Source organism: Perna viridis, chromosome 5 (genome assembly GCF_037379345.1).
Source record: "Perna viridis isolate PV_CMFRI_1.1 ecotype Kerala chromosome 5, ASM3737934v1, whole genome shotgun sequence".
NCBI lineage: Eukaryota > Metazoa > Mollusca > Bivalvia > Mytilida > Mytilidae > Perna > Perna viridis.
This window is the reverse complement of record NC_142449.1, coordinates 4,482,560-4,600,757: the sequence shown is the minus strand read 5'-3', so window position 1 is coordinate 4,600,757 and position 118,198 is coordinate 4,482,560. Positions and strand designations below refer to the sequence as shown.

The 118,198-nt window shown below is 33.3% G+C and overlaps 3 protein-coding genes across 6 annotated transcripts; 2 read left to right on the top strand and 1 right to left on the bottom strand.

The window, feature by feature from the left end:
* The first annotated feature begins 10,563 nt into the window (after positions 1-10,563).
* Positions 10,564-47,135, top strand: LOC148615679 (ranBP-type and C3HC4-type zinc finger-containing protein 1-like). Of its 3 annotated transcripts, XR_015922029.1 has the most exons (13): positions 10,564-11,112; positions 17,448-17,676; positions 19,017-20,085; positions 24,383-24,476; positions 27,360-27,537; positions 28,746-28,984; positions 29,319-29,492; positions 35,185-35,366; positions 37,885-37,996; positions 38,976-39,254; positions 40,196-40,339; positions 41,761-45,238; positions 46,756-47,135. XR_015922029.1 is itself a non-coding variant. In XM_088582167.1 (12 exons), exons 1-12 carry the CDS (start codon positions 10,837-10,839, stop codon positions 41,839-41,841), a joined length of 3,057 nt encoding a protein of 1,018 aa, XP_088438293.1. In that variant the 5' UTR covers positions 10,564-10,836; the 3' UTR covers positions 41,842-45,276. The 3 variants fall into 3 exon arrangements, 2 of the variants coding, with proteins under 2 accessions (XP_088438293.1, XP_088438294.1); XM_088582167.1 differs by lacking the exon at positions 46,756-47,135 and having other exon boundaries at positions 41,761-45,276; XM_088582168.1 differs by lacking the exons at positions 35,185-35,366; positions 37,885-37,996; positions 38,976-39,254; ... (1 more) ...; positions 41,761-45,238; positions 46,756-47,135 and adding an exon at positions 31,288-32,973.
* A 128-nt stretch (positions 47,136-47,263) lies between these two features.
* LOC148615678 (fibroblast growth factor receptor-like) lies at positions 47,264-88,337 on the bottom strand. Of its 2 annotated transcripts, none has more exons than XM_088582170.1 (20): positions 87,924-88,337; positions 78,891-79,069; positions 77,157-77,397; positions 76,011-76,158; positions 68,689-68,849; positions 67,247-67,401; positions 66,671-66,905; positions 60,100-60,244; positions 57,704-57,849; positions 56,074-56,196; positions 55,530-55,655; positions 54,589-54,761; positions 53,688-53,765; positions 53,235-53,409; positions 52,380-52,490; positions 51,896-52,074; positions 51,293-51,415; positions 50,337-50,448; positions 50,014-50,110; positions 47,264-49,192 (listed from the first exon to the last, which is right to left on the bottom strand). In XM_088582170.1, the coding sequence occupies exons 1-20, from the start codon at positions 87,934-87,936 to the stop codon at positions 49,018-49,020; spliced, it is 2,895 nt and encodes a 964-aa protein (XP_088438296.1). In that variant the 5' UTR covers positions 87,937-88,337; the 3' UTR covers positions 47,264-49,017. The 2 variants fall into 2 exon arrangements, with proteins under 2 accessions (XP_088438296.1, XP_088438295.1); XM_088582169.1 differs by lacking the exon at positions 87,924-88,337 and adding an exon at positions 87,659-87,805.
* Positions 88,338-89,832: 1,495 nt separating this feature from the next.
* LOC148615677 (protein sel-1 homolog 3-like) lies at positions 89,833-115,243 on the top strand. Its single transcript, XM_088582166.1, has 23 exons — positions 89,833-89,939; positions 91,463-92,039; positions 92,585-92,711; positions 94,527-94,651; positions 95,079-95,194; positions 95,524-95,582; positions 95,775-95,907; positions 99,978-100,116; positions 100,795-101,000; positions 102,073-102,207; positions 103,080-103,197; positions 103,509-103,690; positions 103,935-104,072; positions 104,507-104,569; positions 109,405-109,578; positions 109,851-109,975; positions 110,505-110,588; positions 110,783-110,873; positions 111,134-111,224; positions 111,531-111,637; positions 112,745-112,872; positions 114,083-114,185; positions 114,440-115,243. Exons 1-23 carry the CDS (start codon positions 89,883-89,885, stop codon positions 114,548-114,550), a joined length of 3,189 nt encoding a protein of 1,062 aa, XP_088438292.1. The 5' UTR covers positions 89,833-89,882; the 3' UTR covers positions 114,551-115,243.
* The last annotated feature ends 2,955 nt before the right edge of the window (positions 115,244-118,198 follow it).

The window sequence follows — 118,198 nt, the reverse complement described above, 5'->3', positions numbered from 1 at the left end:
GTTGGAGACATTACCTTTTTTTATGTCTTTTTGCTATTACTAATGTTATTTCTTCCAAAAATTTTTTCCACAAAATTACTAGACAGAATTCAATGAAAATTGATTTGAATGATCCTTAGGTCTGAGAGTTAGGAAATTTTATCCAAGAAAAAATATTTCAACTTTACCGCTGTTGACTCGAACTTTAATGAATGGAAATCTGGAATAAAGCCAGGTTTTCAGTCAGTCCCCTTGATAGGTCTTCAAGTTAAATTAACTCTGATATCTCTAAGTCAACTTAATAGTGTAAATACTGATTGCTTTATTACAAACCATGATGGAAGTTTACAGTGTTTAGCATGGCTTATATAATTGCATATTGACATTTTTGTTGTTGTTGAAAGTCTTAACATTATAAATAACAAAAAGATAATGAAGAATGACACTAAATAAGGCATGGCTGAAGAGGTTTACATGAAAATTTGACCACAGGTAGTTCTCATTATGCTAAACACTTTTAACCCCATATCAGACTCTTGCTAAACCTAACGTTTTTGGAGATAATGCTAAAAAATCTGTCAGACCTTTATATTCTGTCTTTAGTAACAGTGGCCAACGTTTTTAGACAAATAAAAAATCTCCACCTCAGTCCTATGCAGAATACTCTAAGGAATATTCATACCAAGTTTGGTTCAAATTGGTCATGTAGTTACAAGCTTTTTTTGAAGTAATAACAGGAAAAAAAAACAGTAATAGGACAGTAACTGGAAAAGTTTGAATCTCATTAAAAACAAGAGGCTCCCAGGAGCCTGAATTGCTCACCTGGTTAACTTTTTGCCTTTTCAAGGGCAATTACTCTAACAAGAAGTTGTCTGACAATTTTGACTCCATGAAGACTTTGGTAGGACTTATCATGAGGATCATTTAATCAATCGAAAGTTTCATTCTATCTATTGTGGTTTTCAAGATGTTGACTGAAAACTGCAAAAAAAAAACCGTAATTTTTTGCCTTTCAAGGCCAATAACTCTTATATGGAGTCGTCTGACAACTTTGATTTCTGGAGACTTTTGTAGGCCTTATAATAAGAATCATTTCAGCAATTGAAAGTTTCATTCTATCTATCATAGATTTCAAGATATAGGCTGATAACTAAAAAAAAAAAGTCATTTTTCACCTCTCAAGAGAAATAACCCTTACATGGTGTCATCTGACAATTTTGACCCCTTGAAGACTTTAGTAGACCTTATAATAAGGATATTTCAGCATTGAAAGATATTGGCCAAACCTAACGGTTTTGGAGGTATATGCAAAAAAACTACTGCACGACCTCCATGTTCTATTTTTAGTATAGGCGGAATGTTTTTTAACCGATCAAAAATCCAAATGGACATTTTGTTACGGATACCCTGAAAAACAAAAATATCAACTTTCATTGAATTCTATAGTAGTTTTTGATAAGAAGATTTTTGAAAGTAGTAACCTAAAAAACGTCCAAAAAGTGCAATAACTCCAACATGGGTCAACAGATTTTCACCAAAATTTGACCACAGGTAGATCTCATCATGCTTAATACTTTTATCTATGTCAGACTTTGGCAAGATCTAATTGTTTTTGGAGATATATGCAAAAATTTGCTCTGACCCCTATGTTCTATTTTTAGTAACAGCAGCCATGTTTTTAAACTGGTCAAAAATCCAAACGGTGATTTTGTTCAGGATACTCTAAGGAACAGTCATCATAAGTTTCATGCAAATCTATTTAGTAGTTTCAGAGGAAAATATGTTTGAAGAAATTGTTAACGACGACGACGACGGACGCCAAGTGATGGCAATAGCTCACATGGCATACGGTAATGAATTTGACAAACATCCTAGACGGATAAGGAGTCATGGCAAACGCCACTAAACATCACCTAGGATGCATGATATCTCCATAGATGATCTTCCTTTCATACAAAAACCTCTTGGACTTCGTCATATTCGAACTAAACTCTGTTATATACCTCCCACTCTACTACACGCCCTTTACAACACAAGTCTTGACACTCCTGTTTCTGAACCTACCTCATCATTGTACAGACTTGTGGCCCTCATTTTGAATATTGGTGTCCACGGACTCTTTAAACCAGTTTGTGTAAAACGTCAAGATGAATAATAACGATAATTTCTTCCACTACCGTTTGTCAACAATGTTATAGATGCAATTAATTAGGCTAACATCCTCCATCACAAAAACGTCACGAACAAAATTCCACCGTATTTCAAAGATAAATCAATACCGATTATTTTAAATTTCTATACTTCACCTATTTAATCCAAAATTTTGAATTACAGGCTACTGCAGAATCTCAAGATTGAGGACTTCAAAGCTAAACTACCTGACTGTTCTTGCAAAAACTCCCCATTCAAATATGGTCCTTCCGCTCACGTCATTACGGGATATTTAAACATCACCGAAAACGAATCTCTCAGTGAAGTCCTTTCTAAAGGTCCTAAGTACCGTGAACCACGCTCCATAAATTGGACTTGTGACTTACAAGTTGTTATGGATGCCGTGGAGGACTACGCAGGAAAATGGATAAAACGAGAACAAGAAGACATTGATTCTCTCTCAGAGTGGGTAAAGGACGTGAGGTCTTTAATTTTGAAACGAATGAAGTTTTAAGTAGATCAATGAGTGTCAATGCTACATCAGTTTTCAAAGACCCCGATGTAGCAAAAACAATGTCTACTGTACATGACAAATATGTTGTCGTACCAGCAGACAAAGCTCAAAACAACATTGTTTTTGTCTCTAAAATGTATTTACATCCAGTGTTTATTATCAAAGGTAGAAGTAGAAAATAATACCAGTAATAAGACCTACACTGGAAGAGATAGTGGAAAATCATAAATCTGTGCTATCCTCTTTTGGTCTATCTACTAAAGACGATGATTGTGTTCTACCGTCTATGTACTGGATTCCTAAACTTCACAAGAATCCGTACAATCGACACTACATACAATGTAGCTATATCTGCAAAATATACCATGAAACCGCTTTCAAAATTTCTAACTTCTATTCTCACTGCTGTTAAAGATGGTCTCCAGTCCTACCACGACACTTGTTACTCTCGTAGCGGTATCAATTCAGTGTGGATCCTGAAAAATTCGAAAGATCTGGAAACCCTCAATTCAAAATTATTATCAGAATACAATAGCATTAAAACCTATGATTTTTCAACCCTTTATACTTCTTTCCCCCATACTCAGTTAAAATCCCGACTCAAAAACATTATACATCGTTGTTACTCAAAAAAAAGAAGAAGAAGAAGACGGTACACCTAGATACAAATATGTAGTTCTTGGTAGAGATGCCTCATATTTTGTAAAATTTAATTCCAAATCATCTTCCAAATATACCGAAGAAGATGTTTTCAAAATGCTGGAGTTCTTGATCGACAACATATTTGTCCAGTGTGGTGCCATTTGGCATACCAATGGAAACAAATAGTGCTCCTCTACTTGCTCACCTATTTCTTCACTCTTTTGAGGTTGACTTTATAGCTGATCTGATCCAAAGGAAGGAACATCGTTTAGCTAGATCTTTTAATCTCAGTTTCCGCTATACAGATGATGTATTATCGTTAAACAATCCTAGTTTCGGGGATTTGATATATCGCATCTAACCCATAGAACGTATTAAAAAGGATACTAGACACTGTGAAGTCGGCCTCATATCTAAACCTACACTTAGAGATCGACGGTAAAGGAAAACTATTCACCTAACTATACGACAAACGCGATGACTTTTAATCAAGCATTGTCAACTTTCCTGTCATCTGTGGCTACATCCCTTCAGCACCTGCGTATGGAGTTTTCATTTCACAACTCATATGTTATGCCAGAGCTTGCCGTAACTACGCAGACTTTTAGTATTGCGCTAGATTTCTTACAATAAGGCTTTTTGAACAGGGTTTATGATGCTACAAGATTGAAGTCATCACTACAGAAGTTCTATGGTCGCCATCATGAACTCGTGGATCGTTACGTGTATTCATCTGCGCCATGAAAACGGATTTGTTCAACGTATCATAGTTTTCCTTTCCTCTTTTTTTTTAACCCAGACTTGACTTTTTATGAGCAACTCGGCGGTTGTTTCTCAATAAGCTCAGGACGCTTGCTCTACCGATGCAACTGGTCAATACTCCCGGTTTTTAGCCGTGGAATCCGATTTACTCATTTACTTTTCAGTTACTTTGTATGTATTATTTTGGTTATTTCATCTTCTTTGTTGTGTTGTCTGCTTTTTCATATCCCTGAATTACATTCTTTTGATTTCCGCTAGAATCTTTGATTATCGGTTGTATATTACTTTCTCCGGGCGTGTCCGGGAGTATATTAGTATGACTCATAGTATCTTAACTGGTTCCCGTTTGATGGGTGTTTTCTTCAGGAGATACTTTAAGAAGTAAAGCCAGTTGAAATTACCCACTGGAATTCCCCTTGCTGGTAATATCTTTCTGCACTCGAATAATCAGGTATGGTTTTTTTTTTTAATTTAGTCGTCGTTACAAATAAAGGCGTCTTGCAGCCAATAAATAGAAAATACATGTGTTATGATTTACAGTTATAGCCATATAGGGAACACGTTCTAAAAATATTCTGTCGTTTAGAAAGCCATGTTTATCATCCTACATTCATCTTTTACTAATCTGACGTTTTTTATTTATTCTTATTTTTTATGCTGCTTCCTAACGACAGAATAATTCGGTCTACTAAAAGTGAAAATGAAACTTCACATTTTGGTTACTTATCCTCTTTTTGTGGGTTCATACCTTTTGAAAAAAAAGCAGAAATTGGTTAATGTCACGGTTTAGTTTAAACCACAGGACACTCAGGGACATTTGGTTTTCTAACACTCAAGTCAAGAGTTTTAAATCTTATTTGGTGAAACACCATGTCTGATTTTTTTTCTTGTTGAAATATATGTATGAGTGTTACACCCACCTATTTTGGACATCATATATTCATTTGCTTATTGTGTACGTAGAATTATTGACCTGGGTGTGAAATTCACCCAGTACTGTGAAGTTAATCTCAATGATTTTTGCTGACTGTATGATATTAATCAGCAGGGTTCTCAAGGACAAGAGCTTTCAGGTCTCTGACCTCCAAAATTAATTGTGGATCCATGAAAAATACCACAGTGGAGTGATTTTACAGTTTAATGTATTCGATACATTTAGATCTAGTCATGTTAGTTATAAATAAGTGTTTCAGGTTAACTAATTAATGATTTACTCTCCAGACATATTTTACCTTCACAGGATATTATTCTTGTTATCAGTGGGGGATTCTGATTGTAATAGTAATTATCAATTTAAAAAGTCAAAAGATTACTTTATTTCTTGATAAAATACTAAATAATATTTCTATATGATACATATATCTCCCACTGACTCATTGGATGTAGCTGTAACTAAAAAGTAATACATCACAAATTATAAACATGTACCAAATAAATAAAAGAATGTACCAGATTGTCAATGACATGACTAAATTTTATCCTAACTGGAGTGCTATTCCATTTCTGGCTTCTGTATGTCTTATTTCGTTTTCACCATAGGTTAATTTTTTGTTTTACTCAGGCAAATCTTTCACTGTACCCATGTATAATGTTATTTTGGGGCCAGCTGCAGCCTGCCCTGTGTATGAAGACCAATGATTGCCTTGGTTGGACATTTTCATCCTATAGGGGTTGTTGTCTCTATAACATAAAGCCATACGTATTCGCATTATACTGCTACATGTGTGAATTAACAGATTATATACACCCGAGAAACAGAATATACAGAATTCCTCATCATTTCGCTTTGAGTCTTATGGCTATTACAATAAACAGTGTTAGATAGATGGAATCTTTGTGCTAAACACTGACTATGTTGGTGTAACTCTGAGTTTCATTCAGGTCGGGCCTAAGTTTTAGACTGCCATTCCACTCTGAGTGTAGTGTAAAAGTGAGAATATTTTTATATTTAAAGCACAGACCCATATTGCAACTTTACATACATGCACATGTACCCTAGGATTGCAAGAATCATTACTGGAAGAGGTATATTAATATTTGCATAAAATATGTAGAAGTAGAAAGTAAATTAAAGGTACACTTTTAAATCAAATGTATAAAAAATTGCATGTCTTGAAATATTGCATTATCCTTTGCAAGAGTCACTGAAAATTACACAAGTTACACAAGTATTCCCACTTCTAAATAATATTTCATATTAGAAAAATGTTAATTTCTATAATAACAGTACATGTTGGTAAAAAAAGACCATACGTGTACATGTATATGTTACTTTCAAAAATCTCCTCTGAAACTATGATACAGAATTCAGTGAAAGTTGGTATAACTGTTTTTTAGGGTATCCTTATCAAAATGTCCGTTTGGATTTTTGATTGGTGAAAAAACATGGCCGCCATTACAAAAAATAGAATGTAGGAGTCAGACAGCAGTTTTTGCATATATCTCCAAAACGTTAAGTTTAACATAATTCTGACATGGGGTTAAAGTGTTCAGCATGATGAGATCGTCTGTGGTCAAATTTTGGTGAAAATCTGATATATTGTTTTTGAATTCTTGCCTGTTTTGGGCATTTTTTGCTGTTTTTGATGTTATTACTTTCAAAAGTCTTCTCCTCAGAAACTACTGTACAGAATTCAATGAAAATTGGTATTACTGTTTTTTAGGATATCCTAAACAAAATGGCCTTTTGGATTTTTGATTGGTGAAAAAACATGGCCACGTCCCTAAAAATCGAACAGAGGGGTCAAACAGCAGATTTTTTTCATATATGTCCGAAACCTTTAGATTTAACCAATTTCTGGCATGTGTAAAAATGTTCAGCATGATGAGATCTGTGTTTTTTGGCAAAAATTTGTTGACCCATGTTGGAGTTATTGCCCTTTTTTATGTTTTTTTGGCTTTTTTGATGTTATTACTTTAAAAAATCTTCTTTCCAGAATCTACTGTACACAATTATGAATTGATATTACTATAATTTTTTAGGATATCCTGCACAAAATGACGGTTTGGATTTTTGATTGATGAAAAAACATGGCCACTGTTATTAAAAATAGGACAAAGGGGTCAAATACAGTTTTTGCAAATAACTCAAAAACAAAAATTCTGATGGAGAATAATGTTGTTAGTCTGTCAAGCAACTCCTGATTTTCCTGATTATTTCTGATTTCTCCTGATTTTGAGCAATTCCTGATTTTTTTTCCAAATTTTCCAGAGAAACTCCTGATTTTGACAGATTTTAAAAGTTTTCTTTAATAATGTAGACATAATTGATTTATAATGTTTATGAAATCTTTGTTAAAGTTCATTTGTTATGTAGAGCTTCATAAAAGGAGGTGAGAAAAATGGCCTATTAAGTAAGACCTTTTAGTATATTAGACCAACTTTGGCATTATATTGCTACATTTCTAGTAAGAGGGGTGGAAGGCAGCCAATTTATGGAGTTTTGTATTATTACATTACTTTTTATATAAAAAAATTCCTGATTTTCTCCTGATTTTTTTTTAGGAAAATATTTCCTGATTTCCTAATTTTTTGGACCCAAAAAGTGCTTTACAGACTGTATTGTTTACCAGAAGATGGACCTTTGCCTAAATTTTTAAAGCAATTTGTTGCCTGTTGTAGGATTTATGGCCCCTGAAACAGATTTTTTGTTGTTTTAATGTGTACAACTCTATGAAACCAATTGCAACAAAATTCAATAAAAGTTGTCAAAATTTTTTTAGGGTTTCCTCCACAAACTGATCATTTAAAATTTTTTGTCAGTCAAAAACATGGCCGTCGTTACTAAAAATACAACATAGGGTCAAAATGCTTTTTTTGCTAACTTTTCCACAACTATAGAAGAATAATGAAAATGAAAGCTGCCTTTAAGATAAAATAAACATGATATTCTGAGTTGACATGCAGAATTGAAATTATTTTTTAAGCTGCCATTTTACAACCATTTTCACCAGTTGCTCAGACTCCTTCTTCAGGAAACTACATGTTTTAAGTTGAATGGTGATGATGAAAGATTGTTCAGGGCGGCCATTTTCCTGCTAGTTTTTATACTTGTTTTGATTTCAATGATAATTGGAACTGTAAGTCTTTATAAATGTTTAAGTGTTTCAAAAACTTATATTGTGTCCATGCTTGTGAAAAGTGAAAAAGCCCCAAGTGAAAAGAGTTCAACTGGCTGAGGTCAAATCATGCTGCACTTGGTGAAGCTTTTCATTAAAGTTAATGGCTTGTTATTTTAAGCTGGATTAAATGTAGACTACATTGTAGGTAGGTTAAAATGCTTCTTCAAACATCTTCTTTGAAACTACTAGACAGGTTTTAATGAAAGTTGTCATGAATGTTTTGTAGGGTATCCTGCACAAAAATGTGTTTTGATTTTTGATCCATAAAAACATGGTCACCTTGTCTGTTTATAGAACATAGGGGTAAAGCCACTCATCTTAAGGTACAATGTATATCTCAAAAACTATAAAGGAATAGAGAAATTTTTCTTCCTTAGCTTGAAGAGCTTGACAAAAGTCTTTTTTAAGGTGAAGTTGTAGGACAACTCCTTGGCATTTTTTGCATTTTTTAGCCCATATCTTGAAAACCATAATAGATAGAAAAAAAATTCATTAAATGACATGTTCTTTTTAATAAGGCCTAAAAATGTCTTCATGGGTTAATATTGTAGGATGTTTCATTGTTAGAGTGATTGCCCTTGAAATGCAAAAAAATGAACTTGGTGAGCGATTAAGGCTCCTGTGAACCTCTAGTTTCTGATTTCCAGCTACTAGATTTAAAGAATATTATTGTATTTATGTAGTAATTCTTTATGCTTGGATATGAAGAATTTAATCAGGCTGTCAGTTTCTGAATTAAAAAGAACTCTAACTTCAGACATCTTTGCAAAAATGGAAAAAAAATGTGAATGTATTCAAATACATTAATAAAATAGATTTTTAGCAATAGATTAAGAGAAGTTTCCTGAAAATTACAACAAAGTTTTCTTCATAGTTAAGTTTTATATAAGTTGTAAACTTTAGTCTTAATAACAGATTGTACATTTTGACAAAAAAAAAAAAAAAAAAACTTTAAAAACTTTTTTTATTGTTTTGTAACTCCTGCAAATTATACAGTTTCATCTTATAACACATAAAGATAAGATGAAACTGTATAATTTGCAGGAGTTTGAAAATTCAACAGCTTACTATTTTTAACCATGTAAGAACAACCATTCATATAAAGAATTTTGGTGTTATTCAGAAAACCTAGATTATATATGGTGATACTAGTTTAGGTTAGATCAAATAACAACATACTCCAGCTGCTAATTTTTGTGAATTGTCAAAGAAGAAAACAGAGCTACAACAATTGTTAGCAGTTTCATAGTCAGTATCTAGCTTGTGCATTTCAAATTATCTAAGAACAAAGTCTTTATAATATCTATAAATCTTACTAGAATCTAACCCTGCTAACTCCCCGTAAAATGCCAGTGATTTCAAACTTAAACACATCGTTTACCTTATTTTATTTATTGTATGTTTTTTTAATAATCAGACTACCTGTGTAAAATTGTCTACCACAGTGTATGTACATGTATACAGTATACATGGACATTTTACTACAGGAAAGTTTGGTCCTCAATCCTGAATATTAATGACCCAGTCTGAAAACTTTTACGATAGTGTAGATACCATAACATATTATGTTATTTGTACATATTGCACATCTATTTAAGTAGCACTCCATCTAAGAATCATGTAAAATGTGATTCATGGTTAGAAAGCCTACATATTTTTATGTTTGATATTTTGTTTAAAATGCTCTGGTAAACAGAAATTAACATGCGGTTTTCCATATAACTCTTGTTCGGAAGAGATATGAATTATATAGAATGTACCGTTGAATTCAAAATTAAGGGAGATAACTCTCTAAATGACACTAAAATACAATAGAAAATGTTGGATTTTCAATGTGAATTATCTCTGAAGAGCAGACAGATTGGATTGAATAATTATACATTTCATCAAAAATCAACTTATTAACAGAAATGAAAATATGTAGCCTTTTTCTTGGTGTATCATATATTACAGAATATGCATGATTCTTACTAAGACTACTACTGAACACTAACAGAAAGTATGGAATATAACTGCACATGTATTCAATTACTCAACATTACCTGGTTATAGGTAACTTAAAAGACAGAAATGTAGTGGAAATATGGTTGTGTATTTCCCTATTAATAAAAAAAAACCAATTCATTATTAAGGTCAAGATTGCTTGTACAGTGTAATTTTATTTATGGATGATTTACATTTTATTAGACTTTATTTTTTTCTACTGAAGTGTGAAAATTAATTAACTGACAATTAATTATAATAACATGTTAAATTTTAATCTTTAGAAAGAAGGTAGAATAGGTACTTGTACATTTATATTTAGTCTGGTAAGACTGGCTGGTTAAAGGTTTTCCTTAACAAGGAAGGAGATCTCAACACTATTGGAATGCTTGATTTAAATAATATGTATGTGTAATATAACTGATGAAACAGGAAATGGACAGTATCTTCCTTATTGAGATTTTCCTCTATACTACTTACTGTGAGCTTCAGAAAACAGTGGTATTATTTTGGAGCTTTTCTATTTTTTAAATGTTTTCTACTTGGAAAGAGGAGCGGTGTTGTTGATATACATGCAAACAGTGAATAATATTATTATATTAAGGGCGATAGCAGGGCTAGATGATATTAAGATTTATAGATGTTATAATACATGTTAGGACATATTGTTCTTAGATATCTGAAATGAACGAGCTAGACATTGACAAAGAAACTACTAACAATCGACGTAGTTCTGTTTTCTTTTTCGATGATTTACCAAAATTAGCTGTTTGCCATGGATGTATTGTCTATGTTCCTGTTGCACATTTTGAAAAGAAGCGCAACTCTAAATTTAAATTGTTCAAACGTAAGAAGTCTGAGCACACACTTCATACAGTAGGAACATGTACACTTATGCTGTTGGAATATGAATATAAATATCCTGGTGAGATTGTCCATTTCTCCCCTGAGGAAAATCAGGTAAAGTAAACAATCTGGTGCAAAAAGGTAGTTAATTAACTTATTTGTTGATTGGATGAAAACTTAGCTGAAGCCGATCTATGACAAAACAAATTTCCATTTTCGATGTGCTATTAAAACTGCCCTGATTGAACATGTATAGTATCCTTTTTATTTTATGTTCGAATTTTAGAATACATGTCTTCTTAATTTTATATTTGTTTTTTACATGAATTGATGACTAAAGCAAGGATCAAAGGAACATTTTAGTTGTTTTATTAACCTTTTTCTGGTATTACCTCATTCGGGTGCAATCACAAATTTTGATTTTTTGAAAGGAAGAACTGGGGCCTGTGGTTTATATTTCTGTTGATGGATTTCAAAGATTTGTACCCCACTCTTAAAAACTAAAATTTCAATAGATTCGAAAGAAGACAAGACATCTCAAATCTGTGAACATGGAGGGACAAAAATTAGGGCAATTTAGAACTCATTTTTTCCATGATGAATAATTGAAATAATATAATGCAATGCCAAACTCCAGAACCAATAGTCATAGAGACATGGACTACAATCATTCAACTTGCAATCACTTGAACCTTGAAGAAGGTTACAAGGTCACGGTCCTGCAGTCATGTCAAGGTCACAAAACCAACATTTTGAAACTATCAAATTGCTATACCTTTAAACAGACAGTGGGACAGTTGTAAACTTGAGCTCAAAATGTAAACCTCATTGAGAGGGCCATTTCATAGGCTTATCTAAATATCAAGGCCTTACATTTGCAGTCATAAAGTTTTTTTACACTCTGTGACCTTTGATCTTGGATGCAAATCATAGGTCATATGGACCCAAGGTTATAGGTAAATGTCCCATGTCTCTACAACTTCTGGTCCTTGAAATATTAATTTTCAAAAATAAAGTATGATATTTCAAGGGATACCAGTACCTGTACAGTTTGATAACAAATGCTTATGTTTATTTAAAAATAAAGGTATGTGTTTTTGTTGGGTCTAGGACAAAAGCCCCCTGGATAAAAACCCCCACAGACAAAAGCCCCATCTTATAATAAGCCTAATGTTGATTTATATATATTTTGTGTATTTTTTTCCTTTTGTTGTTTGTTGCTGTTTTATTTGTATTGCATTTTTTTGTTTGTATTTTTCAGTTTTGTTTATTGTAGTAAGGTTTTTTTGGTGTATTTTTTTAATTCTATTTAGAAGTGAAAAAAAAAATGGTTTCAATTAAGTACTTCCTGATTGACTTCAATTTCAAACTATCATAATTAAAAAAACAATTATGAACATAATGAACATAATGAAAAGATCAAAGATCAAAATAAATTGTAACTACTTGACTATTCCATTCATCTAAACTTTAATACTTAGCAGGGTCATTCTTTAAAGGTTCAGTATGAGGTCAATCGAAGGCCCAGATTTGGTAATAGTATCTTGAAAATGACAATGGATGGCCAAGTCAAAGTAAATGTCAGAAAAAAAAGGGAAAAAAACATAAGGAAAACAAACATATCTTTCCTGTGTAGGGAACAACCTTGATAAAGTGCCATTCATTCATTCCTTAAGTTGGTCAGCATTTGCAATCATGATAATTTTCTTCCACATTTAATGTAATAGATCCAGGCTACATGTATAGAAACAAAACATGTCCATCAGTTGTTGTTTTTTGAATTTTTTTCAAAGGCTTAATATTTTGATCACCAGAGTAAGTTTAAACTAGTATATACATTGAAAATAAGCCAAACAAATCACCGTGATTTGCAAGTACATGTATGTGGGATTCTGTTTGTTACGAGATGTGTATCAAAATAGTGCCAAAACATTTCGTGCCACAGTTTGCTGCTTTGCTGCAAGCAGTGTGCCAGGATGGTGCCAGAACATTGTGCGCCACTGCAGCACCACAAAAAGGTTTGCAGCAAACAGTGTGCCCAGAAAACTAAATGTAATTTGCATGTGAAATACACATTTGCTGCAACTGTGTGCCAGAGGCTTGATTTTTGTATAGGACACCCTTTTGGTACACAACAGAAGTAAATCAATCATCCTAATGGTACAATTTTATTTTAACCTACTATTTTTCTATTCATAAATTACACCAAAAAATATTAATGTAATTTTATATTAGTTAGTGGTTTTCATTGAAAACTATTGACCAAACTTTACGACAAACGTGATGACTTTTCATTCAGAATTGTCAACTTCCCTTTCATCTGTGGCAACATCTCTTCGGCTCCTGCGTATGGAGTGTTCATATCACAACTCATACGTTATGCCAGAGCTTGCCGAAACTACGCAGACTTTTTGTATAGCGCTAGAACTCTAACAAATAGGCTTTTGGAAGAGAGTTATGTTGTTACAAGATTGAAGTCATCACTACAGAAGTTTTATGGCCGTTATCATGAACTCGTGGATCATTATGGTGTATCCATCAGCACCATGAAAACTGATTTATTCAATGGGTCATAGTTTTCCTTCCCTCGTTTGTCTACCCCAGACTTGACTTTTTATGAGCAACTCGGCAGGTGTTTCTAGAAAAGCACAGGACGCTTACCCTACCGGTGCACCTGGTCCATGCTCCCAGTTTTTAGTGGAGTCCGAGTTGCCCATTTACTTTTGTTACTTTGTATGTATGATTTTAGTTACTTTATGTACTTTGTTGTGTATCTCTGTTTTCCATGTCTGGTCTTTGTCCCTGGGTTACATTCTTTTGATTACCGCTATAACCTTGTTTCCTTTGATTACTCTTTCATTAAGTTTGTACTAAGGCTATCATAAAATTACTTTAAAAAACCAAAATGCCATTTATTCAATATTATATACAAAGGTTTGTTTCATATTTAACTGGAAACCACATCTCTCAACCATGGAAATATTTATGTTTGATTTCTTAAGGTTGATTAGAAAAGTGCACTTTATACAAACCTATACCCTACCGGTGCATCTGGTCCATGCTCCCAGTTTTTAGTGGAGTCTGAGTTGCTTATTTGCTTTTGTTACTTTGTGTGTATGATTTTAGTTACTTTCTTTTGATTACCGTTATAACCTTGGTTCCCTTGATTACTCTTTAAGACATACAAAACTGTAGCTCACTACTTCATGTGGAGAATGGAAGATTTTTACCAATTTAATTAAAACTAGCTCTTGTGCACTACTTTCTTGAATGCTGGAATGTAATGGACAAATTACAAGAATTTTAATTAGATTGGATGTTAACTGTGTCACCAATGGGGAGCTGCTTCACTGTCATCTTCCTTTGGGGTACCTGCTTTTTGTAATCTGTAACTCAATATGAATAAGTCTTAAAACTAATATTATCCAATCTTTGCACAGTTTTATATACTTATTAAGGATATGGTACCTCATGTAATCCCTGTATGCAGAAATTTGATTAATTTTTTCCTACATTTTTAGCATGTTTAACATTTTTTGTTACTTTATGTACGGTACATATACTTTGTTTAATCTATAACCCCCATTAAGCCAATATTATTCAAACTTTTCACTATATTTATTTACATAATAGTCAGTGCAAGTAAATCAATTACTAGTATACTTTGAAGATGTACATTTCCTATTTCGAAGAAGTTTGATAATTTTTCCTTCATTTTAGCATGTTTAATTTACTAAGTAATAAATTTCATCTTTACAGGACTTAGTTATTGCAGTAATCAAGGGAACCAAGATTCTAGTAGAAATTAAATGAATATAATTCAGAGATAAAGACCAGACATGGAAAACATACAAACACAACATAGAAAATAAAATAGCCATAATAATACATACAAAGTAACAAAAGGAAATGAGCAACACGTACTCCACTAAAAACTGGGAGCATGGACCAGATGCACTGGTAGGATAAGCATCCTCTGCTTTTCTAGAAACACCCGCCCAGTTGCTCATAAAAAAGTCGTCTGGGGTAGAGGAAAGAGAAAAGGAAAACTAAGACATGTTGAACAAATCAGTTTTCATGGTGCTGATGGATACACCGTAACGATCCATGAATTCATGATGACAACCATTAAAGTTCTGACTTCAATCTTGTAGCAACATAACTCGTTCCAGAAGTCTAATTGTAAAAAGTCTATCACGATATAAAAAGTCTGAGTAGTTACAGCAAGCTGTAGCATAATGTATGAGTTGTGATGTGAAAACTCTATACCCAGGTACTAAATGGATGTTGCCACAGATGAAAGGAAAGTTGACAGTATGCAATGAAAAGTCATGTTTTTCGTAATATTTGTTCAGTAGTTTTCATTTACCAAATCAATAAAGTATTAAACTGGAAAATGATATATGTACATATTAATATATTAAATAACTACATTATCAAATCTCCAATCTTAAATTCTTTATGGTTTGGATCAGTGAACCATCACTTCGCTATGGTGCAGGTGGGAAGGGCTATCACTTTACATTCATTTGTTCTACATTTGTAAAAAACGCATCCCCTATGGCTTGTGAAATTATTTGGACAACTTGAATACCAAGGTTTCATAAGGTATTAATATTGCTATTGCAAGTATTGTACTTACATGTACATATAATGGTACAAAAAAATGAATGAGAAAAAATAAACTTACTTATTTGATGTATCATTTGGAAGTTGAAAAAAAAATTAATATTACATACATGTAAATGAATGGTTTTAGAATGAAATATATGATCATAACTTTTTTCAACAAATAGTATATGACCTGCTCATCATAACTAAGAGGGTATTCACAAAAACATATGGTTGTCCTATAAAATTCACTTAATTTTTGCCTGTAATTTACAGGTGGAGGACAAATGGGAGTGGATACCTTGGGGTATTCCTTAGTTGTCTTTCTCAGTAAGTTATAAAGAGTAAAACAAGTTCTGATGACGCCACTCTAATATGGCAAAACAAGTTGATGAATAAACCTATCACTAGGTGGCACTGAGAGTGTTGTTGTCTTTAATTCTGAAGTATATCATGAATGATTAACTTCATGTATAAAGTTATTGTCTCTCACAACTTAATGAGTATATGCCAATTAGATTTCTAAAAGTACATATAATGATAGATTTAGGAAATTCTACATGTAAACTTGCTTGTATGACATGAATGAAATCTTTGCTAAACTAGTCAAATTTTTATTGAAGTAATAGTTGGAGAAATTTACATTATGACCACAATAACTTGTGATCATCTTATGGTATTGCATTATCATTGTCCATAAACATTTGGTGTCCAAACAATAACTGGAGTTTATTCTTTATGAAATTCTTATATTGATTATTGGGTTAAGGACCAAAAAAGTACCAGAAACAGGTATTTTCCTTATATCTAGACAAGAACTTGAGTAAAATTATAAACTTCTATCATATAGTGAAGTATCACAAAAAGGAGAAGGTTGGAATGATTTTTTGAGATTTTTATCTTAACCATTTAGGAATTAATTAGCAAAAAGGGGGCTTGAAATAGGCATTTTCTCCTGATGCCTTAACAATAAAGTAAAAGTGTCATACATCAAAAGGAAAGCCCCATGCAGGTCCGAGTGTCAAAAGAGTAGGCTCACAGCAGTGTTAAGCTTGTCACAAAAGGAGACTAAATAGTGCTTAGAACCCTGACCGGGGACCGGGGAAATATTGCTACTTGGGCATTAAACACCAACAATCAATTCATTTAAAATTGTCGACCCCATTATTCTTGTGTCCTATCCCATTTTACATTTAATGTTCATTTTATTACTGGACATTAATTCAAAATGGTTGCATCCTATTCAAATGGATTTTATGGATATTGTTGCATACCAGGCAAAATCGAACCTTATTGATTAAAAATATCTAAAATACTTCTTTCTCTAAAATGGGGACGCAACTTTGCTTGTGGACCCTGATGCATTTTGATTTTCATTGATATGGCCTGTTGTAATGACTATCGGTGTACCTGGCCTTGATTTGATCTGTTGTTTAGCCTAAATCAATTTTCCTTGCCTTGATTTAGGCTGTTTTCAATATCCCTTTACTTGATTTGCCTATTACATTTTATTATTTCAGTAACCCTTGCCTTGATTTTGCCTGTAGTATGGATTGTATCAGCATACTTTTCATTAATAGTGACTGTATCAGTGTACCTTGCCTTAATTTGGTCTTATTTAGACTGAATCAGTATTCCTTGCCTATATTTGACCTGTTATATGGAGATCTCATTGTCATTTTCCTGATTTAGCCACCTGTTTGACCTATTTCAGATATGCTTATTGAATGCAATGTATCACTATCTCTTGCTTTGATTTGTAGACTGTTTAGAGTCCCTGTCTTTGGCCCATTCTAAAGTGTGTTCTTATATATAACCAGTGTTTTATTGTTTTCCAGACACCCGTTTTACAGTTAGATCTCAACAGAATAGAACAGAATACCTTGCAGTATGTTGTACAGGAAAGTAAGCTTTGGCAAGAATTCCATTTGAATGACAACGGGAAGAGACGTTCATTTGTCCTACAGTTTAACAAAGGTGTTGAATTTGAAGAATTTAACAAAAAACTCCAGTCTGTTACAGAGTTGCTTGAGAAGTGTAAAGATAATAAACTTGTAACAAATAAAAGTAAGCTACAAAAATAATTTTATTTCCCATCTGTTATATTTATACTCCCTGCTGAACAAGTGGGTGGTACAAAATGTATATTGGAATCTCCTTGACCATCCGTCCTTCAGAATTACTTAGCAATTATCTTAGCTCCCAGTTGATAAATTGATTTCAAGTTTGGTGTGTGGCTTCATATATTTGGGGCCTACATGGTTTGTGACTGGGTGCTGTCAAATATCAACATCCTGGTACTTTATATGGAATAGTAGAGAAATTTAGTCCCAAAAATATTGACTCCCAATAAATGGATTGATTTCGAATTTGGTGTGCTTTCATACAGATAGGGCATATGTCATAGGGTATGCCTAGCACAACAATGCCTGCAGCTTCATGTTTAATCCTAGTTGCTTGTATGATTTTTTTTCCTGCAAATAACCTTCTCTAAACTGGTGTGGCAGACATTTATAATATCTAAGGTTTGTTTTTCCCTTGTTTTGGCTTGTCCAGAGGATTAGTATCATTTTAAAGGTCAGAAGGTAAGTTGGTATATTGTATTGGTACCCTTAAATTTAATACTAGTACATACTTAAATGAGGACTGATTTTTTATGCTTGTCTTTATAAAAGTTTTTCTTGTTATCTATTGTCCTTCCATCTTTGATTGGTCACACTTTGTTTGTTTAGTCAAAACATTTCTACCAATATTTAAGGAACTTAAGTGAACTGTTCATGTAAATGTGAGTTCCCTTTATCTTGAAGTAAATTTATAATTTTATTTTAGGTTTTTGAATTAAGTAACAGACTATTCTTACCAAAATTGCATGATGTCCCTTTTTTTGTATATCTTGCACTAATTATCATGAACTTGATTAAATTGTGTATTTCTGTTGATTGTCATCAATTTTCTAAGTTTCAGGATTCTGTTCATTAAAAGATGGGATTTCTCCAAATTTGTACAGTAATTCAAATACACTTCCAGTAACTTCATTGATATATTTGGCCTTTTTCAAAACTACCTCATCCTTTTTTATTGGGTAAATTTACAATATTTTTCTAAATTTAGAATTTTCGAATAATCGTACAAAACCTTGAATTTGTAGTTAAAATGTAAATTTTAACGAGGATGTCAAGAAAAATGATTTTAATTAATGTAATTTTAAATAGAAACTTAACAAATTGGAAGAAAGTTGATCTTTTTTGGGATTCTTTTTTTTTAAATTTTTGACATTTTGGGTAACTGAAGATATTTTTACACTGTATATTACAAGTAACCAATAGAATTAATAAGACTTGTTTAAAAAAATACATCTATATTAAAAAAATCTGTATAGAAATAATAAGGATATGTTTTAATTTCAGAATACTTTTTAGTTGGTTATAAAACTATAGAATCAATTATAGTTATTGAAGAAAAGGATCTTCATGGTGATTTAAGAAAAATATTCAGTGAAACATCGTTTGGATCAGACACTAAATTAAATGGATTAGACAGCCAACTGAATGGATCAGACAGCCAACTGAATGGGACTGACAACCAACTGAATGGATCAGACAGTCAGCTGATTGGATCAGAGGGTGAACACAGTGGTCACTCTAAGTCTTCAAATTCTTGCGATAACAACGACAATTTTGTGTCTCCCCCTTTTTCCCCTAAGCCATATAACACATTTCCGCAGGCCAATTTATTTCGAGTTACTGGCTTAGACAAAGTCTTAAGTACTACAGAAAGACCCAGATCAGAAGAATCTGAACTATGTAGAGAAGAGAGGATTCGGAGACAAATTTATGGATCTTTATCTGAGCCACCAACATTGAATTCAGTTCTGAAATCTGATGATCACTCATTTGTTATTCCTGATAATCTCGTTCAACCATCTGAACGTATCTATTCCAGCCATGAAAATGGTGAAAATCTGAAAAGCTGGGAAATATTACACAGCCTGAATATAACAGAAATAGATCTAGGTGATCAGGTAGAAGACCGCAGTATCAATATAACTGATGTAAGAGGTCAGGTAGAGGGCGATACTACTATTAAAGGTACAAACTTGGAAAACTTTCTTAATTTACAAGGCACTATATGTGAAAAAACTCTTAAAGCCTGTAATTGTGATGAAAGTGTTAACTTGGTTGAAAAACAAAGAAATATAGAAACTGACCTAAAAAAATTTAGTCAGGGTCCAAAGTTCATACCTGTAGTCGCTAATGACAGTAGCTCATGTAAAGAAATTGTGAATGGTTCAGACACTATGAAGGCAAGGCAAGAATTAAATGAATTAAAACAAACAGCCCAGCTGCTACAAGCAGCCATTAACGAGGGAGATAGGGAGAATGCACGACAGTATGCTGATATATTGGCTTCAAGTCGTGTCAAGGTGGCTGTCAATGTTGATGAAAACAGTCTCAAGACAGATGAACAAGACATCAAGTAAGAACCATTGTTGTATAATGTACCACTGCCTGTCTGACTTTCTACGTATCTTCTTTAGTTGGAGTATTTTATTTATTTTCATAGAGTGTCTGTAATAATGAAAGTCTGGACACTCTGTTTTTCATTGTCCCTATTTTTTATTCCATGGTATTTTATACACAATCTGTGAAACTGCTGTTTACTCTCTATAGAATAATCATGATCATGTTGTCTGGACATAGGATAATGCACAAAAAATGTCATGAAGTGAAACATTTACATAATTTCAAAATGCCAATGAAATTTCTTATAATGCTATGAACATGTTTTGTTCTAATCTTAGATCCACTTATTAATATCAGTTAAGATGAACAGTTAGACTATGAATGTTTGAATTAATCCACATTGATACATTGGTAGTTGATGGTTCTATAATATATTATGGGTTTTTTTTCAAGATTAACAGTTAATGAAATCAAATTTTGTTGCAATTTATTTTCAAAAAACAGTTGACTAAGGAAAACATAAAGATGTATTTTCTGGTGTCATCAGTGGATAAGAATGAAATAATTAGTGTTACCAAGTGCTTTTTGGTTTTACATATTAGAAGTTAGAAAAACAAGGATAGTATATAGATTATTTCAGTCAATCAATATCTCTCCTTTTTAGCTTTTCTTATCACTTGGCATCTGTCATCGTCACCATCATCCATCATTATCTTTTCTTTAATAATCTTCTCCTCTGAAACCACTGAACAGAATTTGATAAAACTTGTTGACAATCATCCTTGACATGTGTAGTTCCAAAATTATATCCATTATGGTCCCTCACCAAAGAACATGGTCACTGTAACTATAAATAGAACATGGGGGTATTACCATATTTTTTTGTTTATATCTCAAAAACCAGAAAGAAAAGAAGAAATCTGATACATCTTGGGCTCTTTGGCTCGAAATAAATTTTGGCAGTTTTTGCCTATTATTTAGAAAACAAAAGCAGATTGATGAGTAATGTAAATTGATAAAATGTTCAGTATTTCAATATCTATAATTGGTACAAAATTTCAGTGAAATCTATTTACCTTTCTTATATCTAGATATTTCGATATCTATTATTGATGCAAGTTAATGAAAAACATCTGAGGACCCTCTTTGGAGATATGGCCCTTGAAAGTGTCATTTTTAGCTCACCTGGCCTAAGGCTACATGTATGTGAGCTATTGCCATCACTTGGCTTACGTTGTCGTCTTCGTTTCAAAACACTTTAAAAAAAATCTTTTCCTCTGAAACTACATGACCAATTGGAACCAAGCTTAGTATGAATGTTCCTTGGGTATCCTGCATAGAACTGATGTGGGGATTTTTGATCCATTGAACAACATGGCCACAGTTACTTAAAATAGAACTTAGGGTCAGACATTAATTTTTGGCATATATTTCCAAAACCTTTCAGTTTAGCCAAATTCTTTTAATTGATGAAATGATCCTTGTTATTAGGACTACAAATGTTTTGAAAGGATCAAAATTGTCAGACGACTACCTGTAAGAGTTACTGCCCTTGAAAGGTGAATAATGACAGTTTTTTTGGTGTTTTTGTTTTTACTGTTTTCAGCCAATATTTTGAAAACTATGAATGATAGAAAGAAACTTTCAATTGTTGATATGATCCTGGTGATAAGTCCTACCAAAATCTTCTTGAGTCAAAATTGTTGGACAACTCCTAGTTAAATTTATTGCCCTTGGAAGGCAAAATTTAAGCAGACAAGCAATTCAGTCTCCTGGGAGCCTCTTGTTTATGTTTTAATCAGTTTTTGCCTGTTATTTATAAAACAAAATCAAATTTATGATTAATGTAAATTGATAAATATTCAATATTCCAATAACTATTTTTGGTGCAAATTTTAGACAAATCTGTTGACTCTTCTTGTAGATATGGCCCTTGAAATAGTCATTTTTGATGTTTTTATAAGTTTTTTGCCTACTATTTAGAAAATGAAAACAGACTGATGATTAATGCAAATTGATAAAATGTTCAGTATTTCAATATCTATTACTGTTGCCTATTTCAGAAATTTTTTTTGCCCCTTCCAGGAGTTATGGCCTGTGAAAGCATCATTTTTTAGCTCACCTGGCCACAGGCCATGTGAACTAATGCCATTACTGAGCGTCCATCATCGTTGTCATCTGTTGTCTGTTGTCATCGTTATTAACAATTATACAAAACTCTTCTCCTCTGAAACTATGTGACCAAGAAGAACCAAACTTGGTATGAATGTTCCTTGGGGTATCCTGCATAGAACTAATGTGGGGATTTTTGATTTGTCAAAAAACATGGCCACTATAACTAAAATTAGAACAGAGGGGCAGACAGTGGTTTATCACATATATCTCCAAAACCTTTAGGTTTAACTAAATTTTGAGGGTAAAAGTGTTCATCATGATGAGATCTGTCATTGGTCAACTCTTGGTTTTAATCTGTTAAGCCATGTTGGAGTTATTGCCCTTTTTCAACAATTTTTGCTATTTTTAATGTTATTTCTTTCAAAAATCTTCTCCATTGACACTACTTGACCAATTGAAACCAAACTTGGTACAAATGTTCCTACGGGTAGGCTGCATTGAACTGATGTTGGGATTTTTGATCTGTTAAAAAACATGGCTGCTGTCACTGAAAATAGAACATAGGTGTCAGACAGTGGTTTTTCATATCTCCAAAACCATTAGGTTTAGATAAATTCAGACATGGGTAAAAGTGTTCATCATGATGAGATCTATCATTGGTCAAGTTTTGGTTTTAATTTATTAAGTCATGTTGGAGTTACTGCCCATTTTCAACGATTTTTGCTATTTTTAGCTCACCTTGCCAAAGGCCATGTGAGCTATTGCCATCACTTGGTGTCTGTCGTCATCGTCCTTTGTCGTTGTTAACAATTGTACAGAACTCTTCTCCTCTGAAACTCCTTGACTAATTAGAACCAAACTACTTATGAATATTCCTTGGGGTATCCTGCATAGAACTGATATGGGGATTTTTGATTTGTCAAAAAACATGGACACCGTTACTAAAAATAGAACATAGGGGTCAGACAGTAGTTTTTCACATATATCATCTTAATTGTTAGGTTTAGCTCAATTCTGACAGGATAAAAGTGTTCAGCATGATGAGATCTATCTCTGGTCAAATTTTGGTTTTAATCCGTTAAGCCATGTTGGAGTTATTGCCCTTTTTCAACGATTTTTGCTATTTTTAATGTTATTTCTTTCCAAAATCTTCTTCTCTGACACTACTTGACCAATTGAAAATGAACTTGGTATGAATGTTTCTTGGGGTATCCTGCATAGAACTGATGTTGGGATTTTTGATTTGTCAAAAAGCATGGCCTCCATTACTAAAAATAGAACATACGGGTCAGACAGTAGTTTTTCACATATAACTCCAAAACCATTAGGTTTATCCAAATTCTTTCAATAGTTAAAATGATCCGTATTATTAGGACTACAGACTCCTTGTAAGAGCTATTGCCCTTGAAAGGGGAAAGGGGAAAAATAACTTTTTTTTTTAATTGTTTTCAGTCAATATCTTGAAAAATATGATAGATTAAAAGAAACTTTCAATTGTTGAAAAGATTTTGTGATAAGACTTCTTGAGTCAAAATTGTTGGATAACTTTTTGTTTAATTTATTGCTTTGAAAGTCAAAATTCAACCTGGTGAGGGATTCAGTCTCCTGGGAGCCTCTTGTTTTATGCTTTAATCAGTGTTTGCCTATTATTAAGAAAACAAAAGCTGATTGATGATTAATGTAAATTGATAAAATGTTAAGTATTTCAATATCTAATATTGGTGCCAACTTAATATCGTGGCCCCTGAAAGTGGCATTTTGAACATTTTCCCTGTGTTTGCCTTTTGTTAACAAAACAAAATGTAAATGTATGTTAAGATTTATTATTGGTGCAAATTTAGAAAATATCTGTTGATTGCATTTATTAATGATTTTTTGCACTTTTAGCATGTTTTTCAGTTAACATAAGTAGAATCATGATTAATATTTAAATCTTCAGTATCATGACAAATAGCATGTGTGCAAAATTGGTTTTGCCATATTTAGGTTTTGGATGTAATCAACATTTTAAAGCTATTAAACCAGGTGAGCAATTCATGCTCTTGAGAGCCTCTTGGTCAACAACTCTGTGTAGAGATAGCTAGTTTACCTTCATGTTCTACATTTTGTCTCGTCTGCCTTGTATATGATGATACTGTTGTTTGATCTTATAAAACTGTTTAATGCTTTGATATTTTCCATGTGTTATTTTACAGAATAAAGGTGTGTGTAGAAGATAAAGAAAGTACTGGTGCATCTCTGTTACTCAGTGTTAAACTTTCAGATACCATTGGAGATTTAAAGAAAAATGTATGTGTAAATAACACTGATCAAATATGTTTTCTGAACAATGGCTTTTGTAGTTTCAGGTTTCAAAATGAGTGAATGTTAAATATTGTAAAATATTGACTTTAACATCATAACTAACTTACAGAGGGTCGTTTATTATGATGTCTAAATAAAATACTTAGCCAATTGATATTATGCCATATTTAAGTTTCATGTGTAATAGAATGGAACAAAAAATCTGTAGTTACTGTAATCTCTGGCATAATGGATGAGAACTCTATATGCAGGTGCTGAAGGGATGTTGCCACAGATGAAAAGAAAGTTGACAATATGGAATGAAAAGTAATTGTGTTTGTTCTGTAGTTTGGTCAATAGTTTTCCTTGATCATACCTTTAGAATATTCATCTGGCTGTCCATGAATCAGTACCAACATGTTATAACTAAAGTATACAACTTCATCATGGTCAATTGACTGGGGAATATTTATAAAAGGTGGGCAAAATGAAGAATTTATAAGGCTTTAAGACCACCAGTTATTACATGTATTTATAAGATAAACCTTTGAGTTGTATATGCAAAAAGTCTTGTGTCTATATCAATATATGATATCAAACTTATTGGTCCTATTGGTCATATATTTTGTGAACATTATTGTTATTCCCTTCTAAGGGTAATTAGTACATAAAAAATATCAAATATATTAACCTTAAGGGCAGATCTTGTCAAAGTTTACCATCGGTTGCCTTTGATGATAATAGATAATTTTTTTTTTCAAAATGCACAGTTGTTTTGAATGTAATGACTAGATCAATACTGGGATAATTGGAATAGCAACAAGCCATATCTGATATTTGTGATGCATATTTCTGATGCCTTATGTTATTATAAGACTTGACTAATATAAAAATATATACATGTATTGCATCTGTCATATTAGATGAATCATGGAGACTATAGTTGATCATTTTGTTAACACAAGTTGACCAGCAAGTTTTCTTTATTTACTTTGCTGTCACTGGGAATAAAAATTGAATTAAATGGCTAGTCGATGGCACAACAATTGGTCAGTTGAAGTCTCTGTGAATTATTTCTTTTGCATCAAATGAAATTCAACTTCATTGTAGTTTTAAGCACAACTAGTATTGCCAAATGTATTTCAGTAAAACTTAGTTCTAAGGAATATATGTAACCATATGTATTTCAGAGAAAACCGTACTAAGATCTTAAGGACAAAAATAAGTTGTTCCTTTTTTAGGACATAAATAGTTGTTATTAGATCCTGTTTTTGGGAGTCTTTATTTATTGATATATGAGATGAGCAGTATTTGTTTTTGGGAGTCTTTATTAATTGATGTATGAGATGAGCAGTATTTGTTTTTGGGAGTCTTTATTAATTGTTGTATGAGATGAGCAGTATTTGTTTTTGGGAGTCTTTATTAATTGTTGTATGAGATGAGCAGTATTTGTTTTTTTGGGGGGGTATTTATTTATTGATGTATGAGATGAGCAGTATTTGTTTTTTTTGGGAGTCTTTATTAATTGTTGTATGAGATGAGCAGTATTTGTTTTTTTTTGGGGGGTATTTATTTATTGATGTATGAGATGAGCAGTATTTGTTTTTTTTGGGGGGTATTTATTTATTGATGTATGAGATGAGCAGTATTTGTTTTTTTTTGGGGGTATTTATTTATTGATGTATGAGATGAGCAGTATTTGTTTTTTGGAGTCTTTATTAATTGTTGTATGAGATGAGCAGTATTTGTTTTTTTGGGGTATTTATTTATTGATGTATGAGATGAGCAGTATTTGTTTTTGGGAGTCTTTATTAATTGTTGTATGAGATGAGCAGTATTTGTTTTTTTGGGGGGTATTTATTTATTGATGTATGAGATGAGCAGTATTTGTTTTTTTTTTGGGGTATTTATTTATTGATGTATGAGATGAGCAGTATTTGTTTTTTTTTGGGGTATTTATTTATTGATGTATGAGATGAGCAGTATTAGTTTTTTTGGGGTATTTATTAATTGATGTATGAGATAAGCAGTATTTGTTTTTGAAGCTTACATGTATCAGGGAAGTTTCAATTATTTCTCAAGTTGATGCTAATGCTATAAGTGTTATTTGACTATCTAATTGTTTCAGACATTAACCACCTTTCTTTGTACGAACTTAGAATGTCCTGATATATTATGACAATGTGGTGATCTATCTTTCTTGAGTATAATTCTTGGGAAGGTTTAACAGAAATAGGATTTTGTTCAGCAGTAACATACATATCCCAGACTTAAATTTCAACTTTGTTGTAATATTGGTTTGTAGCTACAATCAGTGACATTTATGGCTATTTTCTTAAATTATGAGTCATTCATACTGATAATTTCCTGTCTCAGTATTGTATACTATAAACTAAGGATTCAGGTATCATTATCCTGTCTCAGTATTGTACACTGTACACAAAGGATTCAGGTGTCATTATCCATGTCTCAGTATTGTACACTGTGCGCTAAGGATTCAGGTGTCATTATCTTGTCTCAGTATTGTACACTGTACACTGAGGATTCAGGTGTCATTATCCTGTCTCAGTATTGTACACTGTACACGAAGGATTCAGGTGTCATTGTCCTGTCTCAGTATTGTATACTATAAACTAAGGATTCAGATGTCATTATTCTGCCTCAGTATTGTACACTGTACATGAAGGATTCAGGTGTCATTATCCATGTCTCAGTATTGTACACTGTAAACTAAGTATTCAAGTATCATTATCCATGTTAACAGTAACAATGTAAAATAATGAGAACTATCATTGATTAACTGACTGTACCAGCTCAAGGAAAATAAACTCCATGAAGGTAGTTAACTATAAGTTATCATGAAAATGCATTATTTAAAACTCATTTTAGATGTTTCTGAGACATAAATTTCCAACGGAAGTTCAGAAGTGGATTGTTGGTAAAAGAATACCAAAGGATGAAGAAACTTTACAGAGACTGCGTGTAACTCATGGCCAAACTGTATTCCTATATCTAGTCTCTGCCAAATCTGTAGGTTTGGACAAAAAACAACACATGGCAGCTTCAGGTAGGTCTGTGTTGCTTAACAATATTATATTTAAAGGCCTTTTGGGGAATACATGTAGTTGCATAAAAAAAAAATTCTCATATTTTCCCCCCAAAAAAGCTATCATTGTAGATAATGGTTTGTATACAATTACTTCCAAAAATAATGGTAGAGGTCCAATGATTTTTATATGCCATGCTAACACAGTTTGAGGGGTATACAGGAATCATCCTATCTGTGTGTCTGTCAGTTGGTCTGTCATTTGATTACATTTCTTGAAGTGCAACTCCTCCTAAACTGCTCAAGGAAATTTGATCAAATTTCAAAGGAAGATTAGGCATTATACGGACATGAATGAAAAAATATGATTATTTTCTGAAGACTCTGAGGTTAAATAAGTGACCTTAAGGCTTTTAATTGTCAAAACCTTGTAAGTGCAACTACTCCTAAACCTGTCAATGAAATTTCTTGAAATTTATATAGTAAGTTTGTGCATCATGTGTAGATATACATGAAATAATATAATTACTGTAGGAGGTCTCCAAAGGGAGATAATCCAACTTTTTTTACGTCATATAACCTTATAACTCCTTATAAACAGCTTTAAGAATTTTGATAAAATTCTGTAGGAGAATTTTTTATCAGATGCAGTTGTGCTTAAAGGAATATAATTGTTGTCAGAAGATTCTGGAGGGTTGTAATCTAACTACTACTTAATTTATTAGCTCTCCTGGCTGAAGGCCATGTGAGCTATTGCCATCACTTGGTGTCTGTCATCATGGTCTGTCATCGTCATCGTCATCATTAACAATTATACAAAACTCATCTCCTCTGCCGTTATTAAAAATAGAATATAGGGGTCTGACAGTAGTTTTTCACATATATCTCCAAAACCGTTAGGTTTAGCTAAATTCTTTCTATAGCTGAAATGATCCTTATTATTAGGACTACAGAAGTCATCAGGGATAAAAGTTGTCAGACGTCTCTTTGTAAGAGTTATAACACTTGAAAGGGGAAAAATGACAATATCTTGAAAACTATGATAGATTAAAAGAAACTTTCAATTGTTGAAATGATCCTACCAAGTCTTCTCAAGTCAAAATTGTTGGACAACTTCTTGTTAAATGTATTGCCCTTCAAAGGCAAAATTTAAGCAGGTGGGTGATTCCGACTCCTGGGAGCCTCTTGTTGCAGCTTTAGTAGCAGGGTTTTATAACTTTATTTCACAGGAGTCTATGTTGACATGACCCTGAAAGAACCTGGTGTACCTCAAATAGCAAAGCCAGGTCCACAACCCATGAATGATTTAAATCCAATGCCTACACTGAAACCAGAAGTAAAGGTAGAGAGACCAGTCAGGACTGAGAACCAGGCTGTAATACAACCTAAAATACAACCTCAAGCTGAGGCTGGTGGTGTTGAAGTAAAAAGACCTCCAATACAGAAACCTAAAACAGATTCTAATTCAGTAATAACATTGTTTAATCAGTCATAATGCATCTCTGAGTCACTGTAAACAAACAAGTATTTACATAAACTTTAGGAAAAATACTTTCATTCATTAGGGAAGAGGTACAAAGACAAAATGGATATTAATATTTTAGTGTTCAAATTAGTGCAAGTGATTTACTTTTAATCCAGACTTGTAAAATCTTGGAAAATTATTGTAGCATAATTGAATATTGAGCTAATTTTGATTAAAAAAATTATAGCAATTTTTTTTGTTCTGATAATTCCTTTTACTTACAGTTGAAGTATCACTTCTACATAGAAATGTTTAATGGACTGGTGTATTTTTCCAGGTTGGATGGCAGTGTGCTGCATGTACATACTTAAACCTCCCAACTAGACCAGGATGTGAGATGTGTTCAAGCCCTCGGCCAAAAGACTACAAGATTCCTGAAAATTATGTTATGTCTCAGATTGAGTTAGAACGACTACAGAAGGAAAAAGAAGATGAAAGGAAAGCTCAACAGGTAAAGTATGATGAGATTCTAGCATATATTTTTCTGTTATTTCAACTTTTGTTTGGGGGTTGGATGTCGGTGTCAACATGTTATTATGTATAAATCCAATCATTTTTTTGTTATCAGTAATGGCTTCTTTTGTAGGAGTTACTGTTTTGTTGTCAGTAATGGTTACTTTTGTAGGAGTTACTGTTTTGTCATCAGTAATGGTTACTTTTGTAGGAGTTATTGTTTTGTTGACAGTAATGGTTACTTTTGTAGGAGTTATTGTTTTGTTGTCAGTAATGGTTACTTTTGTAGGAGTTATTGTTTTGTTGTCAGTAATGGTTACTTTTGTAGGAGTTACTGTTTTGTTGTCAGTAATGGTTACTTTTGTAGGAGTTACTGTTTTGTCATCAGTAATGGTTACTTTTGTAGGAGTTATTGTTTTGTTGTCAGTAATGGTTACTTTTGTAGGAGTTCCTGTTTTGTGATTGGTAATGGCTACTTTTGTAGGAGTTACTGTTTTGTGATTGGTAATGGCTACTTTTGTAGGAGTTCCTGTTTTGTGATTGGTAATGGCTACTTTTGTAGGAGTTACTGTTTTGTGATTGGTAATGGCTACTTTTGTTGGAGTTACTGTTTGTTTGTCAGTAATGGGTACTTTTGTTGGAGTTACTGTTTTGTTGTCAGTAATGGTTACTTTTATAGGAGTTACTGTTTTGTTGTCTGTAAAGCCATACAAAAGTGTTTAGTTTCTCAGGTCTATTTTTAAAGAAAAGTTTGTTTGTTTTTTTTTTTCTTGTCAAAAGCAAATAGACAAATTTATTGTGTGAAATATTTCATGGTGTATACTGCTGTTATTTATATTTATTATACAGTTCAGAAAATGTGCCTTTTGAGGATAAGTTGGGAATAAAACTCCATGGCATCAGCTAGAGTAAACAAATGGCTTAATTGTTGTGCCATGTTTTAATTTAGATATTTTTTTTATTCCCAAATAAGAAACGCTGACGCCAGAGTGTTTTAGGGGATATGGCCGTGCCAGAGAACATAACCTATTTTATTTTTATTTTTTATCTACTTTTGTAGATGATTTTATTAAGATTATTTTCAAGTAATGCCTACTTTTGTGATAGCAACATTTGCACTGTACATGGAAAAAGTTTTAATCAATTAATATAAACTAATTTTCTTCACCATTTTTGCATACAAATGTTTCATACAATGAACTCCTGCTTTATCTTCTTATATTGAGTGGTAAGAAATGCAATCATGTTTAAAAATGGCAGAGATGTCTATTTTTGATAAATAAAAGTGTATGTTGAATAAAATTAAGAAACATATGAAAGTTAACATTGAACTAGAATTTTTTCAGGTTGCACTGGTATTCTTTACATCAATGTTGTTTTTGACAGCTGATGTTAATTAATTAATTACCAATACTGTGGTTGTTATTTTTTTTGTTGTGTACCAAATTTTGTGGTTTTCATGGTTCCTTCGAGAGGAAAATTCTAGTTCCTAACAAATGTTAAATTTCAATTAAAAACTGAGATGCTCTAAAGAAATCAACAGATTCAAATTATGTGACAAAGCCAAAATGTCAAAACTGATGCTAACAAATAAAAGTATATTTGTACCTTGTTGGAATGTGAAACAAAAAGTTGAAATTGTTGTCTTGTGAAATATGCAGCACATATCTATTGAATTAAAAGGAGTAAAACCTTTAAAAGATCTTTTGAATAATGATAATGACTTTCCATCTTTTCACTTTTATTTGTGATGTATGTTTTCACCAGTTTTTTCTCTTCTGACGACTTTTCAGGCAGCCGCGGAACGTCGTGCAAGGGAGAGAGAACTGGATGAAAACATTTACAAGCAAATGACTGAGGAAGAAATACACCAATTATTGACCCTTAATGACCAAATGCAACAACAGATAATACAATCCCGTCAAACTGGAGGACAAGAGCATGAATTTCATGAGCCAGTACAAACACCACGTGGGCCAACACAACCACAGGAACCATTAGAAAATATTCAGTATACACTCCAACCAAATGCACAATTAGATTTTAATCATGAAAATGAGGACTCTGATTGATGTTGAATTTATTTTCACTGTTTAGATTTGACATTTTACTACTTTGTAGGCAAATTTAGGCAAAACTATTGGCTAGATGAGCAATAGTGCTAACTACTTGGTATTGTGTAGGTTTTTTATGTTTGACATGTGATAGTTATTTTTCTTGCTGACTCACAATAAATGTAGGTGTGATAAGTTATTGTTGGCTGTAGTGACTGCAAATATAGGTTGTTAGACCTTTTCACTAAATTTAAATAGAAACAAGAGAAACTCAATTGGAGCTTTTTCGTTTTCTTGCTTTTAATATTTAGAAGGGGTTACAGTTATTTAACTTTATTTGTTTCATTGCACAGTCATGTTTTGGGCTTAAAAAGTATTATCACGTATTACTGTAAAGAAAGCATTGAATTATCCAGTTCCCTCTTAACTTCAATAATTCACATGTAAAATAAATCTGTACTTTCACTATTGGACTTTCTCCTACAAAAATGTCAAAACACTTTTGTCTTGTGATGTTAACTTTATTTAATGTCACTGAAAATTTGGAATATCAATCTTTTGATCACAAAATATAGAATTTATTTTGAAATAGTAATTAATATTTTTAGTGTCAGATGCTCGGAGATGTAACTCCTGCATGGAACAAAATCCATACTTCAACACTCATTATTACTCATCATATTTTGGTTATTCACGGTTCCACTATAACATTGGTTTCCTTGATTACACTTTCCAACTAATTATCCTTTAATTATTCACAGTCTGTTTATGTGGTTTTCACTTATCAACTGTGTACTTTTTAAGAGGAAAAAATGTTGTTAAAATTTTTTAATATTATGATTTATCATATCTTTCCTTAAAATATTTTTGACATTTCACACTATAATGAACTATATTGTGGGTGTTGCCTTGCTGTTAATTTACAGTATGTCACGGTAGATTTTATCTTTACCTCGTAGATATGTATATAGAATATCATAACAACCTTGAGACATCTATGTAAGATTGAAAGCTAACTCAAAGATCAATATGGGTCCGAATGTCATTTAAATGTATACTGCCATTATTCTGTATGTGTTAAAAACGCTATTACCGGTAGATTTGTCCTATGTTTCTAACAAGTTACACACTCTTGTGAAGTACATATATACTTTGTTTTCAGTATTCTTGATCATAATTTGGTTGTTCTGTCTTTACTGTGGAGTCTAACTGTATTAGTATTGATAAATAGTAGTAAGATTACTAGGTATGGAATATAAATAATGCTGGGAAATCAGGATATTTATTTATATTTTTGTATTTTCATTTTTAATGAAATCCATGTTGTTTCAGTTCTTTTCTTGTTGTGTATGTGTACTTATAAAGTATCATGTATCACATGTCTTTTTTTCATATGCTGACCAATCATTAAAATGTATTTGACTATGTCAAACTTTTCACTTCATTATCAAAGACAGCTAAACAGTAGCAAAGACAGCTATACAGTACATGAATTCAAACCAGCTGAACAGTATCAGTATTAAAAACAGCTAAGGTGAAGATGTTGATAAAACAACCTAGTTACAGGCCTAAAACATTACAAGTGGTTCCTTAGTTACAGACCTAAAACAGTAAAAATAGTTCCTTAACACAAACCTAAAACATTACTAGTTATTCTTTAGTTACGGGCCTAGAACATTACAAGTGGTTCTTTAGTTACAGGTCAAAAATATTACAAACGGTTTCTTAGTTGCAGACCTTAGATATTACAAATGGTTCCTTAGGTACAGACCTAAAACATAACAAATGGTTCCTTAACACAGGCCTAATGTTTACAAATGGTTCCTTAGCTGCAGGCCTAAATTATTACAAGTGGTTCCTTAATTACAGGACTAAATCATTACAACACGTTCCTTAGTTACAGGCCTAAATCATTACAATAGGTTCTTTAGCTACAGGCCTAAATCATTACAAGAGGTTCTTTATCTACAGGCCTAAATCATTACAAGTGGTTCCTTAGTTACAGGCCTAAATCATTACAAGACGTTCTTTAGCTACAGGCCTAAATCATTACAAGTGGTTCCTTTGCTACAGGCCTAAATCATTACAAGCTGTAGGCCTAAATCTTTACAAGTTGTTCCTTAGTTACAGGCTTATAGATGCTTCAGGATAAATTTAAATAGCTTTTTTGTTGTGTTCTAGATGTATTGAATGTATTTGAGGCATAAAATACCAAATTGAGAAAAATGATGTGCCATTCATTGCCTGATTATTACACAGAATGGTACTTAAATGTAAATATCACCTGAAACTGCAACAAACTTTTTCATATGTTTTAAAATCAGTGGAAACAGTTTTACAACTGTGCATATAAAGCACATCACAGCATATCTTTTCTTTAATCATACAAAAAAAACTATAGTTTTCTCATATACTATTATGAAGTCCATTAAAACATATACATGCTAGTAAACAACTGCAAAAAAAATGTGTCTTCCTGTGATGATATGGCACTGTTGGCATTGTTGTCTGTAGACATTAGTTGTTCACACAAAGTGTATAGATCTCTATGAACATAAGGTACCAAACCATCAAAGAAAAGCTTGGATTGATTTTAGGGCTTGTTTCTCCTGAGGAATAAGGGACAAGAAGGGTCCAGATACAAACAGGGTAAAAGTGCATAAAACTCTATCAAATTGTACTACAAGGTTCCATACTACCAAATGAAAATAGTTTTATGTTCAGAATTAGGAACCACTTTGATTCAGATCAAAATTTTACGTGGTGTCAAAGATTTATTCTGAATAAAAATCAGAGCCGTATCAAGCTTGAATGGTTTGGACATCCTTGCCCTGATTGTACAGGATTTATTCTCTTCCATTGTATAAAGCTATGCCCTTTGAAGCATTTTATTTGTAAGTCCTAAATGTATATTTCATATTGGTGTTGAATATATGAAAAAACTTTGACAAACATGATGAACATGTTAAACAGGTCTATATTTGTTTCTCCCCCACTTTAGTGGAAAACATTACTGTGGAAGTATTATTGTTTGTGGGGTACCAATTATCATGGTATTCATGGGTTTGATAAACCACAAAATTTGGTTCCCAAAGAAAATGAAATTTCCCATTCATTTGAATGATATACTTTTCAATGTTATGAAATCAAGAATCTACTAACTAGTATTTTAACCCCTTAACCACGAAAATTGGTACTTACAAATAAAAGTACTTTTACAGTATTGTTTTTGCCTAGTCCATCTGTCTTTTTTGTTAACACGACTTCTTGAAAACTTCTGGACGAAATTTCATTAAACTTTGTAGATAGTTAAGACATGACATACTTGTGCATACTAATAGAAATTAATAAGGATCTGAATTTTGTGGAAATTATATCCCTTTGAACTTTGGGATGGGGGAACATGTGGTTTTTGTAGGGGAAAACAAACTTAAATCATTGAATGATTTACACCAACCACTGGACAATCTAGAAAAGACAACAAAAGCAAAAATCGCCTATAATTGTCTAGAAAATTTAGCATGTTTCTTCATGTTATACTCTTGAGGTTGTATATGTAAATTTTGGGTGCCTTAAAACAGAAAAAATACTTAGAAAACTTTGTTCGCCTTACATTGTTGAACTTTTTTATTAAAGTTGGAGCAGGAAAGACAGAGACGGGAGGCTGAACAAAGTCAGGAGAACTTTCAGCAGCTGGTACAAGCTGATGACCAGCATACAATACCTAATCAGGAACCATTTGACTGCCCTATATGTTTTGACAGAATAACTCCAGGCAACGGTGTTGTATTGAGGGAATGCCTGCACAGTTTTTGTAGGTAAGTACCATCTTTCAAATGTTACATATGATTCACTTTGTCTGTCCATCTACTTTGATAAATAGATTTCCATAAAAGATTAAATTGATATGAAGGTTTGGCAGCGTGAATACATGTGCTGAAAGGAGACTGTAAATGAGGAATTAAAACATGGATTTTGTTGATTTTACAGAAATTGGGTAATGGAGACCACTTTTTTGCTCACCTGGCCAAATGCCATGTGAGCTATTGCCATCACTTGGCATCCATCGTTGTCGTTAACAATATTTCAAAACTCTTCTCCTCAGACACTTTTTTTGCTATTTATAATGTTATTTTTTTTCAAAATCTTCTCCTCTGACACTACTTGACCAATTGGAACCAAACTTGGTATGAATGTTCTTTGGGGTCCTGCATAGAACTGATATGGTGATTTTTGATCTGTCAAAAAACATGGTTGCCTTTTAAAAGTAGAAAATAGGGGTCAGACAGTAGTTTTTCCTATATATATCCAAAACCGTTAGGTTTAGCGGAATTCTGATTTCAGGTCAAAGTGTTCAGCATGATGAAATCTTTAGGAGACAAATTTTCGTTTTAATCTGTTGAGCCATGTTGGAGTTATTGCCCTTTTACAGCGTTTTTTTGTTGTTGCTATTTTTAATGTTATTTCTTTCAAAAAACTTCTCTTCTGACACTACTTGACCAATTGGAACCATACTTGGTATGAATGTTCCTTGGGTATCCTGTATAAACTAATTTGGGGATTTTTGATCCGTTGAAAAACATGGACACTGTTAACTAAATATAAAACAGAAGGGTCAGACAGTAGTTTTTTGGATATATTTCCACAACTGTTACCGGTAGGTTTTGCCAAATTCTGAGGCGGGTAAAAGTGTTCAGCATGATGAGATCTAACAGTGTCAAATTTTTGTTTTAATCTGTTGATCCATGTTGGTGTTATTGCCCTTTTTCAACATTTTTTTTCTGATTTTTAATGTTATATCTTTCAAAAATCTTCTTCTCTGACACTACTTGACCAATTGGAACCAAACTTGGTTGAATGTTCCTTGGGGTATTCTGCATAGAACTGATGTTGGAATTTTATCTGTCGAAAAAAGTGGCCACTTTACTAAAAACAGAACATAGCGGTCAGTCCTTATTATAAAGCCTTCAAAAGTCTCTAGGGATCAAAGTTGTCAGATGACTCCATATAAGAGTTATTGCCCTTGAAAGGTGAAAAATGACTTTTTTTTACAGTTTTCTGCCAATATTTTGAAAACTACGATAGAAAGAAAGAAACTTTCAATTGCCAAAATAGTCCTTATGACAAGTCTTACCAAAGTCTTCTTGAGTCAAAATTGTTTGACAACTACTTGTTGAATTTATTGTCCTTGAAAGGCAAAATTTAACCAGGTGAGTGATTCAGGCTCCTCGGAACCTCTTGTGGTATAGAGACTGGACTTATGGGCTTGTGGGGAATAACCATGACCACTAAGGTTCTTTTAGATGGTTATTATTGGAATTTATTTTTGTTTTGAAACACCTTTCAATTTTATGGCACAAGCTTGAGATTAGACCGTTAGTATTCCTAATAAATTTTACTTACTTGTTTTTTTTGGGGGGTTTTTGATCCTTCAGGATCAAATACCTTATGTCCCTGGTCCATCACTGGAACTTCCCTACTATTTCTGAACACTACACAAAAATATAGTCCAAATGTAATTCTTTTTGTATCATTCAATACTTCTTTTATCACCAGTAAATATTTTTCTTTCAATTAATCAGCTCAATAATATTCTATTTTTTCTGCTAATAAAATTAAGATTGTCTCCATATCAACTCAAGATTTGAGGTACTCCTTTTTGGCCTTGAAAAAGATATGTAGTACATGTAATAAATTTGCATTTAGGAAATTTATTTCTTGCAGTCTGGAAGCATAAAATTTGTTAAATATTTTCATTTTTATAAATCAAAGTCTCCATCCTATTATTAATATTTTACCATTTATAAACAGGAACTGAAGAGCAGTAATTTTATGCAAGTAAAATTGATGGGAAAATTCAAATTGATAGAAGTGTCTAGTTTTTTTAAATCTTGTGTTAAGGAAATTAATTTTTTAAGCTGATATTGGTTTTGTTTAAGTGTAATTATAATGTAGGATAAATCCTCTGTTAATATAGCTTTTGAATGTAAATACACATTAACTTTTGGATAAATTTAAAAATGGGAAAAGGTGAAATGGAATAAAATTTGTAAATGTGCATGAAGTTGGATCAGTAGTGTGGATTGACTTTCATTTTAAAAAAAAAAAAAGGACAGTTCTTAACAGTATTTAAAATGCAATGTATGATCAAAATTTTATTTAACATCATATAATATTTGAAATTCTGTTCATGCTACAATTTTCTCAAGAGTCAAAAACAACTAGTGCTATCAGCACTTAATTCCCTATACCTTTGAACAGAGAACGGCTTTATATTGATGTGGTTTCATTTTTACTTTATGTGTTATCTGTTATTTTTATCTTTTTAACTTTTAGAGATTGTTTGAAAGGTGCCATTATACATAATGAAGAGGCGTTTCTACAATGTCCATTCCAGAATGATAACTATTCTTGCAATGCATCATTACAGGACCGTGAAATTAAAGCAGTAAGTCATGTGATTACCATCATTAGAATGACTGTATTGTCTTCTTAATGTTCTGTTTGCTTTTAGAAACCAAGATTTGAAATATTCAGTATGTATGTAGGTGTACATGTAGATTTTACGGCTGCTGAAACAAATTTTCAAATTTAACATAAAAAAAAACCTTTGAGAAGACATTGGTCTATATTTTATGGACCTTATAAGCAACATATATATATATATATATATAGTGAAACCTATTGAAACAGAACTCCTTTTGGACTAACAGTTTTTGTCTCACCTGCAACAAATGTCTCAAAAGGCGAGACTAAGATATTACTTTTCTGGCGACAGTGTCCATGTAAAAGTTTCATGTTCAGTTTTCTTATCGGGTCAGTTTAATATGATCCACTTATGCTTGGTCAATCGAATTTGATATGCAGTTGCATTAGCATCACCATCATCCATGTTATGCATATGCCCCCAGTCCGGGTCTGTTGACTTTGAGATTTAATGTTACTGAAGCATCATTATGTCACAGTTCCATATATGCAGACAGTAGACTATACCTGAATTCACTTTAGTGGTGTCCAATAGTTGTATTGATATTATGCATTGTCCGTAATATATAAAGTGAGTAACAATGTAATTAAGTTTTAGGCACGACAGGCGAGACTTAACTCTATAATACATTCTACTTACACAAGTTCAGGCGAGACTAAACTCTGAAATACATTCTACTTACACAGGTTCAGGCAAGACTAAACTCTGTAATACATTCCACTTACACAGGTTCAAAATGCAATACAGTTGACATAAAGGAACTTCAGTAGATGTCTGGTTTAGACAGGTTTCTGATTTATTTAGGTTTTTGTTTTAAGATTATTTTTCCTTGATTTCACTCTTTGATTTTTGTATTTCTTTCTCTTAAAATTATTTAACTGCTAGATTTATCCTGTACTTTACAGCAAGTAACAAAAGAAATTTATTCTATATCTTACAGCTAGTGCCAGAGGAGATTTATGAGAGATATTTACGGAAGAGTTTATCAACAGCGGAGAGTCAAGAAATAAACAGTTTTCACTGCAAGACTCCTGATTGTCAAGGCTGGTGTATTTATGAAGATCATGTCAATTTCTTTAAATGTATGGTATGTAAGAAGGAGAACTGTTTGACATGTAAAGCCATACATGAGGGGATGGACTGCCGTACATATCAGGATGATTTACATGCTCAGGCCAATAATAATGCATCCGCTCGTAGAACCAAACAAATGCTGGTGGTAAGTGTTAATATTCAATTATTATGATGCATTACAGCTCAATGTGATATATTTCCAATCTGTTTGAAATTGAATAATCTTAAATCAAATCAACTGAATTGGTTGCTATTTGTTGGAAAGTGGGTTAAATTTGGATGTTTTATGTTAAACCTGAATAAATTGTCAATATAAAGAGCTATTTCTTATTACATTTATTGAAATTAGAATCAATAAAAGTATAAAGCTGGAGTGCCTTCTTATTGCTTGATGAAAGTACTTATATACAGTATAAATATTTTATTAACCAACTACCCAAAATATGTTAAAATATGTCAAAAACTGACCAATTGATATGAATTCAAACCAGGCATTTATACGGGGCCAATATGGATCAAACCAGGGCCAATACGGCATCATAACTTCCAATCGTTTCACACCACCATTTTGAGTTAGAATTGGATTTCATGAACTTTGATCACCAGGACTAAAAGCTGCAGAAACACAAAAAAATCTTCCATTTTATACAAAAATATATTTCAGACTTATAAATGCAAATAAACCTACATATTCTTGGTAAAACACGAGAACAACTGTTCCACAAATCATCTAGTTGAGTTGGTTAATAAAATTGTCAATAAATATGTATCGGTAATTTCATATTGGCCCTGTTATAGGTTTCGTTCAATCATATTGGCCTTGACAGCTGTATTGGCCCTCGGCGATGCCTTGGGACCAATACGACCGCCTCGACCAATATGACAGCCCTCAAACCTATAACAGAGCCAATATGAAATTACATATTTATTAACATATAGTATCAAATGGGAAAAAAAGGGAGAGGGCTTTATTCAACTGTTCATGTATTAAGATTTATGAGATCTAATGATATTAAAGTTTTGGTGAAAATGAGATGCCAAACAGTATCTTTAATGTTATAATATAAACCAATGTGTATAATTCAGGACATGGTAAAGAAAGGGGATGCCATGCATTGTCCTCAATGTAAAGTTATACTACAGAAAAAGGATGGCTGTGATTGGATCAAATGTTCCATCTGTAAGACAGAAATATGCTGGGTTACAAAAGGACCACGATGGGGACCTCTGGTATGTGTTGTTCTTTTTAATGCAGTGTCCACTATAGCACACTTTTCTTAAAGTATGGAAAGGGAGATCACACACAGTAAATTGAAGACATATGAAAAATATACATCATGCAGGAACTATATATATGTTATATCTACAATTAGTCTTTATTGTTGTGTGTGGTATATATCCATAAACTAAGTGCTTTGAGTTAATGTAGTTATAAACAATATTTACTTAGATTTATCCATGTATAAACTTTGACCAATCAATCACAAACTTTAAAGAAATGTTTAAACAAGTACTCTTGTGCAAAGTCTGTGAGTTAATAGGGCCAAGATAATTTCAGAGAAAAAAGTGTTTACTCCTCAAAGCATTAATACAAAAAATCATCTATTTTTATTGTAACCAGGCCTCATAACATAGATATTATGGATGCCATAGTAATTTGATAAAAATTTATCCTGTTATATATTTGTTTGAAATGCTGCTGTTTACAGATGCTTGACCAATCAGGATGGTGAAAGTCTGTAAATACAATTAGATATAATATAAGTTAATCTGTTTGGTAATTCAAAATTTAGTGTCATGGTAGGCAGATATGGGAAAAAACAAACACCTCAGCAGTCTAATGTGTAATGGAATGAATACAAGAAAGCGCTACGTAGCCTTCACTAATGACTTCCACTGTACCTCAAAGCGCTACGTAGCCTTCACTAATGACTTCCACTGTACCTCAAAGTGCTTCGTAGCCTTCACTAATGACTTCCACCTCAAAGCGCTACGTAGCCTTCACTAATGACTTCCACTGTACCTCAAAGCGCTTCGTAGTCTTCACTAATGACTTCCACCTCAAAGCGCTACGTAGCCTTCACTAATGACTTCCACTGTACCTCAAAGCGCTACGTAGCCTTCACTAATGACTTCCAGTGTACCTCAAAGCGCTACATAGCCTTCACTAATGACTTCCACTGTACCTCAAAGCGCTACGTAGCCTTCACTAATGACTTCCACCTCAAAGCGCTAAGTAGCCTTCACTAATGACTTCCACCTCAAAGTGCTAGGTAGCCTTCACTAATGACTTCCACTGTACCTCAAAGCACTACGTAGCCTTCACTAATGACTTCCACCTCAAAGCGCTAAGTAGCCTTCACTAATGACTTCCACTGTACCTCAAAGCACTACGTAGCCTTCACTAATGACTTCCACTGTACCTCAAAGCACTAAGTAGCCTTCACTAATGCCTTCCACCTCAAAGCAAAAACACAAGATATTGTACATATTCATTCAACTAAATCAAACAAAAAAAATAACAATCCAATATTTATCTTACCTAGGACAGTGGAAATCTATTTAAAAGTTACCATTCAAATTCAAGTAAACATTCTTTACTTTCAACTCTATACTTTAATGCAGTATTATTTGTAACTGTCTGTTTTTAGGGACCTGGAGACACTACAGGTGGATGCAGATGTCGTATCAATGGAGAAGCTTGCCATCCTGACTGCAATAATTGTCATTAAAGATTAAGTCACCCACTCACCAATTTTGATAGGATGTCATATCAGAGTTGTGACAACTGTCTGGATTACCTCTTTGTCCAACATATCTGGATTTAGTTCTAACAGATTCATAAAAGTAACAAAATTATATTTACTTAACAGATATGCACACAAATTGTGCCCTGTCTGTCAGTCTGTTTGTAAATGCACCTCACAGAAAAATTCTGCACCAAATTTCACGAAATTTTGCATATTACCAGGAATTTATGATACACTAATTTTTTTTTGCTCATGAGCTACTGCCATTACTTGGCATCCATCATCATCGTAGATGATGTTAACATTTTTCAAACATCTTCTCCTCTAGAATGAGCAGACAGAATTCTAATAAAACTTGTTAGTATTGTTCTTTAGGGTATCCTGTACAAAAGTAATACTTTTATTTTTGATCCTTGTAAAAACATAGTGTCAATCCCAATAATAGAACATTGGAGTCAGACATCAGTTTTTCACATACTCCAAAAGTGTGAGGTTTAGCCATATTCTGACTTGGGTAGGTGTTCAGCATGATGAAATCTATCCAAAGACAAATTTTCCTGAAAATCTGTTAATAAATATTGGAGTTATTGCCCTTTTTGACAATTTTTTTGCTGATATTGATGTTTTTATTTCTAACACCATATTTCTCTGAGACTACTGAGCAGAATTCAATGGAACTTTTTTTTTTTTGTAAGGGAATCCTGCATTAAGTTTATATGAAGTTTTAATCTGGCGAAAAACATAGCCACTGCTACAAAAAAAATGAATACAGGGGACAGACAGCCAGGTGAGCAATTCATGCTCTCTAGTGCCTCTTAGTTTGGAGTTATACCCTTTTGAACAGAGTAAGACATATGTAAATTAAAAAAAAAAAATTCTGTGTTGAATATTACAGCTTATGCAGTAAGTTTCCTTCTTTATGCCTACTAATTAATTAATGTCTAGTAAATAAGAAAAGGTTTGGAGTTTCAGAAATTCTAGATCTGATACCTTTAGAGCAGAGGAGTATAATTCTTGACTTACAGCATTTTTCACCATATTTTAATTGGACCACAAAGAATCTACAGTGGTTTAATGAGATAATGCTATACCATAAAAAGAAGACTTGGAATCGATTTTAGGGATTGTGACGTAGATGAGTAAGAATCCTGGGCAACAAACCTTTTTCTTATTTCTGAATGATAACAAAGGATCGTTTGTAAACCATAAGGTGCCACATACCTCAAAAGTAAGATTGGCATTGATTTTGGAGATGGTGACTGGATCCATTTTGAATTAAGGGCCATTTTGATTCTGGTCAAATCCTTATCTTGTTGTTAAATGTCTAAATGCAATCAAATTTTAAAGCTTCAATGTCAAGTGTCAATGGTGTATCCATACTTGCCCTAACTGTTCAGGAATCAAACTGCAGTCATATCAAGCTACACTCAATGAAGCATTTTATTTGTAACATTATGAAAATGCACCTCTAGCTGAAGATTCAATCTATATTGTGTTCTGTAAATATTGTGTGGTGCCTTAATATTTTCTATGCAGTTTACTAGAAATTTATTGGTTTCTTTAATTGTTGTGCCATTTAATTAATTGATTTATTATTATGAAAAGTTCTTCCTACTAACCAAAAAGTTCTGTGAGGAGATTGAGAATTTCAGTCTTTGAAATTGGTTCATGATGTCTCAGGTATATCTTTGCTTCACCTATATTTTTTTTGTCAAATTTTACTTCATGTCAACATGAGAATACATTTGTCATGCTTGTACCCTTGTACCCAAGGTATTTTTATAACTTTCTCTGGCTGATTTTTTAAACAAATCCTTATAAAAAAAAAAAGTGTTTTTCCTACCAAAAAAAAGAGAGAATGCAACCAACGCATCTACAAAAACTTTTCAATGTCATTTTGTAGTTCAGTATAATGTACACATGATGAAGATTTTATACTATTTGACATAATTTAATCAATTTATTGCAGTCTTTATGAGATGGTTTTTGTATTAAATATGTATATTTACATTTTTCACAGGACTTTTGTCAATATAACTTGTTATTGTTATGTAGATATGCCAGGTAAATTTACATCAAGATTCTAAACAGAGAATGTTATATACTGAGTTTTTATTTTAATTGTTACTTGTTTGTTACAATACTGCAGGGGAGAGTTTGTGATATAATTCACTGGTTTTGCTGTTATTGTCATGACAAAAATATTTTTTAAATTATTATTTTTACTATATAAGTGATAACAAATTTTTCTTCGTCAATTAATCCCTTTTTAAAAGAGCATCTTTTGTAATCATGTTTCATATGTAAGAAGGTTGGTTGTTAATAGTCATATTCTTATTGATAACAGTTTAAGACTACATTTTGTACCTCCATGTTTTAATGCACATTTGCTCAAGGTTTATACGAGACTAGCAGCTTGTGTGACCAGGCAGTCATCAAGTTTTTTTTGAGATTTAAAGCACTATTAAAGATTTGAAAGCAACCATGAAAAAAGCTAGATAAACCATAGAGTAAACATTAAGTATATGTAATTGGCCACATTGAAGGGGAACCTAGATAAGATTTTTGGGACTAGTCGGGATTTATAATTTGTTATTATTGTTGATTTTCCCTTTTTTTATACTGATTGACTGAACACTTACAAGTTTTTCAAGCAATCAAAGGATGCTCGAAGATGTAATTGTATTCAGGCAGGTTTTATACATTTGGAATATACCTTCATTGGATTAATATACCACTTAATCATACATTTAATAGTAAATACGGGAGTTATCTGATAAAGTCAGAATTGTTTGACATGTATTTAACATTGTGACGTCACCTCTGTATCACATGGCTAACCTTTATCGCACCCCTTTAAACCATGGTTGAACCTTTATTGCATTCCTACCTAACAAATAATTTTTGTTGTGGGATCTCTTGGACAGTTTGTTTACAGTAATACTCTCCTACTTAAATGTATGCTAAAGTGTATATTACATGGCAAAATCTGTATCACATGCCATATTAACCTCGATCAATATCGGACCTTGGGCCAGAAGCTCTCATGTGGACGTTGATATCTTGGGATGATACAGCATGTGATACAGATTTTGCTCTGCATTATTCTTATTTTTTTATTTTTAACATTCTTTGACCTTTTTGTTCCCACAAAATACAACTGTTGGTAATAAGTGTGCCTTGAAAGTTAATTTATTATAATGTACAGGAATAGCTTTTAAACACAGAATGGAAGAAGGTAGCAATGCGGCAAAAAAGTGAAGCCTGACAGATGGTGATACAACAAAAGCTGCCCCTGTTCATCTATTCTGTGTTGTAGTAGCTTGGCTTGAGGGATAGAGTAGTATGGTTTGGGCAGATATTTTTTACTTGTTATGAGGTATTAATTGTTAATAAATGTACAAATAACAAGTCTGATTTCTATTCAGTTTAATTCATTAGAATGAGAACACAATTATAGCTGACTTTTCTACATGTAGTTAATTAATATACATGTAGTAGGTGGGCTGAATTAACCCCCATCAATATTAAGATGATTTTCCTTATTATACCTCCCAAATTGGTTGCTAAAAATTCAACTGAAGGATATACATGTATATATAAAGATATATTTGGTCACTTTTTATACCCCACTGAGACAAAAAAAATTTTTAAAGGATATATTTATTCTTAAAACTTCAATTTCCTCAGAACTGAGAGTTAAAGAGTAATCAAGGGAACCAAGATTCTAGCGGAAATCAAAATAATGTAATCCAGGGACAAAGACCAGATATGGAAATTAGACACACACAACAACATTAACCAAAATAATACATACAAAGTAACGGAAGAAAATGAGCAACTGGGACTCCACAAAAAACTGGGAGCATGGACCAGGTGCACTGGTAGGGTAAGCGTCCTCTGCTTTTCTAGAAACACCTGTCAAGTTGCTCATAAAAAGTCAAGTCCGGGGTAGACAAAAGAGGAAAGGATAACTATAACATGTTGAACAAATCAGTTTTCAAGGTGCAGATGGATACACTGTAATGATTTACAAGTTCATGATGACACCCATAAAACTTCTGTAGTGATGACTTCAATCTTGTAGCAACATAACGCTGGAAGCCTAATTGTAAGAAGTCTAGTATGATACAAAAAGTCTGCATAGTTACGGCAAGCTCTGGCATAATGTATGAGTTGTTATGTGAAAACTCCATACGCAGGTGCTTAAGGGATGCTGCCACAGATAAAAGGAAAGTTGACAATACTAAATGAAATGTGTTGTATAGTTTGATAAAATAGTTTTCCTCTACCATTGATCTCTTAGTGTAGGTCAAGAAATGAGGCTGACTTCACAGTGTCTGTAGTATCTTTTATCTCAAGTTCTTTTGTGTAGATGTAATGTATCAAATCCCCGAAACTAGGATTGTGTAACGATAATACATCATCTATATAGCAGAAAATGTGATTAAAGGATCTAGCTGAACAATGTTCCTTCTTTTGGATCAAATCAGCTATAAAGTCAGCCTCATAAGAGTGAAGGAATTGGTCAGCAAGTAGAGAAGGAAAATTTGTTCCCATTGGATGCCGACCATGTGTTGAAAAACGTGTCCACCACACTGGAAAAATTTGTTATTGATAAATTCCAGCATTTTGAAAACATCTTCAGTATATTTGAAAGATGATTTGGAATTATGAAAGTATGAGGAATCTTTACCAAGAACTACATATTTGTATCTAGGTGTACCATCTTTTTTTTTTTGAGTAACAACGATGTATAGTGTTTTTGAGTCAGGGTTTTAAATGAGTATGAGGAATAGAAGTATACAGTGTTGAAAAATCATAGGTTTTAATGCTACTGTACTCTGAAAATAATCTTGAATTGTGGGTTTCCTTAAGATCTTTTGAATTTTTCAGGATCCACAATGAACTAATACAACTACAGGTATCGTAGTAGGACTAGAGACCCTCTTTGATAGCTGTGAGTATAGAAGTAAAAAGTTAGCAAAGAGGTTTGGTGGTACATTTTGAAGATTCTGCTGTGTAGCATTGTTTGTATGGATTCTTGTGGAGTTTGGAAATCAAGTACATATACGGTAGGTCACAATCATTGTCTTTTATGGAGAAACCAAAAGAGAATATCACAGATTATGTGTCAGTTTCTGTCTTAATATACGAACATGAAGTCTGTTGAATTTCTCTGAGTTTTTTTTTTCAATGAAAAGTCATTATAATGCTAACTTGAATGTTATTTTTGTAACATCTTCAAAATGTTCAGAACAACTATGTAAAATCTCTGACTTGTATTGTTAATGGTGTCCAAGTAACATAATATAAAAATACAGCACTTTTAAGTGCGACAGGGATGGAAATATCTACCTTTATCACCTGATTTCACAATGAGAAATACAAGTAAGAAATATAATACCTTTGAAACCTTTTATTAAAAATTCTAACAATTAAAAAATTGTCAAAATTCTGGATAATAAGGTAAAACTTCTACAAAAATCTTAAAAATCAATACTTAGAATGCAAAATCTAGATTAACAGTATTCACACATTTATTTCAAATACAATTTACAAAAGGCCATAACAGTGATGAGGTCCACATCAGTGGTCAATTTCATTAGAAGTTGTAAAATTGATTGCAAGTAATGACATCATAATAGGAAATACCATTGTGACATCAAAACTTACAATTAGTTTTATTCTATTAACTTTTTGTGAAATTAACCACAATAGTCTCCAGGTGGGTGAGATAATATTATAGTTTATGACTTTGTGTTTACATATATAGGATTTCAATGATTAGAAGTTTGTGGATGATGAAGAAGCATTATAGTTGTACAGGACAAGAAATAACATTTTACTATTGAAAGAGTAATCAAGGGAACCAAGGTTATAGCGCTAATCAAAAGAATGTAATCCAGGGACAAAGACCAGACATGGAAAACAGACATACACAACAAAGAACATAAAGTAACTGAAATCATACATACAAACTAACAAAAGTAAATGAGCAACTTGGACTCCACTAAAAACTGGGAGCATGGACCAGGTGCACCGGTAGGATAAGTGTCCTCTGCTTTTCTAGAAACACCCGCCGAGTTGCTCATAAAAAGTCAAGTCCGGGGTAGACAAACAAGGAAAGGAAAGCTATGATCCGTTGAATAAATCAGTTTTCATGGTGGGAAGACAGCCAATCCAACTTAATCAATTATAATCATCATTTTGACTGTACACAATAAATGAATTGTATTTTGAATGTTAAATATTGATATATTTAAACCAGAAATGTATTATTGCTGTGCACCAAATTACATTATATTTTTCTTTTGGTATTATAGTGTAAGGAAATCAACTAGCTCAAAAGTACCACTAATAATAAAGTTACTGAGTATTATAGATAAAATTTCAGACAACTATTGGTCAGAAAACTGGATAATTACAAAAAGATATTACATTGAAAACACAACATGAATACCAATTATATAAATGTAGAAATATAAAAAAAATATTCACAGTAAAAAATATCACTAGTTATTGATGCTTCTATAAATAAAACCTTAACTGACACCTTGTATAAATTTTAAGAAACACAAAGATTTAAAACAAATACGAGTATACTACTTTGTAAATGATTCTGCAACTTACAAAAACATACATACTCAGCACATCCTGAAATCATTCTGAGAATATGTGGTAATGCAGACTCATAGCAAAAAAAATGATATAAAAAATGAAAGAAGATATCCATTAGTCCTTAAGAATCCACACACAAACACACACACACACACACACACACACAAGAGCATCAAATTACACTGAGTCTTGTTTATAAGATACAGCAAATGATAACTGTATCAAAGGGTGGGAATGGAAGAGTTCAAACAATTTTTCAATGTTTGCTTGACCTTCTCCAATGACAAACAGATATTGTAGTTCACTACAGGACTGCAGTAGGTAGGTTAATACAGTACATGCATCATCAAAATTACCAGTTCTTGTACAAAACAAGAGTCCATATCTCACAGTACAACAATAATACATGTATCCATCCAAGTTAAGGAGTCTCAAAGATGTCAATGGATACTAATCTCCAAAAAGGTTCATACTTTTTTTGTACCATTTAATGAAAATACATCCAAAAAGCAGAACTGTTATCATAGTGACTAAAGCCTACACTCGTTCATCTGAAGTGTTTTCTAATACATTATATTTCTCCTCCTGGTATGTGTTAAATTCAATGTACTCAGCTTCCTGTGACAGGAGAGCCTCGACATCACACACTATTTCCTTAAACATTGGTCTAGAATCTGGTTCCATGGCCCAACATCGAGTCATAAGTAAATACCTAAAAGCATAGATGGTTCATTTCAAAAAAATATTAAAACTACAGACCTACAGCAGACAACCAACACTACAATATAATATTCTGGATGATGCAAAACTTTGTTCCAATCAATACTACTAAATGACTGGCATAAACAATGTTGATATAGGTTACAGACCACCAATTCAACCAATGAGCATCTGGAACGTACACAAAAAGTCCTACACAGAAATTACCCCTGTTCCTCATAGTGCTGTGAAAAAAGTTTTCATCTCATTTAAAAAATTTAAACAGTTTCTGAAAGGAAAAACATTTCTGTACATTTTATAGGTGCATTTTGCTTCTTGTGATGTGAAGCCTAATCTCCATAATGATTTCTAAATATACCCCTATCTTGTGAAAACACTGGGATTTCCCATGCTATTTATAGACACTTCACTTCCGGTGACCAGTACTGCACTGCAAATCTGCTAACCCCACATGCCATTCTGAGGATTGTGAGCTGACATATGAAGAATCATGCTGATATATAGTCCTCTGCAGGTTAAAGTTAAGGTAAAGTCCAGAGAAGCCATTGAATATTGTGAAATTAGCATAGAAGCCTATGGGAAGTGGAATTAGTGGTTTCTAGCCTATAAAACCATTAATATAAAAAATATATATACACACTATCAAACTCACAGCATTTTTTTTTAAACTTGACCTTTAAGATGATTTCATCTAATGTGTTATATTCTTTTAACACAGATATCTGTCAGCTACTAAAATTCCAAATAGTATTTGTTTGTAATTTTTATCCTCCTAAGAATGCTTCATTTTCAATGATGTTTACATAAACTTACAGTTCTTGTTTACAATGCAGAGGTTTCTGCAGCCACTTTCCCATAGTGACATCATGGATTACCTCCCTTGCAGCCATACCTGGATAGGGTGTAGCTCCTGTACAAGTAAACATAGTTAAGTTATTCAACATATTAAAGATTTTTGATACATTTTAATATGAAATAAATAAAAAAAAACATTAAGTGTAATGCAATGTACATAAAGGCCGAAAGGCCCATGACCAATGGCCCATACAAACATATATTACACGTATTTGTCAAGCTTTGAGACCAAGCTTAGGCTAAATCAGAAATCAAACATCCTAAATAGATTGATAACTTACCCAAAGTAACAATTTCCCACATCAGGACACCATAGGACCATACATCTGTTTTCTTTGTAAACCACTGGTCAGTCAGAGATTCTGGAGCCATCCATCTGATTGGTAGAGGACCCTAAAGCAGAGTACAGATATTCATATAAACATCAAATCAATGAAATAGAATTTTGTGTATAATAAATTCTTAATGCTAGTTCACCAATGACAATATTATACACAATGCCTGCAGTAGGGGGTGATATGCCTAAGTAACACACGAGGAACATATATCACCAAAGATGTAGTTGAAAGTGATATATTTTCTGAGTGTGTTACTCCTCCTCTGCTGCATGCATACTGAATATCTTTTTGATACAACAAACTTTTTTGTATATGTGCACATTATGTGAAAGTAAACACTAGTGTAATTGTTGCAGTTCTTCTGATATAGCAAAAGTCAAACTGGAATGAATTTACATGTATTTTAACAGTTAAATCAACAATAACAAAAGAACAAAGATGAACTCTTCCACTGTTATCTTAAATAAAAGTGAAAACGATGTGCATACGGATGAAGAAACACCAGTCAAGAAGGTGATATATCATGGACTTCATAGTGATACATCAAAACTTAATAATTTTTAAGGGGCGGAGCTAGAAAGGAAAAAATCTAAATAACACATAATGCTTATCCAATAGAAATTTGTAATTTTTGTATGAAGTATAATCTAATATTCTACTTAATCCTTTCACTTTAATACAATATTTTTATAATAGGTAGTAAAATTTTAACATTACAGTAACATTTAAAGAATTTATGATAGGAGCTAATAATTAAGATACATGTAATGCACTCAATCCCTATAAATATATATGATTTTTACACATATGCATGGATATATACTTTAAGTATTTCCTACATTTTTTAAGGGTACCCCTTTTGACTACCCCAAACATATATATATAAAAAAAAAAACTACCTTTGAGGATCTCTCATAAACATCACAACCCTCGACATCTCTGCTCAGACCAAAATCACAGACTTTGCAGTTGAGATCAGGAGTTATCAGTATATTCCTGGCTGATAAATCTCTATGGATTATCTGAAGGGAAAATTACTGGTTTGATAAAACAAGCAAAAATTATATACAAGAAATCAATTAATGGAGACCACTATGGCATCTCAACTTCATACAGGATCAAACTGACACACTCAGTATACTCTGTGTCCCATAACTCAGAAACAAAAATTCAGGAAATACTGCAAATAAAAAAGGGACCTTCTTAAGTTCTTTTTATGAAGAACATCATTTTACCCTAAGTCACTCAAAGTGTTTTGAGTATGACACACAGACAGACAGTGGAATACAAAGAAAAGCCAAAACATTGGTGTTTACAAATCAATATTTTAGTCTCCTTTGAAGTGCACTACCACAGTTTGTGTCCTTCCTTCCTTCTTTTTAGAAATTTTTAAAGTTCATAGCGGATATTTTTATTCTTTTATATATATAAAACCCATTTTCACACTAAATTTTTAATGTTCACGCTATGGGTTTTCTAACAATGAAGATAATGCTACATACACCACATGTGTGGATATGGCTCATCCCCCTAGCTATCTGTAAACCAATCGTTTTAAGATCTTTGGCTGTAGGTGGCATCACTTCCTCACTAGTTGTAGCTTGCTGACTGGGGCGACATTTACGTAGATAGGCCTGTAGATTACCTCCCTTTACATATTCCATCAGTATATACACAGGATCTGTAAAAAAAAATAATTTCATGTTTTGTAATATAAACTAAGATTCATGAACAAACAGCAGCTGCATTCTACAAGACTTACCAGTATTAGTTTTGAACACCAACCAGAGATTTTTTACAACAGCCTATTGATCACAATGTCAGCATGTACAGAAGGTTTAATCAATAAAACCATAATAAAAGTTAACCAATTGATACCTGTTAATCTTAAGCATAAATAATCAGCTTTTCCTTTACAATCGACTTTTCAGTTCAGAAAGCAACAAAAGTTTTAAGGGAATACATATCATATTAAATATTAAATACCCTGCTTGGTGCAGCATCCTAAGTAGGCCACAATATTACTATGCTTAGGTATCTTCCTCATAATGTCTAACTCTTGTATCAAGTCTTCCTTCTCACAATCTGATGCAGAATCTAAAACAAAATGTTAATTGCAAGTTTATCAGTTTGTGTATAATAGTTAGTCTCAAGTTTATCAGTTTGTGTATAATAGTTAGTCTCAAGTTTATCAGTTTGTGTATAATAGTTAGTCTCAAGTTTATCAGTTTGTGTATAATAGTTAGTCTCAAGTTTATCAGTTTGTGTATAATAGTTAGTCTCAAGTTTATCAGTTTGTGTATAATAGTTAGTCTCAAGTTTATCAGTTTGTGTATAATAGTTAGTCTCAAGTTTATCAGTTTGTGTATAATAGTTAGTCTCAAGTTTATCAGTTTGTGTATAATAGTTAGTCTCAAGTTTATCAGTTTGTGTATAATAGTTAGTCTCAAGTTTATCAGTTTGTGTATAATAGTTAGTCTCAAGTTTATCAGTTTGTGTATAATAGTCTCAAGTTTGTCAGTTTGTGTATAATAGTTAGTCTCAATTTTATCAGTTTGTGTATAATAGTTAGTCTCAAGTTTATCAGTTTGTGTACAATAGTTAGTCTCAATTTAGTTTTCATCATTATGCATGCATTAAAGCTTGTAACATAATTACTATATACTTCCCACAAAGTGTGATGTAATAACTGAAAATTTACACGTCTTGCAATCTAAAATCGTGTTTTTTTTCCACAATTTCCTTGAATTTCTCTTATGAAAAAGGGAAAAATTATAAATAGAATAGTAGCACCAAATTGTCCAGCTAACCGACTACAGAGAAATCTTTGATAAAACACACCTCTGCATGTCTTTACAGCCACCATTTCCCAGTTAGCTGATCCTGAAATGTTCAGAGCTCTAGCCATCATCACCTTCCCAAAACGTCCTTGACCAAGGTCAATTCCAAGCTGTAGTCGTTGTCTTGGAAACTCATCTTTCAATGAAGCTGTCTTCAGATTTGCAAGGTAGGAGTTCTGATGAAACCATAATACATGTTTATAGAACACACATCAAACATGAATTATTATACCACACTTATATATCTTTAAAAACTGAAGCTTTCTTTCTAACAAACTGAATTGTGTGGTAATATTTTTATTTTATTCTTGTATTGCTACTGATTGATATTTTGTATTTCAGGCCAACACTGTAAGACTAAAATAAAAACATTGGTGATTTAGATGACAACATAAAAGTCAAACTCAAGGTGAACAAAGTTAGGCATAAACAACTGAGTATTTCATAAACTTACAAAATTGCTTGAATCTTTTTCAATGCTTGACTCATAAGCTACATTATTGCTGAATACTTTCTCCCTCCCAAAATCTTCCTGCAAATAAAATAAGTACACATTCAAAAATAGCCATTACATCTTGGAAGCCATATCTTAATATGTGGTCTAGAAGGCTGTATTTTACATAAAGCCAAAATTATTGTGTCACAAAAGAAAATAAAATTTCCTTGACCTACTGACCTAAATTGCAAGACCTTTTCATTTTTGGAAGTTTAATTCCAATCTATCAAGAGTGGTTATAATTATAAATTTGGAGCTGATTTTGAACAGTGCACCTTTACAAAAGGCAAAGAACAAAAAGTAGACAACTACTAAATGTGTGATAGGTAATAAAAATATCTTTCTATGGTTTAATAAGCATTTTGAGAGTATTGTCATCGATACAAAGTCTCCTACTGGAAAAAATTGAAATGCAAATTACTTCATAGATTTTTAACAAGAAATATGCGTAAAACTGAGTCTGCATTACTTTTCTAAGTCAAAGGACCATAACTCATAAAAAATCAACAAACAAAAACAAAATTTGATCTGTTACTTCTTGTGTATGATCAATGTGATATATTTCAAATGTATATCAGGAAGCATAGCGATGAAAAGTGCAGAAATCTTACTTTTTGCATTTATTTTGTAAGTACAAGAGACTTAACTCAGCAAATAACAAACCAGAACTAAAGGATCATGAGCTGTAATTTGTAATGATAAAGCAATGTAATAAATATCAAATGTATATGTCTGCAAGCATGGCAAAAATGTAAGGAAAACTAATTTGCTAAACTGACAGACAGACAGAGTGCAAACATAATGTCCCCTTGGCAAAAGTCTTCGGGAGGGATTGGTAATGATAATTTTGATTACATACCTCTCTCCACTTCCTCCTCCTGCAGTATACAGCTGTTAGTATAAGGAGAACAATAGCTAATAATCCCCCCGCACACACACCAATGACAGTATATAATGTCTCTGGTGTTATCTCCATTGTTAGTTCATCAGAATCTTCCCCACTATCATTAGGATCTACTGGTGGATTGTTGTCTGTAATAACCAATATTTTTAAATAACACAATAACAATAAAGTTGAAAAAGATAGCACTTTCCATATATCCGTTACACCCTTCATTCTATTCAATATAAACCTAAGACAATGTAGTCCAAGGATATCATTTGACTGTCTTTGTGGATATAAACCACAAAAATCCCCAAAAATATTTTGTAATGCAGTGTTTACCAATTAAACGCACGATATGGGTGACGCTGACAATCAGCTGACTGTTTTTGTTCATATAAAAATTAAGTTGAAGAATTTGAAGTTTCTACATGGACAGCGAGGAGGAAAGAATCATGAAATATTAACTCAACTAACTACTGTAGATTGTCTTTTCATTTTCTTAATAATTACCAGCATAGAAAGTTCTGTACCTAATTATGAGGCTCCTAAAATGAGGAAATACACTTTCCCCTTTTTTACACAAGTTCTTGTAAAAAATATTTAAATAGGGACCAAAGTCAGTGAGGTCCTAAATATGTAAGGGTCTGAAACATGAATGGTACATAATCCTTTTGTCAGAATGACATACATGTACATAATCCTTCTGTCAGAATGACATACATGTACATAATCCTTCTGTCAGAATGAATTTGGAAGTGATAGTTTTAACTTACAAAACAAGCACAACGCAGGTGTTTTTGGAAGTATTGCATTTTTGTGTTGGTGGGAGACATCAATAGCTGTAATTTGAGCAGAAAGATCTCAATCCTTCATAAGCAAAGCTTAAAATTATATTATTATTGAATGAATCTTACTTGTACAATCATATTTATTACTATCCAGAGTGTATCCATCACTACATGAACATTCAAATGTTCCATTTAGATTAGTACATATCTGTGAGCAGGCCTGAGTTCCTGGTTTCATACACTCATCTATATCTAAAATCAAAGTTAATGTGTGGTTAATATAAACAAACTTCAACCAAAATATTTTTTAATTCAATGCATAAAAAGACAGAATTGATATTAACTTTTTGTTACTCCAATGGAAAACAAACTGTCATCCTATTTTAAAATCTAATTTAAACTTTCATTTAAACCTCAGCTTTACACATTCAATCCCCCTCTATTCTGAATGGTATACACTGGTATAGATGCAGGATTGAAGAGGGATACATGCATATTTTTTACACACTTTTATCCAAATTTTGCTCCAAATTAACAAACTTCTGCAACATAAAAAGAGGAGGGTCACCACTCCCTCCTTCTTACATAAAGTCTTGTCCCATACATACAGTGATGATATAATATCTCTATGTTAAGAAAAAAAAAATGTTAAAATATAAAATTTTCCTACCTTCACACAGCGTTGTACTGCCATCAATGAATGTATAACCATCTTTACAAATACATTTATAGGTTCCCAGTTCATTCTGACATTCCTGATTACAGGGTGGATCAAAGCTACATTCATCTACATCTGTAAAACAATAAAAAAATAGTTTAAATTAAGAGAACTGTTTCCATTGTACATGACTCCTGCATGCCACTACTAAAATATGAAAATATCTTCAAATAAGATAGTGCTATTAAGTCAAGCACACTGCATACCACATCATGATAAAGCTGCTTACAAACTTCAAATCTAATGAAGGGTTTAACAGGTCTTTACACAAGTCTCTATTAAAGATCCTCCACAAATGTAAGAAATTCTGTCTTTTGACAAATGGAGAGCAACAGAATAAGTTAAAAGATGAAAAATTTCTCACTCTAGTGGAGACACTGTCCCATGCACTTGTCTCTCATTTCTTCCGTTTTACACCCAAAACGTATGGAATTACAATAAAGTTTATCAGTAATTAGCATAAAATATGTGTCATATTACTGGGCATCAATTGACCATGTGCAATCAACATTGATCACCCAAAAAATTCAGTTATATGGTAATGAATTCTTAAGTTTTTGTATAATTTGAATACTAGTATATCAACATACATTGGCATACAAAGATATGGACCTGTGTACAAAAAGTTGGATTCATTTATTCATTGACCCTCTGAATTTTACTGGACCACTTTTACTTTGCGTGTTGTGATTGGCTATTTCACCCATGACAGACACCATGGCATGCACCTGTCTGTTATGGGCTGTCTGTCATAGAAAAGCAACCAAAATCGAAGAACAGTAGTTTCACCTTAAGGAAATATATGGGACACAACATATGTAATAACAACATACTGTAAACCGTTCATGGCAGTTTAATTTTTTTGTTATTTTTTTACAGTAAGACCTGTAATACAAAAATAGTCACAAGTTTGATTTGCAATGACAGCTTTTGTTTTCCTAAGACATGTGAATGCAGTTTACTCAATTCAATGTAATCAATTCTAATGAAATCACTTGAAGACGAACCTTGTATAATGTGTATCGCCATGCAGTTGTTGTTACCTTGTATAATGTGTATTGCCATGCAGTAGTTGTTACCTTGTATGATGTGTACTGCCATGCAGTAGTTGTTACCTTATATAATGTGTATCGCCATAGGGTAGTTGTTACCTTATATAATGTGTATCGCCATGCAGTTGTTGTTACCTTGTATAATGTGTATTGCCATGCAGTAGTTGTTACCTTGTATGATGTGTACTGCCATGCAGTAGTTGTTACCTTATATAATGTGTATCGCCATAGGGTAGTTGTTACCTTATATAATGTGTATCGCCATAGGGTAGTTGTTACCTTGTATAATGTGTATCGCCATGCGGTGTAGTTGTTACCTTGTATGATGTGTACTGCCATGCAGTTGTTGGTACCTTGTATAATGTGTATTGCCATGTGGCAGTTGTTACCTTGTATAAAGTGTATCGCCATGTGGTAGGTGTTACCTTGTATGATGTGTATTGCCATGCGGTAGGTGTTACCTTGTATGTGTACTGCCATGCAGTTGTTGTTACCTTGTATATTGTGTATTGCCATGCGGTAGTTGTTACCTTGTATAATGTGTATCGCCATAGCTGTGCCTTTTGTATTATAGACATTACAAGCATATACACCGAAGTCTGCCTGGGTTATTGATGATATTGTTAATGTGGCATCCTGTTCTATAGGGTTTAATGTTTCCATGCTTGTCTTGTATCTGAAATGGATAAAAAATTACCTTCATTAGTCATATTAGTAAATCCTTAGATCTATATGTTTCACTACCAGCATACTCTTTTCAAGAACACTTTTTTTATGATTGCAAATATACATTGTGAACGGCTATAAATCCTACTAAGGCAAAGAAAAAAAATATTTCTGCTAACCTGCTCTAAAAACAAAACTAGGGTCTGTAGGTGGACAAAATTTTGTTTTTCAAAAGTTTTTGACTGGTTTGTTTTGGTGACACATTTAGACTTTAATAGTACCTGTGTCAAAAATGGCAAAAAAACTTAAGGGTCGGCACAAAAAATAGGGGTCAGTGATGTTACTGGAAATATGGATAATCTTTTTAAGGCCTAATTCAATTCACAATTATGGATTTTCATCATAGACGATTTAAAACCAAAGTAACAATAATTTTCAGTATTTAAACCAAGCAGAGCGGGGTCTATTGTAAAGTTCTCCATCAGTGTTTAGGCCAAACTGAAATGGGTTTATTTATTATAAAGATCTCCATCAGTGTTCAGACAAAACTGAAATGGGTCTTTTGTAAGAGTAATCAAGGGAACCAAGGTTATAGCGGTAATCAAAAGAATGTAATCCAGGGACAAAGACCAGACATGGAAAACAGACATACACAACAAAGAACATAAAGTAACTAAAATCATACATACAAAGTAACAAAAGTAAATGAGCAACTCGGACTCCACTAAAAACTGGGAGCATGGACCAGGTGCACCGATAGGGTAAGCGTCCTCTGCTTTTCTAGAAACACCTGCCGAGTTGCTCTTAAAAAGTCAAGTTCGGGATAGACAAACGAGGAAAGGAAAACTATGGCCCGTTGAATAAATCAGTTTTCATGGTGCAGATGGATACACCATAACGATCCACGAGTTCATGATGACAACCATAAAACTTCTGTAGTGATGACTTCAATCTTGTAGCAACATAACCCTGTTCCAGAAGCCTATTTGTTAGAGTTCTAGCGCGATACAAAAAGTCTGCGTAGTTTTGGCAAGCTCTGGCATAACGTATGAGTTGTGATATGAACACTCCATACACAGGTGCTGAAGGAATGTTGCCACAGATGAAAGGAAAGTTGACAATTCTGAATGAAAAGTCATCATGTTTGTCATAAAGTTTGGTCAATAGTTTTCCTTTACCATCGATTTCTATGTGTAGGTCAAGATATGAGGCTGACTTCACAGTGTCTGTAGTATCCTATATCTCAAGTTCTTTTGAGTAGATGGGATGTATCAAACCCCCGAAATTAGGATTGTTTAAAGATAATACATCATCTATATAGCGGAAACTGAGATTGAAGGATCTAGCCAAACAATATTCTTTCTTTCTGATCAGATCAGCTATAAAGTCAGCCTCATAAGAGTGAAGGAATAGGTCAGCAAGTAAAGGAGCACCATTTGTTCCCATTGTAATGCCGACTGTTTGTTGAAAAACACGTCCACCACACTGGACAAATATGTTGTCGATTAAAAATTCCAGCATTTTGTATAAACATCTTCCTCATAAGAGTGAAGGAATAGGTCAGCAAGTAAAGGAGCACCATTTGTTCCCATTGTAATGCCGACTGTTTGTTGAAAAACACGTCCACCACACTGGACAAATATGTTGTTGATTAAAAATTCCAGCATTTTGTATAAACATCTTCCTCTGTATATTTGGAAAGATCTCCTTCAGTGTTCAGACCAAACTGAAATGGATCTATTGTTAAGATCTCTAGTGTTCAGACCAAATAGGGATGGGTCCATTGTAAAGTTCTTTTTCAGTGATCAGGCCACTCAGGGTTGAATTTATTTTGAAATTCTCCTCTTAGTAACTGAAGACTAAAACTTGATATTTTTTGTCTTTATTTTGTTATTGCATCAAAGTGGCCACTTCAAAGACCAATTTCTTTCCTCTTCTACTATAATATTACATAATTTAAATTTCTTTGTAAAGAAATGATAGTGTACATGGATTGAATTTCAGAATTTTTTCCACTAGCTAAATTCAGCAAGTTCTGAAAATTGAAACTTGAAGTTTTTGGGGTTATTTGTGGACTTTACCTAGATGACATATATAATTCCACTAGCAAATTTTAGCAAGTGGAAATAATTTCTACTAGCAAAATTGAATTTCAACTTGCATTTAGCAAGTATTTCCTCTTAAATTCGATCACTGGTGTGACCCCATTCTCTATTTACTTTGACTGCTTATGTAACAGGCTGATGTAACAGTACCTTACCTTGAATTAGAAGACAGTAGTGTATCTTCTAACTTCCATACAGTGTAATGTGGTAGAGGGTACGACCATACATGGCAAGTCATCTTTACTGTTGAACCTAGTGTGGCATTTATAACAAAATCTACTGACTGCACTACAGGGGCACCTGTAAGTTGACACAAATAAACATCTAATATTTCTTTTAATTTGAGAAGGATTTGCAGGTCAAGACAGCTCCAACATAAAAAGAAAGGCAAGTTGAACGATTATTACTAATATATTATTTACTATGACAACAGACCTTATGTGGAACAGACCACATGCGGCACAGTAAAAAATGTAATTCTAACAATTGAAAATTATCGCACTCTGGGTTGAACCTTTCAGCATGGTTACCTTAATGAACAGACCAAATAGCTACTTAATGAATATTCATAAAACATTTCATTTTTGTCGCATATGCTACATAACTATTTTTGATACTTACTGTAACTTACAGTACAAATAACACTAAATGCATAAGCTACACACAGATATAACATAATCTATAAAATACAGCATTATGAGCTTATATAAATGAACCTCTAGGCACAAAAATATAACAAAACAGAAATATAAAAATACCTATGAAAATATGTTACATAATCTACATAATATAGCATATGCTACATTTCTTGTTACAGCATACATGTTACAATTTTACAGCATATGCATATAAAAAATACTTTTGAATCTCTTGTTCACCATAGATAACCAGGAGAGAAAAAGTAGAACACCAAAGTGTCAGAGGAAGGTAAACCCAAGGACAAATTAAAGTAGAAAACACCAAAGTGTCAATGGAGGGTAGACCCATGGGCAAATCAAAGCAGGGAACACCAAAGTGTCAATGGAGGGTAAACCCATGGGCAAATCAAAGCAGGAAACACCAAAGTGTCAGTGGAGGGTCAACCCATGAACAAATCAAAGTAGAAAAAACCAAAGTGTCAGAGGAGGGCAAACCCATGGACAAATCAAAGCAGGGAACACCAAAGTGTCAATGGAGGGTAAACCCATGGACAAATCAAAGCAGGGAACACCAAAGTGTCAATGGAGGGTAAACCCATGGGCAAATCAAAGCAGGGAACACCAAAGTGTCAGTGGAGGGTCAACCCATGGACAAATCAAAGTAGAAAACACCAAAGTGTCAGAGGAGGGCAAACCCATGGACAAAACAAAGTAGAAATGACTAATGTCAATGGAGGGTAAACCCATGGACAACTCAAAGCAGGGAACACCAAATGGTAACAAAGGAAGATCATGTTACACATCACAACAGAACTAAAAAATACACATAGAACCAAGCAGTATGGATCATTTAAAAACAGAGGTCAATTCAAGTCCTCTGGAAGAGTAAGCGGTTCCTGCTTCTAGCTAGACACCTGCTGGGCTGCCCAGTGAAGGTCATGTCCTTTGAAAGAGGAAGAGAAATTGGCTCTTACATAACCTGATTGAATAGAATCTATCATCAAAACAAACAAAATCAAAGTTGTGTTAGATGATCGATTATAAAAACAATAAGGTTTTACTAGTGGTTAGTCATCCTCAATTATAGAGGTGTCCCTAGTGGTTAGTCATCCTCAATTATAGAGGTTTTACTAGTGGTTAGTCATCCTCAATTATAGAGGTTTTACTAGTGCTTAGTCATCCTCAATTATAGAGGTTTTACTAGTGCTTAGTCATCCTCAATTATAGAGGTGTCCCTAGTGGTTAGTCATCCTCAATTATAGAGGTGTCCCTAGTGGTTAGTCATCCTCAATTATAGAGGTTGTACTAGTGCTTAGTCATCCTCAATTATAGAGGTTTTACTAGTGGTTAGTCATCCTCAATTATAGAGGTTGTACTAGTGCTTAGTCATCCTCAATTATAGAGGTTTTACTAGTGCTTAGTCATCCTCAATTATAGAGGTTTTACTAGTGCTTAGTCATCCTCAATTATAGAGGTGTCCCTAGTGGTTAGTCATCCTCAATTATAGAGGTGTCCCTAGTGCTTAGTCATCCTCAATTATAGAGGTTTTACTAGTGGTTAGTCATCCTCAATTATAGAGGTTTTACTAGTGCTTAGTCATCCTCAATTATAGAGGTGTCCCTAGTGCTTAGTCATCCTCAATTATAGAGGTGTCCTTAGTGCTTAGTCATCCTCAATTATAGAGGTGTCCCTTTATAAGATCAAACTTAAAGAAAAAGAAAACATGCTCTATATAAATGTACAATTATATCATAAAGTACCAGTACAAGGGGAGATAACTAAAAATTTGTTTAAAGTTTATTATAATTATGTGTCATTACAATTACTAAAAATTACAAATCTAAAGAACCTGTGACAATACTTTAGCTAGTTTCCACTAAGCCTCTTATTTTTCCCTACAGGTAAGAAGCCTAAATTCAAAGCATCTTACACCCTTCATACTACCTTCACATGTAATCTGATACATCAATCAAGTTAATCAATAGATTCATGACTTGAGGATAAAGCCTACACTTATTTAAAGGTGCAGTTATAGAAAATGATCCTTGCTCCTTAGTTTCACATATTACTGTCTATCTTTAGACACAAAAACAATTGATTATGAATTTTCTGAGCTTACTTGAACATGCTGTTCACCAACATTAAGTTTGGTCTTATTTTGAAGTACTTAATTTGTGTTTCTGAATAAACGTTAGGACAGTACATTCATACCTAACCATCGACCTTAAATTGATACTGGAACTAATTGGAGAAGTTTTCATATATGTGTTCTGACACCCTATTTATGACCTTGACTACCTTGCCCAATTCCCAACTTAACCAATACAATTGTTTTGTCCCAATTAACAATCATTGAACATGTATGGCTATCAAATATTCCCAAAAAACAACCCAGGGGTCCAAATTTACTTTCATGAGTGGATGGTCCTAGACTCTTTTCCAATTTCAATTCAGTGGTCCACTTGAAGAAGCCAGAAGTCCTAAACAAAGTCTAAATGAAAATGGTTGAAGGTCCCAGACCTAGGTAAGGAAATCTTTAATGTCCTTAAACCTTGGTCTACCACTTTTCTTGTTCTGAGGTGTACACTATCAATACATAACATAGTTTAACATGAAATAAAGTCAATGAAATGCAAATATTACCATAGACAAGTAAGTGCTCATCTTCAATGATGGATTAAAATAAAACTAAGGTAAATCATGAACAGTACTTTTTAAATAACACTATAGCAATAAAGTTGAAAAAGATAGCACTTTCTGTAATTCCATTACTCACTGACACCTATGTCTGCTTCAATGCAAACTTTTTTTTAAAAATGTAATGTTGAATGACTTAAAGCACTGAACTGATCTACTGTTAACTTTTTTAATTGAAAACCACTAGTATATTTATGCAGTTCGTACAAAGGTCAATCAAATAAAGACTTGACACTACAAATCGATCTGACAAACCTGCCAATACACAAATTTTAGGCATTTCTGAATGAGTAATCAAGGGAACCAAGGTTATAGCGGTAATCAAAAGAATGTAATCCAGGGACAAAGACCAGACATGGAAAACAGACATACACAACAAAGAACATAAAGTAACTAAAATCATACATACAAAGTAACAAAAGTAAATGAGCAACTCGGACTCCACTAAAAACTGGGAGCATGGACCAGGTGCACCGGTAGGGTAAGCATCCTCTGCTTTTCTAGAAACACCCGCCGAGTTGCTCATAAAAAGTCAAGTCCGGGGTAGACAAACGAGGAAAGGAAAACTATTACCCGTTGAATAAATCAGTTTTCATGGTGCTGATGGATACACCATAACGATCCATGAGTTCATGATGACGACCATAAAACTTCTGTAGTGATGACTTCAATCTTGTAGCAACATAACCCTGTTCCAGAAGCCTATTTGTTAGAGTTCTAGCGCGATACAAATAGTCTGCGTAGTCCCTGCAAGCTCTGGCATAACGTATGAGTTGTGATATGAACACTCCATACGCAGGAGCCGAAGGAATGTTGCCACAGATGAAAGGAAAGTCGACAATTCTGAATGAAAAGTCATCACGTTTGTCGTAAAGTTTGGTCAATAGTTTTCCTTTACCATCAATTTCTAAGTGTAAGTCAAGATATGAGGCTGACTTCACAGTGTCTGTAGTATCTTTTATCTCAAGTTCTTTTGGGTAGATGCGATGTATCAAATTCCCGAAATTAGGATTGTTTAAAGATAACACATCATCTATATAGCGGAAACTGAGATTGAAGGATCTAGCCAAACAATATTCTTTCTTTCTGATCAGATCAGCTATAAAGTCAGCCTCATAAGAGTGAAGGAATAGGTCAGCTAGTAAAGGAGCACAATTTGTTCCCATTGGAATGCTGACCGTTTGTTGAAAAACACGTCCACCACACTGGACAAACATGTTGTCGATTAAAAATTCCAGCATTTTGTAAACATCTTCCTCTGTATATTTGGAAGATGATTTCGAATTATTTCTTACAAAGTATGAGGAATCTCTACCAAGAACTATATATTTGTATCTAGGTGTACCATCTTTTTTGGAAAAACAACGATGTATAATGTTTTTAAGTCGGGATTTTAACTGAGTATGGGGAATAGAAGTATACAGTGTTGAAAAATCATAGGTTTTAATGCTATTATATTCAGATAATAGTCTTGAACTGATTGTCTCCAAAAGATCTTTTGAATTTTTCAGGATCCACATTGAATTAATACCACCATGGGAGTAACAAGTGTTGTGGTAGGACTGTAGACCCTCTTTGACAGTTGTGAGTATAGAAGTTAAAAGTTTTGAAAGAGGTTTGGTGGTACATTTTGCAGATCCAGCTATGAAACGTTGTTTGTATGGATTCTTGTGAAGTTTAGGAATCCAGTACATAGACGGTAAATCACAATTATCGTCCTTGGTAGAGAGACCAAAAGAGGATAGCACAGATTTATGGTTTTCCACAACCTCTTCTTTGGAAAGAGTGGTAGCAGTGTAGGTCTTATCACTGCTATTATTTTCTACGTCTACCTCTGCTAATAAACATTGGATATAAAATGTTTTGCAGACAAAAACAATGTTGTTTTGGGCTTTGTCTGCTGGTACGACAACATATTTGTCATGTATAGTAGACAATGTTTTTGCTACATCGGGGTCTTTGAAAACTGATGTAGCCTTGGCACTCATTGACCTACTTAAAACTTTCATTCGTTTCAAAATCAAAGACCTCACGGCCTTCAACCACTCTGACAGAGAATCAATGTCTTCTTGTTCTCGTTTTATCCATTTTCTTGCGAATAAAACTTGTTGACATTTATATGCAGTTCGCATTACATAGGGCCATACCATGTGGGTAATAAGGTGGTGAATAAACTTCCATGTTGATTTTTTGGGGGGTTTCAAAAGCATAGTCAACATTGTTTGAACATAAATTATGCCTGTACTTTTGTAAGCAAGACATTCTTATCTTTTCAGTAGAAATGTTATAAATGAAATGTTGGCACCCTGTGGTACACTCTCTCTGCGTCAATAGGAAGAGCTGTAAACACTGAACAATAGTTATGGTAGTACAATACAGTTAGGTCATTTCTGAATATTTGGTCTCATTTTGTTGAAATGAAGCTGTTTTGAGGCAGTCTGCACAGAAATTTCTAGTGTTTTGTCATAAAAAAGTGCATATTTTTGAAATCCTTGGTGTGTGGAGGTTCAAGTCATTATAAGTAATTTAGTGATTACTGTTATAAAATCCAGTAGCCATGGTAACATACTGAAAAAAATATTACTGAGTTTTAGTACAAATCAGGGGTGCCTTTCCAAAACTAACAGCCAATTACTGTTTTATAAAATATCAGGCACTTAGACACTACTACCTAGTATTTGGAAAAAGGGTAAAAATAATAAGACCCTTTTCGATTCATTCTCTCACAATTTTAGTTCCAAAATTTCATGCGAAATAAGGTATTTTGAAAATCAGCCATCTGATGCTGAGGAGAGAACCTAATACGACAGGGGACTGAAACGTTCCAGATACCATTCTTCCTTTAAATTACAACTGTTTACCATTACATATATTACATCTGTCTATGTATAAATGCTTAACTACATTTAAACAATATATCCACCAAATTTCAACTTTTAATTTTAAGTTTTACAAAATTTGACCAGAGTAACTTGGTGTGGGAAACAGTGTGCCTTACTGTAACTGTATAATGCACCCTATGCAAGTAAAAGGTGGTATAAATGCAGGTCATAAGCTCCATATTTTTCTTATTTGGGTTTCCATACCTTATTTGACATTGTTTTTAATGTCAAGTGATTTGCATATATACAATAAACACACTGGTGAATACCAAGAGTAATATAACTAGCATACTTACCAGTAACAGTCAGGTTAAGGTAGTCCACTGCTATGTCTGTGGTGTTTTCTACCAATACTTAGCATACTTTCCAGTAACAGTCAGGTTAAGGTAGTCCACTGCTATGTCTGTGGTGTTTTCTACCAATACTTAGCATACTTACCAGTAACAGTCAGGTTAAGGTAGTCCACTGCTATGTCTGTGGTGTTTTCTACCAATACTTAGCATACTTACCAGTAACAGTCAGGTTAAGGTAGTCCACTGCTATGTCTGTGGTGTTTTCAACCAATACTTTACACACAAAAGTTCCACTGTTAGTGAAATGAAGTCTATCTATGTACAACGTATAGAAACATCCAGTCATATTTCGTGTTGAGAATGTCTTGATGGTGACATCATTCAGCATCCTTTCCTCATCAGAGGATAAATTCATATAACTACCATCCAAACCAAAAAACAACCATGTCATCTGTAATGTGAAAATTCTAATTGTACCAATAGTCACATGTATTTATGCTGTCCTAATATCAGGTACATGTATTAGGAAAAATGAATATCAAATCAAATAACTGGGTCATACATGTAGCTTCATGGAATTACTCTGCTGCAATTATATCAGTTTATTTAAAGTCCTATATTAGAATTTATACAAGACTTGGGGCAATGGTTGTGTTATACACTCAATAGCCATGTTGTATGCTATGACATAACTGGACAAATGAAAATGCAACAAAAACAATTTGTTAAGATATGATAAATTTACAGAAATTACCTATGGAAATTTTTTTCAGATATTAAATTCAAGCTTACCTTTGGAGTATGAGTTAAAGCACCAGCTTTACACACTATTTTCATTTCAGTGTTCAAATCAGTGGTCCATGTGTGGGAAATGGGATGCATTTTAACTATAGACATTTGCTTGGCATCAGGGAAAATAGATTCATCTGTAATTCTAGCATTGGATACTGGAAACAAGATATAAAAAGTATTATTAAATGTTTACAAAGCTACAGAATATATTTATACCTGTTAATCCTACCACATTTGGGGGGAGGCTGCCACAAAATCAATGAAAAATTAAATAATTTTCTGCCAAAAATACTAAATATTTAAATTTTCACATAATAATTGGTTTCTACATAAAAATCTCCCATGTGAGACAGTGTCAGTGAGGGAGAATCCCCAACATGAACTGTTCCAAAGATTAACAGGTACGATAATATCTTATAAAATATTCAATTGATATTACACGTATTAGGTAAGTCAAGTCAGCTAACCATTAAAATTGGTACATTTGTACCAACAAGGAAAGGCACTTCCCATGAGACTAGTTTATCAATAGAGTTTTTGTACCAACTTTGAAATTTCATTTTGGGGGTATTTTACTGTTTTACTTATTTTGATGTCAGTACAATGTATTTTTATCTCCTTCTAGCAACATGTATTAATAACATTTAAGTATAAATACTGAGATAAATGTTCTCATTTAAATGAAATTTATAAATACTGTGACTATTGTATTTATTTGCAAAACAAGGAGATGTATTGTGATAAAATTGCTTAATGAAGTTTATACCGAAATAACACAAAAAGTAGCTTTTCTATTGTATAAAATGCCTGGCTTTAGTTTCCTAGGGTTATAGTTTTGAGATCATCACATGACTATAAATATTTTGCAGAAAGATAAAGTTGCATTACAAAAAAATACCATAAATCCTACAGGTAAGGACAAGGAAATGGATAGGTTTGAAATGAAATATGTTTCTACTGTATCATTGATCATAAGTAGAAATAAAACATTAGTCATAGTTAGTGACATCACTTAAATACACAAGTCTTATGATGTTAATCTTAAAACAATCCAATGTCCCCTGTAATATGGGGAATGATTGTCACTGGACATAATTCACAACAGCTCACTTTGCTTGTCAGGGATATAACAATACAATATGATTCTATAACCTGAATAGAACGTTTGAACCCAATACCATTAAAATAAGATCTTTGAGGAATCTCACTGAATGATACTTGAACTCCTCACCAATAACATTACTTAATCAAATAGATCAATACGCTGTATATGGGTGTCATTTGGTCCAATTTGACTCGTAAGTTTGTTTATTATCTACTATCTTTCAATTTAAACACTTTACATATTTAAAAAAAAGAAACACTTTTTTTTTATTTCCATACAAAGTAATATAAGCACATCTTCATGTATAATTAACTTATGATAATCAATATTAGTTTACCTTGAAGTTCAACTGTTCCAAAGGCTTGGCCATAGAAGTTAATGACAACACATGTGTAATTGCCAGAATCATCCATAGTGGCTGAGGTTAAGCTGAGGGTAAATTCTCCATATCCCATCATAACTCCAGGTATTATCCTCATGCAGGTATGGTACTTTCCACTAAAATATTTCAACATATAGAGAAAGAGAAACTTTTCAGTACAAGGTTTTCATGCATTTCAACAAGTCCTTTTAACCAGAGCCTGGATCACTTACACAGGTCCCTTATGTCTATATGAAGCAATAAGAATCCCTATAGTAAACTAGAGGCTCTTAAGAGCCTGAATCACTCACCTGGTTCAATAAGCAACATTCTATTTTTGTAAAAGCAGTTATATTTTCTCTTGGATGAATATTCCTAATGCTAGAACCTAAGGAACAAACACATTAATCTCCAGAAGTGTCAAAGGAGAAGATTTTTAAAAGAAATAACATTCAAAATAGCAAATGTTGAAAAAGGGCAATAACTCCAAAATGACTAAACAGATGTACCCAAAAATTTGACCACATATAGATTTCATCATGCTGAACACTTTTATCCTGTCAAAAATTTGCTTATCATAACGGTTTGGAAATATATGTGAAAAACTGTCTGACCCCTATGTTCTATTTTTAGTAATGATGGCAATGTTTTTCGACAGATCAAAAATCCCCTAATAATTCTATGCAGAATACCCTAAGAAATGTTCATACACAGTTTGGTTCCAACTGGTCTAGTAGTGTCAGAGAACATGTTTAAAAGTACCAGTAATAACATTAAAAATAAGAAAAAGTGTTGAAAAAGGGCCATAACTCCAACATTGCTAAGGCCTCACTACTTCTGGATCACATGGCCACTCCTCTATGTAGTACCAAAAACAAACAGAATCTAGAATTATGCCTTGTCAGTGCATTATTTGTGTGTATTCTGATCAAAAGTACTTAAAATAAAGCTGAGAATGTGTACTTTAAAATTATATTTATGATTTACTATGAAAGTGCATGTATATTGTTTACATGTGAGAGTAATTTAACTCAATTCTGTCATTTTGCAGAAAAGGTAAAAATTAAGATTTTCAATATTATTTATTCAAGGCAATTTCATGAAGAATTTCAACAATCATTGTACCATTAGCATAATGATTTGAAAGCCTTATTTTCCAAGCTTTGCTATGGTATACAACATTAAGATGTCATTTGTCCTGGAAATTCACTGTAAAACTTTGAAAACTAGTTTTTTAACATGTAAATTAATCGAAACCTTAGAAGTGGTAAGTGAGACCTCAAGATAAATTATGACATATTTCAGAGAAATGCATATTTTGAAAAAAATGACTTTTCTTGGTCATTATTTCCATTTTCTCATAAAATTGGTAATCTGGCTATATTTTTAAAGGTGCAAAGTGCATGATACATGAATTGTGAAAAACAACAAAGCAACAAGATTTTTATTTTTTATTAGTAAAACTGACTCATAACTTGACGTCATTCCAGAAATACCTAACATCATTGTTTGGGATATTCAAAGTACTCAAATCGTCATACAACACAGACTAAGTATGTCACAGAGATGAAATGGACATGGTTTTAATTGATGAAATCTGTCTTTTTTCATAATGATCAATGCTATTGACTACTACAGCTTCTTAAATTATCATAGATTTCAAATTGGCATGACAGGTTAGCTAAAATTGTCACTTTAAGTAATTGAAGGAAAATATCACTGAGGGGCATGATATAAAAATGGCCATTTCTTTGTAGTCCCATGTCTGATTTTGATTTTCTTATTAGCCTAGCAGTACTACAAGCTTTCATAAAATGTTAACTACATCTTTGATCCCCCCTGCAGACTTTTGTGGGCCTTACCATAAGGATCATTTCAGCATTGAAAGAATTTGGCTAAACCTAACGATTTTGGAGATATGAGAAAAACTTCTGACTAACCCCTTTGTTCTGTTTTTAGGAACAGTGGCCATGTTTTGAGTGAATCAAAAATCCCCACACAAGAATTCTACGCTGAATACCCTAGGGAACATTCATACCAAGTTTGGTTAAAATTGGTCAAGTAGTTTAAGAGAACAAGCTTTTTTTAAGTAAAAACAACAGATTAAAAATGAAAATTTGATTACAGATAGTTATCATCATTCTACACACTTTAACACTTGCCAGAATTCGGCTTAACTTAACAGTTTTGGAGATATGTGCAAAAAACTTCTGTCTGAGCCTTATGTTCTATTCTTAGTAATGGCAGCCATATTTCTCAACAAATCAAAACTCCCCATACCAGTTCTATGAAGAATACCCTAAGTAACATTCATATCAAGTTTGATTCAAATTACTCTGACGGTTTCAGAGAAGAAGGATTTTGAAAGTAATAATGTTAAAAATAGCCAAAAAAACATTGTAAAAAGGTCAACAACTCCAGCATGACTTAACAAATTAACCAAAATTTGACCACAAATAGATGTTATCATTATGGACACTTTTACCTAGTGCCAGAATTTTGCAAAACCTAATGGGACAAACTTATGTCTGACCCCTATGTTCTATTTTCAGTAATGGTGGTCACGTTTTTCAACAGATCGAAAGTCTATGCAGAATACCCTAAGGAACATTCATACCAAGTTTGGTTCTAATTGATCAAGTGGTTGTAGAGGAGAAGAGTTTTGAAAAATTGTTAACAACACCAGACAACGACGGACGACAAAGAGGACAGATGCCAAGTGATGGTTTAAGCTCACCTGGCCTTTCGCCAGGTGAGCTTAAAAAGTGGAGTTAAGGAGTATGTTATATAAAATGTTTTCTCATCATTTTGAAAATTTAAATATTCCATGATTTAACAAGTCTAACTTTATCACAAGAAAGAATAATAAAGTTCTTTTCTCTATTTTCTGGGTCAAAAGTGGTCTCTTCACGTCTAGTATTTCTGGCCCTGACAAAGGCTTTATGGCCAAAAGTTTGGGCCTCCTTTTCTGTGTTTCATTTTGTTTTATTTGTATTTTATTTGTATTCAGTTCCTTTTTACCTCTTAAATGCGGCTATTGTTCACTTATTTATTATTCATATATCTTAATAAAATTTAATAGTTGTGTATCATAGTTTTTTTTTCAATATGTGGTGTCAAGTTAAATTCACAAAATTTTCTTCATAATATTTTCAATGCAACTTTAACCTGAACTAAAACTGATAAAAATACTTTCAAGTATCATGAAAAAAAATAGAAATTCATGTTTTATTTATATATAATGTATTTTTTTAAAACTTTGTTTGAACAAATGAACTATGGTAAACAAATAATCTTTTCTTCTAAATTAGAAGTTCATATTACCGGTACATTAGCTTACACCAGTTGTTAATAAACAGAACTAAATAAAATGATATCGACCCACAATTTAATTTGCATATGAATTACGTAATTTAAAATAGTGTTAAAATACAGTTACTGATCAAGACACAAAGGGTTTCTTCCTTAAGTTTTGTAATTTAAAACTTGCTGACAAATTAGAGTCCTAAATTTAACAATAGTATTTAAAGTACTACTGGTATTAAACTGCTTTGTATTTACTTAAGGATGCCAGTGTTTTAACATTCAACCTGTACGTAGTTCATATGGCTACAACACTTTCTCCAGAGCTTTGTTTTAATTTTTCTTAAGTAAATTTATACATTTTGAAGATGTCATGTTATTTATATAGTAACTGTAATTCTTGCTTTTACACAAAGGTATATGGTGACCTATATGAACTAACAAAATAGTTACACATGATTGAGAGGGTAAGTTTAATTAGGCTGTGTTCCATGTGCTGATAATTCTTTTGATGTCCAGGAACAAAACAATTTTTACATGCACTGAATACACAACCACACTTTAAATTTATACTGCCTACATTGGATGATATAAAAGTAATATGACAGTTTCCAACAATGTCTGTAGTACATGTATAGCTCTTATCAAGAATTCTGTTTTAAGCAAGGTCTGATGTAATTTCCTGGCCTGAAAGCACACTACAAATAACTGTACATTTAAAACTCAGATCAAATTAAATTTTAATGTGTTAACACCATGAATGGATTAAACTGTAACATTACAAAGTTAGAGGCCTCAATTCATGCAAACTTAAATATATTTTCCCACCAAAACTAATACATTTATTTAAACTGTACACTGAATTTAAATTATACCTATAATGTAAGAATGTGAAAGATCTCTATTATATACTTATTCTTTTTTGTACAACATTTCTATTGGAGTTTTTACTGAGTTAAGTTACAAAAAAAACTATTTAGATTTAATGTCACATCAAAGAAGGAAGGCCTTGATCAGCTGCTGAACAAGAAATCTTTTTTAATAGAAATATTTCAACTGACTGAATAACAATATGGAGCTGCCAAAAGCTAAAAACTCCCATCTCTTATTTACAATTTTGTAGTGTGAACCAAATATTCTCTATAGACAAACGAACAAGTATAAATATTGTTGGCCTTTTACAAAACTAGCCCCCTTTTTTCATTGGGAAGACATGTATTATATTTTTTTTAAATTGGAAAATTTTGAACATTATTCATATACAACACCTTGAACTTGTAGTTAAAAAGATTAATTCTAAAGAGGATATCACAGCAAAAACTTTTGATTAATATAATTTTGAACAGAAACACCATTTTCTAACCTTCAACTACAAAGCTGGAAATAGTTTATCTTATTTTGGGATTTAGAGATTGAGCATGTTTTGACAATTGAAAAACTTTCATCAGGGGAACAGTTTAATGCAAACAGTACCACTGTACCCAAACCTTAAGAATTAAGGCAAACAGTACCACAGTACCCAAACCTTAAGAATTAAGGCAAACAGTACCACAGTACCCAAACCTTAAGAATTAAGGCAAACAGTACCACTGTACCCAAACCTTAAGAATTAAGGCAAACAGTACCACTGTACCCAAACCTTAACAATTCTATTGTAAACATCATGAACCACATGTAGTGAGATTCTTAGTATAATTAATTAATCAATCAATCATCGATTGTTTGAAGGTTTGTACTAATTGTATTTCAAGATTATGACATTTGATCAACTGAATGGACCTTACTCCAAACTTGGAAGTATTCATTTGGCATGAGTTCATTGAAGAATACTCAAGACCTCCTCTAAAGAACTAGAGCACCAATGATGTTTATTTAACAACAATTACTTAAATCTTCAGAGGTATTACACTGACATACACTACCTAATTACATTACACCTATATGAGTAAATCTTTGTGGTTGTCAGCAAGTGATTATTTACATCTTTTTCGTCTAATAATTAATTCCCTCCTTTATTTTCTTAAATTCAATACAAAATAAACTCAAATAGAAAACAAATGCCAATAAGTAACCGAGAAATAAAATCTACCCACAAATGCCAATAAGTAACCAAGAAATCAAATCTACCCATGCATTATTCACTAGACATTGTTTTACATGCAAGATGTTATAACCTGTAGTAGTAACGAATATACTGCTAGAAAATACTATACACTGTAATGTGAACCATAAATACTATAGGTTAACATACATCCTTATATTGTTTACCCAGACTTGTCAAGGCTAATTTGAACTAAAGGCCTATCGGCTAAAGAACACAAATCACTCACCTGAAAAAGTTAGAAATCTGATGGCCATATTATTTGATCAAGTAGAACAAACATTAAATAATTAAAAGAGGCCCACCAAGTCTCCATCAATCAAATCATTTGTAGAGGCTCATCTTCCAACACAATTAAATCATTCATAGAGGCCCACCAATTCTTAATAAGCTAAATCATTTATAGAGGTTAACCTATTCTCCATCAATCAAATCATTTACAGAGGCACCTATTCTCCAGCAAATAATTTATAGAGGCCCAACTATTCTCCATCAATAAAATCATTTATAGAGGCCCAACTATTCTCCATCAATAAAATCATTTATAGAGGCACAAGTATTCTTCATCAATTAAATCATTCATAGAGGCCCACCTTTTCTTCATCAATTCAATCATTTATAGAGGCCAACCTTTTCTTCATCAATAAAATCATTTATAGAGGCCCAAGTATTCTTCATAAATTCAATCATTTATAGAGGCCCACCTTTTCTTCATCAATTCAATCATTTATAGAGGCCAACCTTTTCTTCATCAAATCAATCATTTATAGAGGCCCACCTTTTCTTCATCAATTCAATCATTTATAGAGGCCCACCTTTTCTTCATCAATTCAATCATTTATATAGGTTATAGAGGCCAACCTCTATCAATCAATCAAAGTAAGATAGCAATCCAATCAGTGATCAATGAAATTTCAACAAGCCACCTTACTAGTTCTTAAAAAAAAATATACTGGGTCAACTTGAATTTTACTGGTCTCGGACCAGTGGACCAGCATTAATTTTCAACCCCTGAAACTATTTTTCATCTATTAAATTTTTTTCTATATTTATTTAATCTGAAAACATATTAAGTTACAGTGAAAGTTCTTTTATTTCTAGGAACCAATTTTCATGGTTTCACGGTTTTCCAAATATCAGCCAATAACTGTAAAAATCAACATTTCTAGTCTTTAAATGAGCAATAACTCTATTAAGGAATTGGTCTCACTAACCACTTCCAGGTCAAATGGCCACCCCCCTATGTAGTACCAAAAACACACTGAACCTAGACATATGCATTGTAAGTGCATTATTTGTGTGTATTATGATTAAAAGTAGTCAAAATAAAGCTGAGAATGTGAACTTTAAAATCATATATGTAATTAACTACAAAAGTGTATGAATATTGTTTACATGTGTGAGTAATTTGCCTCCATGCTGTCAGTTAGCAGAACAGGTAAAAATGTGGATTTTCAGTATTATTTATTCAAGTAAATTTTGTGAAGAATTTATACTATGATCGTACCATTAGCATAATGATTTTGGAAGCCTTATTTTCCAAGCTTCGCAACGGTATGCAGCTTTAAGATGTCATTTGTCCTGGGAATTCACAGTGAGACTTTGAAAATTACTTTTTTAACATGTAAAGTAATGGAAACGTTAGAAGTGGTTAGTGAGACCATTGGTATATAATGTCTACCAAAAACCTGTAGATAATTATGTTGCTCTTTGAGTAAAAAAAAAATTTAAGATTTATGCAGAAATTGTCTTGACCCCTGTGTTTTAAAAAATAGCACTAAATAACCACCATGATGGACCCAACCGTTAAGTAAACCAAAACCTTTTATGTGAGAGTACACCAGAGCTTATCCAGATTTCATACATTTTTTATGATTTGAAAAAAAATACATACCTATTCAGTGGATTCAGTTGCTGTCCATTTTTTGTCCAATAAGAGGAGTTGTATGGTTTTGGTTTGGCAAGATAATGACAGCTGATGTTTACATTCTGTCCCTCTTGAACATTTATAAACTTCTCAAACAAACGTACAATTGGAGGACCTAAAGTATAAAATAATGAACCATGCATCTTTTTTTTTATTATTTAAAACGGACATTAAAAAAAAGAATAATTCACCTAAATGAAGTTGTTTCCCCTAACAAACTTTCTTCCCTTTTTACAGCAGAATTTGGGAAGATCAACCACAAACTTAGGATTGAATTCTGAACAAAAAATCTGCTAAAATTGTCAGAATACCTCATTTTATGAGAGGTTGTCAGTAGAACTCAGGTCCATGAGAGGTCAAGGATTGTCAGGGGACCTCAGTCAAATATGGTCCACAGTTGTCAGTAGAACTCAATCAATTAGAATTCCAGGGTTGTCAGTGGACCTCAGTCAATGAGAGGTCCAGGGTTGTCAGTAGACCTCAGTGAATGAGTGGTCCAGGTTGACCAAAGAACTCTGTCAATTATGATCCATGGTTGTCAGCAAACCCAAGTCAATGAGAGGTCCAGGATTGATGGTAGAACTCAGTCAATGAAAGGTCCGGGGTTGTCAGTAGACCTCAGTCAATCATTAGTCCAGGGTAGTCAGTGGAACTCAGTCAATGAGTGGTCCAGGGTTGTCATTGGAACTCAATCAATCAGAGGTCCAGGATTGTCAGTAGACCTCAGTCAATGAGTGGTCCAGGGTTTTCAGTAGAACTGAGGTGATGTGTCATAACTGTTTACTCAAATATGTGCCCTAGGGTATCAGGACAGGTTACAATGAACTGCAACAAAGGAATTATAGGATATTTCAGTCCCAACATCAGTTTTTTTTTTTATCAAAGAATAGAAAATTATAAATATATTATGTTTTGTGGAAAAAAGTCCACAACACTCTGAACTCTATAGTTTACTGTTAAGCCAAACATTTACAAGCCTTGATCTTCAAATTTAATGACAGATGGCCAGATGAACAGACAGATGGTGGAATGAATGTCATGAGAGACACTAAATACCCCAGACTTGCTTAACAAACGTATAATGTGCAGTCATTTGACATCAAAATTTCTTACCATCAACTTTCAGGAGCAGACTAGTGTGAATTTTCTTTCCACCATAAAACGTGTAACAGTTGTAGCCTCCTTCATCCTTGTAAGAAATATCCTTGATTGTCAAATAGAATATATCAAGGTAATCATCCCCAACAGAAGATCCTTGTGAGACTTCATATTTGTCCGAGTCCTCAGGCGTAGGGTTGTACATACTGGTAATAGCCACAGCTTGACCAGGTCTTGCCATCTTTTCCCAGTATGCCTACAATATATTATGTACATTATGGTGTCAATGGCAATTTGAGAAATAGAAAAAGGAAAAGATTTGGTGAAGTGCAACAAATGCACCATTGTATAAACTTTATAAAAATAGTAAATACTAAAAGGGATCACCAAAAAGTCTTCAACAAGTGTATTGTAAACAAATCTTTAAGTAAGCTCTGGAAGGCCCTGACAACAAAAGTAAAATCCACAGTTAAAACAGAATGATGACACTTCTTCAAAATAAACCAAAAAGTCAAATAAAGACACATTAATGACTAACTCCTGACTGTAGACAGGGGCATGTCTGTGATGGGGTTAAACTAGTTTTTTAAGGCTTTAACTACCCCCTTAAATGTAAGGTCTAAATGACTTTTTCGAAGAAAAAGTATATTACATCAGTATTGATAAATGTCCTGTGAATCATGTTCAAGTTGTAATTTAAAGTATCAATTACAAATTTTTCAGTCTCAATGTTTTTTTGTTTGCTTTTCTTTTCTTTTTTTTTGACTGAAAAAGACATGACTCCTTTAGTTAACTGCTCAAATACCATGGTATTCAAATGTAGCTATAAGGCTTACTGTCAGCTAAGCCTGCACATTTTGGTGATTCAAATGACAAATATAACATAAAAACCTCTGCACTCATACATTTCATACTTGTAAGTCAATGAACCTATTTTTGGGCTACATATTCTTTAATTTTTTTTATATTTTATTTGTGTTTAGTTTCTTTTTACTTTGTGGCTACTGCTCACTAATTCATTATTCTTATTTTTTAAATAAATAGGTACAGTTTTTATCCAGCTTCTTTAAACATATTTTATTGTTCATAAACAAGGATGGATGAAGTCCAAGTTTCACAACTATGATACACCTTCTCCAGCTTCTTTGCTAACTATTAATACTTGCAGATACTTATTTCAACTCAAATATAAGCTTAACATCTTAAACATACATGTACCTACAACATTGATCCCAGTAATCATAACATCCTATACAAATTTGACCTGACCAATTATCCCTTTTCATCCAGAATGAGTGATTCAAAAGAAATTTATGCCAAATGAAAAATTTCTTTCATTTCAAAATAACTTTTTGGAATATGAGACTGTAACTAAAAGGTAAAAGTAATTAATACATGTACTTACTGTGACCATAACAGTAAAACAAGGGACTTCCACAATACATCCCTGAACACCTACTTTTATCATACTATGGAAGTCCACTGCCTCATGTTTTACCCCAACCTCTGACCCCACAACCCTACTCCATAAATGAGTAGTTATCATAATCATATTCAGTTGTAACATAATTCTAATCTCTGACAGTGTGAATCATAACATAATCTGGAAGCCTGTAGCTACTTTTTCTCTTCTGACCTCAGATCTAATAATACCATTTCATCAGAGTACCTTCCATTATTGTACTCTGAAAACCTGTTACGACCTGTGACCTCTGACCACATGAAACCATTTCATCAAGGAGTACCTACCATTATCATACTCTGGAAGCCTGATGCTACACATTTTATCCTGACTTCTCCACCTATCTCAACAGTGTATGGACTTTGATTTAGAGGTTCAACAATAGTCAGCTCCTCCAGAGGCACCTGTTGTCCATGCCCTCGTCGACAACTGACCAGTGTCAACAGACATACTATTATTACACCACCTGATTAAAAATCAAAGAATATATAAAAACAACAACCATATTAATAAGGACATAAAAATGCAATAATTTATTGTAATAATTACTCCAACATTTCAATGCAAAAAAAGTCCTACATAAAGAAGTTACCATAATAAAGTTAGTTCTTCAATGGAGACAACAAAAATTCCATGGAGTATCCAATGTATAAAACATACTGTATTTCTGTTTTTCATGTTTCTACAGCAGCTTATTTTTTTAAATTCAGATTGAACAATTTAGTTAAAGTTTTTGTAAGAATCAGGCAAAATGGGAAAAACCAGAATCATGCATGTCAAAAACTCACTGATCTGACAATATTTTACTCAAAGATGCTTTCTCTATTTGAAAAGACCATTATTTGATCTCTGCATCACTGGATTTGCTCAGAATTATTTCAATAAAATGTTAGAAAAATGAGGTTTTTGACAGAGTTATCTACCCTTGAAATGCATTTCATTGAAATTATAACTCAATTTACCATAATGATAAGGAAAATCTTGTCTTTTTCCTTGATTCTGATGGTGCAAATAGTCAAATTAAACTTTCAAAATTGTGTTTCTTTTTCATAACCATGTGTCACCCAAATTCCTGTATCTTGTAGATACTGTTACTTAAAAGCCTTTTAAATCAATCCTTTTGGTACTATTGCAGAGAAATATTAATTATCAAAATCAAACAAGATGGAAGGGGTAAACCTTATAACATAAATGACACAGGTTCAAATATCATTGAAAAATAAATACAGCAATAAACAATTAATAGAAAACCTTTATTTATTTAGGTGTCTTTAAGAAATAATGTAAAATATCCGTACAGTAGTTATCTCCCCTTATTCCTTTTCAGTGCATTTCAATATATCATTTCTATACATCATATTCAGCCGGAAACTAAATTGCTTTAAAACACCTCATTTGTAAGTAAGGATAGCAGCAGGATTTAGTTTTAGTTGTTCAATACCTGGTTTTTACATGATTACCATCATAACACTTTATGGTACAAATATATATAATTCATTTTAAAGCTACATATCTGTAGGTTGTCAAGATATTTTCCTCCTTTTCTCCATTTTTTTTGTGTAACATTACAATCCTAAATTGGATTGCTACAAAGGGCGAGATGTTCCGTTCTGCTCATGGCACACATAAATTTGTCGGCTTGTGTCTCAAACAGCCTCTGACAACTAAAGTCCAACTCCAACCTTCACAACGGGTTTACCAACTGGTGGACCTGGTCTGGCCATTTTGACTGACTGGAGAAGGACAAAGGCAAGTCACTGGTGCCTTAAAACCAGACAGCCTCGGGTAGATGGGGCTCATAAACCTTAGAGGGTAGCCCAGCTAGGAGAAGGAAAACTCTGATGTAAAACCTCTGTTGCCTTGCAGCTACACCCTTAGACAGGGAAAGGCTTCAGGAGACAACCTCGAGGTAAATCCAGAACTAGGAATCTGTAACTTCCTTCCTGTACTTCCAGGATCAGAACTTCTGTTCAGAAGCTAAGGGTGAGGTAACCCCGACAGAGAACCTAGAGTGCTGAAGACGGAGGTGTTGGGAGATACAGCGCACTCGAACAGACCACAACACCACTCACAAACAGCCTGAAAAGATCATGGTAGAAGTTGAAGGAGAAACAACCATAGGGAAAGCGGCAGCAAATGAATTTGCTAAAGGCTATGAGAAAGAAAGCAACATTGATATACCACCATCACGGAAAAAAGAAGTAAGAGCTGAATTGAGAGAAAGATCAAAGGTGCCAACACATGAACTTATGCAGAGAGACATCACCATGTTTGAGATGAAAGCAGCCATCAGAAAAATAAAAATGAAAAAGGCACCAGGTCCAGATAACATCACCAATGAAATGCTTCAACACCTTGGCACCTTAGCATTAACAACTTTGCTAGAAATTCTCAACTGTGCTGGAGACAAGGTCAAGTCCCTCAAAGTTGGAAAGAAGCCATAATGATGCCAATACTGAAGAGGGGAAAGAACAAATTGAAAGCCTCAAGCTACTGCCCAATTAGCCTACAAGCAGTTGCTGCAATTTAATGGAGCGTATAATCAACAAGCGCCTACAGACATACTTGGAATCGGAGAACATTCTTGGTCATGAACAAGCTGGTTTTAGACAGTACAAGAGCACAGAAGATCAGACAACATATCTATCTCAAGTAGTCGAGGATGCATTTCAATCAAAGAAAGAAATGCTAGCTGTCTTTGTAGATCTTCATAGAGCATTTGATAAAGTTTGGACAGATGGCCTTCTTGTAAAACTTCTTAGATTTGGAGTAAGTGTAAGACTGTACAAATGGACCAACTCATATCTGTACAATAGAAGGGCAAGAGTACTCGTAGATGGGAAGCATGGCCGAAAAATACTTCTAAAACAGGGTGTACCACAGGGAGGAGTATTGCAACCGACTCTTCATACTCTACATGAATGACCTAGTTCCAGAGCTACCAAATGGTGTACAATCAGCACTCTACGCAGATGATCTTGTCCTCTGGTGCTCTGAAGAGTATGCAACTACTGCAAGGTAGAGGATACAAACAGTATTAGATATGGTAGTCAAATTGGCCAATGAGTGGTGTTTTACCATCAACAGAGAGAAAACAACAGCAACCCTCTTTACACTCTCACATAAAACCCAATCTGTCAAACTGACCATGGATGACATCCATATCACAATGGAAGATCAGCAAACATACCTTGGTGTAACCTTCAATAAAAGACTTACATGGAAACAGCATATAATGACAGCAGAAGCCAAAGCCAGACGAAAACTAAACATCATGAGAAAATTTGCTGGTACAAACTGGGGTACTAATGAGAAAGTTTTGAAATCTGTCTATGAAGGAAATGTACGCCCACATCTAGAATATGAATATAGTGCTTGGATGAAGCAGCTAAGTCTCACCATCAAACTCTAGATAAAGTCCAGAATCATGCTCTCCGCATCATCAGAGGGGCCATGAAACACCTACTGCTAGTATGGAGAAAATTACAAACATACAACTATTTAGTAAGAGAAGAGAATGTAAAGCTATGATACAGGCCACCAAATATCAATGATTACCAAACCACCCAATGAATGAGAGACTGAAACAACTATCCGCATGCAGACTCAAAAAATCCAGCTTCACTCTAGAAACAAGAGCATTGCAAAGAAAACACCAAGAACATCTACCTATGCATGTCAAACCTATAGATTTTAAAATGAATGACAATCTATGTGCAGAGAAGGAGGACAATGTAACCATTCAGACAACAGTTCAGTTACTCAGTGCCAAAGATGACCAATCAAACATCGTCAGAAAAACCGTAACAATGAGCATGCTGGAAAAAGAGTATCCATCAGAATTGTGGGCAAGAGTTTACACAGACGGTTCGGCCACAAATGTGACAACAAAAGGAGGGGCCTGTATCTACATTGAACACCCAAATGGAGTACAACAGTCAATGGCAATACCAACAGGATTACATTGCTCCAACTACAAGGCTGAAGAAGAAAAGCACTCATCCATGTGGCAAATTACATCAAGGAAACCACAGAAAATATACAAGTAGTATTACTAACAGATGCCCTCTCCGTAATACAAGCACTGACCAACAACAAACTACCACAACTTGAAAGAGCTATTTATTCCACCAAGAGCCTTAAAACTGCCATACAGTGGATACCTTCACATTGTGGAATCAATGGAAATGAAAAACCAGATAAGCTAGCAAAGGAAGGCGCTCAACAACAGCAAGATGAAAATCCTGTCTGCTACACAGAGATGAATACCATCATCAAGTCTCTGCACAATACCCCTCAGAAGCAAGATAGCAACCATCAACTAAAAAGATTTGAGCAAACTACAATCTTCAGGCTCAGGACAGGACACAACAGACTCAACCAACATCTGTACAGAGTTTTGAAGGTCATACCATCAACTATATGCCCCTGTGGAGAAGCAGAGCAGAATACAGAACACTTCCTGCAGACATGCAAGTTACACCAGGCACAGAGAGAGAAGATATGGGATAAACCAACCCCCATTACAGAGAAACTGTATGGACCTGTGGAAGGCCATACAGAAGACAACCAGATTCAAGTGTAATGGCAAACGACAAGAAGAAGATAAAGCTCCTGTCTAAAGAAACACTTGATTTGTACTCTGTTCCCATTATATGGCGGGTCCCACTGTATTGTGGTATGGCTAGATGAAGAGCATGCACATGTTCAGTATTTGTTGTGGATGACTTAGGAACTAAGTGCAAACGTTGAAACCACATATTTGCAGGCCTTTCATTAAGAGGTACTTTTATCCTTCTAAACTACTAAAAGGTACCTCCAGAATTTTAAAATTTCATACATATTTATTAAACAAAATGATGAAAAGCACCTCCTACAAAACCAAAGGTATCTGCATTGTAAGAAAATAATGAAACCCCTGATATTTGTCAAGTTTTCTCAAGGACAGGAAAATTAAGGATCAACTTGAAATTTTTATGTGATTTTCAGCTATTTTAAAAATTTTCGATGGTCATGTTTGGAAATTGCTGTCAAACTGAATGCAGAAGAAGTAGGGATTGTAAAGTTATCATGATCCATTGAAAAGTTGTTGTAATGCATCCATACAAATTACCATTGCAAGGTTTTTGATAACAATGATTTTAGAGAATTTTGTTTTCAATACAGTGATACAATGAGAACATTTTTTCCAGGCACAGAATTTTAACTTACCTTTTCGCCAGCAATTACTGAATATTGAAGATGCTGCATCAGCAAAATAGGTATAAAGCAATAAAAGGTTAGATTTTGTACTAACTTCAGACAAAATAAAAATCCACTTTCCAAAGGCCTGTTTCTCCTCAGTTTAGAAAACAGCTAACTACTGTAATACATTGAGGCCCCTACTTGATCACATTTTGACAATCAATAGTTTTCAAGATTTTAATAAGGAATACCTATGTACCAAAGCCATACACTACATACTCTCCATATTGCAATTGGGGGGGGGTTAAAAAATCTAATAAATTATTAACTTTATTTATGCTTTAAAAATACTCTTAATTCATTTCTTTCATGCAATTCTCAAAGAACCACACAACATATGATTTATTCTATTGTCAAATTCAAATGGGTACAAGGTTCAGAATGTCACTGAATTTAACTAAAAGTGTTTAATATTTGAATGGCTATGAGACAGAAATATCTTAACACAAAAACTTGTCACCAAACTATTAGAAAGCTTTGGTAATAGTACACTATAAACTTAACAGCCGAACAGCAAGTAAAATCTGATGTACATGTATGGTTATGATCTGGCATTTTTTCGGTATACATGAACATATTTTCTGGAACTGAACCCCATGATTCTATAGGATACAAATTCAAATTCTTAAATTTTAATCTATATGAAAATGAAGATGTCAATATAACGAAAATAAATTAACAGCATACATTTAGTCCTTAGTGAGACAATCTTTATTCCAATAATATGTGGGAACTAGCCTCACAAGACAGTACAACCAGACCCATTGATTATAAACTTACAACAGCATCAACATTTTAAATGCACTATGCATGTATGTTGGAATTAGAGAACTGTCGGCAATCGAAGCTACTGGTTGGTTAAGGGGCAATAATGAGATGGGGAAAGTAACGACTTTGTCAAAGGAAAAGGGGAACATAACAGGCCATTCTCTCTGCAATAACTTGAGTTACAACGGTAGTCTAATACCCTTTCCTTCTTGCAATACACACACAGCCAGAGGCATCAATAATAGGCCTCGCCATAAGCTATCGGACAATGATACCAGAGACCTATAATTAAAGGTCTATGACGATAGTATGTGTTAATATATTTCTACGAAATAATAAGATATACTGAGAAACCAAACGTACCGTTTACTACATTCATTTTATCCAATGTATATCATCATGGGACTGATAAAACAATAGTTTATATCTAATCCCAGCATGAACTAATAACCAACAGAGAATAATCACTGCATAAAAAAATAAATCCAGATGAACTTGCATTCACACAAAATTGAGTTCAATCTTGTTTCAAAATACACATCCACGAAGATATAATGAATTCATATTGGTAAGATATTCATCATTCTACGTAACCCATATCTTCTATCTCAAAATCAGTTGTTTTCTACAAAGGACATATATGATATTGCTCGAGGGTATTTGTCAAGACAAGTATTTATTTCAACGTCCTCTGTACCTGCACGGTGACAGACAGCTATGTTCATTTTATGTTTTATTTTCTGACATATAAAAATACCCTACATCTGTGTTATGGGGAAAATGTTAATATAAGGTGTAAGTCAACCAAAAATGATAAAAGCTTAAAGGTAGTGAAGTTCGAAAACAAATTTTGGTGATGATGATTGTCGTAGCTTTGGTATTTATTTCTGGCTTTCCTTGCGTTACTACATATAGGTATAGATTTATTTTTTCACTGTGTGTTAAGAGCAAAGTAATTTCATTTTTAAGTACAGTGAGTGGTTACTAATGTGGCTTTATGGTTTTGATTACACCAGCCTGTACATTACGGGGAAATCATTCTATGCTTGAAACTTAGTAGTTACGTTTTTTCTTTAATTCTTTGTTTCCGTATTTTAGTAATATTTCTCATATTGTAGAGATCAGATAACATTCTATGTGCTAATTCTTGTTTTAATATGGATGTGTTATCTGGTGTGATACTTTGACTGTCTTCATTCGTCTAAGCGTCATCAAATTTAACTGCTGCCATATGGAGGGCAACCCCGTACTTCTTGGGTTGTGAAGTTTATTATGTATTGACCTGTCATGGTGACATTCTTACGTGGTGTTATTGAATGCACAAAGATAATGACAAAACACACCAAAGGGTACAAATGTAATGATATACATGTTACACACATGTATATATTTATATATACCATAAGTGTCATAGTACTTTCTCGAACGGCTATTATGCAGTATGTCCTGATGTGAAGAGTTTCTATTTATCGTAAAACTGGTGGTCCATCTTTCGAATTAATGGCAGGTTTAAATTCTATGATTATAAAATAGCACCTTTGACATTAACCACGATAATGAATTAAGACAAATAGCAAGAAAAGTTATACTTCGAACATTTTGCATTGCAATAATTGCATTGTATGGGTTAGCTCCAAGGATTTTACAATTAGTCATACAAAAATTAACTTGACATCTTGATAATAAAATATTAACTTCAACTGACAGATTTATAGTACTTGACCGGCTTTATATGTATTAAAAAACTTAATCACAAATTGTTTAGAGCCACGAGAAAAGCGAATGTACAAAACACATCTGGATGTCTAAAGGCTAAGTTTCTATATGTTTTTAAACAAAAACTTAACGTTTAAAATAACCCCAGTTTAACTGTAGATCTAGATTACTAATGAAACAGGGTATACAGACAGGTTTGGGAAATATACAATTTGAAAACGGAATTTAAGGAAAACAAAGACTTCGGGACGCGAATTAACCCGTAAATATGGATACCCTTTTTCATGCATCTCATTGATTCAATTAGTTAGTGTAAGTGTCATGATGAATGTTAAAGTTCTAACTAGACAACAATACTGTTCCTTGCAACATTCTGTTGAAGGAAAAAATGTTTTCTATGAGTTATGGTATTAGTTCTAAATCTATTAAAAAAAAACATTCGAGTGTTATTTGTAGTGTGTCTAGTTGTCCTCTTGAATGAAAAGTGGGTAATTATGGTGTGTCTGGGTGTCCTCCTGGATCAGTGAAAGGTGGGGTAAAAAATTACCATGTGATACGTATTACCTGTCACGTAATTTACTGTTTCAGCTGAAAACAATGCCAGACAACTTTTATATTTCTATCGAAATTATATTTTTATCAAGAGATCTGTAAAATCTCACTTGTTCAATACATTACATATTTTCTCTTTTACATTGAGTGTGGTTATATTTTATATTGAACTTTGATACATATACTACAATACATTACAATAAAGTTCTATTCATATACATGTGTACATATAAGTAAGACACTTTTTCCAATCAGATTGACACTTTTTCAAACTGAATTACTTTTATTTCCGATTTGGATGCCGTTGGTTAATACTTTTTTGGTCTCAATGCATTGTTTTCACCCGGGTAAACCTGTTGCTGCCAAAGCGGTGCTTATTCCAAATGCGGTTGATAAACAAGTTCATGATAATTGACACCTGGAGTAAAATAGTGAATCCTAAGGAAAAGTGGTAATCGTTTTTCAAGTAAGCCTTACACCATCCCCTCATTTAAAGGTTTTATCATTAACAAATGATTCGAATATTAAAATAATTCTTGTAGATTGAGATTCCTAGTTCGAAGTAAAAAAATCCTTTTTACCATCTGAACTTTTCCCATTTTTTGTTATTGTAAACGGGCAAGTCTAAGCACAAAAAGGACTTTCATTTGTATCTTCTTTGAAAATAAAACAACTGAAATGACCAAGATTAGTGTATTGTCCGGACAAAAATGCATTACAAACGCGTCTTATCAACTCACAGCATATATCAAACTATTGGAAGTTAAACATTTACCTTTTAACTGAGATATGATGCAGCCCAGTAATTCATACATTTCATATTAAGTCGAACATAGCAATATTGTTAACTCTCCTCAAGTCTATTTCCAATTTGTCTCTCAATCGTATTTGTGATAAGCACCGATTTGGAAGCAGCGGGTTTACCCGGGTGGTTTTATAGAATGTCGACTTTTTTTAATGTGTGTAGTCCTTTCATGTTTTTAAATTATGACAAAATCGTCCTTATTTTTGATCTTCTGAACTTGAAAAAATAAGCTTACCTGTTCTGGTCATTTCCAGACCAGTACTTCAATGCGTCTACCAAGATATCATCACATCCTTATAAATATTGGTCGCATGTAACATATAGCAATCGGTTACTTTTCAGCTGGGCTGGAACAAATATATCCGTAATCACAGATCAGGGGACTTCACCCTACACTGGCCACTTTTAGTTGTTCACTCCAAAACAAAACATCTACCAATTACTTTTTGTCAAATAAATACTAAATAATAGTTATCAAATTAAACCTGAACACATCAATTAATGTCTATTGTGAAAATAAAGCAAAAATTGATAATTCAATAATCTCCACTCATATAGTCAAAATGGTCGACACAAAAATATTTAGCCCTCCATAATCGTATGAACTGAACCGTTTAAGTAATTTAAACTTGGGGAACTTCAAATGTACACACAATTTGGTGATTATTTTTTTACGTAACAAAAACTTAGTTCATAACTAATTTTAGACTGCCACTCCGAAATACTATATACAGTTTTGATCCGGGTTTTAATCAGTAATACTATCACCACTTACGATATTAACTTGCAAAATATTGCTTTACTTTGAAAAGTAAATGTCCTTTTACTATAAATTGTTTCACAAGCAACAGATATCATGTACTCTGTTGAGAGGTCCGGGGAAATTGTGTTGTTTCAATTTTACCTAATGTTCAGAATAATTCTATTCAATAGTTAATATTTACAACACGAGGTGAGATTTTATAAGTGTGCTTGCTTTGCTCAAAATAATAGTGTTCGTACGTATGTCTAGTGTGCGCTGTTGGAAGAGGGTCATAGCGCCTGGTGCGGCATGTACTGCTGGAGTAGTACCAATGTTTTTATTTGTACGTCATGCAGTACATAGAATTCTCTATTTTACTCGGTAACTAATTAAAACAAGTTCAAAGTTGTGCGTTCGTTACCCATGTCGTACCAATTGATATTTGGGTGCTACGACTCGTTAAAAGCGTATACCGAGTATTTGAAATTACCATGACTGCAAATGGGCGGCAGATAAACCAGAATTCCCTGTAGTTATATAGTTGGAAGTTGTGACCGATGAAGAAATAATTCCTTATTTAACGAATCAATGTTGGCAAGACAAATATTATGACGTTGTCCTGCTGATGTATACAACCTAGCCTTATGCATACATACGTCTCTGGTGTACATGTATACAATACATCATACATACGTCTCTGGTGTACATGTATACAATACATCATACAGTAAAAATCACCGGTTAGACACAGTAGACATTGTTTCGAAACTTGAAACTTGGCTGTTTGGCTTATGATTCTGCTGTTTTAAGGTCACTTTGGCTGTATTTGCTGTGTTAAAAATAGCAGTTTATCTAATGGATATAAGTTGTGAAGACTGAAACGCTTTTTATACTTTTGTTTTGTTCCTTTTTTATTACATTTTGTTTGGATATATTTGTAAGTAACTTGACATGTATAACACTTAAGAAAGAATATCATTTTTTTTAAAGTTCTCTCACATTAATCATATTTTCTTTAATGTACATGGTGGCTAAACTTTCTATCAAGTTTTATCGAAATCCCTTCAAAGTTTTAGGTGGAGTTGCGCTCGGATAAACAGACATTCTTTGTGGAGGTATCAAAGTGCTAACAGTGAGAAAGTTTTTAAGAAGCTCACGCTTGTAGTGGAGTAATGTTTCGTATTAAAATTGTTTGCCTAATACAGTGCACGGTCTCCAATATATGTTTTACAGACAGAAAAAAAGATATTAAAATGTATAGGTTTACATTTTACCGAAACGTGTAATATAGCTTGCAAGCCATGCAAACTATTGATAATTCGTAAGATATTCTCTTTAATTCAATTTTTGAGGACAAAGGCAGTGACAACGTGGTAAAGTATCATCCCAGTGTAACAGATGTCCCAAATACAAAATAGTAAGAAAAGGGAGGTAATTCTAAATTAAACTAGGATGATGGAGATTGGCACTTTATTTCAACGTTTATGTTTATTTTTTGTAACAAATAAGGTACAGTTATACTGTTTCATTTATTGAAAATACATTTCCTCATTCTTTGACATATTTCTCATTGTTTACCCCATCTGAGATCCCTCCAGTCGGTTATTTATCACATCCGTCTTCGATAAATGAAGCTCGCGAAATTCGAAGGGGGGTGGGTTTTAAACGGACATATTATATATTTTCTTATCTTTAAAAAACTGCTTTTATTTAGTCTTATTCAAATTTTCGTAGAATCTTCCAACATTATATTTGATACAACCGTGAATGACACGAAGCAATCACTATAACTATACAGAAAAAATATTCGTGTGTTCTATACATATTTATATATATATATTTGAAGGAGGAAGATCAATTGCACCAAAGTCAGCAAAACCACCACACTGTGTGTCTTTATTTGGCATTTTCTCCTCCATCTTTTCACCCGTTCGAACCCCTTCACAATTATGACCAGTTGTTGCACGAATCGATAGGATATAAATAAGTATTAATTTTATCAATCTGGATAATCATAGGCTGATCTGAATCAGGAGGAGGCTGGATGTCATATCATCCTTATATAATTCAACTTTTTTAAAATGTAATATTTTTAAAGTTAAATAATTAAATAATTTTAATAAATAAAAAAAAAAAGTTCGGTGAAAAATCAAGCATACCCGTTGCTTAACACTGTATTATTAACACAAATAAATATCATGGATAATATACCTATAATTATATATAGTCATGCATATATTACCATAACACTGCACAGAAAGACTTAAAAGTTATGTTATTCACATTATCCTAATCATACCGTCATTCTTAATTATGGCTTCAGAACTGTAATTTTGAAGTTAAAACCAGAAAAGAACTCTATACATGTATAAAATTATGTGATTGGTTGTGTCTTGTAATGCATTTTCTGCGACCAAACCCATATTAACATTTGACAACCATGGAGAATCAAAAGAGCTTTTTAGGTAAAAGGTAAATTTAAGAAATACAAACAACAAAAATCAATGCAGAGTAATATTTGCATAAACGTGTGTTTGGCTGACAGATTAATACAGGAATCTCACACAAGAACTTTCGTGGATGAATTAATTAAACTGGATTTAAACCAAAAGTATATATATATTTATCAAAACGAGTAAACTCTTAAATATCACTTTCTAGCACAAAATAACATTTTTAAATAAAACGAACCATCCACCGGTCAGTGTTTGTGTTCACGTTCGCTTGCTCGAATATGCATTAATTAAAGAAACCGACATTTGTAAAAGTACTTTCACCATATCCATTTTCCTTATATATTAGTAAGCAGATATTAAGATAAAAGAGGATTTTTTTCACAGTGGTAAATTGCATGATTATTGAAATACATTCCTGTATTTTTAAAACAATATCGTTGTTTAAAGTTTATTTGAGGTACTTGATTTAAGAGGAATCAATTACCTGCTGTGATCACATTACCCTTCATGGGAATCAACAAAGATGTCAACTTCTTTATCTACTGTGTTTTATTTATTTTTTTAAATTTATTTCAGATTTTTCTCGGTTTTTGTGTTAATCCCTCACCTCAAATGATGTCAGTTGTGGTAAACAAAAAATCCTTAGAACAACAAGATCACATTCAAATAATTAATCCACCAACAGTGTTAACAGATGTAAGACATCTTAAAGTTGCCTACATGTGCTCAAAGTCTCAGATAGTTCATTTACAAATAGAAGCGGTTGTCGCTCAAAATCTTCGGTTATTTCAAGCAACTATATTCAATAAATCTTGGAAATGTTCGGCAGGACCTTCCCGGAAACGTCGAGTGACGCTAAGTCTAGATGATGGGTATTTATTTAGACCCGACTTTTTAAGCAGGGATCCTTTAATGATAGATACCAATACAGTGACAATTCGTGCGTGGATTTTAGATCCAAAACTATTACAGTTAGCTCAGAATAACAATGACAGTTATAAAAGAGCAAAAGTTAAAATATTTCATGTATCGACGATACCACCCCCTTATTCAAGGCCTCCGAGAACGTTCTATTCTTCTTGTGAGAGTTGGAGATACCGAATTCTAAAGATGTCGTTTACACATGTAATGTTTACCTGTCCTGTTGAGCAAGGTAATATGAATATACTTTTTACTTTAATAAAATTTTCATTGTACATAACCCAATCACTATGTATGTATAAATAGTATTTATTTCGCATGTATATTGATATACAGTATTCAGCTCTTTTGTTGGCAATGTTAAATTATGTCTTCATCAGTTCAATTTGGTATTTTAAAAATGCGTGTCAAAGAAAAATCCCTCTCTGCCTTTATATATGAATTTTTCACATTGAGTATTCTATCCTATGAACTAGGAATGCTTTGGTTGGCACCTTTATGTTTCACCTATAAGAGATGTATGGGAAAGTTAAGGCAGGTTTATGTACACAATTAAAGTATTGTTAGTTAAAGAAAACTTGACCAAACTTTCTGAAGCTTTTTTGATAGTGTCCGTCGTCAATGAAAAAAAATTAACAAAAATTTAGTTGACTTGGATGGAATACAATCTCATCCTATTTTTCTTCAAAACTAGGGAAGGGAATTAACTAAAACTAAAGATGCAAAGATACAATTTGTCTGGAGTAAACTCTTGTAATTGTTTATTTATCGTTTCAGAGGTAGCTAATCTTGTAAGTTACCCATTGGCCCTGAATGGTTTAACATATGGAGTTTATAGATCCTTCTCAGCATACTCAAATGAAGAACTGGAGTATAAAAGGCGGAATCTTATAGACAAACCAAGGTATACAAATTAAGTCAAGATTGTTTTATTAAGCAGCACATCAAAAACTTTGTTTTGAGTATCAAAGCAATAAAACTCCAACACGAATATCGAGAGCTATATAACAATTTAAATGATTACTTCTCTAAAATCAAAACTTTCCGATCCATTCATATGTAAATTGTATCAATAAGCGTCTACGAGCCCTACAGTTTTTTTTTATCCGGCGGGTGTTTTTGAAAAAGCAGAGGACGCTTAACCTACCGGTGCACCTGGTCCATGCTCCTAGATTTTTGGTGGAGTCTGAGTTGCTCATTTACTTTTGTTACTTTGTATGTATAATTTTTTGGTAATTTTATGTCCTTTGTTGTGTATGTCTGTTTTCCATGTCTGGTCTTTGTCCCTGGATTACATTCTTTTGATTTCCGTTAGAATCTTGGTTCTTTTGATTACTCTTTTACTAAAATTAGAACTTTCCCTTACCGCATGTAGATTAATAAATATACTAGTACGTGTAAATACAAGTCCTATTGCCGCACTGTCCGAGTGTTCCTGACTGTTTCATGTAAACAATCTCGGTGTTTCTGCACGTACTTGAGTATGAATGTCCTTAACTCTATTCCAGGTTCACATTCTAGATGTTTCTTTAAGTGCCTGGGTAGGATTTTCCATAACTCTATTCCAATCTACTCAATCTCGGTATTTCTTTACGTACTTGAGAGTATTATTATCCCTAACTCTATTCCAGGTTTACAATCTCGGTGTTTCTGTACGTATTTGAGTGTGATTGTCTCAGACTCTATTTCAGGTTTACAAACTCGATGTTTCTGTAGTATACTTGAGTGTGATTTTCTCTGACTCTATTCAAGATTTACAATCTCGGTGTTTTTTACGTACTTGGGTTTGATTGTCTCTGACTCGATCTTTTCTAGATTTACAATCTCATAATTTCTTGACGTACTTGAGTATGATATTGTCTCCGACTCTATTCCAGGTTTACAATCTCGGTGCTTCTGTACGTACTGGAGTATGATATTGTCTCCGACTCTATTCCAGGTTTACAATCTCGGTGTTTCTGTACGTACTTGAGTATGGTTGCCTCCGACTCTATTCCAGGTTTACAATCTCGGTGCTTCTGTACGTACTTGAGTATGGTTGTCTCCGACTCTATTCCAGGTTTACAATCTCGGTGCTTCTGTACGTACTTGAGTATGGTTGTCTCCGACTCTATTCCAGATTTACAATCTCGGTGTTTCTGTACGTACTTGAGTATGGTTGTCTCCGACTCTATTCCAGGTTTACAATCTCGGTGTTTCTGTACGTACTTGAGTATGGTTGTCTCCGACTCTATTCCAGGTTTACAATCTCGGTGCTTCTGTACGTACTTGAGTATGGTTGTCTCCGACTCTATTCCAGGTTTACAATCTCGGTGCTTCTGTACGTACTGGAGTATGATATTGTCTCCGACTCTATTCCAGGTTTACAATCTCGGTGCTTCTGTACGTACTGGAGTATGATATTGTCTCTGACTCTATTCCAGGTTTACAATCTCGGTGCTTCTGTACGTACTGGAGTATGATATTGTCTCTGACTCTATTCCAGGTTTACAATCTCGGTGCTTCTGTACGTACTTGAGTATGGTTGTCTCTGACTCTATTCAAGATTTACAATCTCGGTGTTTCTGTGCGTACTTGAGTATGTTTCTCCCTGACTCTTTCCCCGGCTTACAATCTTGATTTCTGTATGTATTTCAGTATGATTGTCCCTAATTCTATTACAGGTTTATAATCTCGGTGTTTCTGTACTTGAGTATGATTGTCCCTAATTCTATTCCAGGTTTACAATATCGGTGTTTCTGTACGTACTTGAGTATTGTAAATCAGCATCACTCTGCAGTATTATACACCATGCCATGTGGAATGGAACCTACTTCTCACCACTCCTCTTCATTACCAAAAAAGGTAAGAAAATGTAGATTTAGTTATAACGAGCTGATATCATTGTCAATTTAAAAAAAAAACTACTGAGAATGGATATGGTGAATATTTTCCAAGAGATAACAACCCCACCAGGATTAAAAAGTGTCAGATTATGACCATCCATGGGTCTTCAATGACCAGGTACATATATATTATGTGGAGACCAAACCCATACTATTTAGCTATGTTTATTCGAATTTTTAAAACATTTGTTTATTTTTCTGTTTGTATTTTTTTACTTTTTGTTGATTTTTTACAATAAAGACATCAAGTTCGTATAAAAAATACGATGAAAATTACACCGGGCTCTTCTTTGGAAATTGACGATAATAGAAAAATTAGAAACTCTTTACAGCTAAACAAGCTTTGTTATTTCCAACTCACTTCAGTTTAGCTCTTTCTCATTTAGGTAACCTTCATATTCAAGTAACATTATCCAACGGGGAGACTGCCGCAGCGTTAACAGGAATAAAGGTTCCCAAACACGAGTGGGTCAGACTAGCATTTGTGTTCAAAGATTTACAGGTCAGTTCTGTTATGAATACAACGTAACAATGATAGTTGACGATGTCATAAAAAGAAACATATAAAGGTGGTTGAAGGATTTAGAGATAGTCGACATAGTAATAAATTCAATTTGACCATGAATATTAAAGAAATAGCTTTTTAGACTAGGTAGGTAGTAGTAGGGGTTTCGACATTAATAGTACTAGAAATTTTGTATGTGTAAATTACCATGCCATCTTTTGAAAAATAACCATAATCACATATGCTACTTTTATTTTACCACTGTAAGTGACCTTCCGATAAAAAATTCACTTGTATTATTTCAGCAGCATTTACTTTATTTGTAGTGGAAATTAACACTGAACCGTGGTTACGATTTCAACGAAACAGAGTCTACGGAATTTGCGTAAGTAGGCTTGTAAGTTAACATGGACATTGGCAGAAAATGGACAGATTGACAGGAAACCGGGCAAATAAATAACAACAATGAAACACACAGTAGATTTTTACCAAGTGTTGTTGGAATTTTACCTGGAAGACTTAAGTTGTTAAAAATTATCTACTCCAAAGAAACAACTAAAAAACTATTTTTTTGCAGATTTAGCTCCACCGTACGCTTGGACGATACAAGAGGTTTATTTGTCGTTGGTGGTTCAGATTATGTACCAGGGTTTACTGGTTATATAGGAAAACTCACCTATTATAGAAACACTGCTGTGGAGGCATCAAAGGTCGGTAAATAATTCTAAAACAATATATAGATTTCATTCAGAAAAAATACATTTTTTTTATAATAGTAAACGCCATACAAAGCTTTATATCATTGAAAATTACTGTTGTGTTTATACCATGTGTACATTGCTTCAAGAGAAAACATGAGTTAAACAAGACAAATAACACACATACAGAGTATATTTTATGATAATTTTATTTCAGAAGTAACACGGTTTCTGATTGGATAAACAATGTCGCCAATCATCTCATAGACCAAATTTTGTAATGAATGTGAAGGCTTTTTTAATGATTAATTCCTTGAATTTTGATACTTAAATTAAGGAATGGTTGTTTTATTTCGATCTATTGGAAATAACCTCAATGCCTGTGGTGCACACTTGAAAATATATTTTGTGTGCGCCACATAGACCCTTAAATAATAATGAAGTTGTATTACTGAAATATTGTGAGGTAGGTGATTTATATGGCCCTGCATCTTAAAGGAAATATTGTTTTACCCTCATCCGTCCAGCAAGTTTTCGCACGATAAAGCAAAGTCTGACACCAATTTGATTAAAACTTTAAGAAAGTGTATATACCCGTAATGAAAAGCGCCTTTCATCTTTGTAGAAAAAAATCAATTGATCGTTTTGAGATATTGAAACTTATTCATAAAATAAGATGGTGTTTTCAAGTTTCAGATAACAACTAAAAACGCTTGTTAATTAAATAACATTATAACAATAAAGTTGAAAACGATAGCAATTTCCGTACAGCCGTTACACCCTTCATTTCGTGCATTATAAAGCTAGGACATCGTTGCTTTGAGCTGATAATTCGACTGTCTTTGTGTAAATAAACCACTAAAACCCCCAAAAATCTTTCATAACATAGTGTTAGCCAATCATTTGCACGATATGAGTGACGCCGACCATCAGCTGACTGTTCCTATACTTGGTTTAATTTTCGTGCTAACATTTATTATACTCAATACTGTTATACCCGGTTTCCACTCATATGTGATATTTGTAAAACATGACGGGCAGAGGGGTTTCTTAATTCCTTTGTCAATCATTTGGGGTCTCTCACGGACGGTGTAAAACATTGAAGCGTTTACACAATCCCCGGGCATAGTCATACCCGTGAATGTGGGCCATGGTGTATTCAGTGTAATTAGTTGTCATGTGACCACGTTCATTCATTAAATTCATTAAATGCATTTTCACGTGATTTAATGTCAATCCGTGACCTAGTGTTCCTATTTGCAATTTGTACCGCTATATATTGTAAAGCTTACAGGATTTGCTGAATTTTTGATCCAAAATACTTTTTGGGATAAAATCAACACCTCCAAGTGCATGTAAGACACAAAGATAGGTCAACTTAATGGTGAAATCTCGAAGGCCGAAAAAATAATGTTATGTTTCCGATCACCATTGTAAAATTTTTTCTGGTCGATAGGTAGAGATTTATTTTTATTTAAAATTTTTAAAATGGAAGAAGTCATAGTGACAGCAAACTTACAATACAATGAACCAAATATGCAAAAACTAATAGACTTAGTCCACGGCCTAATCCCTTTTGGGATTCGGCGCTTGAGATATTTTTTGTTTTGACGGTGGTGGTCAAAACAAGAAATATTTAATTTAAGTGCCGAATCCCAAAAGGTGTTATCCACGACCAAGAGCACACTCACGGCATGTGTGTTTACCATCGAATCTAAATATAAACAACCAATATTTCTCTTTGTTTTTCCATATAGGATAGAAAAAAAAATCTATGGCTTTATTTTCTACTTTTTTTTTCTGAAAGACAATCGGCAGACGTTATTTTTTTTCAAAATAACAAATAAAAAAAACCTTTGGGTAGGGGGTCTGAAGGAGGGTCGGGAGGGTGACCGGAAACATAACATATTTTTAGGTGTAATAGGATGGTCTATTTATTACTCCAGCAGTGCTAGAGGTTGTCTGGCACGCTATTTTGTTGCAAAACACATGGCATTGAGGAATCTGTTTAGTTGGGGTAGTCCAATTAGCTGCCCACTACTGTAACATGAAGTTTCGGGACTCTACATACATATAGGCATTATGTACTCGTAAAAGTTCAGTGTACATGTTAGTACATTCCCCGGGAGCTCTAACGATTTTCAGTTTTGCTATATATGTATATGTCAGACTGCATGAACTGGCAACTCTTAATACGATTTTTAATTAAACCAATCTTGTTTATGACCTTATGCCAATAAAGTAAAGTTTGTACATGTACATGAAAATTTAATTTTAGTCACATGCATACTTGATTATTTATTAAAAGGGTGGGGATTTTATTAAGTATCAAGACATTAATACTGCACACGTGAAAATAAGTTTTGTTAAAGAAGATTTACAGGATTTAATGAAATAGAGATTCTAAAGTTAATGACAGTGTTGTGAAGTGCTGAATGTACATACGCATAATGTTGGTTCTGAAACCAAATGATACTGACAGTGCCTCTAGATATGTTTTATACAACTGCAAAACTATAGTATAGGAAACATTTTTCAGGCTTTTTAGAAGTTGATAAAATCGTGTGATACAAGATTTAGTTGAAATATTGATTTTGAAGTGTTACAATGTTTTTTGTTGAGTTCATGACTGTAAGTGGGAAAACATAACAGTTTTGCAGTTTTATTCTCTTTTGATAGAGAACTTTTTAACTAGGACTAATGTAAAAACAAAGACCTTATATATTTAAAAAAAATTGCTGTTGTATATTGGTATGGTGCTGACAGCGGCGTCATCGTCCATATTCACTTGGTTTTCGTGCGATGACTTTAGTTATGGTTGATCAATTGTTTTGAAATTTTGATATGATTTTACTAACTACTAAAGGAATGCTCCTATTTAATTTTGAGTTTATGACCCCTACCGTTTTCAAATTAGGGCAATCCATGTAACTGACAGATACCACTCTGTTGGTTTCTGTTAATTTAAATAAAAACTGAGAGTCCAGAATTTTACCAAGCTAACGTACATAAAGTGAAATGGTCAACTCTTAACATGACATATTAAGTTCAACACATCCATGCAAGTACACCTTCAAGAAAGAAGCATTTTTTACATGTATATGACTTGTTTTATGATTATGACAAGCCATTGTGGAATTTGTTTCCCATTCATTGGTGTCAGTGGTAACATATATTAATGGATATTTATCAACATACGCATAATTCAATTATTGATATCAATAAATGGAGGCGTTTTCTAGACAATGAAAAGTGTAATCAAGGGAACCAAGGTTATAGTGGTAATCAAAAGAATGTAATTCAGGGACAAAGACCAGACATGGAAACAGACATACACAACAAAGAACATAAAGTAACTAAAATCATACATACAAAGTAACAAAAGCAAATGAGCAACTCGGACTCTACTAAAAACTGGGAGCATGGACCAGGTGCACCCGTAGGGTAAGCGTCCTCTGCTTTTCTAAAAACACCCGTCGAGTTGCTCATAAAAAGTCAAGTCCGAGGTAGACGAAAAAGGAAAGGAAAACCATGACACATTGAACAAATCAGTTTTCATGGCGCAGATGGATACACCATAACGAATTACGAGTTCATGATGACGACCATAAAACTTTTGTGGTGATGACTTCTATCTTGTAGCAACATAACACTGCTCCAGAAGCCTATTTGAGACAAACACATTCGAGACAAAACTTATGTATGTTCAAATTTGCTCATCGGGCAATACCAGTCTGCGTCCATGCTTGCCCCTCGGGCAATACCAGTCTGTGTCCACGCTTGTACCAATTAAAAAGAAAATTTCGGAAAATGTTTTTTTTTCAAAATAGATAGCTTCCTTTAATTTTTTTTAAAAAATTAAGCTGTTTTATTGCCTTTGAGTTTATCTAAATTTATTCAAAAAGGGTGGCCAAATATAGAATAAGACTTTAAAATATGAAAATAACAAATATATGGTATTTCAGAAGACCGAGACAAACCTCTTTCCTGAGTTCTATTTCTTCAACAATACGTCACCTAACATATGTATTGTTGAACGCAGTCTCAGCGAAATACAAGCGTTAATTATGATATATTTGTAGATACCATTCCCCAGTCCGTATCACCCGATGTTTGAGTTAGGATTGATGAGAAGAGAGGACAAATGTAAAGAGTTTATATCATGGGTTAACAGACTTTTCTTATCGTTTAGACAAAGTCATCAAAACAGACAATGGAGAGGTAAAATATATTTACAATAACAAAATAAAATTCAATAACCCTGAGTTGTGTCATTGACAAATATTTACAAAAATATACTAATTTATGCGTTTTAAGAATTCCTCTTTGGTTGCTTTACTGTTATTTACTTGCTGTAAAACCCAAGATTACATTTTTAAGGAAAAAAATAAAACTTTGTTTTTCTATATGTTTTCGTGGTAAGATGGCGATATTAAAGGAGAAGTTGTAATTTTGTAGGTGCAAACAAGGGGGGTTATTATTTTTTATAGGGATCCCTTTGTGACTGCATTATTGTTGATAGACTTTTTTACGGGTTATACTCACAACTTGACGGTGTCGGTGGTGGAGCAGGATATGCTTACCCTACCAGAGCACCTGTTGTCATTCCTGTTTTTTTCGTGGGAGTATATTTTACTAGTTCTTTAGTTTTTTTGTGTAACGCTTTTTTCATTATCATTAGTTTTTGTTCTCTTCATTGTGTACGTAAATTGTCTAAGTTTCCTGGTTTCCTGTACTTGGATTTAGACTTTGCCCTACTATTGACACTTCAGTATTTTTGACAAGACATCATACCTAAACACATGAAGAACAAAACGTACAACACAAAAGAACAAAACACGAACATACGGATAAAAGACCTGTATCATTTTGTGATATTTTAACTCTTTTTTTCTTCAGAAAGCTGTCATCCATATTTTTTCAAGTTTTTGAACAAGATGAAATATGCCAAGTCAAAAACAGACATCTGTATGTTGTCAGACGAACCACCTTCATGGTATCATAAAGATATTTATAGAATAATCGAACAACAGGCATTTAACAAACCCTACTTCTCATCAGTAACGTCGAATGTAGTATTGTTTAAATGGGCAGAAAGACTTGTGGTAATATCATTTTTTTCAGTCCGATTCTTGTTTAAAACATCCTCTGAACAGTTTATTTTATGGCAGTGTAAATGTAAAATTTCATACTCATCTAACGTACTTATGTAGTGCAATACCTTACAGATGGTAACATTAACAGTCTAATCAATATAACAATAGCGTAAATGTCCATGATGATTTTATTCGACAACATTCCAAGACAAATAAGGAGTCATGGCCATCGCCACGATTTGTTACCTAAAGAGTAATCAAGGGAACCTAGATTCTAGCGAAAATCAAAGAATGTAATCTTATGGAATCTTTAAATCAGTATGTGTTAAAGGTCAAGATGAACAACAACGTTCATTCCTTCCAGTCTCCTTTGTGTCAACAAAGGTATAGATGCCATTATTTTTGCTAACATCCTCCATCATGAAACTGCCACGAACAAAACTCCACCGTATTTCAAGGACAAATTCATACCAATTATTTCGTTATTCTATACTTCAACTTGAACCTCGCTCCATAAATTGGAATTATAACTTTAAAATTCTCAAGGATGGTGTGGAAGACTATGCTAGAAAATGGATCAAACGAGATCATGCAGACCCTGATTGGCTGTCAGAATGGGTGACAGCTGTAAGGTCTTTAATCTTGAAACGTATGATAGGTCTATATAGATCAATGAGTGACAATGCTACGTCTGTTTTCTGAAGTCAGTCTCATATCTTAATCTACACTTGGAGATCCGATGGCAAAGAAAACATCATGACCAGACTATACCGCAAACCTGATGACTTCTCATTCCGTATTGTCAATTTTCCCTTCATCTGAGGTTACACCCCTTCAGCGTATATTTTTTCCATATCACAATTCGTACGTTAAAGTAATCACTACAGAAGTTTCATAGTCGTCATTACGAACTCCGCTCGACTCCTGGTTTTCTTGATTGCTCTTTAAAATCAAAAACAAAATCGAACACACATAAGCATTGTCCCGATTTAAAAGAATATGGAAGTTTAAAATATGCTCATATGTTGATTACATAATTTCTTCTAAGAGACAAATGAACAATCACATCTCTTTTTAACAGGAAAAAGGTCTGAGAAAAGTAAAGAAGGCCGTGCCTATACTTAAGCAATCAGCTTGCCTCGGTAACAACGATGCCATGTACATGCTTTCTGTCATACTGAATAATGGCATCGCGGTACGGGCAGATGAAATACAGGTAATCATAATTTAGTCTAATGATACATGTATGTTTTTTACTGCACTATATAGATATGCATGACCATCCTGCTTTCCATACCCCCCCCCCAAAAAAAAAAAAATAAAATTGAACCGAATAAACTACTGGAATAAGGTACTATGTGGGGATAAATATTTTGTGTTTGTCTTTAAGAAGAGATAATACTAACACCACCCTATCCTTTCGTTTTTTTCAATTTTTTTCTCTCACAATTTCCTACTTGGCCGCGTTCATATATGACACAAAGTTTTAACACGATGCGTTATGTATGTGTTTTTTTTTCTTTTTTCCCAGTTCATCACGATCCAATCTTCATGTTACAAGATGACATGTTATACATATAATATTTGGTCGCGTCCGTCTCGGTATCTCTTGGACAGAATAATATTATATCTCGTACACTGGTTTGGCACAATCAGTTTCAGACTTTCTTCTTCTTCCTCTTCTTCTTTTGTTGCCGTTTTTCTCATTGTAAATATGCAATTTTGCGCGCATCATGTTTCAAAGTTCTTACTGTATTTATATATAAATTTTTTATGCGGTACTTTTTTTTATGTTATGTTCTGCTGTAACAAAATTTTCTATTTGACGAACTATTTTTTTTCAATACAAGACATGAACATCCCATGAGGTATTTAACTTTTGACAAACATGTCTCCTTGAGAAATTATCGATAATAGTGCGATGCGAGGAATTGTGCATTCCCTTTTAATAATCTTTCAATGTTGCCAACATTTCATATATTATTATCAGCAGTATCAAGATTACGTTCAAATTTGCTGTCCATCGGATAAAATTTCTCGTTGAACAATAGCAATTTTAGGATGTTGTAATAATACCTAATCTTTCAGGCCCAAGCATACCTTATGTTAGCATTGTTGGGCAAGCACCGTCTTTCGTCACTTGCCCTCGGACATAAACATCGCAATGGACTGGATGGTGTACCAAAAGATGAAGAACAAGCCTATAGTAAGTGAATGTCATCAATCATGATAATGATATCTGCTTTAAGACAACATTTTTTTACTCAGAAATGATATTCATATCGCAATTGCATTAGTGTTTGGAAAACAAATGTTATGTAAAGCATTACATATTGTGTAGCATTCAAACGTATCATGTATGCTCAATAAAGATGTCCAACTGAAAAAAAAAACTTATTATTATTCTATATACAATCTTGGAACAATACTGCGTAACTATTGACATCATTATAAATATGCTACCGACTTAAAGAATGGTACACATTTATAATGATCATATATCTTTCTGATACAAAGCTTACTACAAGTACGTCGCTGATACCACCAGACAAGATAAAGAACAGTACAAAGATACAGATGTATTCACAGAATCAATTAGACTTACAGACGAAGAACAGGTCAAACAACAAACAGACGAAGATGGTGACATCTTTCATTGGCTGAAACACCAGGCACAAAAAGGTGTATTCTCAGCTCAGGTAAGAATCATACCTCTTGGAAATGTTAGGCGCAGAAAACATGTAAGTTACACAACTCGTAAAACAGAAATAACAGGTCCAGAAAGGTGTATCCTCAGATAAGAATCACATCATAGTGTTTGTTATATAAGGAGATATATTAATACAAGGTTTCTAGTTTCTGAATCTCTTTGATTTTGATTTTATTCTTCTTTATGTCAGATGTACTGCTATAAATGCCTATTATTAGCATGTTGATTTTCAGCGAAACATAGGACGAATGTTATTTTGGGGATCACAAGGGTTAAAGCGTAATATTGGAGCAGCTTTGGAGTATTTGCGTATGGGAGCAGAAACTCAGGATCCACAAGCTATGTATGATTACGGTATCATTCTTCTTAGGGTAAGTTTGTCAGACTCGATTAGTGCAGTTTATTTTCACTATAAATATGATCAAGCGGCTGTTTTGTACTTCAGTTAAACATTTCTATACTTATCTGAATGAGCAGGAAAGGTTTAGTTTTGACGTAAATGTGTAAAAAGTGAGTTGAAATACTCTAAACCTTTTACCCAAAGCTCGTTTCAAATTACTTTAAAAACTTGTTACCATTGTTTTCGCAATTATCAAATCACTAGAAATACAATTTAATACATTCTCAGATTTTTAAACTACTCTTCCATTGCACATTACCTTGTTTGATTTTAGGGTCACAATGACAAAACAATTTCATCATTAATAAACGATAATTTTAGAAGATTTTAGTACATGAAGATAGGAAAAAAGTGTGTTCATAGCAATGAGGTTTGATTCTCGTTTACTGTACCGTTTCATCACAGGGTCATGGTACAGAAGTTAATAAAACAGAGGCGATGACTCATCTGAAAAAGTCTGCAGAAAAGGTAGTTCCTGTTTCTTACTTGTCCTGTATACTTTGTTGTGGTAAAGGACCCATACTCAACAGGAGTTTATATTATTTCTTTAATCTTTATTTTAAATATCGGGTGACATTTTTCTTCCTCTTCTGTTTTTAAATTTTTTAAACCTAAATATAGTATATTGGGACGTGGAAGTTCCGGCTATTTTTGTTGTTTGTAAGAAACAATAGTTATTTCCTGTTTTGAGATAAACCATTTTGATTTTGAATGGTATCAACACTATTTAGAGAGATGGCTTCTTCCTTAGAAAATATCTTAAGTGTACCTAGTTTTTACTTGTGGGTTGTGCAAAGCTAACCCGAGATTTAAATGGTGGAAAAGATTCTGTAGTGAATGTAGTTTTAAGATACACAAAGCATTGGGATATTCGACAAATGTGAAAAACGTCAGCTTAGAATTGCATAGAAAGAGTTATCAAGGAAACCAAGGTTATAGCGGTAATCAAAAGAATGTAATCCAGGGACAAAGACCAGACATGGAAAACAGACATACACAACAAAGAACATAAAGTAACTAAAATCATACATACAAAGTAACAAAAGCAAATGAGCAACTCGGACTCCATTAAAAACTGGAAGCATGGACCAGGTGCACCCGTAGGGTAAGCGTCCTCTGTTTTTCTAGAAACACCCGTCGAGTTGCTCATAAAAAGTCAAGTCCGGGGTAGACAAATTAGGAAAGAAAAACTATGACCCGTTGAATAAATCAGTTTTCATGGTGCTGATGGATACACCATAACGATCCACGAGTTCATGATGACGATCATAAAACTTCTGTAGTGATGATTTCAATCTTGTAGCAACATAACCCTGTTCCAGAAGCCTATATGTTAGAGTTAACGATACAAAAACAAAAAGTCTGCGTAGTTTGGGCAAGCTCTGGCATAACGTATGAGTTGTGATATGAACACTCCATACGCAGGTGAAAGTATGTAACCGATTTTTCTAGAGTAACATACACTCTTTGTTGTACCGATGGAACACTATGGATCGGTTGTGGAAAAGATGAACTTATTCAAAAAGTAAAACCTGACGGTGATCAACTTAATATCACGTTTTGTTTCCAAGTTAAAGTTACAGCAATGACTGTTACAGTGTCAAATGATCTTTTATTTGTTGGTGCCAACGATTCAAGATTATGGCAGATCGGTGCCAATACAGGATACGAGTTTCACTCACTTTGTGACATTGAACCTTACTAACCGACCGCGCTTCATGCAACATCGGAAGGTCGCGTTATTGTTGGTGGAATAAGTTCATTTGGTAGTGCAATTATCTCTTTACAATTAAACGGAAACAATAAGCAAATGATTCCACAGAACCTTGAGTATCCCGTGTCTAGTACCGTTACTACTGGTGGAAACATACTCGTGATAGATAAAGATCATGAAAAACGTCAGGGCAAAATGGTTGTACTGAATCCAAAATTTGAGGCTATAGGCAGATACAATGGCGATTCAAGGGTTAATATGTATACATATCAATTTAATCCTACATGTTTGGTTAGAACCACCAGAAACAACATTGTCGTTACCGATCTTAATTCGGACTGTCTTCATATCATAGACGGTAATGGTAATCACGTGGACATTTATAAACTGTTTGAAGATGGAATCAGATTTGCACATTCCCTTTCCATTTAGACTAAGGATTATCTTTGGCTAGGATGTACAAGACGTGCTGAGAGCTCTTCAAAGACTGCTGCCATTTATTTAGTCAATCTTTCTGGATGTTAATTTAATCTAAACATGAAGCAATATGTATCGAGCAATAACGTGTAACACTAAATTCTAATATCAAGTCATCTTTTGTTGTATGCTACATGAATTTAAGGTATCTGCTTCGAAGTCAAACAAACATGGAATCATACGCAGTAATAAGTTTTGGAAAAGATGATATCTTCTAAAAAAAATGTCAATTAAAAAGTTTAGTATTACGAACTCCAAACTGGATTACCCCGAATAGAAACCACTAAATTGTAATATCATCAAAGCACAGTAACAGGGAAGTCAAAGTAACAGACAGAAACAAATATTTTATTCTTTATTTTTTATATTAAATGGAAAATGTAAACTGTTTGTAGAAGTAATTATGTTATATTATATTCACAAATATCGTTGGTTGCAAACGAAATACATTATCAAGCTGTGTTCTGTTAATATGCTCAATTTTTATAAATCTTCTTTATTTCTAATAATATTTAAACACATTCATGGCAGTCATATTATCTTGTGAAACAAACTTCCAAGTTTTGAAAAGATATTTGACTTTGACGAAAAAACTCGAATAGGAAAATATGTTTGTCAAGAAGGGAAGCATATTAATTCAGTGACCTGTTTTATATCCACCTCAATAAAGTATTATTCAGGAGGGTTGCAATACTTCAACGCTTTTTACTTGTCCGCCCGTCTCTCAGTCCACCCGTCATTTTTTTGCCTGCATACAGCCTTAGATTTTTTTCGATTGATTACGACAAAACGTAAATAGTGGTTGATTTGCATTGACACTTTTGTTGGAAGGGAACTTCAGTTAGGGTCATAGATTTATGCTTTTCACCTGGATAATCCAGATTTCCTTGAAAAATTAAGTGAAATATAAGTAACCTATAGAGCTTGAATGGGATCAATTTTAATAGAAATCTTCATAGGTGATCAGTTTTAATGAGGGTACTTAGATAAGATCACTGAATACTACCTTTTTGATTTTTTAGTCAAATAAGTATATATAAGGACTATGAAGTGTGTTTCATACCATAATGACTTTTATGTGACCTTCACGTAAAGGTTAATATATGTTGATCGAGCCTTAGCTCTTTTGCATGTGGATGTTTTGTCATGGTGATGTGTCGTGTTCCAAGGTGACATCTTGAATAACAGTGGGTGGCGTATGCTATAATATTTGAATCATTTGTTAGCTTTTTTCCTTTTCAGTTTAAAAGGGATATTGATTTCAGAACATTACTTAACAGACTGATAATTTTAAACTTTAAAGAATGAGTTCAATAAAATCTTTGGTCTGCAAAGGCAAAACAAACAAAAAAAACTCGTTCAGAAACAAAAGCATTTTTGGATTTTGTATTTTCTTATTCTTCACATTGCTCAAGTATTTGTGTAGCTTTTATTATGTTACCGCATATAACAATTATGAAGAGTGCATGTAGTACATGTAGGGAAGTCTGTTAAGATAGGTTGTAGCAAATGTTGACAATGCAAGTATTGCTTATTGGTGAATATGCATGGGGTTGCAGACCTTTTAGGGAAAAGTGTAAAGAAAAACACTCTTATGGTATACGGACTACAGACTTTTCAAAGTTATATTGAAATATGACGTGGCAAACAGGCATATAAATAACAATCATGGTCAGTTTATTTTTCGGACTATATGGACGTGAAGAATAAAATTAAAGTGCCCTAAAACAATCTTTGATATGTTCTATCAAATGTGAATGTGAATTTTTCATGTGCAGATATTTCAAAAATAAAAGTTTGCATAGGAACTGCAATTTTTGAGTTCAAAACATAAATTTAAAATTCCAAGTAAAAAGTCATAGGCAGTCTGAAGACCGATGGACTTCGGCTTTTAAGACTTTTCAAATTTGTATCTTTTGTGATCTGTTTTCTCGTTTGATAAAGTTAGGAATGCGTTTTGAACGTCAATATATCATAAAAATGGTTATTTGGGTATGTATTTCAGTACAACTATGCACTCGAAAGAGTTATCAAGGGAACCAAGGTTATAGCGGTAATCAAAAGAATGTATTCCAGGGACAAAGACCAGACATGGAAAACAGACATACACAACAAAGAACATAAAGTAACTGAAATCATACATACAAAGTAACAAAAGTAAATGAGCAACTCGGACTCCACTAAAAACTGGGAGCATGGATCAGGTGCACCGGTAGGGTAAGCGTCTACCTCTTATAATAAACATTGGATATAAAACATTTTGCAGACAAAAACAATGTTGTTTTTGGCATTGTCTGCTGGTACGACAACATACTTGTCATGTATAGTAGACAATGTTTTTGCTACATCGGGGTCTTTGAAAACTGATGTAGCCTTGGCACTCATTGACCTACTTAAAACTTTCATTCGTTTCAAAATTAAAGACCTCATGGCCTTTAACCACTCTGACAGAGAATCAATGTCTTCTTGTTCTCGTTTTATCCATTTTCTTGCATAGTCCTCGACGGCATCCATAAGAACTTTAAAGTTATAATTCCAATTTATGGAGCGTGGTTCACGGTACTTGGGACCTTTAGAGAGGATATTACGCAGAGATTCGTTTTCGATCATTCTTTTTGAAGAATTTCCATAGAACATTTTCCATGATTCAACATTTGGCTGAAAAAAATGCTAAAACTCCACTGAAAACGTTTTCAATAGAGGCTTTTGACACAATGTGATTGTACGTTCTTGGGATGTGAAACCATTTTGAAGAATAGAATACCAATATATGGGATCAAATTTTTCATTTTTTTGTTATAATAAGTTATTTAACAAGAAAAATGAAGTAATAGAATTCTTATAGAAGAAAATAAAAATTACACACTTTTTTTAAGAGTTTAGTCATCAAAATGATTTTTGTTTCATTATTAGTGTATTTATCATGTCGCAGAGGCTGGTTGTAACCATTTAAGTACATACATATTTGTTGTTCTATGTTTCACTGTGTTCCGCGAAATGCAAGTTGAAATTATTTTTGTTCCACTAGACGGCGAAGTCATCTAAATGTATTTGTATCTGACATCACATTTTGTTGTTAAGTCCTCTTTTCTCATGCTGTAACATATTCCAGAAAAATCCAGCAGCTTTGAATGCCCTTGGTTGGTACGCCTTAAATCACGAACATAATGTCACAGCTGCTGTACAATACTTTGAAGAATCCTACAGGCTTGGTTCACCAGATGCTGCTTTTAATCTTGGCATACTCCATCTGACTGGAGGATTCTTAGACAAAGTAGTAGATGCTGTAAGATATTTTTATCTTTGTGCTGTTTGAAATAAAACTTAAAAATATGTAAAATGTAAATTTGAAGAAAATTCTAATAAGTGATATATCTTTAGTAGTTAACTTGGTCTAAAAACTTTGTAAGGGAATTTACAAAATGTTATTTTTCAAGATAGTTTCTTGATCAAGTAAAATTCATTTACTTTGTAAAATTAAGGAACAGGTAACAATGAGTGTTACACCTTTACACTTAAGAAATTAAGTTAAATTCACTTCATATGATAAATGTATAGGATAAAGCCTTGACATATTTCAACTTTGCCGGAGTAAGAAACCAAATTGACGCTGGAATCCAGATAGCATCTCTGAATATGAAAGGAACGTCAAAGATGACAAGAAATATCTATATAGGAATAGAGTGAGTATAATTAATAACACAGAGCAAACTTAATTCGCTTTCTTCAATTTGGCCGAAGAATTTTTTGTTTTTGTTTTTGTTTTGTTTTGTTTTGTTTTTGTTTTTTAAGGGTATTTGAACTTATTATTCCTTTGTTTTTTAGATAGGCGTAGATGCCTATCTTATACACAGTTATGTTTATTGACTTTCCTTTAGTTGGGACCTTTAAGTTGATGATGATACAGTGTATTAATAGTTCATCTATTATTGAACGCCTCATAAAGCACTGTAAATAACGGTGAAAAATGCAGACAATCAAGACAGCAAAATTATTTTTGTTGACAGAAAATCATATTGTGACGCTACTTTGAGTGTGTCTTTTGCTATTTATTGACCTTTGTATGCAATTTTAGAAATGTTAAACAAAAACGTATAGGTCAAGATGTCACATATAGGTACAAACTAATTTTGTTTTCATCCAGAAAATCTTTACGCCTGATCTCAAATACTTTAAGAATACATTTGAAAAGTGTTACTTTATATTCTGTAGATGGGCCAGATTTATCGCTGAGAAGAACCCCGTTTTAGGGCTGGTACTGAGGAAGGCAATCAAAGCATTCAGGAACTATGATATGTAAGAATCAAATAATTTATGTCAATGCTACTTGAAAATGAATTAATTTATGAATTACTATGAATGAAAAATCCTATGTATGTAAAAATTACAAAGATTGATTTTTGTGTATTTTAGTGTTAGTGCTACTTCATAATTAAAACCAACTCGGTTGTAATGATGATGTCTTTGATACCCACTTTCTGTCTTTATAGGCAGACCTCAATGTTATACTATATGATGGCAGGGGATGCTGGGATAGAAGTTGGATCTTTTAATTCAGCCTACCTTTGTGAGGACAATCAAGTAGGTCTGAATGTATTTGATGGAGAAAAATATATATATATTGTGAATAAAAACGTGATGGTTACTAACCAATTAAACAACTGTTTCAACAGCAATTCAATACACTTATGTTATGAACATGTGAATCGTATCACATTATTTGACATGAACATTATAGTATTTGTGAAGAGTCCATTTATAATGAATACAAAAAAAATTCACTTCTTTCTTTCATATACTTTTGCCGTTCTTCTATAAAAAATTATGTCATGTGTTTATAGGATGGGATGACTTCGCTGGTTGAGAAGGATTGTCAGTGGAGAAACTACAATATTACAACACTGAGAGAAGAGCAGTTTGTTAACCCCTATGGTAATCCCCTATCTAAAATAAAATTATTGTCACATATATATCATTTTGTATTCGTTAGTAAAATGACATTAAATAAATTAAAAATTGATCATATGGGAGAACTAGCTATTTAGTTTTTCTCTAATGCAATAGTAAGTTAAAGAAGATATTTCTTGTATTTATGTAAGTGGCATTTCCTTGTTAGTGTTATATGATGTAGTACTTAAATTCATCTCCTTCTTGTCGTTTTTAGTTACTGAAGCAAAACATTTTCTTTATTTGTATAGCTCATTATTTATACGGCTGTTTTAATTGTGCTATTTCAAGCTTTGATTAAAATGGGTGATTATTACTGGTATGGTTGTGGACATTACCGAGATGTTGATAAAGCGGCAGATTTCTACACCAGAGCTGCTGTCAAAGGGGATCCACATGTACGTAAAATATTTTTACACTTAAAAATACAGAGTAAAGTACATTTTATGTAATTCATTTTACGTTAATTGACAAATGATGGTATACCTGGCAAGATGGCTTACCAGCATTTTTGTAGGTAGTAAATTTAAGTAGCAGTCTTTATAAATATCAGACAAGAGATGACGCATGTATTTAAAAATAACAACGTAGAGTTCACTTTTGATTGTATCTTAGAAACAGTTACAACCCCACGAAACCTGACTAAAAGTGTCATTTTGTTGTTTCGGTTTTTTAGATAACAATTGTGTAGATTGTATATGAAATTGACACTTATTCAGAGTTATTGTTCTTGATTTAGAAGATATGAGAGGGATGTTAATTTTCTCAAAAATACCGTTTTATATACAGAAGGAGCTATAGTTACGAATAAATATGGCGTATGTAGACCATTTTTTGTTCGGTGGCTTTTTCTGCACAATGTACCAGCTCTTACCTTGCCATTGTCCAAATTTAAATAATTAAATAAATATACGACTGGTTGTTCGACCTTGCTAAAGAAACAGTTATTTTGTCGAACCTGTTTTTCACTGAATTGATGCCGCCTTGAAAAGTTATATTTTCGATATCTTAGACTAGATCTTATTGAGAAATATTCTGTTTCTGACAAAAAGATTATAGACGATGGATTTTCAAGATATCTTCCATTTACCCTCAGTGTTGTTTTGACTACTGATTTTGCTAACATTACTCAGTGACCATTTTCTGCTGTCTGATTGTATTACAATATACTGGATTCGATAAACGGAATATAAGTGGGTAGTTCAGTGCGCTATAAACCTGGTAACCCACCGTTTGCATTGAAAATGTCTGTACTTATTCAGGAACATTATAGTTGCTTCCAACTTTATTGTGTATGCTTTGATATTGCCATTTGTTAAATGGACTTTCCTTTTTTTCTATTTCTTGTGACTATATTTCATAAAGTTTATCAATTTGGTAATTGTGTTATTGACCTCTATTGACACAGAGAGGTCTTGGGATCGATCCTCCATGGCCCAAGGAATATTTTTGCGGGTGAACATTGTTCTCTAGTTACCAAATACAAGATTTGATTTGTCTTTCAGGCAATTTTCAATCTTGGATTCATGTTAGAAGAAGGAGCTTATATAAAAGATAGTATTTGGACAAAATTGGGGATACCACGTGATGTAAGAAGAAATACTGAAGATGTACTGAAAACCCTGTACACAAGGTAATATTTATGCAACAAAATATATTTCCTTTAATGTGGATAAATCTGATAAATTAACCATACCTGCCACCAATATAGTTGATATTCGCTCAATGAGTTGATTTGAATCCCCTTGTCGTCCACACTGTCCGTCATACGTCCTGTCTGATTTTGTTAGAATTATCTCGACCACCCAATGGCTGCCATGCATTGTTTGCGATTTCGGATGCTGTCCGATATCAACTTCCTGCTTCATGGAAATTTCTCGTCCAATATCAAATCGATAGGATTTAGTGCACCGACTATGATGGACGCTTCTTGGCTAAGTTGTTTTTTTACTTTCTTGGCTCTTAAAAAGTTAAGGTATGAAATGAAAGTATATACCAATAAAAATATTATACGGATGTTTTTCCGCAGTAATTGTGTTTTGAGAATAGAAATTTAAAATAATTAATAAAATATTGTGATCTTGAATTTGAGAAGTTCCAGATCACGAAGTCAAATATTGAGAAATTTTGTAAAACTAAGCAATGTGCAAATTTCATACAGAGTGAAAAAAACATGTCAATAGTGAATGCCTGATGTATGTACAACAACAAATAACTGTCTTTTTTTGAATTTGCAGAATTTCGACTTTCAAGCAAAATTCACGTTATATGAGGGGAGCTCTGACGTCCCACGGTCCCAGCTAATTAACCACTATACGTCAGAACAATCTCGGACTATACTGGGCCGAGCCCAAAAAATGGTGCAACTTCATGTTGAATCAAAAATAAGTCAGAATACTACAGAAGAATTAGTCAAAGTTTTTTTTTATTGCTGCATCGATAGTATTTGTTTGTATAGATATACCGACGCGTCAACAATGGAACAATTAAAATATGTCAAAATCTACGTACATGGCCTGTACGTGAAAATAGGAAACAAAGACGGTCTACATGCACAAAGTAGCGAACCGAATAAAATAGATTACATATAAAAATTAAAGATAAAGTAAACAAGACATAATAAAAAAGCTAAAGCAACAGTAATATGAACTCCCACAAAAAAAAACGGTTGTGACACCGGGTGCTCCGAAAGGGTAAGTATGTCCTGCTCTGCCAGCGGCACCTACCAAATTGCAAGTGGGATAATCCGGTAATAGTATAGCAGCAATAATGCAGCTCATCGACAAGAGTCACAAAGGGGTCCCAGTGTAATAAACATATTCTATTAACCTAGTTTTTTTCAGATGTAAAGATTCACGACAAACGGAAGCTTACTTACCATGCAGTATTGCTCTTTATAAAATCCAGATGTTACAATGGTGGAAACAATATGAATTTATGATACAGGTTCGTATGAAGTCACTTATCACTGAAAAATCTGCTGTGTCCCATTTTGAAACATTTAACTGGTTTAATGTATTTCCATATTTTATTAATACTGAAGAGCAGAATTACTGACAGAACCCAATATAAAAATATTTTTGAATTGTGAAAGGGAAACTACCAATATAATTATATTTAAATAAAATTATTTTATCATTGAGTGCTTTGGTTGTTGTACGTGTGACATTTTTATTTCGTTTTTTATATCTAATTTCCAGATTATTAGTTTTATTTGTGTTGCCATTGTGACAGTTTTGAGTGCACGGTCCATCTATAACCATATTACAGGACAAAATCAACAAGTTCATCAACTGACAACTCAATTATAGTCATCATTGTGATGTTTTTGTGCTACTTAGTCTATTACTGTTCATTACAATAGAGTATGTTTAACGTTATTATCACTGTTAAGAATGTTTCCTGTTTAAGAATAACAAGGATTTCAAGGGGTTCTGAAATCTTTTAAGATATTTTGTGCTAAAATAATATATTAAAGTAGAAAAAATAATGGGTCAGTGTGACCGTTTTTGAGATGTAATTATTTTAAAGTTTAAAAAAGCTGGCAAGGGGTTTTACTTGATTTTTCATTGGTTATGACTGAGTGGGTTTATTTAAAAACCTTGAACTAATAAAAGAACAACAATCTAAATAACATTTTGAGGTGTTTTTTACGAAATTATGAAAAGAAAAGTGGGGGTCACTGAGCAAAAAATACCAATGCTTTGAAATGGATAAAACTAGAGGCGACCAAATATCTGACTAAAATAGCTGGACATGAGCAGTGTACATTTAAGGATCTTTTATTTTACGAGACATGGTTGTGTACTTAATTTGAAGATATGAGTTTTTCAAAATAATTTTATGTAACATTGAAACAGATACTTAAGATAGATTTACTTTGCCTTAGTTTTGGAAAAAAGTGAAGTACTTAATATTTATATGTGCAATATACTTTTATCAAGTGATTATACAATGTTTATTTTTATGATACTTGTCCGTTACCAATAAAATATAATACAACACATTTTTCTCTTGATTCACCGATATGGAAATTGATATTAGGGTAGTGACAGTTGCTAAACTCCCAAAGTTTGCAACCAACTAAACCAAGATGAAGGTGCGTTTTTTTTCCATTTGTTTTCTTTTAACTAGAAATAACAAGCTGCGCGGATGTTTCTAGAAATCTGAGGACTTTAACTCTATCGATGTATCTTGTCGAAGTTCCCAACGTTTGTAAGGTATTTCAGTGGTTTGCTCATTTTCCGTTGTCATTTTTTGGCGTTAAAATTGTCTTTATGTTCTCAGTTTGTGTCAACACTCTGGCGATGTAACTACATTTAAAATAATATATTTATAAGTAAACATACTAATGATATAACTACATGGTGTCATTTAAAATCCAACTAGCTGTTAGAAATATGGAAGAATTATTTTTAAAAATCCAGGAACAAAATGAATTTATAAAAATATTGCCTTAGCCTTATTCATTAAAAGATTTTTACATTATTGAATTCTGCATTCATTAAAATTAGAAACTAAAACGTTGTGTACTGATGGTATGACTTTAAAAGAACTTTCACTAAAGGAAATATTACCGACTGTATGGTATGTTATAGCAAGATCTTAAAAGAACAAAAAATAACCGTAAAAAAGTGGATTGGTTTCAAACCAGTTTGTTCACAAGACAAAAAAAGAACAACGCGTGTATCAGTGAACAATTCTAAAGAATAATGCTTTGGGAGTTTACGCTACAGAAGAAGAATTTGTTACTTAAAACGACCTGTTCAATATCCAACCTTTCATTATACTTTTGAAACGTTTGAAGCCGGTCAAGTTCCATAAAAAAGAGAAGATGGCTTTCGACTAGGTACTGCAATACCTTATGGATGCAATGGCAACATCAAAAGTATAGGAAACCTTTCAAGCCAATATAACAATAGCATAAATATGATGAATTTATTAGACAAAAATCCAAGACGGGAAAGGAGTCCTGGCCATCGCCATTATATGTCACCTAAGTTACATGATATCTCCATAGCTGGTCTCCTTCCTTTCATACAAAAATCTCTTGGACTTCATCACATTAGAACCAAAGTATATTCTATACCTCTCACTCTACTACACTCCCTTTACAAAACAAGTCTTGAGCCTACCTCATCATTATACAGAGTTGTTCCCATCATTTTGGATATTGGTTTCCACAGACTCTTTAAAAGTGAAAAGTCAAGATGAAGAAAAACGATCATTTCTTCCACTACAGGTTGTCAACAAAGGTATAGATGCAATTAATTTGGCTAACATCTTCCATCACAAAAACATAACCAACAAAATCCCCCCATATTTCGAAGACAATTCCATACCAATTATTTCATATTTCTATACATCACCCATTGCATCCAAAATATTCAATTATAAAAGGCTATTGCAGAACCTTGAGATTGAGGACTTTAAGGCTAAACCACCTGACCATTCTTGCAAAAACTCTCAATTCAAATATGGTCCTTCCGGTCACGTCGTTACGGGAGATTTATTCAACATCAAAAACGAATCTCAGCGTAATATACTTTCTGAAGGCCCCAAGTACCGTGAACCACGATACGTAAATTGGAATTACAACTTTAAAGTTGTTACGGATGCCGTGGATGACTTCGCAAGAAAATAGATGAAACGAGAACAAGAATACATTGATTCTCTGTCACAGTGGTTAAAGGCTGTGAGGTCTTTAATTTTGAAACGAATGAAAGTTTTAAGTAGGTCAATGAGTGCCAATGCTACATCAGTTTTCAAAGACCCCAATATAGCAAAAACATTTACTATACATGACAAATATGTTATACCAGCAGACAAAGCCCAAAACAACATTGTTTTTGTCTGCAAAACGTTTTACATCCGATGTTTATTATCTGAGGTAGACGTAGAAAATAATAGCAGTGATAAGACCTAAACTGCTACCACACTCTCCAAAGAAGAGATTGTGGAAAAACATAAATCTGTGCTATACTCTTTTGGTCTCTTTACCAAAGACGATGATTGTGATTTACCGTCTACGTACTGGATTCCTAAACTCCACAAAAATCCATACAAACAACGTTACATAGCTGGATCTGCAAAATGTATCACTAAACCTCTTTCAAAACTTTTAACTTCTATACTCACAGCTGTCAAAAAGGTTCTGCAGTCCTACCACAACACTTGTTACTCCCGTAGTAGTATTAATTCAATGTGGATCCTGAAAAATTCGAAAAATCTTTTAGAGACAATCAGTTCAAGACTATTATCATAATATAATAGCATTAAAGCCTATGGTTTTGATTTTTCAACCGTGTATACTTGTATTACCATACTCAGTTAAAATCCTGACTTAAAAACATTATACATCGTTGTTTTTCAAAAAAAAGATGGTACACCAAGATACAAATATATAGTATTTGGTAGAGATTCCTCATACTTTGTAAAAAATAATTCCAAATCAGCTTCAAAATATACAGAAGAAGAAATTTACAAAACACTGGAATTTTTAATCGACAACGTGTTTGTCCAGTGTGGTGGACGCGTTTTTCTATAAACGGTCGGCATTTCTAGAGCAAATTGTGCTCCTCTACTTGCTGACTAATTCCTTCACTCTTATGAGGCTGACTTTATAGCTGATCTGATCCGAAAGAAAGAATATCGTTTAGCTAGGTCTTTTGATCTCAGCTTCCGCTATATAGATGACGTATTATCTTTAAACAATCCTAATTTGGGGGATTTGATACATCGCATCTACCCCAAAGAACTTGAGATAAATGATACTACAGCCTCATGTCTTCACCTACATTTAGAAAACGATAGTAAAGGAAAACTGTTGACCAAACTTTACGACAAACGTGATGACTTTTCATTCAGAATTGTCAACTTTCCTTTCATCTGTAGCGGCATCCCTTCGGCACCTACGTGTGGAGTGTTCATATTACAACTCGTGCGTTGTGCCGGAGCAT

Coding starts and splice junctions, on each gene's coding strand:
- LOC148615679 (XM_088582167.1), top strand. CDS start 10,837: ATGAACGAGCTAGACATTGACAAAGAAACTACTAACAATCGACGTAGT. Junction 35,367..37,884: donor TGCCTGCACAGTTTTTGTAG/GTAAGTACCATC, acceptor TTTAACTTTTAG/AGATTGTTTGAAAGGTGCCA. Junction 39,255..40,195: donor GAACCAAACAAATGCTGGTG/GTAAGTGTTAAT, acceptor TGTATAATTCAG/GACATGGTAAAGAAAGGGGA.
- LOC148615677 (XM_088582166.1), top strand. CDS start 89,883: ATGATGGAGATTGGCACTTTATTTCAACGTTTATGTTTATTTTTTGTA. Junction 102,208..103,079: donor TACGGGCAGATGAAATACAG/GTAATCATAATT, acceptor CTAATCTTTCAG/GCCCAAGCATACCTTATGTT. Junction 114,186..114,439: donor AATATGAATTTATGATACAG/GTTCGTATGAAG, acceptor TCTAATTTCCAG/ATTATTAGTTTTATTTGTGT.
- LOC148615678 (XM_088582169.1), bottom strand. CDS start 87,698: ATGTATGAATTACTGGGCTGCATCATATCTCAGTTAAAAG. Junction 77,398..78,890: donor GCTTCCAGAGTATGATAATG/GTAGGTACTCCT, acceptor AATATATTGTAG/GCATACTGGGAAAAGATGGC. Junction 50,111..50,336: donor GTGGGAAATTGTTACTTTGG/GTAAGTTATCAA, acceptor TTACTTGTACAG/GAGCTACACCCTATCCAGGT.